Source organism: Salmo trutta, chromosome 35, assembly GCF_901001165.1.
Source record: "Salmo trutta chromosome 35, fSalTru1.1, whole genome shotgun sequence".
NCBI lineage: Eukaryota > Metazoa > Chordata > Actinopteri > Salmoniformes > Salmonidae > Salmo > Salmo trutta.
Window position 1 is genome coordinate 13038505 of NC_042991.1, and position 144179 is coordinate 13182683.

Sequence of the window (144179 nt, forward strand, 5' to 3'; positions counted from 1 at the left end):
GGAATATTGCAACCCTACTTGCAGGCCTGATATGGCCTATAAACCATGAGTTTCAGGCCACTGTATTAGGGTAAAACTAGGCTTCAAAATAAGGCCTTATTCAATATTTAATGTATTGCCATAAAGAGTTTAAATGTAATGATAACATACTCCTAGGAACTCACTTGGTGAAGACCATGGGACTGAAAATGAATTAATTATACAACCATGTCTCTGTCACTAACAGATACAGTCATGGGTGGTAAGTCCACAATTTACTCAAAAAGGCAAGTCACACCGCAAAATTATATTGGTGGGGGCTTGGCTTTCCTGTGAGTGGAAGTGTTGTACCAGTTTAAGTGGTCTATGGTAGAGGTACATTTTTGTCACTTACATGGAACATATAGCTTTGTCACTGTGGTGGCACCCTATAAAGGCTACATTTACCTTTTCTAACAACACACTTTTGTACCTGTGGACTATATGTGAGACAGGTACTATCTGAGGTATCAACTGGGGTACAATTATGTACTTATAACTAAACGTACAAACGATGACCTTACACGCTACCACCCCAGTGATAAGCGGTTCTACCCCTCTAAGAACAAATCTAAACCTTTATTTCTGAGAATGTATGCTACAGTATATCGCAGGGGCATTCAACTCTTACTTTACAAGGTCCGGAGCCTGCTGGTTTTCTGTTCTATCTGATAATGAATTGCACCCAGCTGGCGTCCCAGGTCTAAATCCATCCCTGATTAGAGGGGAATAATGAAAAATAGCAGTGGGACTGGCTTCGAGGTCCACAGTTGAGTTTGAGGGATATATAGAATGCTGTGCTGCTGGTAACATAGTACTGTATCTCCATCATGATAACACAGGCTTTGGGATGACAAAAGTCATTATTTTATGTAGGACTGTAAAAAGACTGAAATGTTAAAAATAACTTTTGATCCCCATTTTAACTCAATGATGGTGTTTGCAAGGGAGACGAGAGATGGGTGATACACATCAGCTAACAATGACACACCTCTCTGTTCCAGTAACAATTCTCTACCCCTCCCTCTTGCCCGTGCTCACTCTCTCCATCCAAAGGGAGAGAAAATGTTGATAAATTCTCATATTAGGCCATGCAGGGTAAACTCCCCTGGACCCTGGAGAGCAATGGTGAGTGGGTTGGTGCGTGTGTGTGTGTGTGTGTGTCTGTCTGTATGCAAGTGTTTGTTCTGTAATTTACCTCCCCAATACAGGGTTTCATTGATCGGGTCCCGGCAGACACCAAAATTAAGACAAAGTGATGAAGTGGAGGCGGTGGGTTGTCTTTGTCCCTGTGTGAGCCTTATGGCCTGTTGTCCTGTCACAAACAAATGAGAAGTGGGGGACTTTGGAATGATAAACACAATCTGTTCCCAAAACACACTCCATCATTGTTAATGGGGAAGTTGGCGGCCTGAATGGGGAAGAAAAGCAGGTTTGCCCTCAGTGCTATCGCTCAGAAGAAGTGCTAAGTAAGGAGGGGAGATTGCTAATCTAACCATTAAGGCGAAAGGAATACAGGGGCATCATGCATATGGAATTTTAGAAGATTCTGACATCAATTTCTATGTATTTGTATCTATTCTATTATACAATATTAGCCAGATCTGGGTTCACACTTTAGCTGTGCTTGATTGAGGTTGCCTGTCTGGTGCAATTTGGCACTTCACTTGTCTTCCCATTTGTACTTCAGGTAGGCCCAATCAAATACTATTTGAACACAGGAGATCGTATACTAACCATACCTCACTTTTTTTCCAGCTACGGATGGATGAAACAGAGGGACATGCGTGACAAAAGAGGAGCTAAATCGGGTCTAGTCTAGTGTTAGCACTGCAGACTCCGGACTGACTCTAGATTAGCGGCAGAGGGTTCGATCCCAGTGATCACTACTTTCATGTCTTCTCCGTATCTGCTTTCCCAATCATTCATGACTTCCTAAGAAGTGCTAACTAGATGTATTATCAGATGTATGAAATGCTTATCATCAGCATTGGTATACAAAGTCGGAGTACCTGAGTCCCTCATTACAAAGCCAGTCCAGCATTAGGAGAAAAGTCTGGTCCATCTGCATTTAGCTAGTGTGTGTCACCAAATGTCTTGTGATAGACTAGCGTCCTGTCCAGGGGATGTACTTGTATTTCAAGATGCCTCACGCTACAGAAACAGGAGATACTGTAGCCTCCTGCTTTATGGGTTGTTCTGGTCTAGACAAGGCTACTTGTCACCAAAGAGAACTATTGATTGAAGGTTATTATTCTGAATAAGAGAACAAATGACAAACCCCAATGAATAATCTAATTCAAGTAACAGGGTCACACCTTTGAATAAAAGGGCAACTTCTGAGGAGACCTAGCACCATAATTCAAAATGAAATTGGACCGTTCCTAATCTAAATGTTAATCAAGCTAAGGTTTGATGTTTCGGTTTCAGTTTTATGAATTGGCGATGGACGACATATTGATTCTGTTGTTCCTCTGTGATGCAAATGGGAGTTAATTGGTCGAATATTTTACAACCTTAAACATTACAGCGATAGAGCTTTGATCCTGAACCTGGACTTGTGGACATCTTCCATTAGTTCTTGTCGTCAAACAAGCAAATCTGTCCTTTTGCATTGAAGTCTTACTGAGGGGGGATATAAATGTCTCACTGCGGTTCCTTTCGTTTTGGCCTTGCGTCAAAAACTTGGATGGCCTTTCGGTTAAAAGGTTTGTTTCTCGTTGATTTGAACCCACAGGATCAAATAAAAGAGGAAAGGAGAGAGAGGAACATAAGCTTCAGTCACCCAGGATGGCACTGACTTCACCAGTATCCTCTGAATACATTAAAGTTACAACAGCAGCCCCATGACAAGAAGTAGGTACTTTCCTCTAACCACTGATCGATGGTCAGATTTCTCCTCCGCCTAATGGTTAGGTTTGAGGTGGAGGGAATCTGATCCTAGATCTGTGGGGCAACTTCTACTTTGTGATAAGGACAGCTATGTTTTACAATGGCTGTCAGGATGCGCCAAACCTTATTATGTCTCCTGTTAGTTATAGCAATTTCAAGGGTATTCTGCTGGTGGCTTGGCCCCATCCTCTATTGTTAGCGAACAGTCTGAGAAGGTAGTGTGCGGCAAACGTAAGTGTCTGTTCCGGGTTTATCTGCCACTACAAATAATAATGTGGCCATGTAGGTCTTCTATTACATAATAATTGAATAGCAAAGTCATTTGCAGTGTGAATATTACCACTAAAAAAAGCACAGTAATGCTTACTAAAAGGAGCTATTTGATGCTTCACTGTAACATTTAGGAATTTTCATTCAAATCCTTCAACTGAAATTGTTATTAAGTAACATGTTCGCCGCAAACACAACCTTTGTTGAACTCACCTCTAATGTCATAAAAGACGTCAGAATGATGTCACTGCAACCAGTTTTGCCAGCTGGGCTCCCTGTTCTAAGGTTAGCTTTTTGTAAGTCATTGGTAGTCTGTCCACATTTAAAGGGATAGTTAACCCAAATTACAAATGTACAGTACATACATGATTTGTTTTCTTACCTTGACATAAGAGACTAAAATCTAAGTGCATGTTAATTTGCAGGCATATGCAGATAAAAAGTAGCCTGAATTCCTGTCCAATGATATTCATGAGTATGTGTTTGACTCCTTACTGTGTGGGTGTGTTTGTGTGTGTCTTGCGTCAGTTCTACTGTCCTTCAGGGTGTGTAGTTATTTGCGGTCAGGTCACTTTGACATTTCAGCACATTACTCCTGTGTCTCAGCCTACCTCTTTCCTCATCTGTGACCTTTCCACTCACACACACTGCTGACAATGCGTTGAGTCAGGGAAGGCCAACACCAAGGGCAATGGTGAAGTGCATTCCACGAGCATCTTATACACTCAATCTCAAATTAGTGGGACGTTTCTTGCTGAAATTGTGTCTCAAGAGATACCAATCATCGAGCAGCAGACATTTTTACCATCAGGCAGTATGTTATGGTCTGTTGTGTTAAAGGCACAATCTGAAATAATTTCCCATATACATACTGTTGAAGTAGGAAGTTTTCAGCCTCATGATGCCATCTATTTTGTGAAGTGCACAAGTCCCTCCTGCAGCAAAGCACCCCCACAACATGATGCTGCCACCCCTGTGCTTCACGGTTAGGATGTTGTTCTTCAGCTTGCAAGCCTCCCCCTTTTTCCTCCAAACATAACGATGGTCATTATGACCAAACAGTTCTATTTTTGTTTCATCAGACGAGAATACATTTATCCAAAAAGTACGATCTTTGTCCCCATGTGCAGTTGCAAACCGTAGTCGGGCTTTTTTATGGTGGTTTTGGAGCTGTGGCTTCTTCCTTGCTGAGTGGCCTTTCAGGTTATGTTGTTATACGACTCATTTTACTGTAGATATAGATACTTTTGTACCTGTTTCCTCCAGCATCTTCACAATGTCCTTTGCAGTTGTCCTGGGATTGATTTGCACTTTTCGCACCAAAGTACATTCATCTCTAGGAGACAGAACGCGGCTCCTTCCTGAGCGGTATGACGGCTGCGTGGTCCCATGGTGTTTATACTTGCGTACTATTGTTTGTACAGATGAACGTGGTACCTTCCGGCATTTTGAAATTGCTCCCAAGGATGAACCAGACTTGTGGAGGTTTACATTTTTTTTCTGAGGTCTTGGCTGATTTCTTTTGATTTTCCCATGATGTCAAGGAAAGAGGCACTGAGTTTGAAGGTAGGCCTTGAAATACATCCACAGGTACACCTCCATTTGACTCAAATGATGTCAATTAGCCTATCAGAAGCTTCTAAAGCCATGACATAATTTTCAGGAATTTTCCAAGCTGTTTAAAGGCACAGTCATCTTAGTGTATGTGAACTTCTGACCCACTGGAATTGTGATATAGTGAATTATAAGTGAAATAATCTGTCTGTAAACAATTGTTGGAAAATTACTTGTGTCATGCACAAAGTAGATGTCCTAACCGACTTACCAAAACTATAGTTTGTTAACAAGGAATTTGTGGAGTGGTTGAAAAATGAGTTTTAATGACTCCAACCTAAGTGTATGTAAACTTCCGACTTCAACTGTAGATACGTATATGGGTAAGGGGACTAGGCAACAGGATATAAGATAAGCAGAGTAGCAGAAGCTTGCATGTGAGTGGGTGTGTAGAGTCAGTATAAATGTATGTGCATATTATGTTTGCTATGTGTGAAGTTTTTGCACTTTAAGGCCATAGCGCTAAGTTTTTGGCATTGAAGACCCATTCATAAAACAAAAAAAGTTGAAAAACTACAAGGCTGAGGGGGTAGTCACTTCCTGGTTACTTTCACAGCGTTCAGTATTATCGTCTTTTCTCAGTTGGATTTGATCAACTCCTGCATCCTCTCTCTTCTGTCCTCTCTCGCCTCCCTTTGAAAAAGGTCAAAGGTAAACGAGGAGAGGCGGCAAGGAGAGGGAACAACGAAGAAAATAAGTTTGTGTGAAATGAGACTCTCCTTCTCCACTCTCGTGTCATCAGGCAAATTATGTTTACATTGGTGGATGTGTAAAGTGATAAAAACGAATTAAGTTAGTTGTGCAAGACATTTTATAGATATGTAGCATATTGTTTTTAAATGTGTGCATGCTTTTCTCCTAGAAAATAAAAGTTCATTCAAAGAGGGTGTAGCAGGCTTAGTTATGAAGGACTTAGGTAGGATACACATTAGGCTTGGGCGGTATACCGTATATACATACCGAGGTATATGGAAAAAGCCACGGGATGGTTTTTCAATACCATCAATACCGTTGAAACTATGTATTTGAAGTGTTTTTAATAAATGTGAATATTTGTAGCTACTTTCTAAATAAATACCTGCAGTCAACTTGTGCGATACGTTAGGTCATTTCACCTGTTACATTATTATGAAGCTTATCGTAGTCCCCAGCCGTGTGTCAGGTGGTGTTTGTTTACAAGCACACAATGATGAGAGTCACTCACTGTTGTGCAGTATGCGCCAGGTGATCTAATTACAGTATGGAATTCACAACTAAATGTTTGCCAGCTAGATATCTTATAACTATTAAGTTAACTGTCTAAAATGTGCTAAATGCTCTGCAGTTGTACATTTGGTTTGCTAATTTAGTAGCTAGTTAGCTATCTAGCTAAGTGGTTAACTTCTTCCCAAATCAAGCATTTGCTTGGTAACAGCAGAGAATCTCCTGGATCAAGAGCAAACTGTGGGTAGCATTTTTTTTGTTACTTGTATACGTGTATAGTTTAGGTCAGAAACTGTACAAAATGTTCATATTGGACTCGTTAGCATTTAGTTAGCATTCTCAATGGGATTTTACATGTACTTATTAGCATTGTTAACCTTCGGATGACAGAGTATCAGTGGGGTTTAAAAACAGTGTGTTCAGTGTCGGTATTACCGAATATCCCAGTATGGCACAAGGTAGGTATGTTGGTATGACAATCTGGACACCACTCAAGCCTAAAACACAAGTCTATCCTCGATGAAAGGTGGCTATTGAGGTGGGGAGGACACTTCCATTCGCCTACTAACGAACTGACATCTCCTCAATCACTCAACCAGTTATCAGTTGCTGGGTCAAAGAGGAGAACAGACTTTTGGCCAAATGAGAAAAGGCCTATGTGATTGTGATACTTTCCCACAATTCCTTGTTAGGTACATAGACTTATTCAGGTTGAGCTACTGACTTAAAAAAACTCTGTGCCACTTTTTTATGCCAAGTCCCAAGAATTTATGACAACTCGCAAGCCTGCGACTCACACAACGTAAACATTCTCCAGGGTCTGGACTTTATTTATCAGTTTTAAGTGTCAGTAACGGCTAGTCAAGTATGATATTCCAGTCAAGTATGTTTTTCTAATGTGAGAAAAATGTCATCGTAATTGGCATATCTGGGGCGGCAGGTAGCCTAGTGGTTAGAGAGTTGGGCCAGTAAACAAAAGATTTCTAGATCGAATCCCTGAGCTGACAAGGTAAAAATCTGTCGTTCTGCCCCTGAACAAGGTCGTTAACCCACTTTTCCTAGGCCGTCATTGTAAATAAGAGTTTGTTCTTAACTGACTTTCCTAGTTAAATAAAGGTTAAATAAAATCTTGTCATTAGAGAAACTATCCTGAAAGGCCTGCTACAAGGGATATTTAGGGTGGGCTTCCAAGTTAATTATTTTCCTATTCAATACGTTGTCTTATTGACCAAAAATGTGACACATATTTCTCTGTTATTCCACCTTGTTGTATCCTGTTTGAACTGGTGCGGAAAATGTGAAAGCAGTGTACGATTTACAGGCGGGTCGGAGGTGCTCAGCCCCCGCAGAATGAGACATGAGCTCCCCTCAATGCAACAAAAGTTAAACTTTAGGGGGGGTCTCTAATTGAACCATTCTCCTATTTGTTTAAAATGCGATTTTGTACTGCTACAGTGATAAATATGAAAATAAAAGCGTATTCCCAATTAAATGAACATACCCCGCCTTTCTGTCATGGTTTAAACCAGTGACAGTTGGGTCAGGTTCTTTCAATCGCATTAATCTCTGTACTCTGCATGTCTGCCTCTCTCAAATCAAATCAAATCAAATGTTATTAGTCACATGCGCCGAATACAACAGGTGTAGATCTTACAGTGAAATGCTTACTTACGAGCCCCTAACCAATAATGCAGTTTAAAAAAATATGGATAAGAATAAGAAATAAAAGTAACATGTATTTAAAGAGCAGCAGTAAAATAACAATAGCGAGACTATATACAGGGGAGTACCAGTACAGGATCAATGTGCGGGGTTAGTTGAGGTAATATGTACATTTAGGTAGAGTTATTAAAGTGACTATGCATAGATGATAACAACAGAGCGTAGCACCGGTGTAAAAGGGGGGGCCATGCAAATAGTCTGGGTAGCCATTTGATTAGGTGTTCAGGAGTCTTATGGCTTATGGCTGTTTAGAAGCCTTTTGGACCTAGACTTGGCGCTCTGGTACGGCTTGCCGTGCGGTAGCAGAGAGAACAGTCTATGACTAGGGTGGCTGGAGTCTTTGACAATTTTTAGGACCTTCCCATTACACTGCCTGGTATAGAGGTCCTGGATGGCAGGAAGCTTGGCCCCAGTGATGTACTGGGCCGTTCGCACAACCCTCTGTAGTGCCTTGCAGTCGGAGGCCGAGCAGCTACCATACCAAGCAGTGATGCAACCAGTCAGAATGCTCTTGATGGTGCAGCTGTAGAAACTTTTGAGGATCTGAGGACCCATGCTAAATCTTTTCAGTCTCCTGAGGGGGAATAGGTTTCTGTCGTGCCCTCTTCACGACTCTCTTGGTGTGCTTGGACCACGTTAGTTTGTTGGTGATGTGGACACCAAGGAACTTGAAGCTCTCAACATGCTCCACTGCAGCCCCGTCAATGAATATGTGGACGTGCTCGGTCCTCTTTTTCCTGTAGTCCACAATCATCTCCTTTGTCTTGATCACGTTGAGGGAGAGGTTGTTGTCCTGGCACCACACGGCCAGGTCTCTGACCTCCTCCCTATAGACTGTCTCGTCGTTGTTGGTGATCAGGCCTACCACTGTTGTGTCATCAGCAAACTTAATGATGGTGTTGGAGTCGTGCCTGGCCATGCAGTCATGAGTGAACAGGGAGTACAGGAGGAGACTGAGCACGCACCCCTGAGAAGCCCCTGTGTTGAGGATCAGCGTGGCGGATGTGTGGTTACCTACCCTTACCACCTGGGGGCGGCCCGTCAGGAAGTCCAGGATCCAGTTGCAAAGGGAGGTGTTTAGTCCCAGGGTCCTTAGCTTATTGATGAGCTTTGAGCGCACTATGGTGTTGAACGCTGAGCTGTAGTCAATGAAAAGCATTCTCACATAGGTGTTCCGTTTGTCCAGGTGGGTAAGGGCAGTGTGAAGTGCAATATAGATTGCATCATCTGTGGATCTGTTGGGGCGGTATGCAAATTGGAGTGGGTCTAGGGTTTCTGGGTTAATGGTGTCGATATGAGCCATGATCAGCCTTTCAAAGCACTTCAGTGGACAAACGTGTGCAGGTAGCCTGCTTTTTGAAGTGATTTGTTTGACAATCAGATTAAAACATAATGACTGGTTGTGTTCATGCCACATTAACAGGTATACATGTTTACCGTTAAAATACATGTCTTTACTATTAGGCCCCCCGAATATCCCAGTATAATTTACACTCTGTGTCAGAGTCAGAAACCAATGTAAGGACTTCGATTTGAGAGGTGGTGCCTGGAAAGTGTTGACGGTACCCTTCTCCCCCATAATAATTCTAAAAGCACTCAGGTCCCCATTGTCAGTAAAGAGCCATTATCTGTGTCTCTTGTTCACAACTTGACCATGGAGGGCTTTAGTGGCAGCACTTGCAAGCCATTTTCTGCCCAGATGTAATTTAAATATGACATTGGAGCTGAAATAAATAGATAAACCCACTCCAGGGCCTAGCCACGGTATTCAAATAGGGGAGCATAATAACCTGATAGGAGGGATTCACCAAGATGAGACAGGCAGTTTGAAGGGCAACACTAGCCCTTAGAAATCCTCTGCATAGGCCCACTTCAATAGAGTCTGTAATTGCTTAATAAAGTCAACAAGCAGAACCACAACTGTACATAAGCCAGTACAAGAGCAGGTTGCCATTGCACAGGATATACACAAGAGATGTGTGAGCTTAATCAGGAGGAAGCGGTACTCGCTTAGCAAGCAGCGTTACATCCGTTACAAATGGTGCCTTGACTGCAGTTGCGCTCAGCACAATGCTGGGGTCGCTGTGGAGTAAGTTTGGTGGGTGAATGTAGCACATGGGGATGTGTGTCAGCCTGAAGTGTTCCCACTTGCGCCGCCGAATAGCTAGCTTTTCACTCTCTTTGGGAGAGTGATCACGTGCTAGCAAGGCAGAGGTCCTGGTTTGAGCCTTGGTGTGAGCTGAATAAGGAGGAAGCGGTACTCGCTAACCAAGCAGCGTGACGTCCACTACATAAGCAGTCTATGGACAAGGTAAGACAGCAATTCATGCATTGGCCACTGTCACAATTTGTAATTTGGAAGAACTATCCCTTTTAACATGCCCTGAAGCTCAACTGTGTCCCAGACCAGGCTCCCCATGCGCCAGTCTTTATGCTCCATCTTCGCCCCAAGGAGCCATCCAGTCAGCAGATATGTTCACTGTTACTGTCCCATAGCCTCTGGCCACTCAGTCTCACTTCCATGGCCCCAAATTTTATTTGGATGGGGTACTTTGATGTTCCAGGCCCTTTGCATCCTTGCATTTGCTTTACACAGCGCAAGAGAGAGGAATGAGGCTAGGCTTGATTAAAAAAAGAATAGCTCACTTCAGTGGCTTTAGGTACCTTTCTGGGATGAGTAATGAATTCAGACTTCAGAGAGATGATGATGCGGCGAGGGGGAGATAATATTACGAGTATTAATATATTAAAATATATTATTATCTTTCTCTCCTGTTTAAATTATTTCAGGAGGAGCTAAGGGTAAAAATAAATCAAATGGCATGACACAGTTTGGTCCATGAAACTAAGCTGGTCTAGTTAAAGCCCACCATGAAGATTTATAAACAGTTGAAGTCGGAAGTTTACATACACTTAGGTTGGAGTCATTAAAACTCGTTTTTCAACCACTCCACTTCTTGTTAACAAACTATAATTTTGGCAGCTCGATCTACTTTGTGCATGACACAAGTAATATTTCCAACAATTGTTTACAGACAGATTATTTCACTTGCAATTCACTGTATCACAATTCCAGTGGGTCAAAGGTTTACATACACTAAGTTGACTGTGCCTATAAACAGCTTGGAGAATTCCAGAAAATGATGTCATGGCTTGAGTCAATTGGAGGTGTACCTGTGGATGTATTTCAAGGCCTAGCTTCAAACTCAACACCTCTTTGCTTGACATCATGGGAAAATCAAAAGAAATCAGCCAAGACCTCGGAAAAAACATGTAGACCTCCACAAGTCTGGTTCATCCTTGGGAGCACTTTCCAAACGCCTGAAGGTACCACATTCATATGTACGAACAATAGTATGCAAGTATAAACACCATGGGACCACGCAGCCGTCATACCGCTCAGGAAGGAGACACGTTCTGTCTCCTAGAGATGAAAATAATTTGGTGCGAAAAGTGCAAATCAATCCCAGAAGAACAGCAAAGGACCTTGTGAAGATGCTGGAGGAAACAGGTACAAAAGTATCTATATCCACAGTAAAAAGAGTACTATATCGACATAACCTGAAAGGCCACTCAGCAAGGAAGAAGCCACTGCTCCAAAACCACCATAAAAAAGCCAGACTACAGTTTGCACATGGGGACAAAGATCATACTTTTTGGAGAAATGCCCTCTGGTCTGATGAAACACAAATAGAACTGTTTGGCCATAATGACCACCGTTATGTTTGGAGGAAAAAGGTGAGGCTTGCATGCCGAAGAACACCATCCCAACCGTGAAGCACGAGGGTGGCAGCATCATGTTGTGTGGGTGCTTTGCTGCAGGAGGGACTGGTGCACTTCACAAAATAGATGGCATCATGAGGATGAAAATTACGTGGATATATTGAAGTAACATCTCAAGACATCAGTCAGAAAGTTAAAGCTTGGTCGCAAGTGGGTCTTCCAAATGGACAATGACCCCAAGCATACTTCCAAAGTTGTTGCAAAATGGCTTAAGGACAACAAAGTCAAGGTATTGGACTGGCCATCACAAAGCCCTGACCTCAATCCTATAGAACATTTGTGGGCAGAACTGAAAAAGCGTGTGTGAGCAAGGAGGCCTACAATCCTGACTCAGTTACACCAGCTCTGTCAGGAGGAATGGGCCAAAGTTCACCCAACTTATTGTGGGAAGCTTGTGGAAGGCTACCCGAAACGTTTGACCCAAGTTAAACAATTTAAAGGCAATGCAACCAAATACTAATTGAGTGTATGTAAACTTCTGACCCACTGGGAATGTAATGAAAGAAATAAAAGCTGAAATAAATCATTCTCTCTCCTATTATTCTGACATTTCACATTCTTAAAATAAGTAGTGATCCTACCTGACCTAAGACAGGGAATTTTTACTCTGATTAATGTCAGTAATTGTGAAAAACTGAATTTAAATGTATTTTGCTAAGGTGTATGTAAACTTCTGACTTCAACTGTAATTATATATGCCATTTAGCAGACACTTTATCCAAAGAGACTAACAGTCATGCGTGCATCCATTTTTTATTTATGGGTGGTGCTGGGAATTGAACCTACTATCTTGGTGTTGTCAGAGCCATGATCTACCAACTGAGTTACAGAGGACCACACTGAGCTACAGAAGAGACATACGTATGGTTTTATAGTCATGTATATCGTTTCCTTGAATAACACTTTATCCCCAAATTCTACTACTACCTTCATGTATTTTTATGAGTATATAACTCCCATTGACGCCCGTCCATTATGAGAGCAAAGTAAGTGAGATACAGTGCCTTCGGAAAGTATTCAGACACCTTTTTCCATATTTTGTTATGTTACAGCTTATTCTAAAATGTATTAAAAATAATAATCCTCAGCAATCTACATACAATACCCCACAATGACGAAGAGAAAACAGGTTTTTAGAAATGTTTGCAAATCTATTAAAAATATAAAACTGAAATACCGTATTTACATTAGTATTCAGACCCTTTAATATGAGACTCGAAATTTAGCTCAGGTGCATCCATCCCCTGTTTCCATTGATCATCCTTGAGATGTTTCTACAACTTGATTGGAGTCCACCTGTGGTAAATTCAATTGATTGGACATGATTTGGAAAGGCACACACCTGTCTATATAAGGTCCCACAGTTGACAGTGCATGTCAGAACAAAAACCAAGCCATGAGGAGGAAGGATTGTCCGTAGACCTCCAATACAGTATTGTGTCGAGGCACAGATCTGGGGAAGGGTACCAAAACATTTCTGCAGCATTGAAGGTCCCCAAGAACACAGTGGCCTCCATCATTCTTAAATGGAAGAAGTTTGGACACACCAAGACACCTCCTAGAGCTGGCTGCCCGGGCAAACAGAGCAATCAGGGGAGAAGGGCCTTGGTCAGGGAGGGGACCAAGAACCCGATGTTCACTCTGACAGAGCTCTAGAGTTCCTCTGTGGAGATGGGAGAACCTTCCGGAAGGACAACCATCTATGCAGCACTCCACCAATCAGGCCTTTATGGTAGAGTGGCCAGATGGAAGCCACTCCTCAGTAAAAGGCACATGACAGCCCTCTTGGAGTTTGCCAAAAGGCACCAAAAGACTCTCAGACCATGAGAAACTAAATTCTTTGGTCTGATGAAACCAAGATTGAACTCTTTGGCCTGAATGCCAAGCGTCACTTCTAGCGGAAACCTGGCACCATCCCTACGGTGAAGCATGGTGATGGCAGCATCCTGCTGTGGGTATGTTTTTCAGCGGCAGCGACTAGGAGACTAGTCAGGATCGAGGGAAAGATGAACAGAGCAAAGTACAGAGAGGTCCTTGATGAAAACCTGCTCCAGAGTGCTCAAAACCTCAGACTGGGGCAAAGGATCACCTTCCAACAGGACAACGACCTTAAGCACACAGCTAAGGCAATGTAGAAGTGGCTTCGGGGCAGGTCTCTGAATGTTCTTGAGTGGCCCAGCCAGAGCCCGGACTTGAACCCGATCTAATATCTTTTGAGAGACTACAAAATAGCTGTGCAGGAACGCTCCCCATCCAACCTGAGAGAGCTTGAGAGAATCTGCAGAGAAGAATGGGAGAAACTCCCCAAGTACAGGTGTGCCAAGCTTGTAGTGTCATACCCAAGAAGACTCGAGGCTGTAATCGAGAATAAATTAGCAAAAATTTACAAAAACCTGTTTTTGCTTTGTCATTATGGGGTATTGTGTGTAGATTGATGAGGCGAAAAAAATCTGTATAATCAGTTTTAGAATACGGCTGTAACCTACCAAAATGTGGAAAATGTCAAGAGGTCTGAATACTTTTCGAAGGCAATGTACATAGAACTGTCAGCTGATTTCACTTCTAGTAATGGATACCAAAATACAGCTGTAAGTCTTAGCTGCACACTCCATTATTCACTGATGGAATGGCCTGTCTTGGCCCACGGAGACCCATAGCTTATCTGGGTAGAGGCAGCGAGCCCCTGCCAACTGTGCAAACCCTCAGAGGGCAGTGAAGGAGCTGTGATGGGAGAAAATGTCCGGAGGAAAGGGTGTGCTGGTGATAGATGGTGTTGTGACAGGTCCTCGTTTCTCTCACACGCTTTTTGTCAAGTCGTGGACTTAAGAGTGAGTCGGCAGGTCAACAGCTCTGTGATTTACGGCCTCATTCGGGCTATCGATTCCGACCAAGGTGGGGGCAGGAGGGTCTCAGACAGCCCAGCAGAAACTGAAAAGCCAACTCCCCTCTCTACTTCTTCTCAGAGAGCAAAAGCAAAACATTTCTTAGGAGAGTAGCACTGCCAAAGGCATGTGTAATCTTATCAACCGTGGAACGATTATACTGGAGCAGAGTCCACTCTGGCTCCTATGACAGCACCCTGAAGTAATAAATAACATAAATTGAACCGTAGGTCTCTAACAATTGCTTTCCCAGTTAACTGCACTTCAGAATTACACACGACGTCTGGCTGCTCCTTTTAAGATGAGTTTGATAGATAAATGCCTTGCTTTGTCCTCAGACTAAATTAAGCTCTCTTCTAGTCTTCCCAGTTTGCACCGGACAAGTTTTAATTACATTTCATTCGGAAAAGAAAGAGAAAACGAAAGACTTGGCAATAGTCTTGCATGGGTGGTCAAACCAATTGTATGAGTGTAGGTGATAACAAAAGTAATTTCTCCTCAGCATTCCAGCTTAGTGTGCATCAAGATGGTGCTTCTTTCTTTCTTTCATTTTCTGTCTTCCACATCAGGACAAGCTTGAGTCGAAGAGAAAAACGCTCTTCAAAGACAAAATAATGCGCAAATATTTGGTTTGGCGAGACAGTTTATGACAGAAAAGGTGCATTATTTTTTTATAATGCAGTTCAGTAGCACTCTTTTCCTCCAGCAGCCTACTTTTCACAGAGCAGCGATCAGATTGCCATTTAAGGCCTGAGCTGACCATACTTCCATTACAGACACGGCCAGCTGCTAGGAGAGGCAACCCGTAGCCGAGGTGGACACGGAGTGGGAGTATTGATTACATTGACATTTTAGTCATTTAGCTAACGTTCTTATCTAAAGCGACTTACAGTAGTGAATAAATACATTTTCATACTTTCTCATACTAGTCACCCGTGGGTATCGAACCCACAACCCTGGCGTTACAAGCACCATTCTCTACCGTACCAACTGATCCACACAGGACCATACAGTGCATTTGGAAAGTATTCAGACCCCTTGGCTTTTTCCACATTTTGTTACTTTACAGCCATATTCTATAATGGATTCAATTGTTTATTTTCCTCATCAAACTACACACAATACCCCATAATGACAAAGCAAAAACAGGTTTTTAAATTGTTTTACTAATTTATTCAAAATAATCTGAAACATAATATTTACGTAAGTATTCAGACCCTTTACTCAGTACTTTGTTGAAGCACCTTTGGCAGCGATCACAGCCTCGAGTTTTCTTGGGTATGACGCTACAAGCTTGGCACACCTGTACTTGGGGAGTTTCTCCCATTCTTCTCTGAAGATCCTCTCAAGCTCTGTCAGGTTGGATGGGGAGAGTTGCTGCACAGCTATTTACAGGTCTCTCCAGAGATGTTCGATCGGGTTCAAGTCCGGGCTCTGGCTGAGCCACTCAAGGACATTCAGAGATGTGTCCTGAAGCAACTCTTGTGTTGTCTTGGGTGTGTGCTTAGGGTCGTTGTCCTGTTGGAAGGTGAACCTTTGGCCCAGTCTGAGGTCTTGAGCGCTCTGGAGCAGGTTTTCATCAAGGACCTCTCTGTACTTTGCTCTGTTCATCTTTCCATCGATCCTGACTAGTCTCCCACTCCCTGCCGCTGAAAAACATCCCCAAAGCATGATGCTGCCACCACCATCCTTCACCGTAGGGATGGTGCCAGGTTTCCTTCAGACGTGATGCTTGGCATTCGGGCCAAAGAGTTTAATGTTGGTTTAATGAGACCAGAGAATCTTGTTTCTCATGGTCTGAGAGTCCTTTAGGTACCCTTCCCCAGATCTGTGCCTCGACACAATCTTGTCTCTGAGCTCTACAAACAATTCCTTCGACATCATGGCTAAGTTTTTGCTCTGACATGCACTGTCAACTGTGTGACCTTATATAGACAGGTGTGTGCCTTTCCTAATCATGTCCAATCAAACAGGTGGACTCCAATCAAGTTGTAGAAACATCTCAAAGATGATCAATGAAAACAGGATGCACCTGAGCTCAATTTCGAGTCTCATAGCAAAGGGTCTGAATACTTATGTAAATAAGTTATTTCTGTTTTTTAAAAACCTGTTTTTACTTTGTCATTATGGGGTATTGTGTGTAGATTAGAAAATAAATAGAAATGATCCATTTTAGAATAAGGCTGTAACATAACAACATTTGGAAAAAGGAAGTTGTCTGAACACTTTCCGAATACACTCTATATATCATATATTGATCAAAACAAAAGGCAGTCTGCAGAGCTTGATAGCGCCATTCAGATCTGTCCAATTTCAGTTTCCTGTAACAAGTCTTAAAAAACAGGCGTGCTCAGCCAAGTGTAGGCAGGTAGTACATCTGGGCAACACTACTCTATTGACACTTCTCCTGTAATGTAGTCACAGCAGATAACGAGTCAACTCACAGTAATATCCACAGTAGTGTCCAGTGAAAGAGAGGTCAGACTGAAGGTTGTCATGTGAAAATACCTCCTAACGTTATTACAACGTAAGACAAACCACTTCTCCATAGTGTACTAAAAGACATCTTGGTCGACCAGACCTCATTTGCAGCTAATGATGTCACTGGGGAGCAATTGAGACGGTGAAAATATTTAATCGCCTTAAATCCACTTCTCTCTCACCTCATCATTTTGGCATTATCAGTGTCATTAAAATGATTTATTTACTGTCTGTAAACATGGTTGATGGTTATGGTCTCAGGGCAGCCATCGCAGGAGTTACGGCAATGATTTCATTTGGACTTCTCTCTCATAAAACAGACCTGAGGAGACATTTAAAAGGTCTGTCTGACAGCTTTATAGCTATGAGGATGGCGCCAATGCCGTGGCACGCATATACTTAATTGGTGCCATACAGTTCTCCCCATCATCATCTGTATCGGCTAGAGTCACCCTCTGAGCCATCATCGGTTTCGGAGAAAACTTGACTCGTGCCTTCCAAGGGATGTCAAGGGACATTTTAAGGAGAGAGAGGGAGATAAAGTATCAACATTGACGAGAGAGAGAGAAGAGAGAGAGAGAGAGAAGAGAGAGAGAGAGAGAAGAGAGAGAGAGAGAAAACGCCAATCGTAATTGAGCCATGGCCTAATGGTCTCTACTCAATTGAATGAACTTTCAGTCAAATCTACCTTAAAGGTACAATATGCAGAAATCGCTCTGCCATTTCCTGGTTGCAAAAATGTTCGCCTAATTTCAGTTTATGTGACAAAACAAGCAGTCATTGTGTAGAGAATCATTGTACCATCTAAACTGCTGTGAACTATATTTTCCATAACCTAAAATATTATATTTTCAGCTGTTTGAAGCTAGTGTACAAAACCGTAAATGAAAGATGCAAAAAACAAAACTTGTAAACGGGAAGCTTATAAATAGCGCACATAGAACAGATCTACCACTTCTTGAACTTGCTTTCAATGAGAATGACAAATTCTATGTGAATTAGGTCAGCTTGCCCAAAAAGTTAGATATTGCAGTTTCAATGTACAATCAGATTATGCCACTCTTTCAGCTGGGTCAGCACCCCAGACAGAGGGAGGGGATGTGGGAGGAAGGGCTTGAGAAAAAAGGGCCCTCGATGCAGACCCAAGCTTGTCTTGGGTTCCTGGCAGCGTTTGAGCAGCGCCAAGCTGCCCATGTCCTCTCCGTCTCCCTCCTCAACTGCCAGCTTTTAATCTCCCCCGGATTCCCCCCATGCCTCCCCTAATGAAATGGCATTGACTCGGCCTCTTGCCTATCACTAATGGCAGGCCCTCATTCGCCTTGATGAAGGTCAGCAGCTTCCCCTTTATTCTTCCACTGGGGGGAGGGTCCAAGCAAAGCAAAGCAGGTTGTCTAGTGTCTTTGACGTTTTACATTTGAAGAGAGCAGAAACCAACAACAACAAAAATGACTCTCTCACTTAGACCAGCCTTGGCAAGTTTGGGAATAGTGCTAAATTATTTGGCCCCACTGCTTCAGTCTGAGTCTAAGCTTGGGGCTATAGTCTCGACAACTCTGTCCAGCAGAGCAGCCGGTACAAGTGAATTTCTCATGGAGCCGTTGTAAATCCATCCCTTAACGATCGCAGAAACAACCAATTCCCAGGATGTTTTTCTTTTGGGTGTGTGTGTAGGCAGCTTCCACTGCTCGGTCCATAGAACAAGGCCAATGCATTTATATAATATGTCTTCTTGAGAGGATTTACCGCCACCGCTATCTAATGGAGAGACCTCGTCTGGGATAATCACATTGAAGGGCGCCTCTGACTAATTCAAATAAAAGGGGGAACAGGTTGCAGCCCTGCCCGGTGCAGTAAAACTTCAGCTGTCTGCACTAGCTCGCTGTCGCTGTGCCTTGGCAGCAATATGTGTGGGGGGAGGTCTCCTTCTTATGATAAATCTCTCTGGCGAACTAAGCCCATGAATTTTCCATTTGAGAGGGAGAAAGAAATGGCTGGCACTTTTATCGTTAGCCGATATCGTAACTTATGGACCACTTGTTTTTCTCGTGTATTCCTTTTGAGCACTGATCTAACATAACGTTACGTCATAGCTCCATTGGCTAATGACGGTAAGTGACCCTTCACCTCAACTTTGCTACTGGAGTGGGATAAGGCTCATTGTTTAAAAAATGGTGTGGTGTATATGGAGGGTTTTAAAGCATAAGTTTGGTGTAAGCATTGGCTGAAGGGAATATCCACCGTTTCTAAATAGAGAGTGTGCAAGTGTATACTTTGGGCTGGCAAGTGTATACTTTAAGTAGCTCATGGCTGCAGGTCTGCAGCTGTGGCAGCTCCAGGAGATTATCTGTGGCATACGAGGACGGCGGGGAACGTGCTCCACCTTAGAGTGATGAAAAGCCACAGCGCCTCTCCCGGCAACAGCTTATAGTACACTAATGAGACACTAGGAGCCCTATAGAATAACACCACTACAAGATATAGTACCACTACTTTCAATTCAAATGCTGGGCCACTCATTCTGAAAGTATACATTGATGTAACAAATTGTGAATACTATCAGAATTGTTTGTTATTACCACCATCAATATGAATGATGAACTTCTCTGAGTGTGAGAGTCTCATCAAGGGTACTCGTTGGCTACACCTTGTCCTGGACTTACTTGTTTTTTATAAGTTAGATGTTCCTACAAGTGGAGCAAGCCAATAAGTGAAGTGTGTGTAACGTGAGTTGTAGGGCCATATCATGTAGTAACCACACCGTAACACCAGACAATTTGTGATGTGACGGTCGCACAGTTTGACATGTGTAAAAACAAAATATCGTTTATCTGTGTTTTACTGTAGGGTTTTAAACACATCAAAGTGTAACAGATATCCCACAAAGACACGGGTCTCGGACCAGTGTAGCAGATGTGATCGTACTTCGTAACTCTCTTGCGTTGTGTTTTTAAATAAAGAACTGCCCCCCCCAGTTGACTGGTGTTTATTCTGACGATAGAAGGAACCACATTAAAAGTGCTGGACAACAGTACGTTGATGACTGTAGATTCGTGATTCGTCACTTGCATGTCATTATCAGACTGGGTAGTTTGTAATCAAACATCAACACAATGACAAAAATAGTATAAAATAAAATACATTTAAGTACCTGACGATAGACACAAGGAAGCACATTAGATGTGCAGGACAACAGTATATTGATGGCTGAAGATTCCTCTGTTTGCATGGAAATAACTGTGAATTAGCATGGAGCTAATGCGGCCATTACAATTAGAACATGCTAGCTAACTCGCTCATACAGCAATAACATACAATTAGCGCATGCTAGCTAACTCGCTCTTACAGCAATAACATACAAAAGCACATCCCAGGAAGCCGACTCTATCTTTCTATCTATCTATCTATCTATCTATCTATCTATCTATCTATCTATCTATCTATCTGTCTGTCTGTCTGTCTGTCTGTCTGTCTGTCTGTCTGTCTGTCTGTCTGTCTGTCTGTCTGTCTGTCTGTCTGTCTGTCTGTCTGTCTGTCTGTCTGTCTGTCTGTCTGTCTGTCTGTCTGTCTGGAAATGTACATAGTGAACTCATACCCATTGTAAATACGTAAATAGAATGCACTATTTCAGAACATGACCTATCGCTTGCATGTCATTATTAAACTGTGACGAATTGAAGTTCGGGATCACCCCCTATCTGCAAGCGTAGCCAATTACATAACACCTTATTGACATCTGACTTGAACCAACCAATATAAATACAGAAATATTGAATAAATATTTCTGCACTGACAAGTGGAAACATAACCAACCTTGTTACAAAAGCATACACTTGCCTAGGAAGGAAATTCAACTGATAGTCCTAGTGCTAGCTAGTAGTTACAGTGGTTAAATAAAGGTTCAATCGAAATAAACAAAACAGTTCTGTCTTGCATGAATTTTGGGGTGGTGCATTTTCCTCTCCCCTTCTTAGCAATTCCACTACACTTGCATGACCAGGCATTTACAATACACATAAATAAACCTCTGTTGACAGTCAACATGCCTTGTTAGTAATGGAAGAGTGCTTCTTTTGTTCTTCTCTGCCCTTATCAAGTTATCTATTTACAGAACTATACAAGACATGGTAATGCACACAGGAGTTTCATAATGAATTGAATACAGAATTATTATTCAAATGAATTGTGCCTGCTCCTAGGATGCACCAACATCACATTTACATTATCTTGACACACTATATGCATCGAAATAAATATTCCAAACAAGAGCAAATGTAAGGAGCATGCACCTCTCACACTAACTGCAGGAAACCAAGATAACCCTATATAGAGACATGAGAAATGTCTCTCTCTCGCCGTCTCTCTCTCTCTCACACACATACACATACACACACACAGATCTCTCTCACTCCCCCAACGCGGTCGTACAGTATCTTCTTCATTTAACATCTCTGTCCGTTTCGCTCAAATCGCTGAATGTGTGTGTGTGTTTGCTGACTGAAATTACGCTGTGACTTACCCAAGCAATTGTAGATGCCCATCATTACATGCGGAGTTGATATTGATACCCGCGCACCGTCGCTCTTCTCTACACAGTTATTTTGAACATGTTCAGTGACACTTTGCAGAGAGTGAATGTGCATTGATTTGATGTTAATGCATTAGAGCCGTTATAGGCAGAATTGTTGCTTTTTTTCACCACCGAATTTCGCGCGGGACCAATGTTGAACGTATTTTTCCTAATGCGCTTTTACCCAAGTGTAGCCTATGTGTACAGGCAATGTTCACCCTCTGGCTTCTGAAGATGCCTCCGCAATTTTTGCCTCAATAAACCAAGACATATTACCAAGTAAGAGCCGCGTAGCTCATTCAGTAGGCATGTAAACGGAATTATAAATTATAGGGATATGCGGCGTGCGCTTACTCTCAGCATGTCTAACTTTCGTGGCTCATCCCTGGCCGTCATTCGAGTTAAATGCAAGGACAGGGATGACTCCAAAACTGCGACTACCACCTAAAACATCACGGCCCGCTGATTTATATTGAAGAACTTTGGACTTTTCAGCTGTGGATACCAACCAAAAAGCGCTGCACATTTGCGCGGTGATTCCAACTTTCTAGTAGGCCTAATTCAATTAACTAGGTTTGTGGATGCAGGACGGATGGTTGTTCAAGCTCTCTCATGCCACCAACAATTGTGAAAACAGGACAAGAATGTGGCAGAATCACTTTTTGGAAACGTCCGATAGAGATTTCGTTGTCGAGTCGACACTGGATTAAGTTCTTGAAAATAGACGAGTGTTATGCGTCTCACGCTTGTTTCCTTTACACGAGGGCTGTGAGAGCGAAGGAGGAATGCTGGTCCGAGAGATATTGCCGCTCATTTTAGGTTTTTCGCATTTTGTTTTTGGTCACTGCTTTCTAACGTCGTTTTTACTTTTTTCCCAGGTGGGTTAATTACGTTTTCTATTGTAGCACATCATACTAGTTTACGCACCATTCTTATACCACTAAGCTTTGTCTGTGTGATGTTGGGAAGGGGGTTTGTGTAATGGGAATAATGATGATAAATTGCCAAGTTATCGGTTCATGCACCATGAAATGAGTGGGTACATTGTACTGACAAGATACTCTGCATCAGTGGTTAAAGTATAGTCGCTTTACAGTTGACTGCCACTTATCATGGCACCAATTTTTGGAGTTGATAATCTGGAAGTAATTAATGTCAGTTGATTGATGATGCAATTCCTACTGTCTCACTGAGTCAATTGGAAATGTGTATGCATAACATGTGTAAATGAGGGTGCATGCATTCTTGAGTAAGCGCCTGTGTTTGGTGTTCTTGAGAGAGGGAGTGGGAGTGGGTGAGAGAGGGTATAGGCACTGTAGAGAGGGGTTTCTGGACAAGACAAAATATGCTTATGTATATTTGACCAAGTTGGCCATTGAGCCATGTGTTAATTATTATTTAATTTCCTCTTTCTCTCTCTCTCTCTCTCTCTCTCTCTCTCTCTCTCTCTCTCTCTCTCTCTCTCAGACACACATACACACTATACCATTGTTACAAGTTCCCTGGTATCATGCTATGTAGGATATGTAACAGAGGTTGTTCCTGAACACAGGAGGTTGGTGGCACCTTAATTGGGGAGGATGGGCTCGTGGTAATGACTGAAGCAGAGTAGGCAGGATGGTATCAAATACATCAAACACATGGTTTCCATGTGTTTGATGACATGCCATTCACTCTGTTCCAGGCATTATTATGAGCTGTCCTCCCCTCAGCAGCCTCCTGTGTTCCTAAGCTATGTGACAGGTAACATTCTTTGAGACCTGTTAGCCTCTGAGCTAAAACCTAGGCATAAACTCAGCGTGCTAACAAAGGATAATTTACGAGGACAATCCAGGTTTGATACATGGTAGAATGGTCACGTTGGTAGAATACCTAGCTCCTATGCACAATTATGACAAGCACAATGCGGGGGAAGGGGTGCGGGCGATTGTATTTTGATTTGGATCAGTGGCGAGAGAGCTAATGCGCTTAGGCGCCGCATTCAACTGGGCGCGTGGCTAATGCTAGGCGCTCTCTCAGAGGCGTGGGTGCAGGAGGGAGCTTCAGCTTGAAGTGTCCCAGGCAAAGAGCTTTGCTACCCACCATGCACTAGATCTCTACTCCAGAGCCCCTGAGCTCTCCAGCGCTCCGCTCTCCTCTCCCGTTCCACGGGGCTGCCCACCAGGCTCACTGCTGGGGGAGGCAGTGTCAGGGTTCACCTCTGGGGGGTGGGGGAGGGAGGGAGTGGGGGAGGGAGGGAGTGGGGGTGGGTATTCTCCTAGACGAGCCCTTAGCCTTTTTCTTCTCTCCTACCCTTCTTGTAAGTGGGTGGGAATCTCTTCTCTCGATCATTAGCGTGTGAAGGGCGAGAGTGTGTGTGTGTGTATGTGTTCCTGCGTGCATGCATGTGTGTGAACTGTGATGGAGTGTATGTTGTGCATGCATGCATGTGTGTGAGGGACTAAGTATTTGGGTGATTGCTGGGCATATCTGTGTGCAGATGTGTGTGTGAGGGATTGAGAATGTGTGCATGAGTGTGTAACAGAGAGTGTGAGGCCTTGGGGTTCAGGTGGGAGTCTCATCTGTGGTGGAAAGCTGGCCACATGGCTGCCTGGCACTGAGGATGGGATCTCCTACAGTGGGCCCTATGGATACTAATGAAACGCCATCAAAGTCTGACTTAGGGTCTTTTCGCATAGTGCCGTCTGTCTCAGATACTGGATGGAGCCTTTGGTATCTTATACCCTTTTCATACTATCATGACGACGCAAACCATACTGTCCTGTTTATTTTCAAATGGTGCAGTTCCAGCAACTATGGTTATAATATAATGTAATAATATACAGAATGCTATTTAGCAGGTGCTTTTACCCAATGCCAGTGCATACATTTCGGTTGATGTACGACAGTGACGTGTGGTGTGGTCGGTGGCTGGATAGGCACTGGCTATTATCAAAGCCAGATGTACTCACAAATGAACCCTGACGAAGCCTAAGTTCACCATACAACAGATAGCTCCACCAGAGTGACATGGGCTAATAACTGAAATATAAAAAAAAATGAAATCACCAAATGTAAATACCAACGTAGCCACAGAATGTGCCGTATTTCATATCTTCCAACAAAATGACACACTGCTCAACTCAGCCCAGCCGTAGACCGATGTAGCATCCACAGTTACAACCAATATGTGGCACTAAAAGACCAATATATGGATGCATTTCACCTGAATAGTTAGCAATGCTAACTCCATAGCCTTTCACAATGGATGTATAAATCTTCCATTGCACTGCACACACACGCGCACACACGCGCACACACACACACAATAATATTATTACATTAAATATTATTACACCCACACACATAATAAAAAGGTTATAACGAAATTTTCATATCGACAATTGAAATGACTGAAAAATACAGTTTAAAATTTAAAAAATATAAATTCTAAGCAAAACAAAATTCTAGCTTCATAAATCAAATGTATCAAAGGGATGTTGTCTTTTCTAATGTTCATTCAAAAGTAGTCTAACCCGCAAATTGTTAAGGAAAATGCATTTAGCCTACCGTACCTTAGTCCATTTGTCTGTCCTTCAGGGTGAACCTCTCTGTGACAGCGTTGTAGAAGTCACAGCAGAACCCCATGTCCATTATTTTATTCTGCATGCACACTGAAGGCCCATGGTCGTGTGGGAGACGCATCCCCCAAGGTCTCCTTCGGTTTCAATGTCACACTGACATAAAAAGTCACAGACACACAAACAGTAGCTGGTAGCACAGTTCTCCCACGCAGCTCACACTATACCAGAACTTGGACTTCGATACCGATACCAGGTTTAGTAGCACGATAATCGATACCATCACGATACCTGACACCTAAATGATATGAAAACGATACCACGGGAAAAAAAGAAGGCGTAATAGCCAAAGTCACAGAATGGCACTTGATCCAGACAGATCTTTTCAGTTCAATATCATTACATTTGATTTTTTTTATGTATGCATTAATGAATCAATTATACAATACTTTTTTTTTTAACAAATCTAACTACATAACAACCTAATGGTTATCATTTATTTGAATAGGTAAATCTCTATTGATAAACTGGGTAAATCAGATTCACAATACAGGTGAATCCATATTGAATAGCAGTGTTTGCATGCATTGAGTTCTTGAGCTTGTTTTGGCTGATTTCATGAGTCGACAGATGCAAAACAATCTGTTTACCTTTAATTTGGGACCTATTTTATTGTTCTGAGCAACATCATTTGCATAGAAGAAGCAATCTCTTCTTTTATATAAGTGCGCACCTTCACACACAAAGTCCATTCCAGGCTTGAGCAAAGATGATCTTGATGATTGTTCAAGTGTGTTAACTTCTGTGCAGCATAACATAAACGGGGATGCAGCCCAGACTCCAAGTGAGTTCAGTGGTTCCTCATGGCAGGCTAAAGCAAGCAACGAGTAAGCTGTGCTGATAGACAGATTTGATCTTCTCTCAATCAGTAGACGACGTGTGACACATTTGACAGAAGTACCGAAAGTAACAACAATTCCAGTACCAAACCGTTTTTTCATGTTCTAGTATCTGAAAAAGTACTGAAGTTTTGGTATACCATGCAACTCTACCATCCATTAGGGCATCCAGCCGGTCGGAGAGCAGAATCCTCCAGTGCGAGTGCGCCCCCACGCACGTAGAATCCTTGTACTTAGTTGCATTAATCTTGTCGAAGCCAAGGCTCAGGCCCGCAGTGAGTGGCAGGAGAAGCCCCATTCCCATTACGTCCACAAAGCGAAAGTACAGTGCATTAGGAAAGTATTCAGAACCCTTCACTTTTTCCACATTTTGTTACGATACAATCTTATTCTAAAATTGATTAAATAGTTTTTTTCCTCATCAATCTACACACAATACCCCATAATGACAAAGCAAAAACAAGTTTCTAGAAATTTGAGCAAAAAACTAAATATTACATTTACGTAAGTATTCAGACCATTTACTCAGTACTTTGCTGAAGCACCTTTGGCAACAATTACAGCCTCAAGTCTTCTTCGGTATGACGCTACAAGCTTGGCACACCTGTATTTGGGGAGTTTCTCATTCTTCTCTGCAGATCCTCTCAAACTCTATCAGATTGGATGGGGAGAGTCGCTGCACAGCTATTTTCAGGTCTCTCCAGAGATGTTCGATTGTGTTCAAGTCCGGGCTCTGTCTGGTCCACTCAAGGACATTCAGAGACTTGTCCCTAAGCCATTCCTGCGTTGTCTTGGCTGTGTGCTTAGGGTTGTTGTCCTGTTGGAAGGTGAGCACTCTGTAGCATGTTTTCATCAAGGATCTCTCTGTAATTTGCTCCGCTCATCTTTCCCTCGATCCTGACTAGTCTCCCAGTCCCTGCCATTTAAAAACATCCCCATAGCATGATACTGCCACCACCATGCTTCACCGTAGGGATGGAATTGGCCAGGTGATGAGCGGTGCCTGGCTTCCTCCAGACATGCTTGGCATTCAGGCCATAGAGTTCAATATTGATTTCATCAGACCAGAGAATCTGATTTCTCACGGTCTGAGAGTTCTTTAGGTGCCTTTTGGCAAACTCCAAGCGGGCTGTCATGTGCCGTTTACTGAGGAGTGGCTTCCGTCTCACCACTCTACCATAAAGGCCTGATTGGTGGAGTGCTGCATAGATGGTTGTCCTTCTGGAAGGTTCTCCCATATCCACAGAGGAAGGATGATGGAGAATGATGGAGACAACTTTGTTCTTGGGGACCTTCAATGCTGCAGACATTTTTTGGTACCCTTCCCCAGATCTGTGGCTCGACACAATCCTGTCTCGGAGGTCTACGGACAATTTCTTCGACCACATGGTTTGGTTTTGGCTCTGACATGCACTGTCAACTGTGGGACCTTATATAGACAGGCGTGTGCCTTTCCAAATCATGTCCAATCAATTGAGTTTACCACAGGTGGACTCCAATCAAGTTGTAGAAACATCTCAAGGATGATCAATGGAAACAGGATGCACCTGAGCTCAATTTCGAGTCTCATAGCAAAGGGTCCTAATACTTATGTAAATAAGTATTTCTGTTTTTAAAAAATTCTAAATTTGCAAAAAAAACAGTTTTTCACTTTGTCATTATGGGGTATTGTTTTGTAGATAGATGAGGAACAATTTTTGAATAAGGCTGTAATGTAACAAAATTTGGAAAAAGTGAATGGGTCTGAATACTTTCCGAATGCACTGTAAATGTCCAAGATGTGTAAAAGTCTGGGTAAAAAGTATTATTTGGTAATGATGTTTTAGACAAGTGGACAGTCCAGTACTCACTGTTCGCCTGCAACAAATGAAGCTACTTCAAGCTCTGTTCAAAGCTGCAAAGCAGCGACGCCTATAGGTACCTATATGCTGACCCTGTCCATTAACAGTGACTGGAGTCAGGAACTGCCGCGCGTGTCATCAGTTGAATGGATTTGAATGCATGGAAAGGTTATCCCGGGATGAGATTTTGAGCAAAAAAACACCATCATCGTTGAGAAAAAAACAGTAGACAACAAAAAAGAATGACAATTTTGTATATATATATTTTTTTCATAACAGCTTTTCATATTAGATTATCACTGGGTAAGTACTGCCTACCCTGACTGCAGGTCACTGATATACGACCAGGTAAGCATGGTATAGATCAGTTCTGCACGGCTTGGCTCCTTGTGAAAAGGGCAGTAGTCTCTCCCATTTTGTCCTATTTCCTAGATTCAATTACACTCATTAGGAAAGTGGAAATCGAGGTTCTTGGTACTAGGGTACGCTGATCTGCATTGTTAAGCATACTGTTTTTTATCTAAACACACCCTGGGCTAAGCAAGTTCTGGTAACTACCTGAGTGGTTGGTCCAGGATCCAGGACCCAAGTACTAGGTACTGTTTTGCAGTATACTGAGGTATCCTGGAACTCTCTGCCCAATGTAAACACCTTGGTATGCTAGCATCATGTAATTGTAGTGTACAGTGCCTAGTGAAAGTCTTCAAATTTTGCTTCCTTAAAGCTGTATCTAAAAAGGAATTGAATTAGTTTTTTTTCATACGTATCTACACAACCTGCTAACATTTTCAAAGTGAAAGAAACATTCTAGAAATGTACTGTATCTTAACTAATAAAAATACGCCGAAGATGTCTTGATTTTCATATGTCTTCACACTACAGAGTGAAAACTTGGTGGAAGCACCCCTGCCAGCAATTACAGCTGAAACATCATGAATAAGATTCTACCAACTTTCTACAACTTAGGGAAACATACTGTATATCCAATGTTTTTGTCAAAATTGCTCAAGCTCAGTAAATTTAGCAATATTCAAACCTTGTCTCTGATTGTCAAGCAGATTCAAGCCAGGACTGAGACTGGACCACTCAGGAACACTCAACACCTCTTGAAAAGGCATTCTGGTGTGCTTTTGGTATTTAAATGTATGAAATTGTTCTGCTGAAAAATAAAACTAGGTTATGTGTTCAGAAGACTGGGTCAAGTTGTCCTGTAACTTTTTGCTTTGACTTTGCTCCTTTCATATTTAATTTGATCCTGACAAACTCCCGGCAGTCCCTGCCGGTGACAAGCATACCCATAACATGACGCTGTCACAACAATACTTGAAGATACACATCTGTGATGTGTTGTATTGGATTTGACCCAAACCTGAAGTTTTCAATTTAAGACAAAACAAATATTTATTCGTCATGTTGTATTTGCAGTATTACTTAAGGTAAGGGCCTTGTTGCGAACATAATGGACGATTTGGAATGGATTCTTTAACACCGGCTTCCTTCTTTTCACCTTGTTATACAGGCCAGTAATGTGGAGTGAATGCAATGTTGTGAAACCCTCTGTATCTTCAAGTATTGTGTTGGCAGCATCGTTTTATGTGTATGCTTGTCACCAGCAGGAAAGTTTTTTTGTTTTGACAAAAACAATAATTATATGTTTCCCTAATAAGAGTTGTGCAGATTTGGTAAAATCTTACACAGCTGCAATGGCTGCCGAAGGTGCTTCCACCAAGTATTTACTCTGTGGTGTGAAGACATACGCAATCAAGACATCTTCGTTTTAAATGTTGTATTAATTAAGACAAATTTATATAATTTTTCTTTCACATTAAAAATGTGGAGCAGTTTGTATAGATACATAGAGAAAATACATTTAGATTTCATTTTAAGGCAGAAAAATGTGAAAACAGTGTGTAGACTTTCACCAAGCATCTTTTATAGTGCACCCATCTTAAGTATGCATTTTGTGGAATTCTCACCAACCAGGGTACCAAATACATAATCTTGAACGTCATAAGAGATTCCTCTCCCTTTCCACCAGCTCCCATCCATCCACGCTATCAAGTCCTAGACTAGCCAGATCAATAGATACCCTTAATTTAACAGTCCACCTGTTAGCTACTATTTACTTACATTTTACTTACGAATGAAATGGTGATATGGTAATTACGTAATACTTACTAATTACTATTTTGTTGGGATTGTTAAATAAGCACTGCTATACAGTGGTGTTGCCTTACCAATTGGCTTGAATTCTCTCCCTCTCTCTCCCTCTCCCACTCTCTCTCCGTCTGCTGTGCAGTTCACTCAGGGAGAGCCCCAGAGTTCATGTGCGCGGAACGTGGCAGAGAGGGCGGGTGAGAGCTGCCAGCTGGCGTGCCAATGTAGACCCTACCCTCCCCTGCCACCCCCGCCGCCACCTCCTCCACCCCCCAGACTTCTGGTCTTCACTGGTAAGTATTGGACTTTCGTACATGATGACTTTGCCACTGGCCTGATTGGTTTGCAAAGTAACATCCCGCCCCCCTCATTCCACCCTCAGCAATTAGATGACTTGATTAATAGCCTACTAGCCTACTGCCGTAAGGCAGAGCATTGGTATCACTCAACCTGAAAGGTGACATGACTCATGAGGTGCTTCCAGCCTTGATACTTTCCTGCAGGGATCAGAGGTTGTTGCCAAGTCTCACCCAAATCAACCCACCACATACTCAAAGGAGTTCAAGTGATAGCTGGATGGAGCTACACAACAGATTTTTATTTATTTTATTTATTTCACCTTTATTTAACCAGGTAGGCAAGTTGAGAACAAGTTCTCATTTACAATTGCGACCTGGCCAAGATAAAGCAAAGCAGTTCGACAACATACAAAAACACAGAGTTACACATGGAGTAAAACAACATACAATCAATGATGCAGTAGAAAAAATAAGACTATATACAATGTGAGCAAATGATGTGAGATAATGGAGGTAAAGGCAAAAAAATGCCATGGTGGCAAAGTAAATAAAGTATGGCAAGAAAAAACACTGGAATGGTAGATTTGTAGTTTGAAGAAAGTTAAAAGTTAAAATATAAATAATATGGTGCAAAGGAGCAAAAGAAATAAAATAAATAAATACAGTAGGGGAAAAGGTAGTAGTTTGGGCTCAATTAAAGATGGGCTATGTACAGGTGCAGAGATCTGTGAGCTGCTCTGACAGCTGGTGCTTAAAGCTAGTGAGGGAGATAAGTGTTTCCAGTTTTAGAGATTTTTGTAGTTCGTTCCAATCATTGGCAGCTGAGAACTGGAAGGAGAGACGACCAAAGGAGGAGTTGGCTTTAGGGGTGACCAGAGAGATATACCTGCTGGAGCGCGTGCTACAGGTGGGTGCTGCTATGGTGACCAGTGAGCGGAGATAAGGGGGGACTTTACCTAGCAGGGTCTTGTAGATGACCTGGAGCCAATGTGTTTGGCGACGATGATGAAGTGAAGGCCAGCCAACGAGAGCATACAGGTCGCAGTGGTGGGTTGTATATGGGGCTTTGGTGACAAAACGGATGGCACTGTGATAGACTGCATCCAGCTTGTTGAGTAGGGTATTGGAGGCTATTTTGTAAATGACATCGCCGAAGTCGAGGATTGGTAGGATGGTCAGTTTTACGAGGGTATGTTTGGCAGCATGAGTGAAGGATGCTTTGTTGCGAAATAGGAAGCCAATTCTAGATTTCACTTTGGATTGGAGATGATTGATGTGAGTCTGGAAGGAGAGTTTACAGTCTAACCAGACACCTAGGTATTTGTAGTTGTCCACAAATTCTAAGTTAGAACCGTCCAGAGAAGTTATGCTGGATGGGCGGGCAGGTGCAGGCAGCGATCGGTTGAAGAGCATGCATTTAGTTTTACTTGTGTTTAGGAGCAGTTGGAGACCACGGAAGGAGAGTTGAATGGCATTGAAGCTCGTCTGGAGGGTTGTTAACACAGTGTCCAAAGAAGGGCCAGAAGTATACAGAATGGTGTCGTCTGCGTAGAGGTGGATCAGAGATTCACCAGCAGCAAGAGCGACATCATTTATGTATACAGAGAAAAGAGTTGGCCCAAGAATTGAACCCTGTGGTACCCCCATAGAGACTGCCAGAGGTCCAGACAGTAGGCCCTCCGATTTGACACACTGAACTCTGTCAGAGAAGTAGTTGGTGAACCAGGCGACGCAATCGTTTGAGAAACCAAGGCTACTAAGTCTGCCGATGAGGATGTGGTGATTAACAGAGTCAAAAGCTTTGGCCAGGTCAATGAATACGGCAGCACAGTAATGTTTCTTATCGATGGCGGTTTCGATGTCGTTTAGGACCTTGAGCGTGGCTGAGGTGCACCCATGACCAGCTCTGAAACCAGATTGCATAGCGGAGAGGGTGCGGTGGGATTCAAAATATTCGGTAATCTGTTTGTTGACTTGGCTTTCGAAGACCTTAGAAAGGCAGGGTAGGATGGATATAGGTCTGTAGCAACTTGGGTCAAGAGTGTCACCTCCTTTGAAGAGGGGGATGACAGCAGCTGCTTTCCAATCTATGGGAATCTCAGACGACACGAAAGAGAGGTTGAACAGGCTAGTAATAGGGGTTGCAATAATTTCGGCAGATAATTTTAGAAAGAAAGGGTCCAGATTGTCAAGCCCAGCTGATTTGTAGGGGTCCAGATTTTGCAGCTCTTTCAGAACATCAGCTGAATGGATTTGGGAGAAGGAGAAATGGGGGAGGCTTGGGCGAGTAGCTGTGGGGGGTGCAGTGCTGTTGAATGCAGTAGGGGTAGTTAGGTGGAAAGCATGGCCAGCCGTAGAAAAATGCTTATTGAAATTCTCAATTATAGTGGGCTTATCGGTGGTGACAGAGTTTCCTATCCTCAGTGCAGTGGGCAGTTGGGAGGAGGTGTTCTTATTCTCCATGGACTTTACAATGTCCCAGAACTTTTTAGAGTTGGAGTTGCACGAAGCAAATTTCTGTTTGAAAAAGCTAGCCTTGGCGTTTCTAACTGCCTGTGTGTATTGGTTTCTAACTTCCCTAAAAAGTTGCATATCGCGGGGGCAGTTCGATGCTAATGCAGAACGCCACAGGATATTTTTGTGTTGGTTAAGGGCAGTCAGGTCTGGGGAGAACCAAGGGCTATATCTGTTCCTGGTTCTAAATTTCTTGAAAGGGGCATGCTTATTTAAGATGGAGAGGAATGCATTTTTAAAAAATAACCAGGCATCCTCTACTGACGGGATGAGGTCAATATCCTTCCAGGATACCAGGGCCAGGTCGATTAGAAAGGCTTGCTCGTTGAAATGTTTCAGGGAGCGTTTGACAGTGATGAGTGGAGGTCGTTTGACCGCTGACCCATTACGGGTGCAGGCAATGAGGCAGTGATCGCTGAGATCTTGGTTGAAAACAGCAGAGGTGTAATTAGAGGGCACATTGGTTAGGATGATATCTATGAGGGTGCCAGTGTTTGCGGCTTTGGGGTTGTACCTGGTGGGTTCATTAATAATTTGTGTGAGATTGAGGGCATCAAGCTTGGATTGTAGAATGGCTGGGGTGTTAAGCATGTCCCAGTTTAGGTCGCCTAGTAGCACGAGCTCTGAAGATAGATGGGGGGCAATCAGTTCACATATGGTGTCCAGAGCACAGCTAGGGGCCGAGGGGGGTCTATAGCAGGCAGCAACGGTGAGAGACTTGTTTTTGGAGAGAGAGATGGGGTGGGATGGGGGTTAGTCTCAACTACAAACCCTTTTTGAAGTTTGAAAACATCAAACATTTGCCAATTTTTATATTTTGAAGTAAATTATCAGTTGAACTCATTGAAAATGAGTAAGTGAGGACGATTTGTGAACTGCAGCTGTGAACTGCCTGTGGTCACAAACTACACCGCCTCACCAATAGCATATCGTTATTGCAGGCAAAACGGATAAGTCATCTCACCCCAGGATGTCTAAAGGGCCCCTGTTTGACTCACGGCAGCTAAGGGCAGTTATGCAAATTTTTTCTGAAGTAGATATATTCTTATGCATCAATTTGGCTGTGCATACTAAATGCTACTATCACAGCTTGGTCTATGGGCAGCTTAAATGGATAGTTCAGCCAAATTACAAATGTACTTGTTTCATTACTTCTAAAGCACTATGTGGGCAACGAGAGACTGCAATTCACACTTTGAATTTGTTAAACAAGCCAATGCCATCAACTGCTTATGTCATTTTCTAACCCCCAAAAAACGATGTAAATGTTACCCTATTAGCATGCTATACTGTATTTTCAGGCTCAAATGCCAAATACCCAATTTTATGCTAATCTGGACCTGAGCAGGATGGTGTCAACCAGTAGAAGCCAGCAGCACTGTCTATGTGACCACAGCATGGCTCTCTGTTTCCTTGTGGGGAGTGAATTCACCGTTCCCCAGTCTGTGATATAGGCCAAAGACAATCACAGTCTAAATTCTTGGCCCCACAGCGTAAACACTGAGATTAAATCCGCAGTGCAGTTTCCGTTATCTACAATTGATTGAACTAGGACCCTTATGAGTCCAGCCCCACAGCCCAGTGTCACTGAGTCGACATGTAGGTAACATACACCATATGTTATCCAACTCAGGAATGATCAGGTTTTCTGAAAATGGAGATCACTAAATTAAGTCACTAAGTATTCATATCATAGCTATTCCTTCCTCACCACTCCTGCCAATGTTAGCCATCACCATCAACATTAGCTAAGCGCTAAACCCATAGAATAGCATTGAACGCACCTACATTTTGGCCAGTCAACAGATTAGCAAATTGCTTTCCTTCTTTACGCAATTCAAATTTCCCTAGAACTGGCCTCTCGGTTTGAATTGTGGGCCTGGCCGTAAAGTATGAGGCTGTTAGCGGTGACAGCCTGGCAGCTCCATCCCATCTAGAGGTTTATATCTTAGATCTGTCTTTGAGCCTCTAGCTAGCCTGGCCTCATGCACTGAGAGACTATTGATCAGTGATACTTCGTGGGTATGGCACAGTGAAGGTTGCGCCATCAATCTGCTATAATGCTTTTGACAGCTATTCGTTCCAGGCTTTTGTTTAAACCTTGGGCGATGGATGGAGCGAAAAAGAAAACAAGCCAGTGAGAAGTGAGGGAGAAGCTGGAGTTTGTTTTATTGATAGTGTGTCTGGTTCCTTGCTCCAGTCAGAAGAGGGCTTTTATCATCCTCCCTTTCTCTCTAAAATTCTCTCTCTACCATGTCTTTCTTTCAATTTTTCTGGTAAGTAAAAGGAAACATTCATTTCTGGTGTTCAGATTTATTCTGTTGACATGACCTGGGATTTTGAGGCCTTGCTACTTTGTGACTTATAAACAAACATGGTTCTGTGAGACCATCTCGAAACACCTCCTCCACAGAAGTATGACTTCTCACTAAGCTTGTGTGGATGCATTTAGGGATGAGGGTGTGTTGAATGATATGGCCTGAATGGTATTGTTGTGAAGATTCGACTTGAGGGCTTTTTGGTGAGAAAATCTAGTAGGCTTTTTAGGGGTAAGAACATAAGTATATCTAAAAATGAATGCCTCAAATATGCATGAGAAAGTTAGGGGGCCAACAAAGCCTCCTGCACCTGTCTGTACAGAGAGGGAGAGAGTGATAAAAGATTTAAAGGAGAGAAAGAATCGTAAAAAAAAGAGTAGCTTCAACAACAAAAAAGGCATTTTAAACGTTCTGGTCTACTTAGCCCTGATTTTATTCAAGCCTACAGCCATCCCCAAAAACTGAGGATTAAAACTGAAGTTTGGCTCAGGCTGCAGTAAATTTTAACATCCAAAGTGACTTGCCGGTGCAGCACAGTGAGGCCCCGCTTGCTGATGCCTTGTCATGCACGAGGTCTGAGAGAACCGCCGACTGCAGAGTGAGTGTATCCCCTTGGGTGACCACGGGAAACCTCAGCTCAGCAGCGCTCCGACTCAAACAAACGTGAGTGGGTCTAACGTGTGGCGGCCACCTCATCTCCCACTAACCCCCCCCCCCCACCACCTCCCTTTCCCGGCTCAATGGAAGCAGTGAGGCACCAACATGCAGTTACAAGCCCGGCTCGAGCGGTCAAGTAAGCGGCGGGTGCACAATCAAAATCTACCTTCGTAACATGGATGAAGCCTGAGCTGGAATGTGAAGATAACTGAAGCTTGCTAATTTCAGAAAAGCCTGAGTACATCTAGCTAGATTCGTAGTATACCTCTCTGGTATTGCCAGCAGCATGCTCTAACCCACTGAGCCATTGTAACAATCGTCATATCTATAAGGAGTTGTTACTCATACATACACTGGGCATTTGGACCATTGGGTGTCTGAGCAACCTTAATTCATTAGGAATTTACTTAAATAACAGGGTTTTATCAAACTATCCTGTTGGGAAGATTTAGTACCGGATTTAGAGGTTATAAATAGACAGCCATATTCAATCCAGGGTGTTCTTTTCCTTAACGAGCAAAGATTTATCTCAAAGTACACGGATCACAAAAGTATTATCGCTCTCATCTTTCCAGCAATTTGAAGATGAATGATGGTCTTTGAACAGATATGTAGGCTATCTTTATTTATCCCCCTGGCTTTTTTTGGGGGCGTTTGTTGTTCACCCTTGCTAAATAAAGCCGCTGTTGAAAATAGCCCGGTGACTATTCAGCCCTTGTTAATTTTCAATTAGTCTCAGACCCACCTGAAAAACTGAATCCCGTCCCTTCGTCCGTGACGAGACATGATGAGGTTTGAAGTGCGTGTGTGAGTAAGTAACGGTGTGACGTGCGCCGCTTTGATATGACAAGGGCTCTTCTTTACGTGTCAGCTTCCTCCCTGGAGGCCTGTCGGCTTGACTCCCCCTCCTGTCAATCAACGTTACAGAGGAGAGGGAGGAGAGAGAGAGAGTAAGAGAGAGAGGGAGAGGGAGAGAAAGACTAAGAGCCCATCGAGCCTGCCGGGCTATCAATCCGCAGGGGCTTTGCTAGTGAGTGTGCTAGCTAGCGTAGAGTTCATACGCCTGTTTATGCTAATTCAGACCATGTCAAGAGTAATTAGGCAGCCGGTTCATGTAGGAAGTCAAAGAGAGATTGAGAGAGAGAGAGAGAGAGAGAGAGACTGTGTGTGTGTGTTGGGGGGGTGTTGTTGTTTCGCCATTTGGCTCCGCTGTCTCCGAACCGAATCAGTCAGGTGCTGCCGACTGTCGTGGTCAGAACATAAAAAACATGCCGACTGCTGTATCCCACCCCACACCCCTATCATTCTCCTTGTTTAATTATTCAGGAATGTGTACAGGAACGATACCGTTTCCTTTCTCCACCTGCGGCAAAGTGGGAAAGATTGCGAAATCAGAAGTGGAAAATGGTCTCGCATTAGCATTTGCCAGAGATAACACGCTAACACCGTCACACTTAAATGCCGCATCGGCGTGGCGTTACGCAACTGTGTAAGTTAGATCGTGAAGTATTTCGGCACTGGAGTGTTTGCTGAAGTGAGCCCACGTGGCTTACTAGTCCAGGCCTGTATGTTGACATGCGGCGCCCACAACACTGAAGTGGTTAGCTGATGTGGGCTGTGCCATGTAGCTGTACATACTGATGATGAGAAGTCTCTCATAGCAGCACCGCTGAAAGCAAGGTGTAAAGTAACTTCTCCATTTCTCCCGGGCCAAGTTATATAAATGCATAATACGTCCTAAGGTGTACAGAAGTAACCCATCTCTGATAGTGCTGGGTTTAGTTTGCAGTTGGCATTAGATGCCTTTTGTTTCTACAGTGTCTACGTTCCAAATGGCACCCTATTCCCTTTATAATGCACTCATTTAGACCAGGGCCCATAGGGAGGAATAGGGTGCCTTTTTGGGATGTAGCAAGTGTCTCTGCCTTATACAGCTGACTCTGTGCCTTCAGCATACAGCTGTCATTTGAAATAAAGGGAAAAACATGTCAGACAGTACCCACTACCCAGTACCAGGCTATTGTTGTGCCACACTAGCTTGTTAGTAGCACTTAGCACTAAGTTGCTCTTGCAATATGTAGCATCGTAGTTGTTTTCGTAACAAAGAGCACTGTATTATTGATTTATATTGGCCAGTTACTGCTGATAAGTGCAGTACTGAAAAGTGCAGTAACTACAGAAAAGTGCAGCAACATTTAATAACATTGGTTCCATTTGTAGCCAAATAAGCTTTTAAAGTTGTTATCTAAAGTAGTTGTCTGATTGGGCTCCTTCCCTCTAAACTGATCACAGACCCCATTTACTTATTTATTTCATCTTTGAACAAGTCGAACAAATTGAGAACACATCTTCATAATACAAACTGTCATAATGCGTACAACTAATACATTATAACCAGAGGAATATAGAAGAGCCTAACCACCCCCACGGCATATGCACACACCACACACACACACAGACACACACACTTCCTCGAGTTCAGATTTATCCAGCAGCCAATCTTGTTGATGGGATCCCCAGATTGATCTTGAGCTCCGGTCCAGGTTATTCAGCACCCATTAGTAATGTGGGGCATTAGAAGATTGGCAGTTATTGGCAAAGGTACATTTTATCAGTCAGTCAATAAGTAAGAAAGTAAATAAGGCATCGGTAAGTGAGTGAATGGAGGACAGGTTAAGCGAATGTGAGGGGCCTGGACTTTTAAAGTCAGTGAAATGATTTCTTTATGTACCCATACCTGCTGGCTAATTTAAGGTTAATTAGCTTGATAATGTGAATGAGTGTGAGGGCTTTGTCAACCACTTGTTTACAATCTGTTGATTAATCCTACTGTGTGTGTGTGTGTGTGTGTGTGTGTGTGTGTGTGTGTGTGTGTGTGTGTGTGTGTGTGTGGACACGTGTGTGTGTGTGTGTGTGTGTGGACACGTGTGTGTGTGTGTGTGTGTGTGTGTGTGTGTGTGGACACGTGTGTGTGTGTTTGTGGACACGTGGACGCGTGTGCTATTTAGAGATGGCACAGTCATTTTATAATCGTGTAGCCTACGAATATTGTCACGTCCTGACCATTGCATTGGTTGGTTGTCTGGGTTGCTATTTCTATGTTTTGGGTTCTAGGCTTTCTATTTCTATGTCGGGTTTTGTTTGGGGTTGATCTCCAATTGGAGGCAGCTGCTTCTTGTTGCCTCTGATTGGAGATCATATTTATGTAGGGGGTTTTCCATTTGTATGCCGTGGGTTGTTCATTTTGTGAGTAGTGTATGCCTGCTCTGCTCTGCGTCACGGCTTTCTTGTTTTGTATTTTAAGTTTATTGTATATTGCATTAGTTTCACGATTGAATAAAAGATGTGGAACTACGATCACGCTGCGTATTGGTCTGATCCTTATGAAAGCCCTGACAAATATGGATGAAGACTGTCATAAAAAAAAAAATCGACTTCATATTCAAGTGATCTACTTCATATCTACTTCATATTCGTCGTAAAAACTTTACCCAAATGCAGCAAAGTATAAATAAGCCTGGTTTACATCTAACAGACGATATAAGAAGAGACGAGAGGATGCCAAACTAGCCAGTTTTAGAATTTTGTGTTGTGGAACAGCTGACTGAAGATGGTACTGGTACCACGTGTACTGTATATAGCCAAGTTATCGTTACTCATTCCTTGTGTTATTATTTTTCTATTGTTCTCTATGCATCATTGTGAAGGGCGGCCCAGAAGTAAGCATTTCACTGTTAGTCTACACCTGTTGTTTATGAATCATGTGACAAATAACATTTGGATTTGATTTGATTTGTGATGGTCGGGCTTTCAAAAAGATGGAACGTCCGCATATCCGCTGTAACAAGGACTCTTCAGAACGTGATGAAACGCTGTTGCTCCTTGTATCAGCAAGGTGTTGTAGAAGAACTGTCCCCCCCCCCTCTCTGCAACAACAGCAGCACATACAGTTATTGTTTATGTTTTAAAAAATATATATTTGCTATTCAAACGACTATAATGGTGACAGCAAACTTTTTGCAGACAAATAACCGTCATCCAAAATTCCATGACTGTCTCAGCCCTGATGGCACTGTGACCTGCCTCAGCTACCTACCTCATAGGATGGGAGATGGGAGATAAGGGATGGAATGGGGGAAATCCTGGTGTTCTGTCTGGCATAATGCCCGTCTAAGGTTGACCTATTTCCAAGTACCCCAGTGAGGGTAGTGTACTATAGGTGTTCACCTCATTCCTGAAACCCCATGAAAGGAGGTCAGAATTTCTCCTAACCTAACCACTGATCCAGGGTCATAAATATTTTAATCCCCCTAATGATTACGGTTAGTATCGGTGGTAGGGGAACCTGATCCTAGATCTGTGGTTAAAAGGATACCAGTGCGAGTATCCTTCTAGTATGCAGGCTCCCTTTCTGGACCTGCTCCAGCACTTCCGCTTTAATTAAAGCAGGATTTAAGAGGTGGGCCAGGGATTTGACTGAGCCATCGACTGTAGATCTCTCTCCTGCTGCCCCAGCCAGCCACGGCACCTCAGGAAGCTTTCATTGGTTACATTGGTAGGCGCCTAGGCGGCAATATTTCTCTCAATATAGGCCTCTTCTGTGTCTTTGCACAACCAGTACAGACACACATACACTCCTCCCTACACCATGTATAGGCAGCTCTCTGTTCTTTGCCATTTTGCTCATTTTAACTTTCTTTAACATTAATGAGAAAAGCTGTCCGTGATTCGACAAATTCGATTTATGGTACATGACAACAGGATGCTCCAGGTTGAAGTCACCTCTAATCACAGATCAGATTACCCTACTCCCATTCCTAACTCTAACCATTATCAGGAGGACAAAACATCTGACCCTGTATCAATGGTCCAGGAAAAACTCCAACCTACTCCCGAGGGGACCGCTGTCTTTGATGTGAGTTGAAAATGGCCTCAGCTCATGGCATCCTGCTGTTGGTGGATTGTGGAGATGGTGATAGTCGCGAACCAGTTGTTCTCATTGTCTCTGTGATGAGTAAGAGAGTGCGGACTGGGGGAGGCTAGCTGGCTGTGGAGCAGCGGGCGCTGAGATGACCTTTGAAGCAGCTGCACGCTGGCAGGCGAGCATGTGGATGAGCCACCTACGAGACAATACCAACCCCCCGTTATGTGGGAACCACAGTCACACAAAGAGTTCTCTTTTCTGAGGGTAGCCAACAACACAGCCGCCACGCTGACCCTCAACACAGGGGCCCCTCAGGGGTGCGAGCTTAGTCCCCTCCTGTACTCCCTGTTCACACACGACTGCATGGCTGCGCACGACTCTAACACCATCATCAAGTTTGCAGATGACACAACGGCGGTGAGCCAGATCACCAATGACAATGAGACAGCCTATCGGGAGGTTAGAGACTTGGCAGTGTGGTGCCAGGACAACAACCTCTACCTCAACGTGGTTCAACACAAAGGAGCTTATCGTCGACTACAGTAAACGGAGTGCCATCGATGGTGCTGTAGTGGATAGGCCCACATTGCTAAGGAGCTATCACTGTCCAAACGCAAACCCCCCAGGAGGCAGAAACCTCTATACCAGGCGGTGTCAGAGGGAGGCCCTAAAAATTGTCAAAGACTCCAGCCACCCAAGTCATAGACTGTTCTCTCTGCTACCGCTCAGCAAGCGATACCGGAGCACTAAGTCTGGGACCAAAAAACTCCTGAACAGCTTCTACCCCCAAGCCATAAGACTACTAAATAGTTAACCAAATAGCTAGCCGGCCTATCTGCATCGACCCTTTTTGCACTAACACTTTTTGACTTTATGACTCTACCCACACACTCACACATACACTCACACACAGGAACACATTCGCCACACACGCTTCCACACAAGCTGCTGCTACCGTTTATTATCTATCTTGTTGCCTAGTCACTTTACCCCTATCTATATGTACATATCTACTTCAATTTTCTCATACCCCTGCACATTGACTTGGTACTGGTACCATGTATATAGCCAAGCTGTCATTTGTATTTATTCCTCATGTTACTATTTTACATTTTTCTATTATTATTACAGTTATTATTATATATTATTATATACAATACAGAAGGGCCCGTAGTAAGCATTTCACTGTTAGTCTACACCTGTTGTTTACGAAACATGTCACAATTAAAATGCTATTTTAGTTGATTTGACTCATTGGTCTGGCAACTGACTGGCGTCTGACTGCAAGGGGAATCTAATTGGTATTTTCACAATATGCAAGAGTGTAATACATCGGTGTGGGCTCGATGGCATTGAATGTTTTCCTAACGGTCCACCATATATTCCAGTTGTTAAACTGTTTGACAATGTTCTCAGAATGTTTTTGGGTTAACATTGTTCATGTTATGCTATAACCTTTGTAACTGTGTTCGGGTAAACTGCATTTTTATTCGGTCAATTCAGAAGATTATTTGAAATTCCACATTGAAAATAGCTATTTATATTTTCAATGAGGATAGTTTCATTCTTTTAGAATTGATTAGAATTTCAATGTATTACAATTTCAATTCAGTTCCTGAATTGGCTGAATTGAAGGGAATATTACCTGACGTTAAGCAAACATCCTCTGTTTACTGGGCCAATGACAGACACACACACACACACACACACACGCGCGCGCACACACACACACCCACCCACACACACACACACACACACACACACACACACACACACACACACACACACACACACACACACATACCCCTGTGGCAGTGACTCAGTCTCTGGGCTGGAGGCCTGTCAGCTTGATGAGCAACCGTCTCAGTCAGGGAGCCAGAGCCCAGCAAGGGATTCTGGGATGGCCAAGTGGGACCACTGGGGGGCGTATTCCGTCCAGTCCAGCTCTTCCACTGTCCACCCCAAAGCCCCGGGGCAGACAGACAGTCGCAGCCATATAATTACATATAGGATCTCAATGGTCACAGCCCCCATCCAAACAACATGGCACTGGCATTGAAACCAATCACCCTCATGCCTAATGTTATTAGGCGCTCAGATGGGCAACGTTGATATTCAGTTGTTGATATTCAATTGTCACCAATATGAATGGTTGCCACCGGGCTCACCAGCACTCCTAGTGCCTGGGAGGTGCTACTTCATGCCAATGATTCGCCAATCGTTACCCAGTAAGCTAATGGTCTTTGGTTTGGTCCAAAGCTGGTACTCGGGTGGTCCTCTGTAGCTCAGTTGGTAGAGCATGGTGATGTGGGTTTGATTCCCAGGACCACGTAGAATGTATACATGCAAGACTTTAAGTAGCTCTGGATAAAAGCGTTTGTGAAATGGCATATATTATTATATATTATGTTTGATATTGTTGCCACTACCGCTACAAACTGAGCTACTTAGCTACTGTGTGATGCTTTCAAAGATTTTACTGAGTTACAGTTCGTGTAAGGAAATCAGTCAATTGAAATAAATTCATTAGGCCCTAATCTATGATTTCACATGACTGGGAATACAGATATGCTGTTGGTCACAGATACCTTAAAAAATGGTAGGGGTGTGGATCAGAAAACTAGTCAGTATCTGGTGTGACCACCATTTGCCTCATGCAGCTCGACACATCTCCTTCACATAGAGTTGATCAGGCTGTTGATTGTGGCCTGTGGAATGTTGTCCCACTCCCCTTCAATGGTTGTGCGAAGTTGCTGGATATTGGTGGGATCTGGAACATGCTGTCATACACGTCGATCCAGAGCATCCCAAACATGCTCAATGGGTGACATGTCTGGTGAGTATGCAGGCCATGGAAGAACTGGGACGTTTTCATCTTCCAGGAATTGTGTACAGATCCTTGCGACATGGGGCCGTGCATAATCGTGCTGAAACATGAGGTGATGGCAGCGGATGAATGGCACGATAATGGGCCTCAGGATCTCGTTATGGTATCTCTGTGCCTTCAAATTGCCATCAATAAAATGCAATTGTGTTCGTTGTCTGTAGCTTATGCCTGCCCATACCATAACCCCACTGCCACCATGGGCCACTCTGTTCACAACGTTGACATCAGCAAATCGCTTGCCCAGTACAGTTGAAACTGGGATTCATCCGTGAAGAGCACACTTCTCCAGTGTGCCAGTGGCCATCGAAGGTGAGAATTCGCCCTCTGAAGTCGGTTACGATGCTGAACTGCAGTCAGGTCAAGACCCTGGTGAGGACGAAGAGCACGCAGATGAGCTTCTCTGAGATGGTTTCTGACAGAAATTCTTCGGTTATGCAAACCCACAGTTTCATCAGCTGTCCTGGTGCTGGTCTCAGACGATCCCGCAGGTGGAGAAGCCGGATGTGGAGGTCCTGGGCTGGCGTGGTTACACGTGGTCTGCGGTTCTGAGGCCGGTTGGGCATACTGCAAATTCTTTAAAATGATTTTGGAGGCAGCTTATGGTAGAGAAATTAACATTCAATTCTCTGGCAACAGCTCTGGTTGAAATTCCTGCAGTCAGCATGCCAATTGCACACTCCCTCAAAACATCTGTGGCATTGTGACAAAACTGCACAGTTTAGCGTATCCTTTTATTGTCCCCAGCACAAGGTGCACCTGTATAATGATCAGCTTCTTGATATGTCACACCTGTAAGGTGGATGGAGTATCTTGGCAAAGGGGAAATGCTCACTAACAAGGATGTAAACAAATTTGTGCAAATCATTTTAGAGAAATAAGGTTTTTGTGCATATGGAAACGTTTCTGGGATCTTTTTTTTCAGCTCTTCAAACATGGGACCAACACTTTACATGTTGCGTTAAAATTTTTGTTCAGTATCCAAAATATATTTCGGTCTTAAAGAGAACTTCGCCAGACAGAACTGGACTAGAACAACGGGCCAAACACGACAAGTTTGAAATGTGTATTTGTATTTTATTTATTAAGGATCCCATTAGTGGCTGCCAAGGCAGCAGCTACTCTTCCTAGCGTCCAGCAACATTAAGAAATAGTAGGGCCTTGCATTCCATGTTGAAAATGTAAAAAGCCTTGTTGGCCGAGGACTGTTGTTTGTATTTGTATCCTGCATGCTATCAGTTCACTCGGTTCTGCAATCAGTTTGGCCTGGCAATGCAGAGCCTCATAACTCCATTAACGTCCAGGGCAGGTATAAAAATAGCCTAATCTAATAGACCTGCTCCCTTGCTGAAGTCATGGTGCTGCCCTGGCTCCTTACCGTATGTATACTTGTGTTGTTCCTGTCTTCGAGAGAAGGGGGGTATCTATCACAGTCATCCCCGGTGAAGTGTGTAATGTGTATTCGCTGTGCAGGAGCATACACACACACACACACACACACACACACACACACACACACACACACACACACACACACACACACACGCACAGACACACACACACACACGCACAGACACACACGCACAGACACACACACACACGCACAGACACACTTCAGACACACAGTATACTTCATGGATATGGATGCTATCAGAGACATACTCACACACACAGATTCATGCATGGAACACGCATGCATACACACCCCCACACACACATACTCACTCTCTAACACATTTTTACAAACATTGAACAAACCTACAGCAGCGTGAAGTCAAGTCCCATGGGTTATGTATTCTGGGATGTTGTTTTCACCAGTCAATGTCTCTGGGGTCTTGCTCCGGGGTAAAAGGGCTCATGATGATAGCTAGCGTTAACAGGAAATTCCCAGCTGTGTTTACACCATGGTTTCTTGGAATGAACCCACAGGAATTGGTAATGTCCTCAGAGCTTTTCATGAGAGGAACTGCTGGCAACACTTTACATTCGAATTTTGAGTAAACTTTATTGATCCCCAGAGGGGGAAATTGTGGTTGTCTTGTCAGCCAGCAGTAGACGAGGACAGGGACCATACTATAGTCTACAAGGGAATACACTTAAGAAGGGAGTTACTGTATGTATGCTGTTTTGCTACTTACCATTAGGGTTGTACGTTTTGAGGAATATTCAGAGGTGGAAACTTTCCGTGGGAATTAACGGGAATATATGGGCATTAACGGAAATATATGCAAATTCCTATTAATACCATTTAAATGTAGATGTTTTTTGCATTGACTATATTTACCATATCATATGGAGACAGAAACATAAACCTTTTACCTTATCATAAGTAGACATAATTGCAAATGATTAAATCCTTCCAATAGAAATTAAAAAAACAATTTAGTTATGAATTTAACTTTAATTAAATGAGTTGACTCTTCACATGGGATGATTTCACTGATCAACAAAGAAAGGGAATATTGAATGATCCCCAATGATCCATCGCATCTCCCAAAATCATTTTCAACATACATCTGTAAAATGATAGTCTAGAAACTAAAGCTTTGGTTGTCTTGCTCTAGGGCTTCCATGTCTTCTCCCTAGACCTCCTCAATGTCCACCTCTTGAACATCAGACTCTGAGGCCTCATCTTCACTGTCACTTTCCAACCTTGTTGAGGATGGCTCATTGTCAGGCTCAAAAAGCCTCAAATTTGCCCGGATGGCCACCAATTTTTCAACCCTTGTATTGGTCAGCCTGTTGCGTGCTTTGGTGTGTGTGTTCCCAAACAAGGACCAGTTGTGCTCTGAGGAGGCTGATGTTGGTGAGATTTGGAGGATGATGGAGGCAACAGGGGAAAGAGCCTCAGATCCACAAAGTCCCTTCCACCAGGTCGCTGATGAGATATGTTGGGACGACTGCCATATTGCATCTCCATCCCAAAGCCCTTGCTTGGAAGTGTACTTCACCAGACTGCGAAGAACCTTGCCCTCATCCAGGCCAAGGTGCGAGACAAGGTAGTGATGACAACATAGGCCTTGTTGATCTGTGCCCCAGACAAGATGCTCTTTCCAGCATACTTTGGGTCCAACATGTATGCTACGGCGTGTATGGGCTTCAGGCAGAAGTCTTCACGCTTTTTGATGTATTTCAGAACTGCAGTTTCCTCTGCTTGGAGCAACAGTGAAGTGGGCAGGGAAGTACAGATTTCTTCTCTTACATCTGCAAGTAGAGTCTGAACATCAGACAGGATGGCATTGTCTCCCTCAGTCCGTGCAATGGCTACTGCTACAGGTTTCAGGAGTTTCAGGCTGCTTACCACTCTCTCCCAAAATACATCATCCAGGAGGATCCTCTTGATGGGGCTGTCCATATCGGCAGACTGTGATATGGCCATTTCTTGGAGAGACTCCTTCCCCTCCAGGATACTGTCAAACATGATGACAACACCACCCCAACGGGTGTTGCTGGGCAGCTTCAATGTGGTTTTCTTATTCTTCTCACTTTGCTTAGTGAGGTAGATTGTTGCGATAACTTGATGACCCTTCACATACCTAACCATTTCCTTAGCTCTCTTGTTTTCAGCGCCATGATGTCCTTGAGGAGCAGATGCAATGCATGAGCAGCACAGCCAATGGGTGTGATGTGAGAGTAGGACTCCTCCACTTTAGACCAAGCAGCGTTCATGTTCACAGCATTGTCTGTCACCCGTGCAAATACCTTCTGTGGTCCAAGGTCATTGATGACTGCCTTCAGCTCATCTGCAATGTAGAGCCCGGTGTGTCTGTTGTCCGTTGTGTCTGTGCTCTTGTAGAATACTGGTTGAGGGGTGGAGATGATGTAGTTAATTATTCCTTGCCCACGAACATTCGACCACCCATCAGAGATGATTGCAATACAGTCTCATTTCCCTATGATTTGCTTGACCTTCACTTGAACTCTGCATCCAGCAAATGACTAGATAAAGCATGTCTAGTTGGAGGGATGTATGCTGGGCAAAGAACATTCAGAAATCTCTTCCAATACACATTGCCTGTGAGCATCAGAGGTGAACCAGTTGCATACACACCTTGAGCAAGACATTCATCAGCATTTCTCTGACTACGTTCCTCCATTGAGTCAAAAAAACTTCTGATTCCAGGAGGACCATGAGCTGTTGCTATCGATAAGGTGTCTGATTCATCATTTTCACCTCGAATAGAAGTAGAGGGACTTTTGTCAGAGGTTGCTTGTTGTAAGCGCTGAGGGAACTTCATGCACTTGACCAGATGATTCTGCATCTTTGTTGCATTCTTCACATATGATTTGGCACAGTATTTGCCAATGTACACAGCTTTTCCTTCTACATTAGCTGCAGTGAAATGTCTCCACACATCAGTGGAATGCCCGTGGCATTTTCCTGTAAAGATTAGAAAAAAATGAGTAAAAAAACCCAAATACAAATCCATGTACAGATAAGTAGTTAGATTAAACAACTCCTTTGTAAGATACATGTTTTAAAATGAAACTGTAATGAATACTCAGGGAGAAAAAGGTGTAGATTCACGCAGAGAGTGGCAGATGTTTATTAAACCTTCGCAGAAGGCAGGAATCGTGGTCACAGGCAGGCAGACAAAAACAAACAATACCTCACAACCATACAAACAGAAAGAACTGAACTAAATAGGGAACTGATGAGACCAGGTGAGAAACGAACACAGGTGAAAACAATGAACAAGAATGAAAGACATGGCTACGTTCTATAACACAAAGAATCAGTGCGACGTTCAAGAACACAAAGAAAAATAACACAAGGTTGACTAAGAAAAGTAAAGCAGAACCTTACAGAAACATGTATGGAAACAGGTAAATTAACACTCCTCAGGTAGCAGGTTCAAGCAAGCTAAAACGCGCATGGTAGCAAAAACTAACTAGCAGAAATTGTTAACAAGTTAGACATTATTTAAACACACTTTACTGTAGGCTACTATTAACTAGTTAACAAAAAATCATGTATGTCATATAAAATATATTCACCCCACCAGGTATTGTAATCAAAACTTACCAGAAAGCATGTAGTCCTTGGCTCAGACAGTGTAATAGTGTGGGCTCAATAGCATCTCATTAGTGTGCAAGATCTTGAGAATCAGCTGTACATGTGATGGAAGAGTGCACTGCACATGTGATGGAAGAATGCATTGTGCATGCAGAGGGTTGCAATTCCATTGAATTGGGGATAGTTTGACCAAAATGTGTTACAAGACCTAGATAGAAAGGTCCCCAAATTCCCGGGCTTAACTTCCCATTGAAAATTTCTGTAACAATTCCGGAAATTTACCGGAAAGTTTCCGACCCTTTGCAACCCTTCTTACAAAAAAAAAGCATAAAAGCATTAAAAAAATGATAAGTACTGCATAACTAGCCTTTTACAGCCTATTACACAGCTATTTGTTACGTTACAGTTGTATGGATTAGGCAGAGCGATGTGAGTCAAGTGGAGGCTATGATTCAGTTCCCTCTTCTGAACCCATGTGACGTTATAGTTAAATAGGTGAGACAGATCATATGACAACAGTACAGGTCCTACATCCTGGTCCTTTATCATTACAGCTTTATCCCTATTACTCAGTGACTGAGGCCTTTGTATTCCTTGCGGAACCATCGATGAATCGCATTGCCATGCCAGACCCCAGCTTGGTCCCTATACAGGGTGACTGAGTGACCTAGCCAAACAAAAGCAAATGACAGTGCCATCAAGAGAGCAGGTTTGTTTTTTTTGTGCTCAACAAAGAAATAATGTACTATTTATTGTTTTCTCATCTCTAGCTATGAAATGAAAAGTTTCTCTCTCATTTTATGTTAGTCACTATAGGGAAGGGAAAGGAAACAGTGAAATGACGTCAGATAGAGAGTGATGTAATTGTAAGTGCAACATTTTGAAATGCCAATGATTCACCAATCGGTAACCAGTAAGCTAATGGTCTTTGGTTTGGTCCAAAGGTGGTACTCGGGTGGTCCTCCGTAGCTCAGTTGGTAGAGCATGGCGTTTGTATGTGGGTTTATTTCCCCGGACCACTCGTACATAGACACTCATATTGACACACATGAAATATTTTGAATACACAGCAGGGACAGTAATCCTAGCTGTTTAACCAATGTATTACAATGACGTTGAAGAAGCCGTGCTATTGTAGGTGGCAGTGGGCACCTCTCTTCCCTACTCTCTTCCCTTCCTCCCTTGGTATCTCTCCTTTTGTTACTTCCCTCCCGGGAAACGTATGACAGTCCAATTATCGGTTTCTTTAGCCCGGAGGCCTGCAGGCCGCTGTGGAGGCAGACATATTGCTTTGGTGGCGGCTGAACTGCGTTGGTTGGAGCAGTTGAGGTTGAGGAGTCTTCCGAGGACAGGCTGCGTGTCGTTTGTAGCAGTCTGAGGCTGCAGTAGGAGCCTTAGGGGCCCTTGGCCTCGCACCCTTGTTAACCAGAGATTATTCACGTCAGTCCTCGCTCTGGGTCCTTCCTCACCCCAGCCATAACATATGCACAAGTCACTCCAAATAAGTGTAAGAATCAAACATCAGAAGAATGTTGCTGTGGAAGGATCAAACAGTAATCTTTTATGGGTCCTTGTGATCGTGTGTGCATGTGTGTGCTTGTCTTTATGTGCATGTGCCGTGTGTGTGATCGTGTTTGTCTGTTTGTGCATGCGTGTGTGTGAGTGAGGATTGGTGTTGTTTTTAGGAGTCAGCACTAGGGATGAGATGGACAGTGACATCCCTGCTTGTCTAAGGGACTGGGGATGTGGTGGCAGGGAGCTCAGCGAGCGCATGCACTCTCCCTTTTGGCATCCCCACTGCCCCTCTCTATGTCTCTGTCTGTCTTTCTCTCCCCCTCTCTCTTTCTCTCTCTCTCTGCCTAATGCTTGAAATAAATACTGGCCATTCATTCCCTATCTTTGGGTCGTGCAAATTTGGGGTTTCTTACCTAATAAATCCAAGTGTGTGTCTGCACCTTATGAGTGCCGTTGCCTATGATTGTGTGTATGTGTTTGCATGCTCATGTAAGTGTGTGTGTGGTGTGTGCGTGTACATGGGCTTATGTGTGTGTTTTTGAGTGTTTGTGGTACTTGTGTTTGGGTACGTGTGTGTTTTAGTCACCTGGGATCAGAGCCATCTGGTGATTTCCTTCATACAGATGGAATGGGGGATGCGTTGTTACACTAAAGGCCGAACTCAGCTAGGCGAACCGAACTAGTGTGCTCACATACTCCCTTAAAAGCGGCAGTAGCACTGTTTGTCCATCTTGAGACGCCATAGCCAGTATACACTTCCTCAAAATAGTCAGAATTAATCTAAGATAACTCAAGAAATGTGTCATTAATGTTGACGCTTTTGCCGAGGAGATTTTAGTTGCACAGTTTTACATCTAACTAAGATGTTTGGTGCAGTATTTTGCAAGTGACAAAATGTGCATAAAAACATCTATCGTTGAATGACAACAAACACTTCATCGAAAAATCTGACCAATAACCGACGAAGGGGCGTGAAATTCGGCTTCCGAACTTTGGCTTGCCTCGAGAAAAATTTGTGTGCACGAACAGCCGAAAAAACCTTTGCAAAAACAAACAAAATGTCACAAAATGTTGTCAAAATATATATTATGTTTTTGCACTGCTAGGGTTAGCCTGCAAAACTGTTTAGCTGTCGTTATTTTTGTTAAGTGTTCAAGTGTATTAAAATAAAACGTTAAAATGAGCACTCAACCCGCTGCGCCTTGGTCTACTTCATACGACGGCCGTTACAATGGGCTTGTTTAACATCGACTGCATTGCAGTCGGCGACTGTCGACTGACTGATTTACACATCACCTTGCATGATAAATAACTACTCATTATTATTTGTAGATCAGCCTGTCATTCAATGCATCACGGATTTGATGCCCTTGATGGAGCTACACTGTTGTAGCATTTTGGGAAAACACTGAAAAAGACTGCCCTCTCCCCCAATAATAATATTAGTCTGAATGATTACTGTTGCAAAGTCTTGTTTATTTTTGGCTATTTAAACCATTCCTAATATGGGAACATTCAAACCTTATGTTGAAGATGACCTGCAGGGATGTGCATTGTCTAATGCTCTGGAGATGATGTAATGTTGCAATGATCTGGGATCAACATGGAGCTAGCAGACACACACACATCCCCCAGTAAATCAGACACAGAGTTTTGAAAAGCCTCTGCCAGGAGTTGGAGTGGTGTGACGCAAGTGAACAACAGGTGGGTCTCGTCACAGACTTGATTAAGGTGTTCCCTCCATTTCCCTTTTGACGGTTTATCCGAGGAATCTTATCGGCTGTCAAAGAGGAGACAGAGATGCATTACTTATCCTTCCGGAGAAGTGCTTATCAGCCGGAGAACCAGGCTTGAGTGTTCCCGGAAACAATTAACCCCAAGTGGGGAGGGGGTAGGGGATCGCCTGGCTATCCATCTCAGATTCCCCCTCCCAAATCAATTCTACATTTATAATACGGCCCAAGGACAACTCAGTTATTTTTGGCCTTGTTGTTTGTATCACCTTTAATCATTGTTGGACAGTGCAAGGAAACATTATTACAAGAAAGAAAGAAACATATACTATAGATTGGACTGTGTATACAAAACGTTAAAAACACCTGCTCTTTCCATGACATAGACTGAACAGGTGAATCCAGTTGAAAGCTATGATCCCTTATTGATGTCACTTGTTAAATCCATTTCAATCAGTCTAGATGAAGCGGAGGAGACAGGTCAAAGAAGGATTTTTAAGCTTTGAGACAATTGAGACATCGTTTGTTTGTGTGAATTTATCACACATAATATATATGTGTGTGTGTGTGTGTATGTATGTATGTATGTATGTGTATGTAGATAGATTGAAATAAGATATCAGTGCGGGGCCATAAGACACCTGGTTTTAAACCAGATGTTGCCCCCGGGCCTTGAGTTTGAGACCCAAAGCCACACGGAGAACAGACAAAATAACACAGCTAGCACACCACGCCATACATCCATTCAGAAAGTGCCTCGGTGGGCCCACAGAACAGGCTGCTCGCCCATCTGATGCTTCCGGGCGATTAAGCCGTGAATGAGCCGTCCCCTTCTGGATGATCCTGCCTTTTATGGTTCCATTCAAACCCATGCTCGATAAAACACTGCTGCTCATAATGTCCCCACACTGAAAAAGTAGAAACTAATCCAAACTTTGAAGTGGCACAGCCAATGTCCAGGACCCGCAAAAGCGCTAATAGGTTGCTGGCTGAGTTAGCGGTGTAATGATCCTATAGAATTTCTCTCTCGGGGTAATTCATGATGGATGATCTGGAGTGGGGTGCCATGTCTTTACTATTGAGCCATGCAAGCCATCAGGTGATTTTATTGTTAGACTATCTGGCTGTTTCATATTTTGGTCTCTACTGTTTTATCTCATCTATCTTTGTTTTCATCATATAATGCAACTTTATGTGGTTGTCATCTTGTTAACTGACCAGATAACAACTGAAATAGGACGGCTTTCCCCATGATGTCTTTATCTCCTCATAAAAATGCCAGCTTTACCTGGTTGTAACAGAGATCAGTTGGTTGTAAACTGGTTATTTGACTCACTGGGTCCTACTATCTCCTCCATGTGTTTGATGTGAAATGGAACTTGAACGAAAATGAACTTAAATTTGAATAAGGTCATCTCTTTTTCTTCCTCCCTTCTGCCTTTCTCTGCAGTGGCTCCCTCCACAGTGCCTCCCATGAAGCCGTGGTGGAAGGAGATCGTGGTGTTGGGGACGGTGGGCTGTGCCTCGGTTGCCTTCCTGCTGTTGATGGTCATCATCTGCTATAAGGCCATAAAGAGGTAGGCCTCACTCTTTCTGACTCGTACACAACCCCCTTGCATTGAACTTGCATTGGGCTATTTACGCATTAGCTCTTTCCTCCCATGGTCACAGAAAATTACAGAATGGTTAAACATGAGTGTTACAATATGATACTTAAAATATATATATATATATATATAATCCTACCAGGTAAACCCACCTCACAGGTTGATGCTTCAAGTTTTCATAAGAAGTGTGTGTGCACTGGCAGTGGATTGTGAACAAAGACACTGTGTAAACATTTAGGACACAATCTATAACCTGATAGTCTGGATAAATCCAGTCTGTTAGTGCTAACATTCCTTTCCTTACCACTCCTTGTCATGCCAAACATGTTGGGATACATTTAGGATAATCTATGTTCAGTCTGATGCTGGTAACATTGTCTTCACCTCTACTTCTATAGAAGAGGCCTTAGTGTAATACAACATGATTCCACAGATCATGTGGATAATCCCTTATATATAGTATTTGTAAACCCTTTGTAAAGATCTTATAATCAGCTTTCATGAGTGTGATTGGTCCATAGTTAGCTTTGTCCATTCTTCCCCTGCCAATACTTATTTTCCTGTGATTTGACCAGTATTGAACCTAATATTTGGCTTTAAAAAATAATTCATATCAACATACAACACCACAAAGACATATTCAGAGCCATTCCTATCATGTTGCTAGCCCTAACATGGTTATCAGAGTGATAGTTTCAAAGTGAGCATGCTGACACCTCAAGCTGTTGGAGATGGGTTCAGTGTCAGCGAACCTCAGTGGATGTTAATCAACTCAGTGAATGTGGCTCTCCAGTAGAATATTTTCCCCTTCAATCCTCAAAATGGGTGAAAAGATCACGGCTGACAGCTGGGGCAAGAGTGCAGTATGTCAGCCTGATTCAGCTACAGAATGTCAGCCTGATCCAGCAACAGTATGTCAGCCTGTTCCAACTACAGTATGTCAGCCTGATCCAGCTACAGTATGTCTGCCTGATCCAGCAACAGTATGCCAGCCTGATCTAGCTACAGTATGTCAGCCTGTTCCAACTACAGTATGTCAGCCTGATCCAGCTACAGTATGTCAGCCTGATCCAGCAACAGTATGCCAGCCTGATCCAGCTACAGTATGTAAGCCTGATCCAGCAACAGTATGCCAGCCTGATCCAGCAACAGTATGCCAGCCTGATCCAGCTACAGTATGTCAGCCTGATCCAGCAACAGTATGCCAGCCTGATCCAGCTACAGTATGCCAGCCTGATCCAGCTACAGTATGTCAGCCTGATCCAGCAACAGTATGCCAGCCTGATCCAGCTACAGTATGTAAGCCTGATCCAGCAACAGTATGCCAGCCTGATCCAGCAACAGTATGCCAGCCTGATCCAGCTACAGTATGTCAGCCTGATCCAGCAACAGTATGCCAGCCTGATCCAGCTACAGTATGCCAGCCTGATCCAGCTACAGTATGTCAGCCTGATCCAGCAACAGTATGTCAGCCTGTTCCAACTACAGTATGTCAGCCTGATCCAGCTACAGTATGTCAGCCTGATCCAGCAACAGTATGCCAGCCTGATCCAGCTACAGTATGTCAGCCTGATTCAGCTACAATATATTAGGCTTTTCCAGCTACAGTACGCCAGCCTGATCCAGCTACAGTATGTCAGCCTGATCCAGCTACAGTATGTCAGCCTGATCCAGCTACAGTATGCCAGCCTGATCCAGCTACAGTACGCCAGCCTGATCCAGCTACAGTATGTCAGCCTGATCCAGCTACAGTATGTCAGCCTGATCCAGCAACAGTATGCCAGCCTGATCCAGCTACAGTATGTCAGCCTGATCCAGCTACAGTATGTCAGCCTGATCCAGCTACAGTACGCCAGCCTGATCCAGCTACAGAACGCCAGCCTGATCCAGCTACAGTATGTCAGCCTTATCCAGCTACAGTATGTTAGGCTTATCCAGCTACAGTATGCCAGCCTGATCTTTATTGGTTTTAATTATTTTATTTTTTTTCACCTTTATTTAACCAGGTAGGCTAGTTGAGAACAAGTTCTCATTTGCAACTGCGACCTGGCCAAGATAAAGCATAGCAATTCGACACATACAACAACACAGAGTTACATATGGAATAAACAAAACATACAGTCAATAATACAGTAGAACAAAGAAAACAAAAAGTCTATTTAGAGTGAGTGCAAATGAGGTAAGTAAGGCAATAAATAGGCCATGGTGGCGAAGTAATTACAATATAGCAATTAAATACTGGAATGGTAGATGTGCAGAAGATGAATGTGCAAGTAGAGATACTGGGGTGCAAAGGAGCTAGATAAATAAATAAATACTGTATGGGGATGAGGTAGGTAGATAGATGGGCTGTTTACAGATGGGCTATGTACAGGTGCAGTGATCTGTGAGCTGCTCTGACAGCTGGTGCTTAAAGCTGGTGAGGGAGATATGAGTCTCCAGCTTCAGAGATTTGTGCAGTTCGTTCCAGTCATTGGCAGCAGAGAACTGGAAGGAAAGACGACCAAAGGAGGAATTGGCTTTTGGGGGTGACCAGTGAGATATACCTGCTGGAGCGCGTGCAACGAGTGGGTGCTGCTATGGTGACCAGGGAGCTGAGATAAGGCGGGGCTTTACCTAGCAGAGACTTGTAGATAACCTGTAGCCAGTGGGTTTGCCGACGAGTATGAAGCGAGGGCCAACCAACGAGAGCGTACAGGTCGCAATGGTGGGTAGTGTATGGAGCTTTGGTGGCAAAATGGATGGCACTGTGATAGACTACATCCAGTTTGTTGAGTAGAGTGTTGGAGGCTATTTTATAGATGACATCACCAAAGTCGAGGATTGGTAGGATGGTTAGTTTTACGAGTGTATGTTTGGTAGCATGAGTGAAGGATGCTTTGTTGCGATATAGGATGCCGATTCTGGATTTAATTTTGGATTGGAGATGCTTAATGTGAGTCTGGAAGGAGAGTTTACAGTCTAACCAGACACCCAGGTATTTGTAGTTGTCCACGTATTCTAAGTCAGAGCCGTCTAGAGTAGTGATGCTGGACGGGCGAGCAGGTGCGGGCAGTGATCGATTGAATAGCATGCATTTAGTTTTACTTGCATTTAAGAGCAGTTGGAGGCCACGGAAGGAGAGTTGTATGGCATTGAAGCTCGTCTGGAGGTTAGTTAACACAGTGTCCAAAGAGGGGCCAGAAGTATACAGAATGGTGTCGTCTGCGTAGAGGTGGATCAGATAATCACCAGCAGCAAGAGCAACATCATTGATGTATACAGAGAAGAGAGTCGGCCTGAGAATTGAACCCTGTGGCACACCCATAGAGACTGCCAGAGGTCCGGACAACAGGCCCTCCGATTTGACACACTGAACTCTATCAGAGAAGTAGTTGGTAAACCAGGCGAGGCAATCGTTTGAGAAACCGAGGCTGTCGAGTCTGCCAATAAGAATGTGGTGAATGACAGAGTCAAAAGCCTTGGCCAGGTTGATAAATATGGCTGCACAGTAATGTCTCTTATCGATGGCGGTTATGATGTCGTTTAGGACCTTGAGCGTGGCTGAGGTGCACCCATGACCAGCTCTGAAACCAGATTGCATAGCGGAGAAGGTACGGTGGGATTCGAAATGGTCGGTAATCTGTTTGTTAACTTGGCTTTCGAAGACCTTAGAAAGACAGGGTAGGATAGATATAGGTCTGTAGCAGTTTGGGTCTAGAGTGTCACCGCCTTTGAAGAGGGGGATGACCGCGGCAGCTTTCCAATTTTTGGGAATCTCAGACGATACGAAAGAGAGGTTAAACAGGCTAGTAATAGGGGTTGCAACAATTTCGGCAGATCATTTTAGAAAGAAAGGGTCCAGATTGTCTAGCCCGGCTGATTTGTATGGGTCCAGATTTTTCAGCTCTTTCAGAACATCAGCTGACTGGATTTGGGTGAAGGAGAAAGGGTGGGGGCTTTGGCGGGTTGCTGTGGAGGGTGCCGGGCAGTTGACCGGGGTAGGGGTAGCAAGGTGGAAAGCATGGCCAGCCGTAGAGAAATGCTTATTGAAATTCTCAATTATAGTGGATTTATCTGTGGTAACAGTGTTTCCTAGCCTCAGAGCTGTGGGCAGCTGGGAGGAGGTGCTCTTATTCTCCATGGACTTTACAGTGTCCCAGAACTTTTTTGAGTTAGTACTACAGGATGCAAATTTCTGTTTGAAAAAGCTAGCCTTAGCTTTTCTAACTGCCTGTGTATGTTTGTTCCTAACTTCCCTGAAAAGTTGCATATCACGGGGGCTATTCGATGCTAATGCAGAACACCACAGGATGTTTTTGTGCTGGTCAAGGGCAGACAGGTCTGGAGTGAACCAAGCACTATATCTATTCCTAGTTCAATTTTTTTTGAGTGGAGCATATTTATTTAAGATGGTGAGGAAGGCACTTTTAAAGAATAACCAGGCATCATCTACTGACGGGATGAGGTCAATTTCATTCCAGGATACCCCGGCCAGGTCGATTAGAAAGGCCTGCTTGCAGAAGTGTTTTAGGGAGCGTTTGACAGTGATGAGGGGTGGTCGTTTGGTCGCAGACCCATTACGGATGCAGGCAATGAGGCAGTGATCGCTGAGATCTTGATTGAAAACAGCAGAGGTGTATTTGGAGGGCGAGTTAGTTAGGATGACATCTATGAGGGTGCCCGTGTTTACGGATTTGGGATTGTACCTGGTAGGTTCATTGATAATTTGTGTGAGATTGAGGGCATCAAGCTTAGATTGTAGGATGGCCGGGGTGTTAAGCATGTCCCAGTTTAGGTCACCCAGTAGCACGAGCTCAGAAGATAGATGGGGGGCAATCAATTCACATATGGTATCGAGGGCACAGCTGGGGGCAGAGGGAGGTCTATAGCAAGCGGCAACAGTGAGAGACTTGTTTCTGGAAAGGTGAATTATTAGAAGTAGAAGCTTGAATTGTTTGGGTACAGACTTGGGTAGTAATACAGAACTCTGCAGTCTATCTTTGCAGTAGATTGCAACACCGCCCACTTTGGCAGTTCTATCTTGGCGGAAAATGTTATAGTTAGCGATGGCGAATACAGGGTTTTTGGTGGTTTTCCTAAGCCAGGATTCAGACACAGCATAGACATCCGGGTTGGCAGAGTGTGCTAAAGCAGTGAGTATAACAAACTTAGGGAGTAGGCTTCTAATGTTAACATGCATGAAACCAAGGCTTTTACGGTTACAGAAGTCAACAAATGAGAGCACCTGGGGAGTGGGAGTGGAGCTAGGTACTGCAGGACCTGGATTAACCTCCACATCACCAGAAGAACAGAGGAGAAGTAGGATAAGGGTACGGCTAAAGGCTATACGAACTGGCCGTCTAGCACGTTCGGAACAGAGAGTAAAAGGAGCAGGTTTCTGGGCACGATAGCATAGATTCAAGTCATAGTGTACAGACAAAGGTAAGGTAGGATGTGAGTGCATTGGAGGTAAACCTAGGCATTGAGTAATGATGAGAGAGATATAGTCTCTAGAGATGTTTAAACCAGGTGATGTCATCGCATATGTAGGAGGTGGAACAACATGGTTGGTTAAGGCATATTGAGCAGGGCTAGAGGCTCTACAGTGAAATAAGACAGTAATCACTTACCAGGACAGTAATGGACGAGGCATATTGATATTAGAGAGAGGCATGCGTAGCCAAGTGAACAAATGGGTCCAGTGAGTGGTTGGGCTGACTGGGAACACGACGATTCAGACAGTTAGCAGGCCGATGCTAACAAGCTAACAGTTAGCAGACAGGGGCTGGCAAGCTAGCAGTTAGCACACCGGGTTAGCAAGCAAGCGGTTGGCAGACCGGGGCTAGTAGTTAGCAGACCGGGGCAGGCAAGCTAGCAGTTAGCAGACCGGGGCAAGCAAGCTAGCAGTTAACAGACCGGGGCTAGCAAGTTAGCCTTTGGGGGACTTCGCGATAGGAGTAAGTCTGTTTTTGCCTCTTCGTGCGGTGACGTCGATAGACCAGTCGTGGAATTAGTAGGGTTCCAAGTAGCTCTAGGTAGCTAGTAGGCCGCGGTTAGCAGAATGGGTCTGGATATTGTAGCCCAAGAGTGGGCTTCGGTGGTAGCACAGGAGCCCTGGCTGGGCTAGCTTCAGGCTAATTGGTGCTTGCTCCGGGATGGAAACACTAGCCAGGAGTAGTCACCCGGGATTGCGGTTAGCTAGTTGCGAAGATCCAGATGAAAAGCTTATGTTCAGTTGAGGGATTCCAGATCCGAAGTAAATAGAAATACTTTAGAAAAAAAACAGATCCACGCCACATTGGGTGAGGCGGGTTGCAGGAGAGTATTTAGAAGTTGAGATTTAGGAAAATATTTAAAAAAGATATGAGAAGAAAAATATGTAAAAAGATATATACAAAGGACCCGACAAGACAAAGACGTCTGACTGCTACGCCATCTTGATCTAGCTACAGTATGTCAGCCTGATCCAGCTACAGTATGTCAGCCTGATCCAGCTACAGTATGTCAGCCTGATCCAGCTACAGTATGTTAGGCTTATCCAGCTACAGTATGTCAGCCTGATCCAGCTACAGTATATTAGGCTTTTCCAGCTGCAGTATGTCAGCCTGATCCAGCTGCAGTATGTCAGCCTGATTGAGCTACAGTATGTCAGACTTATCCAGCTACAGTATGTCAGACTTATCCAGCTACTCTTTGAGGTGAGCTAGGAGCCAGAAGAGTAGTGTGTGTGTGTCAGTGCCTATGTGCCTATGTGTCCTGAGCTGCACTTGAGTCTAGCTAACATTGACATACCGTTACCGTTAGGGAAGTAGATAAAAGACTTGCCAAAAAAAGAGCTTCAAGGGAAATGGCCCCAAACAGATGCATCAGAGCAGTCAAAATCGAAGGAGACTCCTGGGATTTGGATTGAGTGAGTTATTATGTATGCCTGATCTCCTCAGGCATAGAAGTTGGCTGATCTGAGGGCAGACGGATTCATTCATTCGCACAGAACCAGAAAGGTATGTGCCAGTTTTAAGGCTTTCCCCAGGAATCCACTGGAGCTTTTTGGAATTGGCTGCTGTCCCCATATCACCACATCACTCAATTTTATTATCCCAAATATTCAGGCCTGGCAAATATATTTTTCTTATCAAATCCCTCTATCCCTTTCTCCCTCTGTCACCCCCCCTCCTTTCCTCCAGCCTGCCATCTTTCTTTCTCTCTCTCTTTCACCTGTCTCACCTGTCTCTCCCCCACCTCTCTCTCCACCCCCCCCTCTCTCTCTCTTTCCCTCTCTCTCTCTTTCTGAGGCAATGCCATAGTTCAGGGAAATGGAGTGAGAAGGGTATCTGATTTGTTGTGTTCCACCCTCAGAGGCAAACAATGAGGTTGTGACAGACTGGAAGGAACAGGGGGAAGAAATAGAGGGAGGCACACACTCCGAGGGATGAATAGGGTCATAGAAAGGCAATGAAGAGAAAAAAAGACATCAAATCAAAATCAAATTTTATTTGTCAAAATCAAATTTTATTTGTCACATGCGAGGAATACAGTGAAATGCTTACTTACAAGCCCTTAACCAACAATACAGTTTTAAGAACCCCCCCCCCCAAAAAAATAAGATATCACACTACTCACACTTTTCTAACTATCTTTGTCCTCTGCCAAGCTTTTCTCTTGATAATGTTTCCTCAAGAAACATCCTCTAAATAAACCTTTGTGTATAATGTGTTTTGGGCTCATTTTCACTTTCCAATGATTGAGTCATCCAGTGACAGGGTAGCTACTACTGTGGCTTGTTATAGTTAGTCATAAGCTTGTTCCTCCCATAAAGGGTCAGGAGGATTCTAAATATATCTCCTTTCTCTAGGTCTCGGCAGACTCAAAGTAGATTTTTGTTGATATTTTTAGCAGTGTTTTTTTACTACAGTACAATGTTTGATGTACTGTAGTAGGCCACAGTTTTTGGATTGCAAACTTGCTGCACTTTTCTCACAACAACATAGTGGCAAGTACCTGAAATTGAGAAAATGCATATAAGCTATATATTTGGGATATACGGTACCAATGAAACGTTTGGACACACGTACTCATTCAAGAGTTTTTCTTCATTTTTACTATTTTCCACATTGTAGAATAATAATGAAGACATCAAAACTATGAAATAACACATATGGAATCATGTAGTAACCAAAAAAGTGTCAAACAAATCAAAATACATTTTATATTTGAGATTGTTCAAAGTAGCCACCCTTTGCCTTGATGACAGCTTTGCACACTCTTGGCATTCTCTCAACCAGCTTCACCTGGAATGCTTTTCCAATAGTCTTGAAGGAGTTCCTACATATAATGACCACTTGTTGGCTGCTTTTCCTTCACTCTGCGGTCCAACTCATCCCAAGCAATCTCATTTGGGTTGAGGTCGGGTGATTGTGGAGGCCAAGTCATCTGATGCCACACTCCATCACTCTACTTCTTGTTCAAATTGCCCTTACACAGCCTGGAGGTGTGTTGGGTTATTGTCATATTGAAAAACAGATGATAGTCCCACTAAGCGCAAACCAGATGGGATGGCGTATCGCTGCAGAATGTTGAGGTAGCCATGCTGGTTAAGTGTGCCTTGAATTCTAAATAAATCACTGACAGTGTTACCAGCAAAGCACCCCCAAATCATCACACCTCCTCCTCCATGCTTCACGGTGAGAACCACACATGTGGAGATCTTCCGTTCACCTACTCTGCGTCTCTCAAAGACACAGCGGTTGGAACCAAAAATCTAACTTTTTGTCATAAATGATACATGTGAATATATTTTCACAATAAATGTTATCTGACCAGCACTTAGACAGGTTTTTCAGAAGTATTGCTCCTGAATTATGGCACTAGATATCCAGTATGCAATATCCAGTATATCCAATTTGTATAGTTACTGTAAATAAACTGTATATTTTGTTGTCCGTCTGTAGTGGCGTTCCTGTAAATGTGCCAGGGTGCACTCATTTCCCATGTGCAGTCTGCCCCTCCTCCCCTCCCCCTCTTGTTCTCTCTCTTTCTCTGTGCCTGAGAATTTGAGTGGGGGCAAATAAACTCAGGATGGGAACCCCAGCTGGCAGCAATTTTCTCCCTAATGAGCATGCTAAGTCTAGCAGAGTCTGTTTTTTTAATTTTTATGTCTTTCTTTATGGGCATTTAGACCCATTATTCAGTGACGCTCAGTGAACAGGGGAATAAAAACAGTGCCACGGGGCTCAGTCTCTCCCACAAAGAGCACACCATCACAAAAAACACACCGACCATTTACCTTATCACTGTTTTACGGCCGCCATACTCTAAAAGCTTAGGAGAATCGCTACGGTAACGACATGTCATTAAAGGAAATGCTGACTGGTGAGAGAGAGCAGAGGCAGCCTTGAGGGGAAGGCTTGCATTGTGTTGTTGTGACATCAGGATGATTGAATCATGAATCTGGAAGTGCTGGTCAGTGGTCCATTCTTTGTTTTGGTGAAACACCTCCTTATTGGGAGGTTAACCAGGGCATTTGGCTATCAAATACGGTGTGGGTGTGTGTGTGTGTGTGTGCGTGCGTGCGTGTGTCATTGAATGTATAGTTTGTGTCCTACCCTCTGTAATTGTATTGGGCCAGTCATATGGATTGGCTCAATCAATAACAATATGTGAAAGGTTTGGCCATGGGAGAAATAACAGAGTTATATAACTCTGCAGAAGTGTCAACCATGGGCTTTTCAAGTGTACTGGAGAACAGGCTATTGCCTTGCCAGGGTGCCTGAGGGAGAGACTCTTGTCCTGATGGAGGGGAAAGATGACACAGAGGAGGAAGAAGGGAAGGAGAAGGGATAGGTTTTTCTTCGAAAGGATACCTGTACATCATTTGCCAGAGAGACAAAGAGGTTGGGTTGGGGGTGTGTGGGAGGGAGGGATAGATGGAATGGGGATGGGGGGATGATAGGTAGATGTGTGGGGGGGGGGGGGGGTGATGGAGGGTGGAGACGCTTGCTCCTGGAAGACTAATATCAGCACAGATAAAATATATCCAAAGGGTGCCGAACATTAGGGCATCCCTCTTGTTGGCAGACAGTGGTCTTGGGCATAAACAATCACTGCCCCCCCCCCCTTCTGAAAAAGCAGTTGTTGTTGTGCTGTTGTTGACTTATGTTTCCTTGAAAGAGGTTGAGGGATAGGAGAGAGATAGAAAAGGGACACAGGAGTGCCCAGACAAAAATTATATTTTTGAACAGGGGCGTGCCTAGAGGCCAGAGATGTTCACAAGTCTTTGAGGTAGAGTCCAAGTCAAGTTTCAAGTCTTTTAGGACCAAGTCTAAGTCAAGTCTCAAGACCCTTTGGGCAATGGCTTTCTTCCTGCTGTGAGTTAGGTCTATAAACCTTATAAATTAAATTAAGAGACTGCCATGTTCATTAGTCCATACTTGAATGAAAGAAAGCACATCAGGCACTATTTAAATCAAAATAAATGTCCTTTTAAAATGTAGACAGTTTACATTAATAAAAGTAATTGTACCGGATATGAAAAAAAAGCAAACATAATATTTTAAAGTGCAGCATGGTATTTTGTGGCAAACGTCTATATTTCACTTCATTCTGTCACACAAACAGAACATCTGTAGGTGAGGGAAGATAAATGACAAGCATGAATGTAAACCAAAATGACTGACAACTGTTCAATAACTGCACTACTAAAATGTTCTATATATCAAACGTAATGACCTTTATCCCTAAAATATAATACTGACCTGGACACTTAACAGAAATACCATTTCCTGTAACAAGTAGCAAATTACATGCTGTGCCCTAAGACAGAGAACATTTATGTTGCAGACAGGTTACATTTCAGAAAGATCAAATTTGTCAGCATTCTTGCACTGAGCCTGGCACGATGAGGGTGCATGATGAGGCCTCCATGACTAAAACCCTCTCCACTGGGGCACTAGTGGCAGGCACAGCCAACACTGTTATTGCTACCTGCTTGAGCCTTGGAAAGTCTTTTGCATGGAGTCTCTAAAAATCCAAGCGATTAACTTCATTTTCATCAGAAGATACTTGAATGTAGCGAATAATCTCTGCTCTGACAGATGACTGTATGTCTCCTTTCTTCTTGCTGATTTTGTTGCGGTAGCCAGAGAACAGTCTGGAGGTTTTGGCAGGTGGTTGTTCTTCTTCTTCTCCACTGCTGCTCTCCGTAGCGGTGACTTTCCGTGCCTCAGCCAAAACAATTCATTAAATGATGTATATGATCAAGAATATAACAGTACACATTATACATGAAAAAAATAACATTATTATTTGAATGCAAGTGACATAGAAAACGTGGCATGTTGCAATGCATTGTACCTACCAATCAGACTCTCCTTCAATTCGGCTTTATCTTCATGTGGTATGCGGACATCATGATCAAGCCAGAACAGGCAGAAAGATGGGCCCAGCAGTGCAGCCATTATGTATACACTACCATTCAAAAGTTTGGGGTCACTTAGAAATGTCCTTGTTTTTGAAAGAAAAGCACATTTCTTGTACATTAAAATAACATCAAATTGATCAGAAATACAGTGTAGACATTGTTAATGTTGTAAATTACAATTTTTAATGGAATATCTACATAGGCGTACAGAGGCCCATTATCAGCAACCATCACTCCTGTGTTCCAATGGCACGTTGTGTTAGCTAAACCAAGTTTATCATTTTAAAAGGCTAATTGATCATTAGAAAACCCATTTGCAATCTCGTACAATGCTGTGTACTACTCCCTTCACAGAACAGCGCAAACTGGCTCTAACCAGAATAGAAAGAGGAGTGGGAGGCCCCGGTGCACAACTGAGCAAGAGGACAAGTACATTACAGTGTCTAGTTTGAGAAACAGACGCCTCACAAGTCCTCAACTGGCAACGTCATTAAAGAGTACCCGCAAAACACCAGTCTCAACGTCAACAGTGAAGAGGCGACTCCGGGATGCTGGCCTTTTAGGCACTAGGTACTATTTAATGAAGCTGCCAGTTGAGGACTTGTGAGGCGTCTGTTTCTCAAAGTGATGGGGATGGTTGCTGATAATGGGCCTCTGTACACCTAGGTAGATATTCCATTAAAAATCAGCTGTTTCCAGCTACAATAGTCATTTACAACATTAACAATGTCTACACTGTATTTCGGATCAATTTGATGTTATTTTAAAGGACAAAAAATGTGCTTTTCTTTCAAAAACAAGGACATTTCTAAGTGACCCCAAACTTTTGAACGGTAGTGTACATTGTCACCAAATTTAAGTTTTGTTGCCTGTTCATCCAAGTGCTCCATTCTGACATTCACAAACACCCCCTGGAATCGGTGTTTGAGTGACTACTGCAGTGCTTTTACTAGACTGACTAGGTGACGACTTGTGCTCAGAATACTTTGCAGATGATAGTTGAGTGACAGTACACAAGGAAGGGCAGCACTGAGAGTCACCACTTTCTCCCCCTGATTAAGGTCAGTAGCCTGGACAAAAAGGGTCCAAAATGTCCACTAGCTCCAATAGCTGGCTCCATTCCCTTGGTGATAAGCAGAGCTCCTTGTTTCCCTGGGCCTCAAGTAGAGTATTGAGGCTTTATTGATTCAGATTGGTGACTGCTTTAACAAGCCTGAGGATGGAATTCCATCTGGTAGACACAGCAGCAGGGACACTACGATTGGCTCCAAACTCAGCTTCAAATGCTTCTTTCAGACCACAGGTAGTATGTAGTAAGCTGCAAAGTTTAGTTACCTTGCCATCACACTGTTTATGTTTTTTGTTTCCTTCTGTCCATCCCTAATAACCAGTTGTAATGAACGGGAAAAGCACTGTAAGAGCTGTTGCCTGCAGTTGGTTTGGATAGCTTCTACATCAGCACTGTACTCTTCACCAAATTCTTCCCATAGGCTGGGGTTACCCACATCATCATCATCATCATCATGGTCATTGCTTGCTTTGGGGAAACAAACTGTGAAGGCCTTTTTCATATTTGCAGCATTATCACATATGATATAATGAAATGTATGTATTATGCCAACATTATCACAGATTACTTCACATGTATCACTGATTCTTTCCCCAGTGTTTGACCCTGTGAATCTAGAACAGCTCAACAGAACTGACTCCAGTCTGGGAGTTTTTTTCTCTCCCATGGACCATGTAATGGACTGTTACTCCCATGAAGCCCCTCATGGTCCTGTCAGTCCATTTACAGTGGCAATAAAAAGCATGTGAACCCTTTGGAATTACCTGGATTTCTGCATAAATTGGACATCACATTTGATCTGATCTTCATCTAAGTCACAACAATAGACAAACATAGTGTGCTTAAACTAATAACACACAAGTTATTGTATTTTTCTTGAATATATTGAATAAATAATTTAAGTTGGAAGAAGTATGTGAACCCCTAGGCCAGGGCTGCCCGACCCTCTTCCTGGAGATCTACCGTCCTGGCGTTTTCAGTCCAACCCTCTTCCTGGAGATCTACCGTCCTGGCGTTTTCAGTCCAACCCTCTTCCTGGAGATCTGGCGTTTTCAGTCCAACCCTAATTTAACACACCTGATTCTACTAATTAGCTGCTCAACAAGACCTTAACTAACTGAATCAGATACGCTAAATTAAGTTGGACTGAAAACCTACAGGACAGTAGGTCTCCAGGAAGAGGGTTGGGCAGCCCTGCCCTAGGCTAATGACTTCTACAAAAGCTAATTGGAGTCAGGAGTCAGCTAACCTGGAGTCCAATCAATGAGATGAGATTGGAGATGTTGGTTATAGCTGCCTTGCCCTATAAAAAAAACTTGCTATTCACAAGAAGCATTGCCTGATGTGAACCATGCCTCGAACAAAAGAGATCTCAGAAGACCTAAGATTAAGAATTGTTGACTTGCATAAAGCTGGAAAGAGTTACAAAAGTATCTCTAAAAGCCTTGATGTATATCAGTCCACGGTAAGACACATTTTCTATAAATGGAGAAAGTTCAGCACTGTTGCTACTCTCCCTAGGAGTGGCGGTCCTGCAAAGATGACTGCAAGAGCACAGCGCAGAATATTCAATGAGGTTAAGAAGAATCCTAGAGTGTCAACTAAAGACTTACAGAAATCGCTGGAGCATGCTAACATCTCTGGACTAGTCTACGATACGTAAAACACTAAACAATAATGGTGTTCATGGGAGGACACCCCGGAAGAAGCCACTGCTGTCCAAAAAAAAACATTGCTGCACGTCTGAAGTTTGCGAAAGTGCACCTGGATGTTCCACAGCGCTACTGGCAAAATATTCTATGTGTAATGTGCTCTGTGTGTGGCTTGTGTAGAGGAGTCAGGCGCAGGACAGCAGATATGAGTAAATAAACGTAATTTACTCAAAATAGACAAATATAATACAATAAAGCGAGCCGACATAACGGACCGTCTTACATACAAACAATTACTCACAAACAAACATGGGGGAACAGAGGGTTAAATAATGAACACGCAATTGGGGGATTGAAACCAGGTGTGTAAGACAAAGACAAAACAAATGGAAAATGAAAAGTGGATCGGCAATAGCTAGAAGGCCGGTGACGTCGACCGCCGAACGCCGCCCGAACAAGGAGAGGGACCGAGTTCGGCAGAAGTCGTGGCACTATGGACAGATGAAACTACAGTTGAGTTGTTTGGAAGGAACACACAACACTGTGCGGAGAAAAAAAGGCACAGCACACCAACATCAAAACCTCATCCCAACTGTAAAGTATGGTGGAGGGAGCATCATGGTTTGGGGCTGCCTCAGGGCCTGGATAGCTTTCTATCATCGACGGAAAAATGTATTCCCAAGTTTATCAAGACATTTTGCAGGAGAATGTTAGGCTATCTGTCCGCCAAATGAAGTTCAGCAGAAGTTGGGTGATGCAACAGGACAATGACCCAAAACACTGAAGTATATCAACAACAGAATGGCTTCAACAGAAGAAAATACGCCTTCTGGAGTCCTGACCTCAACCCGATTGAGATGCTGTGGCATGACCAAAACTGTTTGATCCGCAACTACAGAAAACATTTGTTTGAGGTTATTGCTGCCAAAGGAGGGTCAACAATTTATTAAATCCAAGGGTTCACATACTTTTCCCACCCTGCACTGTGAATGTTTACACGGTGTTTTCAATAAAGACATCAAAACTTATAATTGATTACAGACTGTGTTTGTCTATTGTTGTGACCTAGATGAAGAACAGATACAATTTTAGGACCAATTTATGCAGAAATCAAGGTATTTCCAAAGGGTTCACATACTTTTTCTTGCCACTGTATCTACATTGACAGACACTGATTCTGTCTTCTCTAGGGCAGTTTTATTGTAGCCTATTTGTGGCTCTAACTAGAATAGAAAGAGTAGTGGGAGGATCCGGTGCACAACTGAGCAAGAGGACAAGTACATTAGATCCCTGATCTCGCAGGGATTGCCCATGCCTGATTTGGATAAGGTTATGGTTTTGTTAATACATGGTTAAACCGGTCAAACCTTTCAAATGGTTTTCTCAAATATATGCCATTTAGCAGACGCTTTTATCCAAAGCCCCTTACAGTCATGCATACAGTTTTCGTTTGGATGGCCCTAGAGGTAATTGAACCCATGATCTAAGCATCTATTTTGATCAAGGTATTCGGAGATACTCTCCCACATAAAAAAAAGACTATCGTATAATTACTGTCTATGGTATACATACTGTAGTATTACAATATTTATAAACTATAGTATTCACTAGAGATGGGATGATTGATACCAGAGCACCGCCACGCTGATGCAGTTTTCAAAGCACTACTGATTTGACACAACATATCAATGCTTGCATCAAAGTAACAATTCACATTACCATCTGACAGGTGTCGAACTTGTAACAGAGCGCCGACCTCCGCTGGAAGCTTTTTGTCACAAGGAGGAGGAATCTATCCGGAAATTGTAGCACTCTAGTATCGACTCTTGAGAGATCCTATTTAGATGTTTTTTCTTTCTCCAACAGTAATTGTAAATGAAACGGCTCTAGTAGTTGTTATTGTTAATGGAGCGGTCAAAATGTACATAATTGTTACCTGGAGGAAAATGGGGGAGGGTCATGCAACATCAAGTGTGCCTAGTGTGGTCTCAATGAAATGATCCATAGCCTATACTACAGTCTGTAGGCCTAGGATATATGAAGAGCATGCTAGCACAGTTCGAGAAATATAGTTAAGAAAATATTTACAAAATAAACTAAAGTAAAAAGAAAAGAAAAAGTAGCACAATAAAATAACGAGGCTGTATACAGGGGGTACCGGTACCGAGTCAATGTGCGGGGGTACAGGTTAGTCAAGGTAATTTGTACATGTAGGTAGGGGTAAAGTGACTATGCATAGATAATAAACAGCGAGTATCAGCAGTGCAAAAACAAAAAGGGGGGTGTCAATGTAAATAGTCCTGGTGGCCAATTGATTAAATGGCTTGGGGGTAGAAGCTGTTAAGGGGCCTTTTGGACCTAGACTTGGCGCTCTGGTACCGCTTGCCGTGCGGTAGCAGAGAGAACAGTCTATGACAGGTGAGTGGAGTCTTTGACAGTTTTTTGGGCCTCTCTCTGACACCGCCTAGTAAATACAGTACCAGTCAAAAGTTTGGACACCCCTACGCATTCAAGGGTTTTTCTTTATTTTTACTATTTTCTACATTCTAGAATAATAGTGCAGACATCAAAACTATGAAATAACACATATGGAATCATGTAGTAACAAAAAAAAGTGTTAAACAATCAAAATATATTTTATATTTGAGATTCTTCAAAGTAGCCACCCCCAGCCAAATGTATATGATCTGTGTCGTTGTTCAGCCCCGACTCGGTGAAACAAAAGGTATTACAGTTATTAATGTCCTGTTGGTAAGATAGTCTCGACCGGAGATCATCCAGTTTATTTTCCAGTGATTGCACGTTGGCCAATAGAACGACGAATTCTAACAAGGCACCCCAATCTCTGCCCCTTGTGTTTCCGTCTTCACGCGAATGACGGGGATTTGGGCTTGGTCTCGGAGAAGCAGTATATCCTTCGTGTCGGACGAAGAAAAAATCTTTGTCCAGTTTGAGGTGAGTAATCGCTGTTCTGATATCCAGAAGCTCTTTTCGGTCATAAGAGATGGTAGCAGCAACATTATGTACAAAAACACACAAAATAGCACAGTTGGTTAGGAGCCCATAAAACGGCAGCCATCCCCTCGGCGCCATTAAAACTAGGCTACACTGCATTACACACTGTAATGAATAGGTGTTCTCAATCATGAGCCCCAGCTTGCACTGCTTATGCTGATGTAAACACTTTTGTGCTGCCTAACCAATGACTGTGCTGTGGTACTTCAGGAGTTGAGTCAAAGACTTCTTCCAAAAATATTTTTTAAATTTCTCCTAAGATGCAATATCTGTGTGCGTGGACTAGGCCTACTAATGTCCTGTTTAGTTTGAGAGGGAGAACGCAAAGATGAGAAGGAGCACCGGAGGTAAGCTTGCTCCTGCTATAATTGATTTGAATAAAAACAATATGTTTCATTGCCCATAATGAAGCTATTTATCACACTTATTGACCTCACAATAAGAAATATTCTGGTAATTTACATAATTGACATTACTATCAAGCAGCAGCCACGGATATGGACAGAGCATGGGTGCTGAATGTAGGCTAATTTGAGAAGGCATAATTCTTTTAAACAGTCTTCATTTTAATTTGAGTTTAGGCTGCTAACAACAAGAGGGCTTTGTGTTGGAGGCTATTTCTTCCTATTCAAGAAATAAGAGGTAGGCCTACCTATTTGACAGATGAAATTGTATTTTCTCGGAGCGCAAATAAGATTATAGATTCATGCAGTGCTTTTATATCTTTTCACTTCTATCGTTGTCCGCGGTGGTCTGCGAATCCACAACCTTCAGGCTACTTTGCCATGTAATGCTTACAAAACGAAGAACAGTTTCTAAAACTGCATATCTAAGGATCTGGTCTGTCCTAGGAGTGAGGGTAAACGTTAAGGATGTTCTCTGTTATCCACTTTGTTTTAATTATTATTTTGGGTATAGGGGAGGGTGACTTGTTGATTTCAAGCGTTCAGGGAGGGTCAGGTAAAAATATATTTTACTGAAGGGAGGGCTATCCATTTTCATTTCAGAGAGGTCTAGTGCCTTCGGAAAGTATTCAGACCCCTTCACCTTTTCCACATTTTGTTAAGTTAAAGCCTTATTCTAAAATGGATTAAATAAAAAAAACAGGTTTTTAGAAATTTTTGCAAATGTATTGAACATTTAAAAAAGATACCTTACTTACATAAGTATTCAGACCCTTTGCTATGAGACTAGAAATGGAGCTCAGGTGCATCCTGTTTCCATTGATCATGCTTGAGATGTTTCTACAACTTGATTGGAGTCCACCTGTGGTAAATTCAATTGATTGGACATGATTTGGAAAGGCACACACCTGTCTATATAAGGTCCCACCGTTGACAGTGCATGTCAGAGCAAAAACCAAGCCATGAGGTTGAAGGAATTATCCGTAGAGCTCAGAGACAGGATTGTGTCGAGGCACAGATCTGGGGAAGGGTATCAAAACATTTCTGCAGCATTGAAGGTCCCCAAGAACACAGTGGCCTACATCATTCTTAAATGGAATAACTTTTGAACCACCAAGACTCTTCCTAGAGCTGGCCTCCCAGCCAAACTGAGCAATCGGGGGAGAAGGGCCTTGGTCAGGGAGGTGACAAAGATGAACAGAGAATAGTACATAGAGATCCTTGATGAAAACCTGCTCCAGAGTGCTCAGGACCTCAGACTGGGGTGTGGGTTCACCCTCCAACAGGACAACAACCCTAAGCACACAGCCAAGACAACGAAGGAGTGGCTTCAGGACAAGTCTCTGAATGTCCTTGAGTGGCCCAGCCAGAGCCCGGACCTGAACCTGATGGAACATCTCTGGAGAGACCTGAAAATAGCTCTGCAGCAACGCTCCCCATCAAACCTGACAGAGCTTGAGAGGATCTGCAGAGAAAAATGGGAGAAACTCCCCAATACAGGTGTGCTAAATTTGTAGCGCCATACCCAAAAAGACTCAATGCTGTAATCACTGCCAAAGGTGCTTCAACAAAGTACTGTGTAAAGGGTCTGAATATTTATGTAAATGTGATATTTCATTTATTTATATATATATATATATATATATATATATATATATATATATATAAAAATGAACAAACATTTCTCCAAATCTATTTTTTCTTTGTCAGTATGTGATATTGTGTGTAGATTGATGAGGGAAAAAACGATTTAATTAATTTAAAATAAGGCTGTAACGTAACAAAAATGTGGAAAAAGTCAAGGGGTCTGAATACTTTCCGAAGGCACTGTAAATAACGCACAGTCCCTAGTTATCACATTATTGATCCAAAGTGTTTTGGTAATATGTAAAAGTGATTCGAAAAAGTTTATTTTAAACCCAAAGTTGACAAGCAGTTACCACGTGATAAATGACGTACAAAGCTTTGACTTCTGCTGGATACTACTTCCAGGCTTAGTCTACATATTCTTCTCTACAGTATTTCTCACCTGGCAGGTGGCTCTTTTATTATTTTATTTCACCTTTATTTAACCAGGTAGGCTAGTTGAGAACAAGTTCTCATTTACAACTGCAACCTGGCCAAGATAAAGCAAAGCCGTGCAACGCAAACAACAACATAGAGTTACACATGGAATAAACAAACATACTGTCAATAATACAGTAGAAAAGGTCTATATACAGCATGTGCAAATGAGGTAGGACAAGGGAGGTAAGGCAATAAATAGGCCATGGTGGTGAAGTAATTACAATATAGCAATTAAATACTGGAATGGTAGAATGTGCGGAGGATGAATGTGCAAGTAGAGATACTGGGGTGCAAAGGAGCAAGATAAATAAATAAATACAGTGTGGGGATGAGGTAGTTGGATGGGCTATTTACAGATGGGTTATGTACAGGTGCAGTGATCTGTGAGCTGCTCTGACAGCTGGTGCTTAAAGCTAGTGAGGGAGATTTAAGTCTTCAGCTTCAGTGATTTTTGCAGTTCATTCCAGTCATTGGCAGCAGAGAACTGGAAGACGGCCAAAGGAGGCATTGGCTTTGGGGATGACCAGTGAGATATACCTGCTGGAGCGCGTGCTACGGGTGGGAGCTGCTATGGTGACCAGTGAGCTGATATACGGCGGGGCATTACCTAGCAAAGACTTGTAGATGACCTGGAGCCAGTGGGTTTGGCGATGAGTATGAAGCAAGGGCCAGCCAACGAGAGCGACCAGGTCGCAGTGGTGGGTAGTGTATGGAGCTTTGGTGACAAAACGGATGACACTGTGATAGACTGCATCCAATTTGTTGAGTAGAGTGTTGGAGGCTATTTTGTAAATGACATCGCCAAAGTCAAGGATCGGTAGGATGGTGAGTTTTACGAGATTATGTTTGGCAGCATGGGTGAAGGATGCTTTGTTGTGAAATAGGAAGCCGATTCTAGATTTAATTTTGAATTGGAGTTGTTTAATGTGAGTCTTTGGATGAGAATTTACAGTCTAACCAGACACCTAGGTATTTGTAGTTGTCCACATATTCTAAGTCAGAACCGTCCAGAGTAGTGATGCTGGACGGGTGGTTAGGTGCGGGCAGCGATCGGTTGAGAGCATGCATTTAGTTTTACTTGCATTTAAGAGCAGTTGGAGGCCACGGAAGGAGAGTTGTATGCCATTGAAGCTCGTCTGGAGGTTAGTTAACACATTGTCCAAAGAAGGGCCAGAGATATACAGAATGGTGTTGTCTGCGTAGAGGTGGATCAAAGAATCACCAGCAGCAAGAGCGACATAATTGATGTATACAGAGAAGAGAGTCGGCCCAAGAATGGAACCCTGTGGCACCCACATAGAGACTGCCAGAGGTCCGGACAACAGGCCCTCCGATTTGACACACTGAACTCAAACTATCAGAGAAGTAGTTGGTGAACCAGGCGAGGCAATCATTTGAGAAACCAAGGCTGTTGAGTCTGCGGCAGCTTTCCAATCTATGGGAATCTCAGACGATACGAAAGAGATGTTGAACAGGCTAGTAATAGTGGCTGCAACAATTTCGGCAGATCATTTTAGAAAAAGAGGGTCCAGATTGTCTAGCCTGGCTGATTTGTAGGGGTCCAGATTTTGCACCTCTTTCAGAAATTCAGCTATCTGGATTTGGGTGAAGGAGAAATGTGGGAGGCTTGGGCGAGTTGCTGTGGGGGGGAGGGCTATTGATCGGGGTAGCAGTAGCCAGGTGGAAAGCATGGCCAGCCGTAGAAAAATGCTTATTGAAATTCTCAATTATAGTGGATTTATCTTATTCTCCATAGACTTTACAGTGTCCCAGAACTTTTTTGAGTTTGTGCTACAGGGTGCAAATTTCTGTTTGAAAAAGTTAGCCTCAGCTTTCCTAACTGCCTGTGTATATTTGTTCCTAACTTCGCTGAAAAGTTGCATATCACAGGGGCTATTCGATGCTAATGCTGTCACGTCCTGACCAGCAGAGGGTGTAGTTGTGTAGTATTTTGGTCAGGACGTGGCAGAAGATGTCTGTGTATGTTTGTTCTGGGTGTTGTGTTTCTATGTTGGTCTGTGTGGCTCCCGATCAGGGACAGCTGGTTATCGTTGTTCCTGATTGGGAGTCATATATTTAGGAGTATGTTTGTCACTTGGGTTTGTGGGTGGTTGTGTTAACACTGCTATGATTTTGTAAGTAGCCTGTTAGCCTGTCTGGAGTAGTTCGTGTTTATTGTTTTCTGTGTATACTTTGCTCTAAAATATTAAAAAGATGAGTATCCACATTCCGCCAGCGATTTGATCTATTCAACATGGCTACCATTATGACAAATGCAGAACACCACAGGATGTTTTTATGCTGGTCAAGGGCAGTCAGGTCTGGAGAGAACCAAGGGCTATATCTGTTCCTGGTTCTAAAGTTTTTGAATTGGGCATGCTTATTTAAGATGGTGAGGAAGGCACTTTTAAAGAATAACCAGGCATCCTCTACTGATGGGATGAGGTCAATATCCTTCCAGGATACCCGGGCCAGATCGATTAGAAAGGCCTGTTCGCTGAAGTGTTTTAGGGGGCGTTTGACAGTTATGAGGGGTGGTCGTTTGACCGCAGACCCATTACGGATGCAGGCAATGAGGCAGTGATCGCTGAGATCTTGGTTGAAAACAGCAGAGGTGTATTAGGAGGGCAAGTTGGTTAGGATGATATCTATGAGGGTACCCATATTTACGGATTTCGGGTTGTACCTGGTGGGTTCATTGATAATTTGTGTGAGATTGAGGTTATCTTGCTTAGATTGTAGGATGGCTGGGGTGTTAAGCATGTTGCACAGCTGGGGGCAGAGGGTGGTCTATAGCAAGCGGCAACGGTGAGACTTGTTTCTGGAAAGGTGGATTTTTAAAAGTTGAAGCTCGAATTGTTTGGGTACCGACCTGGATAGTAGTAGATTGCAACACTGCCCCCTTTGGCAGTTCTATCTTGTTGGAAAATGTTATAGTTAGGGATGGACATTTTAGGGTTTTTGGTGGTCTTCCTAAGCCAGGCTTCAGACACGGCTAGGACATCCGGTTTGGCAGAGTGTGCTAAAGCAGTGAATAAAACAAACTTAGGGAGCAGGCTTCTAATGTTAACATGCATGCAACCAAGGCTTTTACGGTTATAGAAGTCAACAAATGAGAGCACCTGGGGAGTAGGAGTGGAGCTAGGCACGGCAGGGCCTGGATTAACCTCTACATCACCAGAGGAACAGAGGAGGAGTAGGATAAGGATATGGCTAAAGGCTATCAGGACTGGTCGTCTAGTGCGTTCGGAGCAGAGAGTAAAGGAGCAGGTTTCTGGGCGCGATTCATATAGATTCAAGCTATAATGTACAGATAGAGGTATGGTAGGATGTTAGTACATTGGAGGTAAACCTAGGCAATGAGTAATGATGAGAGAGATATTTTCTTTAGAGATGTTTAAACCAGGTGATGTCACTGCATATGTGGGAGGTGGAACTACATGGTTGGTTAAGGCATATTGAGCAGGGCTAGAGGCTCTACAGTGAAATAAGACAATAATCACTTACCAGGACAGTAATGGACAAGGCATAATGATATTAGGGAGAGGCATGCGTAGCCGGGTGATCAATAGGGGTCCAGTGAGTGGTTGGGCTGGCTGGAGACATGGCGATTCAGACAGCTAGCAGGCCGGGGCTAGCAAGCTAGCAGACAGGCCTTAGAGGGACGTCTCGACGGAGGAAAGTCTGTTTTAGCCTCCGCTTGCAGTGACGTCGAAAGACCAGTCATGATGGATTAGTGGGCCGCGGCTAGCAGATGGGCATTTAGGGGACGTCGCGATGTAGAGGCCAGTTGAGTACCCCCTCGAGCAGATTGTCATAGTCCAGTCGTGATGGATCGGCGGGCTTCCGTGCCCCGTACCAGCAGTAGAAGTGGTCCGGGTATTGTAGCCCAGGAGTGGCTGATGGGCCTCTTTAGCTAGCCGGGAGAAAGGGCTTAGCATGGGCTAGCTCCAGGCTAATTGGGTTGCAGGAGAGTATTTTGAAGTTGAGGTTTAGAAAAAAAGATATGAAAAAGATATGCGAAGAAAAAGATATAAAAATATATATACATGGGTCACGACAAGACGAAGGACAAAGACATCTGACTGCTACGCCATCTTGGATTGCTCTGCCTCTAGAGCAGTGGTGATTGAGTCTCTTGCCTTGTGGAGGCACAGGATCAAATCACCATATTATTTTTATTTTCTGTGAAACACTGGCTACATTGTATTTCTAACTTTTAAATTATGAGTTTTGATAATCATAGGCTGTTCAGTTGTTTATTTAACATCCTAAATCATGCAATGGAGTCACAGTCTTAAGTAAATGTTTTGTTTGTAAAAAAAAAAAATGTGTTGCTCATTTCAAAGCATAAACAGATAGTTTCAAAGTAACAGTAGCACGTGATCAATGATGTCTGAAGCTTCCTTTGATCACATGCTTTTTCTAACCGTGTGTTGCAAAATGCGAGATCCCACTGATTTCGATGTGGTGCCAGTGTTTTTTTTTATGCAAAGTTGCTTTCAAACACCGACACCCTATTTGCTTTCAAACACTGACACCCTATTTACCAATGTAGTTAGATTTTGATCAGTTTATCGCACCTGAACAGCAGCTCAGCAGGTAGGGACCGGGATTTGGGATTAGACACCAGCATAGGCACAAGATTGAATCCGGGCTATGGTTGCAAAATACTTTGTGAAACCACACTATCTTCCCATTGTTGTTCAAATAATTCCTTATATTTAGTATAGCCTATGATAATCTTTTGTCTTCAGCATCCTACATTTTCTTGACCCAGGAGGCAAAAAGGTTAAGTAGGATGTGGGATGCGAACCCCACATTTTAACAAACGCTGGTAAGCTTGACAAACAAGACGAACTGGCACAGACAGACAGAAAACACAGGTATAAATACCCAAGGGATAAGTGGGGAAGATGGGCGACACCTGGAGGGGGTGGAGACAAGCACAAGGACAGGTGAAACAGATCAGGGCATGACAGTTCTCCTATGGGGACAGCCGCAGACCCCTTTTGGAACCCTTTTTTCTAAGAGTGCACTAATACAACAGCTCAGAGAAAGAGATGTTGTTTAACAAGTCATATTTTTTCTCTCAAAAAGGTAGAGGTAAAAATAAATCATTTTGGAGTCACTTTTATTGTAAATAAGAGTATAATATGTTTCAAACACTTCTACATTAATGTGGAGGTAACCATGATTACGGATAATCCTGAATAAATTGTGAATAATGATGAGTGAGAAAGTTACAGAGGGAAAACGATCAGGGACAACGATCATAGCCTCAAGACATGCTAACCTCTCACCATTACCAATAACTTTTGACCCTCTGTAACTTTCTCACTTATCATTATTCAGGATTTATTCAGGATTATCCGTAATCATGTTAGCACTTGTATTACTATAAAATATCATTTTCCAATATTTTTCAACGTACAATATAGCTCAGTATTGAATTATTTATTTTATACAGTCATTATTGCTCATCTTTATCAAGGGTGTCAATAACGTCAGACATTTATTTGTAGATCTACCATGTTATACTACGGTAAACTAAAGTATGTGCTATAATACCCTATGGTAAAATGTCTTATGGGACAGTCTATTGCAGTGTAGTACAAAATGCTATAGTAAGTGAGTGGTATTACAGTTTTTCACAATTGGGTACAAGCATTATTTTTGGAACAATGTTGTCAATTTTCAAAACAGAGTCCACAAGACACAGAATTCTGTGGCCTTTTGCAAAACAGTAAATGCGTTTTCAAAATGTTTTTGCCTTCTCGAAACATAAATACATTCATCAAAACTACATTATACCATCAAACTTACAACTAGATTTATCAAAAGAACATGACTGCCTGCGAAAAGATCTTGAGTCCAAGCAGACAAAAATTCCAGTAGATCAATACATTTTCTTTGCAGTCACTAAATCATGATGATCATAATTGGAAGAATAACTATGCAAAGCTGCAGAATTATGGGCAATTACTCTCCTTTTATGCATATTCAAACAAACAATTTCATACACATCAAATCAAGTTGTGTTCTTGATCATTTAAAAAAATTAAAAGCACATTGTCTGCAGGATTCATTCATCGGTATCATCACAATCCTATTCCATGTATTCAATACAAGGGCTTGTTTGCTCATTGTTCTGTAGACGTTCCATTGGTGCACAGCAACAGTACCCACAATGTTGAAGATGATGACTTAGGAGTAACCCAAAGTTACTTAGAAGTGACCAACTGCATTCTCTGCATCTCAGCATTTCCGCAATATTGTAAAAAATCATAACAATGACAATCCCCTTTCCATATATTGTACATGGTATGACACTGATAGAATGATTTACAATTTTGTGCAGTAATGATTTAGAATATTGTGCAGTAATATTTTACAGATTTTCTGTAACAGTGATCACAATTGCACATATTTCTCTTTTTGTAACGGCTGTCTGAGGAAGAAGTGGACCAAAACGCGGCAGAGTTAGGGTTCGTCATATTTAATTAAACGAACACTATGCAATTTACAAAACAACAAAAACTGACAGCCAACACAGTCCTGTCAGGTACAAGCACAATGACATGAACAATTACCCACAAACCCACAAGGCAAAGTAGGCAACTTATGTGTGACTCCCAATCAGCCACAACCCTCTACAGCTGTGCCTGATTGGAAGTCACACGGCCAAAATTAATGAAACAATAAAAAACACACAGACTCTGCTGCCACGTCCTGACCCAACTACACCCTCTACTGGTCAGGATGTGACAGTACCCCCCCTCAAAGGTGCATACCCCGAAATGCACCTACACAAAACACAGAAAATCCCCAACAAAAATAAACACCTAAACAATAAGGGAGGGAAGGGAGGGTGGCTGCCGTCACCGACGGCACTGTGCTACACCCCCCCTCCATCAGGAGGTGGCTCCGGTTCTGGCCGTTCCGGGCAGTCGGGCCACTCTGGCAGTTCGGGGCAGTCTGGGCAGTCTGGCAGCTCGGGACAGTCTGGGCAGTCTGGCAGCTCGGGACAGTCTGGCAGCTCGGGACAGTCTGGGACAGTCTGGCAGCTCGGGACAGTCTGGGCAGTCTGGCAGCTCCGGACAGTCTGGGCCGTCTGGCCACTCCGGCAGTTCAGGGCCGTCTGGCCACTCCGGCAGTTCAGGGCCGTCTGGCCACTCCGGCAGTTCAGGGCCGTCTGGCCACTCCGGCAGTTCAGGGCCGTCTGGCCACTCCGGCAGTTCAGGGCCGTCTGGCCACTCCGGCAGTTCAGGGCCGTCTGGCCACTCCGGCAGTTCAGCGCAGTCTGGCCACTCCGGCAGTTCAGCGCAGTCTGGCCACTCCGGCAGTTCAGCGCAGTCTGACCTCTCTGACGACTGTTGACTGGCGGGCAGCTCTGACGACTGTTGACTGGCGGGCAGCTCTGACGACTGTTGACTGGCGGGCAGCTCTGACGACTGTTGACTGGCGGGCAGCTCTGACGACTGTTGACTGGCGGGCAGCTCTGACGACTGTTGACTGGCGGGCAGCTCTGACGACTGTTGACTGGCGGGCAGCTCTGACGACTGTTGACTGGCGGGCAGCTCTGACGACTGTTGACTGGCGGGCAGCTCTGGCGACTGTTGACTGGCGGGCAGCTCTGGTGACTGTTGACTGGCGGGCAGCTCTGGTGACTTGACTGGCGAGGCTGGGCTGACGCACTAGACTCCTGATGCGTGGGGCTGGTATTGGACTTGCCAGCCTGGAGACATGCACCTCCATGCTAGTGCGTCTAGCGGGAAACACCGGACCGAAAGGGCGCACTGGCGGTCTTGAGTGCAGGGTTGGCATCACCCCTTCCGGCTCGATGCTCCCCTTGCCCTGGCACCTGCGGGGCGCTGGTACTGGGCGAACTGGGCTGTGCGTCCGTATAGGCGAGATGGTGCGTACCACAGCGTAACATGGCGCCCTCCACCTCATACGCACCTCCCTGTAGTCACGGGTAGCTGGCTTACGGCTCTTCCCTGGCCTGGCCAAACTACCCGTGTGCCCCCCCCAAAAAAAATCTTGGGGCTGCCTCTCGGGTTTGAACGCTAGTCGTGTACCTCGGAAACGTTCCCGGTGGTTCCTCTGTCCAGCTGCCTCCGCTCTCCTGAGTGCCTCCACCTGTTCCCATGGGAGGCGATCCCTTCCGGCCAGGATCTCCTCCCAGGTGTAGGCTCCCTTGCCATCCAGGACGTCCTCCCATGTCCATTCCTCCTTTTTTCTCTTCCGCCGCTTGGTCCTGGTTTGGTGGTGGGTAATTCTGTAACGGCTGTCTGAGGAAGAAGTGGACCAAAACGCGGCGGAGTTAGGGTTCGTCATATTTAATTAAATGAACACTATGCAATTTACAAAACAACAAAAACTGACAGCCAACACAGTCCTGTCAGGTACAAGCACAATGACATGAACAATTACCCACAAACCCACAAGGCAAAGTAGGCAACTTATGTGTGACTCCCAATCAGCCACAACCCTCTACAGCTGTGCCTGATTGGAAGTCACACGGCCAAAATTAATGAAACAATAAAAAACACACAGACTCTGCTGCCACGTCCTGACCCAACTACACCCTCTACTGGTCAGGACGTGACACTTTTGATGAAAGCGATGTGTTATATTCTGTGAACAGAACACTTAACAGTGAATTTTGTATTCACTGATGAGATTTGTATATAAGGTTTTGCAAATGTTGGTCTAAGATATGTAAGTCAGGTACTAATGCAAGAAAAGTATCCGAAGTTCTGTAAATGTATTTGAGCATTTGAACAGTGCTGTTCTGCTATAGATACGTTTCAACAGATATCCACAGATTGCTTGTACGCGATTGAGAAAAACGGTATTGACTGAAAGGTACTACAGTGTGTAGTGTATTCTACAGTATACTACAAAATTATATAGTAAGCACTACACGATCGAGGGATACTACAGTGTGAGTATAGTATTCTACAGTATACTACAAAAACCTTTATTAAGCACTACGCAATTGAGTGATACTTCAGTTTGTAGTATAGTATTCTACAGTATACTACAAAAACTTTTATTAAGCACTACGCAATTGAGTGATACTTCAGTTTGTAGTATCGTTTTCTACAGTATACTACAGTTTACTGCAGAATACCATATAATTATATAGTAAGTATTATAGTATTCTATAGTAAACTGTAGTACTTTTTATGTGGGCTTGCTTGTTACCGGAGCAACCGCCAAAGACAGTACTTTTGCAAATGTCAAAAAAAATAAAAATTGCAAAAACACAATCTCACAAACACTGTCCATCCGGTTTCTACAAAGTGAGAGGCTTGCGTAAAAGGGTCTTGAAATATTTATGTCCACCTGCAATGTGTTATGAGCCACCTGTCATGTGTGTACTACACACTATCTATTATTGAGGGGCCAGAGCCGAGGGCACATTGAGGGCCCGTCTGTGTGCGGCCCTACGAGGGGGGCAGCTGGGTTATTTTTGGCCCCGAACTCAGCTCCGCAATGAAACATCCCCATGGTGCCATCCTGCACGCACAACGCTCTACCATACAACACACACACACACACTCCAAGTCTTATGTGGATGGATGGGGATTGCAGGTGCTAGCGAATACATTTCTAAAGAGAAGGGGGAGAGTTAGCACAGCACATTCCAAACTGGGACAGGCTAGAAATATAAATAGTAGAGTGGCCTTATTGGTTAGGAGTTCCCTGTCCAGGGATACTCTGTAGGTAATGTGAAATGTGAGTGTACATCCACACAGTAAATTACAGACTAAAAGGGCAGGAAAAAACTCACCAACACATTGCGGCTATAATTGCTAGCTACAGGTGACTGCCCAAATAAAATAAACACCCACATAAAGTCTCTTAATAGGGCGTTGGGCCACCACTAGCCATCAGAACTGCTGCAATGTGCCTTTGCATAGATTCTTCAAGTGTCTGGATCTCTATTGGGCAACTGGGCATTTTTATGCACTACATGACCCTAAGCATGATTGAATGTTAATTGCTTAATTAACTCTGGAACCACACCTGTGTGGAAGCACCTGCTTTCTACAATATACAGTACCAGTCAAAGGTTTGGACACACCTACTCATTCAAGGGTTTTCCTTTATTTTTAGTATTTTCTACATTGTAGAATAATAGTGAAGACATCAAAACTATGAAATAACACTTATGGAATCATATAGTAAAGTGTTAAACAAATCCAAATATATTTTATGTTCTTCAAAGTATCTACCCTTTGCCTTGATAACAGCTTTGCACATCTTGGCATTCTCTCAACCAGGTTCACAAGGTAGTCACCTGGAATGCTTTTACATTTTTTTATTTAACCTTTATTTAACTAGGCATGTCAGTTAAGAACAAATTCTTAATTACAATGACAGCCTAGGGCAGGTTAACTGCCTTGTTCAGGGGCAGAACAGATTTGTACCTTGTCAGCTCGGGGATTCGATCTAGCAACCTTTTGCTTACTGGCCCAACGCTCTAACCACTAGGCTACCTGCCACCCCAATTAACAGGTGTGCCTTGTTAAAAGTTAATTTGTGGAATTTCTTTCCTTCTTAATGCATTTGAGTCAATCAGTTGTGTTGTGACAAGGTAGGGTTGGTATACAAAAGATAGCCCTATTTGGTAAAAGACCAAGTCCATATTATGGCAAGAACAGCTCAAATAAGCGAAGAGAAACAACAGTCCATCATTACTTTAAGACATGAAGGTCAGTCAATGTGGAAGATTTCAAGAACTTTTAAAGTTTCCTCATGTGCAGTCGCAAAACCCATCAAGCGCTATGATGAAACTGGCTCTCACGAGGACCGCCACAGGAAATGAAGACCCAGAGTTACCTCTGCTGCAGAGGATAATTCATTAGAGTTACCTGCACCTAAGATTGCAGCCCAAATAAATGCTTCACAGAGTTCAAGTGACAGACACATCTCAACATCAACTGTTTAGAAGAGACTGGTCGAATTGCTGCAAAGAAACCACTACTAAAGGACACCAATAAGAAGAAGAGACTTGCTTGGTCCAAGAAACATAAGCAATGGACATTAGAACAGTGGAAAGCTGTCCTTTGATCTGATGAATCCAAATTTGAGATTTTTGGTTCCAAACACCGTGTCTTTGTGAGACGCAGAGTAGGTGAACGGATGATCTCCACATGTGTGGTTCCCACCGTGAAGGAGGGAAGGAGGTGTGATGGTGTGGGGGTGCTTTGCTGGTGACACTGTCTGTGATTTATTTAGAATTCAAGGCATACTTAACCAGCATGGCTACCACAACATTTTGCAGAGTTACTCCATCCTGCCTGGTTTGCGCTTCGTGGGACTATCATTTGTTTTTCAACAGGAAAATGACCCAACACACATCCAGGCCGAGTAAGGGCTATTTGACCAAGAAGGAGAGTGATGGAGTGCTGCATCAGATGACCTGGTCTCCACAATCACATGACCTCAACCCAATTGAGATGGTTTGGGATGAGTTGGACTGCAGAGTGAAGGAAAAGCAGCCAACAAGTGCTCAGCCTATGTGGGAACTCCTACAAGACTATTGGGAAAGCATTCCAGGTGAAGCTGGTTGAGAGAATGCCAAGAGTGTGCAAAGCTGTCATTAAGGCAAAGGGTGGTTACTTTGAAGAATATCAAATAGGAAATATATTTTGATTTGTTTAACACTTTTTTGGTTACTACAGGATTCCGTGTTATTTAATAGTTTTGATATCTTCACTATTATTCTACAATGTAGGAAATAGTACAAATAAAGAAAAACCCTTGAATGAGTAGGTGTGTCCAAACTTGACTGTTACTCTATTCTTTTTATCCCTCATTTACTCAAGTGTTTCATTTATTTTGGCAGTTACCTGTAGTTAGCGGTGTGTGCGTTAGTAGCAGACATTGTGTGGTGATGACGTCACCCGCCCTGAGACCTAGAAGTTCACTGGGTTTTCTAGGTCAGTGGTAGGACTGTACTCCATGAGTATGAAGTGTTGTTGTTTCGAGCCACCTGTTTTGAGCCCAGGTCAAGACAGGGAAGGGATCTATCCCAATAGGCAAATCTGACACGTCTTATTGATGTAATTTTTGGTTGATCAAAATAGACAACCATAATATGACATCTTTCCCTGGTTGGCTGGTAAAGTTGATTGTAATATGATTGATTATTTTATGTCTCCTCAACAAGAAAACCATCTTAAACAGTTTGTGCAAAATTTGGACGAACAGCCTTTTCACAGATTTGTCTGCTCAAAAATGTATTTAAATGTGGACACCCATGTCATAAAAGTTAATCTGGAAGTTCTGGAATTTACCAGAAGCATGGGAACTTACCATTACATTGCAAAAAACATGCTGCTGAACTCCTGAACTTTTCCAGAACTCACACTTTGAGAGGTGTTTTACAGTTCACTCATATCAATATCCCAATTTGAATTTCAACGAATCTCTGGTGGACGTCCTACAGTACATAAACATAAATGGTACCGTAGTTGTGTCATGATACAACGGGATACGTGTGATAACGAGCAGCATTAGTTCCGGTGCTTTGGACAAATCACGATTTCACAGGTGTTAGCATCTGTTGAATTTCAGAAGAGGAGGGGACATTTGGCCCATAGACTTGCCCGTGAATCACAAAGAGAGAGGGTGGTGCTCTTCGTCACGGTTCCTGATCTCTTCTCTTAACACATATGGACCCAGAACTTCACTGAGCATCTGACCAATTACACAAGACTTTAGTTCTGGGTTAACCAAGATTACATTTCAGTTATTATCCTGAATGTGTCATGCTGTCAGGTTTTTTATGCTTCTTTTCCTTTTTATGCTGCTGTAAAAAATAAAAAAATATTTGAGTAACGCTCAACATTGCATCTGTTTAATTGCTGGAAATGTTTATACATTCAAGCTCCAGGAAACATTAGTCTCTGTTTTGGGTCACAGTAGTATTTACTGCATAGTGTATCATTGTGTACATAGAGATAAGAAGTGCTGCACTTGTAAATGTTTACATGATCTCCATTTGCTGGTAATGGTGATTGAAGTCAGTGCTGTGACTGGAAGACATGTTTGCCTTACCACTTCCCTGTGAAGACACACACACACAAACAAACACACACACATACACACAGTCAACCAAGGCAGTCGCCAAGTCCTCTTAAGGACCATGGGAAAGGGTCTGGTCGCTGCTAGGACCTCAGTCTCAAGGTTTTGCAGTCCGTCAGGGAAAGGAGGAGAGGAAGGTTGAGTGTGTGTGAGTGTGCGTGTTTGCCAGCTGAGTCAGCCCAAATGAAAGGAGTGACACAGCGACTCTGCTGAATGCTAATTTCTTGACTCTCCCCCTGGCACGTTATGTAGGGCCCCAAGGCCCTGAACAGAGAGCCACCACAGAGCTGCCAGTTACAATGGGTATGGCTTGACCAGTGGCCAAAACAACAAAAACTACTACAGCCATCAAAATAACTACAGAACTTCTACTGCTGCCTATAGCCTACACATCTTGAGAAGGAAACTGGCTCATAAATGGCTTCTTTTTAAACAGATCAGGCAGTTTAGTCTACTTCTAACAGAGGCACAGGGACTTTCAACTTTGATATAGGCCCTACAACATTTGACTCACTACTTTGTAACTGAAGAGGGGACAACCAACAGAGGAGTGGCTTTTGGCCCCCTCAGCAGCCATTTTGTGGGGCTTGATAGTTCTCAGTTTCTCACTTGCTCAGGATGACTCCTTGAAAAAGACAGAGGGCTTACTAGCAGAGGGACAGGGGTGATGGTGTGATTAAATTAATCACAGACCCATGGCTTCTACTTGAGAATATTTATTCTGTGGTTGTGTCACTGACTCTGCCACTGAATGACTATATGGTCAGCAGAAGGAATTAGCGTTAGCCTTGACAATGAAAGACTGGGAGTTTCGTGCCCTGACTCATATTCAGCAATGATCCATGTTGTCTTCTCTAATGGACCCTGGTGTATGTATTAGGGTAATGACCCTTGGATGGCATGGTAGCCTGTAGCAGCAGAGTATGTTTGAAAGCATCCGGGGCCCTCAATTTGTGTGCTGTGAATTTCTTTGCTGTGAACATCAGTCTCTGGTACTGTACCATGCCTTAAATCGGTGTGTGAAGAAGGGCATGAAAGGGTAGGAGGCTGTTGCGGTCTGCAAAGATTGTCTCCTCACAAAAGATTTGACCTTTTAAATGGCTGACTGAGCTTACTGCATTTGAACAATTACAGTTAGCTCATCGTAAAGATTGCTCATAGTTTCTTCTGGCATCGTAAAGGATGCTCGTTCGTATAGACCCATTTCCTGTCCGTAACATGAAAAGTTCCGCGCGCAACTCCGAAACCTCTTTGTGTACCTAGCAGTGGATATGATCACATGCAATTTCAAATGCAGCTCGTGCAAGTTAACAAACACGTAATCACATGCTTATCGTCTACAACATTACAGATGTCATCAGAGGATTGATTACCTAGCAATCCAGTGAGGCATAGTAAAATATCACAAATAGAGTAATAGAAGAATAATATTATTGTTGAACATAGCTATAGCCAACAGTTTTGCGTGTTTTCATGGTCATCACTCGCTCACTGTTAAGTTTGTCAAGGTCCCAGCGTTAGCTATCCTGCTACAGAGCTTGTTGATGTTGGGATGTGCGCGCATCACTCGAATGTGATGTTTGATGATAAACAGAAAATGGTACTAAACCCCAAGTCCTTGAGGATGGGCCATATTCAATCAAAATCATGTTTGGAGGACAGATGGCCTGGCTACAGGACGTGTCTCATCCACCCATCCCTGAGGGACCCAGATTGTTTTTACAGTATCACGACAAATGAGCAAAAGCATTCCCGACCATTGCTGAAACACTGATAGAGGTACTACCCCAGATAAGTAGTGGGGAAAGTGACTGGATTAATGTGTATGGGCTGAGTGGCTTCAGAACTGAGAAAGTTTCCCATTAGTTTGTTTTTAAGGGTTTCAGACAGACCGAGGCCTTGTATCCCAAAACCGTCACCAGGCAAAGTTGAGATACCTCACCCTCCATATGCTGATTAAGTATGGGGTGAAAAATTATAATGCCAACAAAGGTGATTGTCTCACACTACAGCTACGTATGAGGAGCATATAGTCATTTTCAGTGTCTTTCCCTGAAAAGCAGACACCATATCCAGACTTTATTCTGGTTGAAAAAGCCGAGATCTTAAAGAGATCTGTATGTCCATCTTATTTTACTGTTACCATTATGGACACAGCATGACGGTCCACATCATCTAAAAGTGACATTATGGGGAGAACGATCACAGAGCCCTCCCAGGACCTCCTGGACACATTGATCAAGCCCAGTCTTGCCATCCCTGCAGGGACCCATAATTGAGTTATTTGGGTCCTTGCCTGAAAGGGTCACATATCTTGGATCTCTTAATTAGGGGAGCGACAGGATGGGTAGGTTGAGTTAGGGAAGGAGGCCACTGTGTTCGCTCACGGGGCCATTAAAGGCGGCAGAAAGTCATTTGGAGAACAGGATAACTCACTTTGATGACCCTCAGCAGCTGTGAATCAGCCACTGCAATATACTGCTCACTGGCTGCATTATACCAGGCCCAGCTCTAAGCTCTCCAGGTCTAAGCTCTCAAACGCTGGTGGCCATTTTTTATTCATATTTACAAATTAAAGATGTTGTGCGGATAGTCTTAACTATCCGCAGGTAAGTATACCTCTTGGGAGAAGTGTGTTTGTCACATTTTCCATTTAGATGCCATTATTTTATTTTTTTAGATTAGATAAGTTTAATGTGTCACATGCATTAAACTCTGACTAAATCCTTTTGCACAGCCAGTAACTTACACAATAGTATGTTTATGGTTTAGATAGGCCTTCCTACAATCATAATATTTAATGGCTTTCGTAACCAACTCCTGTGTGATTTTTGTTTTAATCACAGTGCTTTTCAACATAATAGTAGGTATACAGTAGCTTGGATTCTATTAGCTATTGATCTCAAGACCTTCAGATCTTTTGGTAGAAAAGACAAGTGATGTGCGCATTGGCTTCAGTGGAGGGCAATAGAAGATGTTACACACCTCCTCATTTCTGAAGCTGCAGATTCTGCAGAGTAGTGTCGGATGGTATGATTGGTTGACTGAGGTTTGCTCACTTCCATCCAGTTTGGCTACTTTCCATGCTAGCATTTGTTAGAATGGTAATGGATTTGATAGGCTATATGTAGTATTCTGTGCATGGCTAGCCAACTAGCTAGCCTTGTCTAGTAAGATGAGTGTTGCTGGCAAACTAACAAGTTGGCAGGCTAGCTAGCTGCTGTAGCTGCAGTAATAGTAAGGTAATAGCTATAAGTAATTGTAAACAATTTGAACCTAGCTAGCTTGCTAGCTTCATTGTATCCATCTGCGGTCAAAATAATATTCTCCCCACTTGTGTAGTAAGCATAAATATTTTGAAGCTTGTGGAGGGTGCATGCACATTTCACTTTTGACTTGTGACCCGTTGGCCAACGCTTGTCTTCTCTACCATAAATGTGGATATACTCTTCAGAATCAATTGATTTCAAATGCACCAACAAGGGAGTGAAAGGACACAGACGCAAGACATAGAACAACTGTATGCATCAGATGTAGTCACAGGAGCAGTACTGTTCACATGTTGACATCTGATTATTTTTGTCACCTGTGTCATAGGAAACCCCTACGGAAGGAGGAGAATGGAACAAGCCGAGGGGAGTACGCCATGAGCTCGCGCAGCAAGAAGACGGTGGACACCAACAACACAGGGGTGTAGGAAGTGCCCAGATAGAAGGACCACGGCAACCACAACCCCAAACCACTAGAAATGACAAGAAGCCCTCCTTGACTTTGAGAAGGCAGGGGGGCTGGTTGGAGGGAGAGTATGAACTTGCAACCCAACAGCGAATCATGCTTCAGGCCATTATGGGAACATATGAAAGAGAGCTTGGCTGAAATAGGTCTGTGAAAGAGAATAGCATTGATAAATATATGAATCCGGGTTTGGAACTCAGTAGCTGACTCCTTCACACGCAGGGCTTGAGGGCTTAGCACTGGAAGCCTTAACGGGATGGCTCGTCTAGTGTGGACTCGATGTCTAGCGGGCACTCGATAACAGCTGCCAGCACATTGGCCAAATCTGTAAGTCCATACATCACCTTGGAGACCCCTAAGTGGACAGAAGCGACACAAAATACAGAGGATAAATAATCGCATGCACTTTCTGTTGAATGCAATGATTTCTGTCTTTCTCTTTCTGCACTTCCCGCAACCCTCCACATTTCATTGTCTTGTTCCCCCCCTTCCCCTTCCTCTCCTCCCTCTGAAGGTTTCTTGATGACTAAGGCACAAATCAGCCTTTTGTTAATTGACATTCTCCTTGAAACACAAAATCATGTTGATGGACAAGGATTGCAGTGGTCTGTACACCAAAATATGACAAAAGAAGAACTGTCATGGTGAAGAATTCAGTGTATTGCTTTTGGTCTCTGACTATGCAATTTGAAAGGATATGAGATATGTTCCCAAGGGTTGTTTCCTTATTATGAAAATAGGACGCGAGAGTATCCAATGCCGATCAGTTATGGATTCTGTTTAGTGCTTTCCGACGCAGATCTGCATTTTAATTTCTGTAGTATGTGTACTACAGTATGTCTAGGCTATGTTAATCAATGAGAGAACTCATAGAAATACACATATGTGACTCAAAGAGTTTCTACAGGGGCTATATTCAATGTGGATTTAGCAATATGACATCATGATGCACAGCGGAGCGCCTTCCTGCTTACAGAAATGTGGGCATGCCTCAAGAGGGGGCTCAAATTGGGACGAGCCAATAGCGGCAGTCTTTCAAGTTTGTTCGTTAGTTATTGCTTTTGGCGGCAGCGTAGCCTAGTGGTTAGAGTGTTGGACTAGTAACTGAAATGTTGCAAGATCAAATCCCCGAGCTGACAAGGTACAAAACTGTTATTCTGCCCCTAAACAAGGCAGTTAACCCACTGTTCCTAGGCCATCATTGAAAATAAGAATTTGTTCTTAATTAACTGACTTGCCTAGTAAAATGAAACATTTAAAAAAATTGCCCCGCTGTGTATGATGATGCAATATTGCTGAGTCTACCTTTAAGAAAGGTAGAATTAACTTTTTTATTTTATTTATAATTATGTTACCCCAAAAAATGCATTCCAAAAATGCATTCTGTACTTGTTTTGCTCTTTTGTCAAAGTCTCTATTGTAAAGTTTGGCTCCAAGATTCAGTCTTCTGGATTTGGGTTAATGACCTACACCTTAAATGCACTGAAAACTTTGGATGTTAGCTTTGCCTGTGGGCTTTCCACCCTTAAAACCTGTTGAGGCCAGGGGGCAGGATCTAATCCCGGTATTGGGATTCATTGTCATGTGACCATGGCGGGGAATTCAAAACTGCAAGAGTAATCATTTCAAATAATCAAATAATCAACTATTTTCCTCCATTTGAAAGATATATCTCCTAAATCTAACCACGCTGTCCGATTTTCAGAGGCATTACGGAGAATGCATAAAGTTAGGTTATGTGAGGAGAGTACATTGACAATAGCTGCGTGTAATGTTTAGCCAATTCAAAGAAGGGCATCAACAGACAGAAAACTAGCTAGAATTATGCACTTACCTTTGACAATCTGCATCAGATGACACTCATAGGACATTATGTTATACAATACATGCATTTTTAGTTCCATCAAGTTCATATTTATATCCAAAAACAGCATTTACAGTCGCGGTGAAATTCAGAATTTTTTTCGGCTCGAATGCTCCCAGTGAATCCAGCATTACAAATCACGGAATTACTATTCGAAAACATTGGTAAATTATAATATTGTCATTCAAAGAATAATATATTATCATCTCGTAATTGCTACCGAATGGCCAGATCTCAAAATAACTTTACTGGGAAATCACATTTTGCATAAACTGGGTACTATGCTAACAACAATAAGCTATATGCTAAGCTAAGCTAAGCTATACCGTTAGCATTAGCATCATCTAATATCGATAATAACATTCTAAATATCCCCTTACCTTTGATTATCTCCATCAGAAGGCGCTGCCAGAGATCCCAGGTCCAGAACAAATGTGGTTTCTTTTGACAAAGTTCATAATTTATGTCCAAATAGTTAGCGTTCAGTAGGCTCCCACAAAATGAGGTGGGCAGTGTAAAGTCACGTCGAAAAGCTAAAGAAAACCTAGTAAATAATCTATTTACGTTTGTTTAAACATGTCAAACGTTGTTTAGCATTAATCTTTTGGTCCATTTTTAACGTGAAACATCAGTAAACATCAGTAATATTTTCACACAACCTATCAAGTGTCTAGAATAAACGATAATGACAAAGGCACTCTTCTCAGATTCATGCGCAGGCGCAAAAAATGAAGTGATGACGTGTCAACTTGTAAGCTTTCTAATTCGGTCTGTATTCATGACAGATGCTTCCAACAACTTTCTAAAGATCGTTGACATCTAGTGGAAGCCGTAGGAGTTGCGAACTGAATCCTTTCTCACTGTGGTATCTTTAAAACAATGACACTAAATAGTACAGTCACAAAATTCTCATTTTTTTAAATCTATTTTTCACAGGTTTTTGCCTGCAATATGAGTTTTGTTATACTTACAGACACCATTCAAACTGTTTTAGAAAATTCAGAGTGTTTTCTATCCAAACCTAAACAATAATATGCATATTCTAGCTTCTGAGTTGGTGTAGGAGGCAGTTAAAAATGCGCACATATTTTTTTCCAAAATTCTCAATACTGCCCCCTGGCCTCAACAGGTTTTAACAAAGCCAGGGTTCAGCATTTCATTAATGGCTAACCTGCAGTTCCTAAATATCTAAAGGACAGTTATAAAATTACTGTGCGGGAGGGGCGCGCCAAAATAAGGGAGGGGTGTGTAACTTTTTTTTTTGCTTTGGGGAGGGTTGTGTCAATTTTTATTGGGCACAGGGGAGGGTATTGCATTTTTCCTCTGGTTTACATTTGCTGTTTTGCAGGTTTTCCTATATAATTTGGTCCATCCTAGCAAACTTTACCCATCTGCTTGCATGCGCCTACCCTATCAAGGGGTTTTGGTACTTTCCTTATACACTAGCCTACGCCACAGTACCCACATTGGTTGCCGCCGTTGGCTCTGGGCTCATATTCGTCACACTCGTCACACCTTTTATATTTGCCTCTCCAAAGGCCACAAGACAACATGTTTTTCAGAATAAGCCAGATTTCGAGTGCTTCCATGAAAGCTTTGTGGTGCAGAAACGTGAAGCGGAAGCCACGGTGCAATCAATCAGGAGGTGGACAGCACATGGTGATGAAATTATGCTAAATTTAGTAATTCATTTCAACTAATGAACTAACAACAACAGATCTTTGTGTTGAAGCCTATTTCTTCCTATTTAAGAAATAAAAGGTAGGCCTACCTGTTTTAACAGACGAAATTAAAGGCTATCCATAGATTTGTCGGCCAATTCCTCCAATAGTGTCACCAATCCTTAAATACCTCTGTGTCCGTGAATGGCTTGGTCTGTTAAGTTAAAACCAGTGCTCGAATTGAAGGGGTAGGCCTATGTGAGGGTATGCCATAGCCTACTTTCTTGTTAAAGAAACTGGCAAAAATCATACCCCTTGTTAGCTTAAGATTTTGAAGAAATTAAAACGCATTCTGCATATATAAAGTGACTTTATAATAATGTTTTTCTCCCCGATGCTTTATGCTAGAAACAAGCTGCAAAATGCCCAAAGACGCAACTCCGATGCATATGGGGAATATCTTTGGTTTATCTCTGTCATTCAGAGGTTGAGCTATGAAGTTTTATAGCCAAGAATATTTTTGTTTTTACTTTGCTTGGGAAGTAATCTAATAGGCCTACAATGTGTAACTCTGTCGCTACCAATTGAGCTATTCACTTTCTCTAAAAGGGAAGATTTTTAAACCCAGGCAGTTTTTAGGGATGCGCTTGTGACCTTCTCTTGTTGGGTTAAGCCATGGAAGAGCAGCCAGCAGTTAAAGCTTACATTTTTTCTGTCTGGGGTGGCAAGTAGGCTACAATGCTTAGAATCATATGACATCTTAGATTTCATTATTTGCAAACAGCGACAGTTTAGTTGCAAACAAGACACACTGGTTTAGCATCGGAGAAATGTGGTAAGATTAATACATATCTCTCTGTTCATTCTTCCCTGAAACTTCTATTTTCTAAATCGGCCTTTCTTTTGGGACATTTTGGGAGCGACAGTTTCTCTTGCAACCAAGCTGATTGTTTTGAGCTAATAAAAAGTAGGGTAGGCTACCTGTTTTTCCCCAATCAACGCACAGATAAATAGACATAAGCTACAAAACTAATTCACTAGAGACATTTTGGGCTCTATTCAATCTGTAACGCTGAAGCATGACAGATTCTGCGATTGAATTGTAAAGGTAATTTTCGATTGAGCTGACGAATGCAGAGTTTACCGGGAACATTGCCTTTAAATTTCAATCACGATGTAAAGCTGAACTTCCACGATGCAGATTAAATAGAGCATTTTATCTACATGAGTATGTTATTGTCATTGAATTAGTGATGTACTAAACAGATGTGTTCAAAATGGTGTTCAAAATAGTGTAGGCCTATGAATTGGGCTGCTATTATATTATGTTCTGGCCTGACGACTATTAGCTCAGAAAAACTGATATTAAAAAATACATTTTGCTAATTTCTTCAGTACATTGACATTGACTAGAATTGCATGAAATGTGTTTATAAAAGGTACTTTTTTGAATCTGACCTGCAAATACGATGATAGATGCATGCACCCCCTGATGGTATTAAGGAGGTAGGACTACTTTGTCACTATTACTGTGGTTGTAATCATTATTTTGAGTTAATTCAATGAAGGGGGAGGGTATTTAATTATTTTCAATTACAAGGGGAGGGTCATGTGAAAATATGTTTTACGTTGGGGAGGGGGGTGCATTTTAAAAAAAATGTTATGTTAATGACGTCTCTAGTTGGACCCCCCCTCCCATGCAGTCATTTTCTAACGGTCCCTAATTGCTACCGCGGTAAATTACTCCACCTACATTATGTCTGGTACTGCATTGTTTTCAAGGTGTGTTTCCTAAAAGCATTGTAGCTAACATGGTTGATTATTTCTCAAAGTCAATGTACCCGATATCGTCATGAATTAAATGTCATGCTCAAATCATCCCAATGTCTCCAAAAGGGATTGTGTAGCTCAATGACTTGGTTAGAAGTTAGAAGTCATTGTTAATATTGCATTTGATTGGAAAATGCTGTAAGTCGATAGTGGTCAGTAGATGCATAAGCAAACTGATTACGGTTAGGAAACAAACATGTCATTTTGTAATTTGGTTGTACTATCCCTTTAATCTACGTAAACATTGGGAACATTTTGACGTGTATATATATATATTTTTGCCAAATGATCTGCCCGTGGTTAGATCAAAAAGTTATATTTCTTCTGAAGAGTGATTCTTCCAATCCCCCTCTCCCTAAGGATACACAGCTTTAGTGGGCTGTAGGGAAGTGGGTCATAATGGGTTAACATGCTGAAATTCAACATACATTAAAATCAAACATTTATTCACATCAGAAGAAGAGTAAAATACAATGATAACAGAGCTCATAGATCATCATCTTGCACACAAAGCTAACAGTCTGTATGTCCAAGCTGTCCTTCCTTCTTCATTTCATGCTAAAAAAGAAACCATACTGGACACACTCATTGCATAGTCTATACCTACAGCCCATACCTACAGTTAATTCCACTACATGAACATAGTTATGTATTATAATGTACAAAATAAGTATAACAAAAATAGCATGAATGTAAATATCAGTATTTAAGACTTGTCTTCTTGACTGTTTATCGTGTGTACAGAGTAAATAACATACTGTATGTTTATAGGATTAAATATTAAGAAACAAAATGTTGATATGCTACCAGTCTGAGTTGAGTAAATGTTGTTGTGTGTCTGGAACAAGCCATTAATGTATATTTGAGTAATTAAAGGTTGTTGCACAATGTATGCATCACATACCAAAACAATAAATATATACATATATATTGTGCATTGAACTAATTTAAATTGCAACCTGCTGACTTTTTTTAGTTTTCAATAAAATTGTACTATTGAATATGATCTATTGTCAGTTTGTTCCATATTGCTTCCTCAATGAATCCAAGACTGTATGGAACGTTGTTGGAGGGATGGTACTGTTTCCAATCAATCAGGGCTCGACCCTTTGAAAACGCATTGTGCACATTTCTCTCTGATATCAATGCATGTTTTAATAAACCCACAAAAAAATCGCTAATTGGGATTTGGCCCTGAAAAACTTGATGAACACAACGTTGGAAGGGCACAGACAGTCTATTCAACGTCTATTCCACGTTTGTAACTTCATTCAAATGACCTGGAAACAACGTTTATTCAACCAGTGTGTGCCCAGTGGGTACTTACTTTTCGTCCTCAAGGCCCTCTATATACAGGCATTTATTGCAACAGGCTTTTTATGTGTGCTTTATTCCTTTGCATTGTACAATATAGGCTTTGTATTGCTTTACGACTGATTGCATTAACGCACTTCAAGGAAACCTGTACAGGTCGCAGGAGTTAACCAGTTAAATGTAACTAAATGTAATCTAAAATGTAATGTATGTAATCCCCTCCCCAAAAGTAATTATTTATCATGAGAGGGCCATAAACAATAACTAGTAATGCTGCATACTCTAAGAAAGGTTTAAACCTCTCTGGTCATTTTTTTATATATAAATTGCTGAGGTGTAGTCACTATAGAGGACACAAGTTGAAATATATATATGTAGAAATATTACATATTTCATTTGATGTATTTACTATTCAACAAAACTGTATGAATAAGGCTTGGAGTGACTTATATGCTTTCTAAATATAGTATAATCTGGGTCGGCTCCAGGCATAAGCAACATAAGCGGCTGATTAGGGCCCCCGGCTGTTCTGAGGGCAAAAGAGGGTGTAACTCAATATTAGGAAGGTGTATTTTATGTGGTTGAAAATGAAATACTGTCAGCTTTTATGTTGCTGAAAGAAATTGCACGTTTAGGCTACACAACAGGTCCCTAAACGCGCAATTGCATTCTCTTAAGATTATGAAAGGAATAAATAATGTTTCTCAGCTCCTGTTCCCAAGACAAAATGTACATGTGGTCTATAATTTTACTGCGAGGAACACCTAATTCTGCAGGAGTTAATATTATAATATGCTACATGTGAGGCTTACAAACTATTCCAAATATTAGGCCATACAGTGCCATTTGATAAATGCAAAGAGATGTCACTTTAAAAAAAAATTAAAAGAAAGTGTTATGAATGACATTCGGGGATTGTCCTTCATTCATAGTTAGTTGTTTTATAATTTCATTATATTCAGGCTTTTTGCTGGTAATAAGCCTTCGCTGTGTCTTGGACACTGGTGATCAGCATAAACTAAAGCAAAATCAGCATCAAGTCACAACATGCTGGCTTCTAAAGTGATCTTTAATTTCTATTGGAATTCAGCCAGAGTGGATAATCTGCATTCAGAATGACTGCCAGGGATAGAAAAATGCATAAATGAGACTACCTAAACCAGAACAACCATTTCAGTAACGGGTTCAATTGGATTAGTTTAGAAGAATGTATGTTATTTATCTTTGTGTAGCAAAATATACAATAATTGATTCATTAATCAATCAGTGTACATGCAAAAACACAGATACTAAAACAATTCTAAAAATGAAACTGCAGAATAGCATGCTGAGAAATATGATAATGATGGCCGTGGTTTTGCAGACCATTTGGGAGCCAACCTCACAACCTCTGTAGCCTGAATTTCCTGATACACCGCTGGAGAGTATGATAAAGATTATTAAAACATTAGAACCTATAGATATTCCCTCATTTGTCCCTATTGGGGAACCCTTTTGGGTGTCACGTAGAACCCTTTGATTTTTTTAGAACCCTCTCCCAAGGAACCCTCGTGGGTTCTTCATTTTGTCCCTGTAGGGGAACCCTTTTGGGTTCTACATAGAACCCTGTCATGAAGAACTCTCTGGTTACAGAGTTATGTCATTTGTCCCTAATGGAGGAACCCTTTGGGGAGCCATTGATCTGTCCCTGTAGGGGAAGCCTTTTGAGTTCCAACCCTGTCACGAAGAACCCCTGGTTCCAGGTAGACCATTTGCAGGTTCTACAGTTATACTTATAGTATATAGTATATGTGCGTATGGCAGACACTGTAAACAATTACCTGTAATTTGACAGTAAGTTACCAGCTACTGAGTTGCAGTAAAAATACAGTATTTTTACAGTTGAGTTTTATTGTTGTAAAATGAATTGTTGTTTACCTTACTTTCACTGCACTTTGAAATGTAGGTAGGGGCAATGTGCTGGTGGGGGCACATTAGCATATTTGGCGGCATGGTCTAAAACAATGTATCCTAACCATTCCCAAATTTTGAGTGTGTGGATATACAGTGCCTTTAGAAAGTATTCATACCCCCTGACTTATTCCACATTTTGTAGTGTTACAGCCTGAATTCAAAATGGATAAAATCTATTTTTTTCTCTCACCCATCTACACAAAATATCCAATAATAACAAAGTGAAACAAATTATTTATAATTTTTGCAAATGTATTGAAAATTAAATACAGAATTATCTCATTTACATAAGTATTCACACCCCTGAGTCAATACTTTGTAGAAGCACCTTTGGCAGCGATTACAGCTGTGTCTTTCTGGGTAAGTCACTGGAATGTGCAACATTGTTTCATTTTTTTATTTTATTTCACTTTAATTTAACCAGGTAGGCTAGTTGAGAACAAGTTCTCATTTACAACTGCGACCTGGCCAAGATAAAGCAAAGTAGTGCAACACAAACAACAACATAGAGTTACACATGGAATAAACAAACATACAGTCAATAATAAAATAGAAAAAGTCTATATACAGTGTGTGCAAATGAGGTAGCATAAGGGAGGTAAGGCAATAAATAGGCCTTAGTGGTGAAATAATTACAATATAGCAATTAAACACTGGAGTGATAGATGTGCAGAAGATGAGTGTGCAAGTAGAGATACTGGGGTGCAACGGAGCAAAAAAATTAAATAAATAACAGTATGGGGATGAGGTAGTTGGATGGGCTATTTACAGATGGGCTATGTGCAGGTGCAGTGATCTGTGAGCTGCTCTGACAGCTGGTGCTTAAAGCTAGTGAGGGAGATATGAGTCTCCAGCTTCAGTGATTTTTGCAGTTCGTTCCAGTCATTGGCAGCAGGAAGGAAGGAAAGGCGGCCAAACATTTGCCCATTATACATTTAAGCTCTGGAGGTTGGTAGTTCATTGGTAGTTCATCATTGCTAGATTACCATTTTCAGGTCTTGCCATAGATTTTCAAGTAGACTTTAGTCAAAACTGTAACTCAGCCACTTCTTGGTAAGCAATTCCAGTGTTGATTTGGCCTTGTATTTTAGGTTACTGTCCTGCTGAAAGGTGAATTAATCTCCCAGTGTCTGGTGGAAAGCTAGAATTTTGACTGTGCTTAGCTCCATTCAGTTAATTTTTATCCTGAAAAACTCCCCAGTCCTTAACGATTACAAGCATACTCATAACATGATGCAGCCACCATTATGCTTGAAAATATGGAGAGTGGTTCTCAGTAATGTGTTGTATTGGATTTGCCCGCAAGATAACCCTTTGTATTCAGGTAATTGTTTTGCTATTTTTTTGTAGGATTACTTTATTGCCTTGTTGCAAACAGGATGTATGCTTTTGAATATGTATATTCTGTACAGGCTTCCTTCTTATCACTATGTCAATTAGGTTAGTATTGTCGAGTAACTACTGTACAATGTTGTGGATCCTCAGTTTTCTCCTATCACAGCCATTCAACTCTGTAACTGTTTTAAAGTGATCATTGGCCTCATGATGAAATCCCTGAGCGGTTTCCTTCCTCTCCGGCAGCAAGTTAGGAAGGACGCCTATTACTTTTAGTGACTGAGTGTATTGATACACCATCCAAATTTTAATAACTTCAACATGCTCAAAGGGATATTCAATGTCTTTTTTTACCCACCTACAAATAGCTACCCATCTTTGGGAGGCATTGGAAAACCTCTGTTCTTTGTGGTTGAATCTGTGTTTGAAATCATGTTTAACACTATTATTGCACACAGACTAAGTCCATGGAATTTATTATGTGACTTATTAAACACATTTTTACTTCTGAACTTATTTAGGATTGCCATAACAAAGGGTTTGAATACTTATAGGCTCAAGACATTTCAGCTTTTCATTTTTAATAAATGTAAAAAATATATAAAAAGTATAACTCCACTTTGACATTATGGGGTATTGTGTGTAGAAGGCGCTGTATGTTATTGGTAATAAAGATGTACTGTACCTGGTGGCACTGCATAAACATGAATGCACTTCCGCCCAAATAAATGCCCAAAGCCTTGATGCACACTGGTGTTGTCAGATAATCAGATGATTATTGACTTGATTCTGGGCAACTTTTAGCAAAGTGAATAAGTGAATTCTTGCCATTAAATCTGTGACCAATCTTACTCTTGCCCACAGACCTGGTGGCACAGCAGTAAATAACCCACTCAATAACCTTTTTTTGTCTATGCTGGTCAAGCTGGTCTGCAAAACCATGCATCATTATTATATTTCCCAGCATGCTGTATTGCAGGTAGATTTTTAGAATTGTTTGTTTCAATATCTGTGTTTTTGCATGTACATTGATTAATTAATCAATTAATGTATCTTATTCTACACAAAGATGAATAACATACATTTTTCTCAACTAATCCAATCTGTTAGTTCGATTTATTGCACTCGTTACTGAAATAGTTGTTCTGGTTTAGATTGTTGGCTATCCCCACTCTAGTGATGGGAAGATTGGATCCTTTTACTGACTCTTTCGATTAATTGATGCCCAGAGCACTCGAAATAGTCATGATTCTACAAGACTCTCATTCACATCTTCTTTACCATACAGGGATTATTGATGCTGTCATTTGTGACTGGGACGTAAATGCGTGCTTTTCAACAATGCACATTTTTGATTGCTTGGCATACAAAATACAATAATTTATTGGTACATTTGAAAAGAGGTCTAGTTGTGGCCGCAACCAGACTAGTTGGTTCTTCAAAGATGTGTTCATCATAACATTCAATAATAAATTAATTACATTAATTAATGAGATCAATTATCAGTTCTAAACATGTATTTTTCTTCTCTATGCTGCCTGCAGCATGATCTATTTTGCTTGAGAGCATATATGACACCCAGTTATTGGTCGGAATACGTCTCCGATGTGGAGGATTGCGTATTAATCCTGCTGTAGAATTCATTGCAGCCAGCAGGTCAAACAAATGACAAAAATGTGTCACTCAGAAAAACAAATCATGACTCTCGAGTCAGTAAAAAGAGTAGTTCAAAAAGAACAAATCGTTCATAAACTGCATGTCACTACCCCACTCAGGCTGGATTCCAATAGGAATTAGACATCACTTTGTAAGCCAGCTTGATGCTGGTTTTGCGGGTGACCAGTATATGCTGGTATGCTGGTGACCAGCTTAAACTGGTCACTAGTGTCCAAAACACAGTGAAGGCTAGTCACCAGCAAAAACACAGTGAAGGCTGGTCACCAGCGATAACAAACCAAAGGCTGGTCACCAGCGAAAGCACAGCAAAGGCTTGTCACTAGCGAAAAACACAACAAAGGCTGGTTACCAGCGAAAACACAACGTAGTCTGTTCACCAGTGAAAACACAATGAAGGTTGGTCACCAGCGAAAACACAACGTAGTCTGTTCACCAGTGAAAACACAATGAAGGCTGGTCACCAGCGAAAACACAACGTAGTCTGTTCACCAGTGAAAACACAATGAAGGCTGGTCACCAGCGAAAACACAACATAGTCTGTTCACCAGTGAAAACACAATGAAGGCTGGTCACCAGCGAAAACACAACGTAGTCTGTTCACCAGTGAAAACACAATGAAGGCTGGTCACCAGTGAAAACACAATGAAGTCTGTTCACCAGTGAAAACACAATGAAGGCTGGTCACCAGCGAAAACACAACGTAGTCTGTTCACCAGTGAGAACACAATGAAGGCTGGTCACCAACGAACACACAACGTAGTCTGTTCACCAGTGAAAACACAATGAAGACTGGTCACCAGCGAAAACACAACATAGTCTGTTCACCAGTGAGAACACAATGAAGGCTGGTCACCAGCGAAAACACAACATAGTCTGTTCACCAGCGAAAACACAACAAAGGCTGGTCACCAGTGAAAACACAATGAAGTCTGGTCACCAGCCTATGCTGGTCTATGCTGTATGTTTCAGCAGGGTTAACAGGGGACATGACTGTATACTTTTAGATTTGAAAGAATAGTTTCATGCTGTGGGAAATGGCACATTCCATGTTCTCACTTCCAATGGCTTAAACAAAACATACTCCTTCCTCCAACGCGCCTTTGGTCAAAACTGGCAAATCATTTTTTTTTATTCAGGACTCCCTAGATGTAAAGGATTTTTTTTACTAAGCTGTGTCAAAGCAATAGAAGACAGCAATGCAGTTTTGAATTATACCAAGCCAGTGTTTCTGCTTTGCGCCTCGCACAACAAATCAAGCATCCTATCAGCAAAGTGTCAACAACGTGAGCCGACCCCAGACTTAATATTCACGTCCTCATTAGTCGTTGTGGCTTTCCCCCAAAAGTCGTGGAGTGCTGATGGATTGCTCGGTCATACCCGCAGCTCCTTCCTCAGTGGAAGGATAGCTTCGCTGTCAATCATGTGGCTGCCTTCGGCAAGAAGATGGTTTGTTATTACGGGCCGCCGCAGGTCAATTAAACTGACAGCTGCGAGTCTGCATGCCAATCAAAAGTGTGTGTGTGTGTGTACCAGGATCCCTCTAAAATGAAAGCAAACTTTTTGCCTAGGACTCATTTTGAATAGGATTTCAAATTTAGGTCCCACCCATGTATTGTATTGACTTATACTAAGTCAGCCAATACCAGAGAAGGAAATAGGAACAAATGTATCATACCCAGGAAGTAGGATCGTTATTTACTGACCTTTGTCATACATTTCAGAAATGCATGATCCACGCATATCTGATATTAGGTGAAGCAGACCACGCACACGTGATGTACTGCATAAGTTATCACCACACAAGTGACACAGTCAGTGTACAAAATCTGTGCAAGTGGTGATAGAGTCAGGAAGGGAGGGAGAGAGGGATGGATGGGGGGGTACAGTAGAGAACAAGCGCGACCAAAGGAATGCAAATGAGCAATGCTCTGAACCATGCTCCAACCTCTTCGACTCAGATGTGCCATTTGAGGATAATGCAATTAGACGGTCTGGGCCATTTTGAACACTCATGCATCGGTCGCACTGCCAGGGAGGCTGGATGGGCGCGGGAACCAAAGGGGAAGTGACAGCCTTTAAATGGGCCGAGGGAAGCAGGGAGAGGGAGACCCTTGTCTAGTCGTCTGGATGACCCAACTGAAATAGCTTCAGACTAAGATGGGAGGTATCTAAAGAAGCTCCAAAAAGGAGGGGAACAATGTCCTGATGCAGGCAAATACAACACCTTCACATTTGTGAGAAGCTGGAATAGCACGACTGATAGTGTAGTAGTTGGTAGATCGGGTGCGGTGTGGGTCTCTAGTGTGTGTGTGTGTGTGTGTGTGTGTGTGTGTGTGTGTGTGTGTGTGTGTGTGTGTGTGTGTGTGTGTGTGCGCGCGCGTGTGGTTGGGTGAGTGAGTGAGTGAGTGAGTGAGTGAGTGTGTGAGTGAGTGAGTGAGCGAGCGAGATGGTATGCATGCAGGTGTGTGTGTGTGTGTACATGCATGATGATCTGTGTGTGTACAGCATAATGTACGCACTTCAGTGGGGGCTGAGGAGAACCACCCTCGATTTTCTACCTAGAGGAACCTCCACTTACAAATGATGATGTTATAGACATTTTTCCCTCTTTGAAGCATGGTCATCAAGTAATTTCCCTTTCAAAATAATCTGCAGGATATCTGTGTGATCTCAGTCCACTAGTTCCCGACCAAAAGAAATGCACTAATGTTTGTTGTGGTCAACTTATTGGTCAGGGTGAGTCATCAACAACAATAACTTTAACAACAACTTCAGCAAATAGCACTTTAAGCCATCCCCAGGCTGTTCCACATGAAACTTGCTATAGAATTTGGTAGTTAACTTTAGTATACTGTAGAATACTATACTACACATTGTGGTATCCTTCGATCTTGTGTAATAGTTACCATTGAATTTTGTAGAAAACTGTAGAATACTAGAGTAAATACTAGAGTATTATCCGGAAATAAATACTATTGTAAATACTAAACTAAAGTCCGAAAATACACCACAGTGTCCCGCAAAAATAGTTTTTTAAAACTATACTAACAGTACAGTATTTCATTTTGCATATACCCCACCCATCCCCATCATCCCAATTTTTCCCATCCATTAGTGAGAAACCCACATCCCAAATATAGACCATATAGTGTGTTCCCTACAGGTTCTAGAAAAGAGCAGAAGTTCTAAACTATCTGTTCAGATGCCAGACTTACCTCCAGGTTATGGGAAATGTGCTCTTTGAGTATTTGTTAATGATGGGATTACCAAGGCTTTGGGGCTTTCACCAAATTGAGCTTAATTAGTGACATCTGCTTGTCAGCAATAAATAGCGGCGTGTGATTATCAGATACACTGTTTTCAGCAAAACTATGTGGTGCAGCAGTAAGTCGTTGGCTTTAGTAGCCTATATTCAGTTGGAACGCTAGAGTAGGTTTGCATCTTACATCATGCTTCCATTTTTTGCCTTCAGTTTAATATTTTTCAAAAACGGAATCTATGGCATTATTTAGGATGCTTAAGACAGAATTTATTTTTTATTTTTACCCTTATTTTACCAGGTAAGTTGACTGAGAACACATTCTCATTTACAGCAATGACCTGGGGAATAGTTACAGGGGAGAGGAGGGGGGATGAGAGATTATACTATACTAAATAAAGCAAATAACTTGAACAACAGTGCAGAAAGTGTGGTTTCACATAAATCTTTTCCAAAACAGCGCGTCTTCAACAGCGCGTCTTCAACCTCATACCCTCACATCAATGAATGTTCCGTAGTTCCCTACCATACCTACTAAGCTACCAGGAGAAGCTCTAAATATAAAATCCTAATTATACTTGTAAGTACGGTGAAAGCACCGGCACCACAGCAAAATCAGTGGGATCTTGCATTTTGCAACACACGGTTTGAAAAAGCATGTAATCAAACAAAGCTTTGGACGTCATTGATGACGTACACTAGTGTTCAAAAGTTTGGGGTCACTTAAAAATGTCCCTGTATTAGAAAGAAAAGCTAATTTTTTGTCCATTAAAATAACATAAAATTGATCAGAAATACAGTGTAGACATTGTTAATATTGTAAATGACTACTGTAGCTGGAAACGGCATATTTTTTTATGGAATATCTACATAGCTGTATTATCAGCAACCATCACTCCTGTGTTCCAATGGCACGTTGTGTTAGCTAATCCAAGTTTATCGTTTTAAATTGATCATTAGAAAACACTTTTGCAATTATGTTAGCACAGCTGAAAACTGTTTTGCTGATTAAAGAAGCAATAAAACTGGCCTTCTTTAGACTAGTTGAGTATCTGGAGCGTCAGCATTTGTGGGTTCGATTACAGGCTTAAAATGTCAGAAACAAATAACTTTTTTCTGAAACTCGTCAGTCTATTCTTGTTCTGAGAAAGGAAGGCTATTCCATGCGAAGGATTGCCAAGAAACTGAAGATCTCGTACAGCGCTGTGTACTACTCCCTTCACAGAACAGAACTTTGAATAAAGTGATACACGCATCGGCACACTGTTTCGAAGTTAGCTGCTTCGATGCATGCCTCGGCACTCCGGTATCAAACGTATTTGTCCAGTAGGTTTCCTCAAGGAGAAAGCCCCCACTTCTATGTCAAATAAGATTTATCAAAATCACTTTAGGAAATATGTAAAGTCTACAAAAACGACAGAAATACTACAGTATTTATACCGTAGAAAACTGCATATACTATACTACAGTAATGTACTACAGTAATACTACAGTAATGTCTGCCAAAACACTACAGTGGGGTGGGAGCGTAGCCTAGTGGTTAGATCATTGGACTAGTAACCAAAAGGTTGCAAGATCAAATCCCCGAGCTGACGAGGTTGTTGTGCCTTTGAACAAGGCAGTTAACCCACTGTTCCTAGGCCGTCATTGAAAATAAGAATTTGTTCTTAACCGACTTGCCTAGTTAAATAAAAGAATTACAAAAATTACTACAGTAACATCTGCTATAACACTCCAGTGAATACTATAGTATGTAAATATACCATAGTATTTCTTTCATGTGGGGTGTTATGGCTGAAGAGTTTGTTTGTTATTTCACATCAATATGTGGAGTGTTTGCATGTTTAGTCTTCCAGTCTTCAGTGTAGGATGAAATCACTACTTTTTCAATTTCATTTTTTTCTGTTCCCAGCCGCAGTTGGTATAAATGGCTGCCATGATGTCAAAGTTGTAACAGGATGTTTTGTAAACGTATTTGTTGCTACAAGAAAATGACATGCAGTCCATTCTGAAAGTATTCAGACCCCTTCCCTTTTCCACATTTAGTTATTCAGACCTTTTACTATGAGACTCGAAATTGAGCTCAGGTGCATCCTGTTTACATTGATCATCCTTGAGTTGTTTCTACAACTTGACTGGAGTCCACCTGTGGTAAATTCAATTGATTGGACATGATTAGACACCTGTCTATATAAGGTCCCACAGTTGACAGTGCATGTCAGAGTAAAAACTAAGCCATGAGGTCGAAAGAATTGTCCGTAGAGCTCTGAGACAGGATTGTGTCGAGGCACAGATCTGGGGAAGGGTAAAACATTTCTGCAGCACGGAATGTCCCCAAGAACACAGTGGCCTCCATAATTCTTAAATGGAAGAAGGTTGGAACCACCAAGACTCTCCTAGAACTGGCTGCCCAGCCAAACTGAGCAATCAGGGGGAGAAGGGCCTTGGTCAGGGAGGTGACCAAGAAACCAACAGTCACGCTGACAGTGCTCCAGAGTTCCTCTGTGTAGATGGGAGAACCTTCTAGAAGGACAACCATCTCTGCAGCGCTTTACCAATCAGGCCTTTATGGTAGAATGGCCAGACGGAAGCCACTCCTCAGTAAAAGGCACATGACACCCCGCTTGGAGTTTGCCAAAAGGCAAGATTCTCTGGTCTGATGAAACCAAGATTGAACTCTTTGACCTGAATGCCAAGTGTCACGTCTGGAGGAAACCTGGCACCATCCCTACGGTGAAGCATGGTGGTGGCAGCATCATGCTGTGGGGATGTTTTTCAGCGGCAGGAACTGGGAGACTAGTCAGGACCGAGGGAAAGATGACGGGAGCAAAGTACAGAGAGATCCTTGATGGAAACCTGCTCCAGAGTGCTCAGGACCTCAGATTGGGGCGGAGGTTCGCCTTCCAACAGGACAACGACCCTAAGCACACAGCCAAGACAACGCAGGACGCAAGTATCTGAATGTTCTTGAGTGGCCCAGCCAGAGCCCGGACTTGAACCCGATCGAACATAGCTGTGCAGCGACGCTCCCAATCCAACCTCACTGGGAGGTTCTGCAGAGAACAATGGGAAAATTTCCCCAAATACCGGTGTGCCAAGCTTGTAGCGTCATACTCAAGAAGACTCGAGGCTGTAATCGCTGCCAAAGTTGCTTCAACAAAGTTCTGAGTGAAGGGTCTGAAAACCTATGTAAATGTGATATTTCCTGTTTTTTTAATATACATTTGGAAACATTTCTAAAAACGTGTTTTTGCTTTGTCGTTATGGGGTATTGTGTAGATTGATTAGAATAAGGCTGTAACGTAACCAAGTGTGTCTGAATACTTTCTAAATGCACTGTATTTTGTTATATGGTTGTCTGACCAGATAACAACTGGAATGTTTTATTTAACTTTTGAATTTGATCAGTTTTTATCTTCCTGGGGTCTGGCAAAATGAAGGCAGTTATACAATTTAAAAAACATGACAATACATTCATAACAGATTTCAGGTCCCTACTCCACTACCACATACCTACAACACAAAATCCATGTGTACGTGTGTGTATAGCACATATGTTATCATGTGTGTGTATGCATGTGTCTGTGCCAATGTTTGTGTTGCTTCATTACTTCATTGTAAACCAAAGCTCCTATAATTTTATGTTATTTTGTTCCAAGTGGAAGGGGCAGAGAACTGGAACTTTCATGTCATCATGTCAAATACATCTTTAGCTGGTTGCAAAAGAAACCCCCAAAATAGTTTACAACCAGAAAATGACATCATTATGATGTCACGTGACACATTCCCACACAAGGTTTGTATTCAAATTTGAACTCTATAGTATTGAATTTCAATGTTCACATCAGCATGTATGCTTGTGTGTATATATACCCAGTACATACAGTACGTGTTTGTGAGAGAGCCTTGGTAGCTCAAAATACAGTCTTATTTCACCTTCCTGTGATTGACAGCATGGAAGCAGTGGGCCATGGGCTCGGGTCAGTGAATAAGTCAAATGGGTGTCGGGCCACTTTTCAAAGTCTGACAGTCCACACTACCTCACTCTACCACAGACTAGTCACAACTGACAGCGGGTCCCTTTGCGGCCCCCAATACACCACACACCCCAACCAACAGAAGTCGGCATCCATATTTAAACAAAAGACAGCAAAAACAACCAGAAAAACATGCAGAAAGGAGGGGTTTTCCTGATTATAAGAAGAGAGAGCTCGCATTTTGTCAATTAACATGTCATCCGTCGTTCTTTTAAAAGGACGGGTGTGAGAAAGTGAGAAAGATACAGAGGTGCATAATATTCCCGAGCAAGGGTGTTTTGTCCGTCATGTGTTGCTGACGGGTGAAAGAAAGGAGGGGTTTTCCTGAGTGTAAGAAGAGAAAGACCCCATGTTGTCAATTCACGTGTCATCCGTCGTTCTGTTACAAGGACGGGGGTGAAAAAGCAAGAATGAGACAGGGTGCTGAATGTTCCCTAGCAAGGGTGTTTTTTCCGTCATGTGTGGCTGACGGGGGAATTGTGTGACAGAGGTGGCGAACAGTTGGGGCTGTGAGTTCAATGAGGCCCCCTACAGATAAGATCAGAGGCTCCTCTACCTACATAATTCATGTTCTTTCTTGACCTCTCTGACACAGACCCAACTTCACAAGTGCCCCAAATGGCAACTGGGAGTTGGGACTATAGAGCACTATAGAGAGAATAGGGTGTCATTTGGGACACAACAAGGGACTGCAGCCTACAGTTGGAATTGTGAGATGATTGGCCAGTTGAACCGAGTGCCTAAAGGAGTTTCCTCATCTGGCTAATTGAACCAAAACAAGCTGTCTTCTTTCTATGTTTATTATATATTTTTTCTGTCTTTCGCAAAATAAAACAGTTTGTCTTGTTTAAAAAAATATGTGTTACTTTGTTAATTTGAATGTAAAGTGTGTTGATATGTTTAAATGCTCCTTAGGGCTCTATTCAATCTGTATCGCTGAAGCATTACAGATAGGGCGCTAGACATTTAAAGGTCATTTCCTATTGAGCTGACATTTGCAGAACTTTCTGGGAATGTAGTCTCCACTAACATGGGAACCTTTACATCGCAATAATGCTGTAACACTGAATTTCTGCAATGCGGATTGAATAGAGACCTAAATAAAGTTGCATTTGATTTGGTTTTATTTGTTCCAGTGCCCTTATGTTATAAAAATAGTTCAAATGAAATTGGCAAAGGCTTAATTAATAGTTCATTTGACGAGGTGCACAGGTTTATATGCCATCCAAGAATGCAATATTTCCAGAATGGTCTAGGCCTATGTACTCCGTCATTCCAAGTGTTAATTTCTAAAACATAGATCAAGATAGCATCAGGAAAAAGGAACAATTTAAATTTCATCACAACTTCCAGATATAAGGCTGAATATTGTTCTGTTTGTTAGCAATTTGAATGCTCCTGCTGGTCTCTGTGCAATGCAGTGGAGCTATATTACCACCTAGTGGTAACTTTAAATCACTGTAAGGTCTACATGTGGTTGTTTTCCCTTGATGAAGCACAGACCTGTCCAACCCTCTTCTTGGAGAGCTAGCGTCCTGTAGGTTTTCAGTCCAACCCTAACCTAACATACCTGATTCAGCTAGCTAAGGTCTTGGTGAGCAGCTAATATGTAGAATCAGCTGTTCTGAAAACCTGTAGGATGGTAGATCACCAGGAAGAGGTTTGGGCAGCCCTAGTGTAGGGAATCAGAAACTTTAATCCACAGTGATTTAAAGTTGACACATACTGTATTCCATATTGGGTAACACTTTAATGAAGGGTACCAACATAAGGACTTCATAACACATTCATAATCCATACATAACAATTTAAAAAGCAGAACAAGTCTAACCACAATTATTTTCAGACCCATAACCCTCACCCTCCCCAGCAGTATCAAAAACTCACTCGCTCGAGGTAGAAGTCTCCTTTAACCACAGATCTAGGATCAGATTACCAAACCGCAAATCCTCACTTTAACCATCAGGAGGATTAAAGTTCATATCTGACCCTGAACCAGCACCCCGGCCTCTTCTAGCAGGTGGTGGTTATAGTGGCCCATGTATTTTTAGCCGTCCTCATGGGGGAACACAATGATATGCAAAGCCAGTATGTCCGCCGCTGCTTCCATCCACTGTGAGCCTCATAGTCCCTTTGACCTTCTGAGAGACACTGGCTAGGGGAGGCAGTTGCAGGGGACTTGAAAGTGCTGGGGGTCAAAGGGCGCAGGGAGTGTTGTGTTCAAAACACTGGGCTCTGTTGTGAAAATGGAATGGAGAAGGGGCTGTAGAGCTTAAGGGGGATGTATGCGTGTGTTAGTCTGACTTCATGTGGATGTAGTTTACTGGAAGTACAGTTCATTTATTTTCTATGAATATGTAACATCCCAAGGTTGATCACACCAAAAGTCTTAAAGCTGCAAGCCATTCAATAGTAACTTATGAATAACACAACAAAAATCCAATTTATAACGTGACACGGTGTAGGTACATGTAACATGGATAGACAAATAAAGGTGGGAGCTTATTAGGTATGTGAATTCACACAATAAGTATTGAATATAAGTTTCACTCCATACATAAAAACAAAATACTGATACGTACATTTTTCCATTCTACTTTAAGAAATAAAAGCAACAAGGTTAAAAAACTATTTTTCATAAAGGGTGAAATCAAGTAAGTGCACCATTGTAACAAAATGCAAGATTTCCTGTTCAAACAAGTCCGGATGACACGCTCTGCATTGAAATAGAATGCCAAATCTGTCATGCTCCTTCAATTTTCTTTGAATGAAGGGGTTTGTTTGGAACGTTCAGTGGCTTACCACATTGTTTCCTAAATGTTTGTGTGTAAACCAAAATGTAAAAGAATAAGGATTAAATCTGCACTGATTCAGGATGTGGTAAACTCATATGAGCTTTGTCAATCCTTGTATTACAATTAGCTGCATGTAATCTTATAGAATTTACCTTCAACCAGACACAATCACATACATAAACAGAATGTTAACAACTCTACAGTATTGAATTCCATGCCAGTGTCCTTATTGTGCTATGGATCACTACTCATGGTTCAGAAAGTTGACAAGTCTTCCCGGTAGGGGTAAGGTGCTGATCTGCCTCAGTCTGTGGACTCCCACCCGTTGTCGGATCTTCAGCCTGCACAACTGCAAAAGGCTCCGTGGGGGCACTGTTGAATAAAGGATTGGCATGCACAAGTATAGGTTCTCCATAAGATAATCTTTAGTTACAGTGTTATAAAAGCATATGGAAGAAGGAAAATCCTGTTCTCACTAGGAAATGTCTTAGGGCAACATTGTCCTGTCACAAAGCCACCTGCGCTGTAAACTAAGTGAAATTATAATCTGCAAAGCAATTTATGTTGTGACTTTGCTTGAACAATTTCTGTGAGGGGGAACTTTAGGAAAATGTCACCCTTAAATGTCCTTTTTGACACATTTGAAGGTTGTTGCAAACTTGTGTAAATATATCTAACCTGTTTAGACAGAGTTGGACCCTGATGAAGAAGGTACTCACTCGATTTCTCCTTGATACAGGCCCAGGCCTCGTAGCTGTCCAGATGTTCAGTGAGTCTGGAGCACAGCTGCACATTACCGACGTAGTCTAGAAGTGCATCTATGATGGGTCCTGCCCAATGACGTATTGAGGGACTGGAGATAATGTCACAGAACTGACAATAGAGTAGAAAAAGGAATCTGTCACACCCTGATCTGTTTCACCTGTCTTTGTGCTTGTCTCCAACTCCCTCCAGGTGTCGCCCATCTTCCTCATTATCCCCAGTGTATTTATACCTGTGTTCTCTGTTTTTCTGTTGCCAGTTTGCTTTGTTTCGTCAAGTTTACCAGCATTTTTCCCCATGCACCTTTCTGTCTATTGTTCCTGTTTTCTAGCTTTCCTGGTTTTTGACCATTCTGCCTGCCCTGACCCTGCCTTTCGTTCTGTACCTTATCACACCACCCTGGATTACTGACCTCTGCCTGCCCTGACTATGAGCCTGCCTGCCATTCTGTACCTTTCGGACTCTGCTCTGGACTACTGACCTCTGCCTGTCCTTGACCTGTCGTTTGCCTGTCCCCCTGTTTTTGTAATAAACTATTGATGCTTTGAAACTGTCTGCATCTGGGTCTTCCCGAGTACCCCCGAGAGTCTCCGAAGTCTGCCGAATCACCTCAGCCGATGCAACTAGGCAGAGCTAGGCTGTCCCGAGCCGAACGTCTACACTGGCTTCACGACTGGTCATTTCGTGTCCTCCTGTCCACTAAAAGCCTTCCCTGTAGCTCAGTTGGTAGAGCATGGTGTTTGCAACACCAGGGCTGTGGGTTCGATTCCCACGGGGGGCCAGCACAGAAAAAAAATGTATGAAATTGTATTAAATGTATGCATACTGTAAGTCGCTCTGGATAAGAGCGTCTGCTAAATGACTAAAATGTAAATGTAAATGTAAAAAACCAGGCTCACCAGTAGGGGCAATTACTCTGGTGGGCCATACGGATAACTTTTCCTCTCCCCTTACTCGCACCTGTTTCCATGTCATCCTGCTGTGGCGGAACCAGTCAAAATCTCTCTCTGGGGCCAATGAGAGTTTTTTGGACGCCACCCTGCCTTCCTAGCTGGGCATCCCCACTCAGCCCCTCTCCATTTCCATGGACGTTAGAACACTGGATGGATGCTCTATAGGCCGGGTCACCCACAATTGCCAGCAGCATACCACCCTGCATCCCACTGCTGGCTTGCTTCTGAAGCTAAGCAGGGTTGGCCCTGGTCAGTCACTGGATGGGAGGCACACTTTCCTCTGGTCAAAAAAGATATCCCAATGCCCCAGGGCAGTGATTGGGGATATTGCCCTGTGTAGGGTGCTGTCTTTCGGATGGGACGTTAAACGGGTGTCCTGACTCTCTGTGGTCACTAAAGATCCCATGGCACTTATTGTAAGAGTAGGGGTGTTAACTCTGGTGTCCTGGCTAAATTCTCAATCTGGTCTTCATACTGTACCATCATGGCCACTTAATCATCCCCAGCTTACAATTGGCTGATTCCTCCCCTCTCCTCTGTCACTATTCCCCAGGTCGTTGCTGTAAATGAGAATGTGTTCTCAGTCAACTTACCTGGTAAAATAAATAAAAAACACTACCATCAACCTATGAGTGTCAGGGAACCACAGTGAGGCTTTCCAATTCATGCTAATTAACCTGTCTGGGCAAGGGGGCAGTATTTTCACAGCCGGATGAAAAACGTACCCAATTTAAACAGGTTACTACTCTGGCCCAGAAACTAGAATATGCATATTATTAGTAGATTTGGATAGAAAACACTCTGAAGTTTCTAAAACTGTTTGAATGGTGTCTGTGAGTATAACAGAACTCATATGGCAGGCAAAAACCTGAGGAAAAGTCAACCATGAAGTGGAGGATCTGAGAATTGTAGTTCTTCTTTCTAGTTCCTTTCGAAACTACAGTATCCGTGGGGTTATGTTGCACTTCCTGAGGCTTCCATTGACTGTCTAAAGCCTTCAGAAAGTGGTTTGAGCATTCTCCTGTCACTGGGCAGATAATAGGAGCTCAGTTTCTGAGTGGACTGCCTGACAACAAAGGGATTGGATATGCGCGGTCATGCGAGCACGCTGTTCCTTCTTTTTCTCCTTGAATGAATACGCTATTGTCCGGTTTGAATATTATCGCAATTTTACGTAAAAAATACCATAAAGATTGATTTTAACCTCTATGGGCTAGGTGGGACGTTTGCGTCCCACCCTAGTCAACAGCCAGTGGAATCCCGTGGCGCGATATTCAAATACCTTAGAAATGCTATTACTTCAATTTCTCAAACATATGTCTATTTTACACCATTTTAAAGACAAGACTCTCGTTAATCTAACCACACTGTCCGATTTCAAAACATTAGATTATGTCAGCAGAGTACCCAGCCAGAAATAATCAGACACCCATTTTTCAAGCTAGCATATAATGTCACATAAACCCAAACCACAGCTAAATGAAGCACTAACCTTTGATGATCTTCATCAGATGACACTCCTAGGACATTATGTTATACAATACATGCATGTTTTGTTCAATCAAGTTCATATTTATATCAAAAACCAGCTTTTTACATTAGCATGTGACTAGCATGTGACTAGCATTCTCACCGAACACTTCCGGTGAATTTACTAAATTACTCACGATAAACGTTCACAAAAAACATAACAATTATTTTAAGAATTATAGATACAGAACTCCTTTATGCAATCGCGGTGTCCGATTTTAAAATAGCTTTTCGGTGAAAGCACATTTTGCAATATTCTGAGTAGATAGCTCGCCATCACGGGCTAGCTATTTTGACACCCACCAAGTTTGGTACTCACCAAACTCAGATTTACTATAAGAAAAATTGGATTACCTTTGCTGTTCTTCGTCAGAATGCACTCCCAGGACTTCTACTTCAATAACAAATATTGGTTTGGTTCCAAATAATCCATAGTTATATCCAAAAAGCGGCGTTTTGTTCGTGCGTTCAAGACACTATCCGAAGGGTAAAGAAGGGTGACGCGCCCGGCGCGTTTCGTGACAAAAAAAATCAAAATATTCCATTACCGTACTTCGAAGCATGTCAAACGCTGTTTAAAATCAATTTTTATGCGATTTTTCTCGTAAAAAAAGCGATAATATTCCGACCGGGAGTCGTTGTTTTCGTTCAAAGACTGAAAATGTAAACATGGAGTCGTCTCGTGCACGCGCTCCCCAGTCTCATTGTTCTCAGATCGACCACTTACCAAATGCGCTACTGTTTTTCAGCCATAGCCTGCAAAGTCATCATTCAACGTTTTGGCGCCTTCTGAGAGCCTATGGGAGCGTTAGAAAATATCACGTTACAGCAGAGATCCCCTGTTTTGGATAGAGATGATCAAGAAGGCCAAGAAATGGTCAGAGAGGGCGCTTCCTGTTTGGAATCTTCTCAGGTTTTGGCCTGCCAAATGAGTTCTGTTATACTCACAGACACCATTCAAACAGTTTTAGAAACTTTAGGGTGTTTTCTATCCAAATCAAACAATTATATGCATATTCTAGTTACTGGGCAGGAGTAGTAACCAGATTAAATCGGGTAAGTTTTTTATCCGGCCGTGCAAATACTGCCCCCTATCCCCAACAGATTAAACAGCGTTTGACATGCTTCTAAGTACGGTAATGGAACATTTAGACTTTTCGTCTGGTACCACGCTCGCGTGTTATGCCTTTGGATAGTGCTCTGAACGCACAAACAAAATGGAGGTATTTGGACATAAATATGGATTATTTGGAACAAAAACTACATTTCTTGTGGAAGTAGCAGTCCTGGGAGTGCATTCTGACGAAGATCAGCAAAGGTAAGAGAATATTTCTAATACTAATTCTGAGTTTAGGTTGCCCCGAACTTGGCGGGTGTCTGTATAGCTCTCTGTGATGGCTGAGCTATGTACTCAGAATATTGAAAAATGTGCTTTCTCCATAAAGCTATTTTAAAATCTGACAAAGCGGTTGCATCCGGGAGTAGCCTATCTATAATTCTTTAAATAATTGTTATATATTTTGTCAATGTTTATGATGAGTATTTTTGTAAATTGATGTGCACTTTCACCGGGAGTTTTGGTGGGAATACATTTTCTGAACATCACGCGCCAATGTAAAATGCTGTTTTTGGATATAAATATGAACTTTATCGAACAAAACATACATGTATTGTGTAACATAATGTCCTAGGAGTGTCATCTGATGAAGATCGTCAAAGGTTAATGCTTCATTTAGCTGTGTTTTGGGTTTTATTGACACATATCCTTGCTTGGAAAATGGCTGTGTGATTATTTTTGTCGATGTACTCTCCTAACATAATCTAATGTTTTGCTTTCGCTGTAAAGCCTTTTTGAAATCGGACAATGTGGTTACATCAAGGAGAAGTGTATCTTTAAAATGGTGTAAAATAGTTGTATGTTTGAGAAAGTTGAATTATGACATTTTGTTGTTTTTGAATTTGCCGCCCTGATATTTCACTGGCTGTGTCCCGCAGGTGGGACGCTAGCCCACGTAGCCCATAGAAGTTAAGTCTCCTCAGGTTCCTGTGGTATTGGGATTCTCTTGGATCCAGTGACACAATCCCCTTATTGACTGGACTGCTGGTGCCATCATGGGCTGGAGCCCGTTGATCTATGCCCATTGCCTGAAGTCAGCACAGCCCCGGACCTCTCCTCCATTCCCGCGGAGTACCAGAACTTCCAGGAGGTTTTCAGTAAGGCCTGGGCCACTTCACTTCCTCCGCACCGACCCTATGGCTGCAGGATTGACCTTCTTCCTGGCAACACACCGCACCAGGGACGACTGTACTCTGTTGGGTCCGGAGACCAAGGCTATGGAGACCTACAGGACTCCATCTGGGTCTTCTCCTGAGCATCTGGGTCTTCTCCTGAGCATCTGGGTCTTCTCCTGAGCCTTGACAGAACCAAGTAATGCTATACATAATGCATTTAGAAGCATAATGCCACAAGATACCGCAAATGTAACTGCAACTAAGTTATTTGAATTCTGTGGTAAAACTGCTCCCTAGTCTCTGGTTTTGGGGGGCTAGCGCAGTGGTTACCGTTACCATCAAATTTAAATAAACGGGTGGCCAACTTGATCTCACAACAAACACAGAATTCTAAGAGCCTGAGAATCGCTCATTCTCTGAATCCCAAAATGACAGAAATTTACATGCAAGGTCAACAGGTTATGTTGAGGCATGCTGGTGAGTGGTTAGGGTAAGGTTCTACTTTGGCATGCAAATAAGTGGTTAAGGTAAGTGTTAGAAAACAAAACAGTAAAAAACTAAATGTGCCTGGATTCAAACTATTGACATTCCCATGTCGACCACCCCCAACCAACCACCTAGCACCTAATTTCCTGTTCTAACTCTTATATTTTCTCTCAAACCACAAAAGAACCATCTTTCTGCTAATCCCACCTACCTGCACACCTGGCTCCTCGTGGCAGAGTCCCAGGTCATCCTTGTATACATTCCTCATCGGTGGGTGTGGTTTGGTGCCATGCTCACACTTGAAACAGGATAGGGCGTCACAGCCATTGTCCATGAGGTACTTGAGCAGAGATAGATACTTCATACAGAACATGACACTTGCCGGGAACGAGGTTGGATGAGTTGGGATTTTAACATTGATGTCTGCCCTGTGCTCCACCAGTAAGCACACCATTTGGACACAACCTTGCTTCACAGCCACCAGTAGCGGGTTGAAGATGTCCAGGTTGGGGTTTGCGCCAGCCTCAAGAAGCATGGCGGCAGCATCAATGTTGCTGTTGGTGACTGCGAAATAGAGTGCAGTGGTTCGTCGATCCTGGTATATTGAAGAGCGGTCGGTGGACAGCTTGGCATTGACGTCGAAGTCTGCCTCGATCAGAACCTCCAGGGTGTTGTCTTTGTTGTGTTCGGCGGCAAGATGGAGGGGACTGATGCCACTGCGTCGCACTCTGGACTTGCTGGTGACTTGGATCAGTCTGGACACGATCCTGAATAGGAAAAGCATAGGGAATAGTCATCGGGATAGGAGATTAGGGAAGAGGTTCAAAGAATCCTAGTGTAGTTAGTATCACGTCCTGACCATGGTAAACTGTTATTTTCTATGGTAGAGTAGGTCAGGGTGTGACAGGGGGGGTTTTCCAGTGTAGTTTTTTCTATGTTGTTATGTTCTAGTTTTGTATTTCTATGTTGGGTTGTTTTAGTTTTTGTATTTCTATGTTGGGCTTTGTTTGAGATGATCTCCAATTAGAGGCAGCTGGTCATCGTTGTCTCTAATTGGAGATCATATTTCAGTTGGTGTTTGTCCCACCTGGGTTTGTGGGAGATTCATTTTAAGTAGTGTATGTTTCACCTCTGCGTCACGGTTTGTTGTTTTGTCATTCAGTTTATTTATGTATTGCATAGTTTCACAGTATAAATAAAATGTGGAACGACACACACGCTGCACTTTGGTCCGCTCATTCCTTACGACACTCGTGACAGAATCTTCCACCACCAAAGGACCAAGCAGAGTGGTCAGGAGGACTGGATTAAGCAGCATGCCCGGGAGGAGATGGCATCCTGGTCTCTGGAGGAGTTGGAGGAAAGGATAGACTGGACTTGGGAGCAGGTATTGGAGAGATACAACAGCCTGCCATGGAAGCACGAGAGGCAACCCCCAAATATTGTTTTGGGGGGGCACACAGGGAGATTGGCAGAGTCAGGGTGGAGACCTGAGCCAACTCCCCGTGCTTACCATGGGGAGGAATTGAAGAAGCAAGCACCGTGTTATGCGGGGATGCAGAGACGGCCCACAGTCCGGAGCCTCCAGAGACGGCCCACAGTCCGGAACCTCCAGAGACGGCCCACAGTCCGGAACCTCCAGAGACGGCCCACAGACCGGAACCTCCAGAGACGGTCCGCAGTCCGGAACCTCCAGCGGCGGTCCGCAGTCCGGAACCTCCAGCGGCGGTCCGCAGTCCGGAACCTCCAGCGGCTGTCCGCAGTCCGGAACCTCCAGCGGCGGTCCGCGGTCCAGAACCTCCAGCGGCGGTCTGCAGTCTAGAACCTCCGGTGATGATCCACGGTCCGGTGATGCAAAAGCGGAGGGATCAGCGGGCGGAGCGGGGGTTACGCCCCGAACCAGAGCCGCCTCCTCTACTGGAGGATTCGCTGGATGATAAGGTTCTGTGTACTGCACCAGAGCCGCCATAGACACTTGTTACCCTCCCTACCCTCCCTTTTGTTTTTTGTTTTTTTTGTTGTTTAGTTGCATTCGGAGTCTGCACCTTTTGGGGGGGGGGGGTACTGTCACGTCCTGACCATGGTAAGCTGTTATTTTCTATGGTAGAGTAGGTCAGGGCGTGACAGGGGGGGGTTTTCCAGTGCAGTTCTTTCTATGTTGTTATGTTCTAGTTTTGTATTTCTATGTTGGGTTGTTTTAGTTTTGTATTTCTATGTTGGGCTTTGTTTGAGATGATCTCCAATTAGAGGCAGCTGGTCATCATTGTCTCTAATTGGAGGTCATATTTAAGTTGGTGTTTGTCCCACCTGGGTTTGTGGGAGATTAATTTTGAGTAGTGTATGTTTCACCTCTGCGTCACGGTTTGTTGTTTTGTCATTCAGTTTATTTATGTATTGCATAGTTTCACAGTATAAATAAAATGTGGAACGACACACACGCTGCACTTTGGTCCGCTCATTCCTACAACAGTCGTGACAGTTAGGTGAAGATCTACAGCACATTTTGCTTTGTCTAACAATAACTTTTGGTTCACTACTTTAGGTACAGACCACATCTTCAACATAAATATGTTTGAGATATTTTAATGCAGGAAAAGGTCATAAGGTATGAATGTGGAATGATGTCATGCAGGCTTCGAATGAGGTTAGATGATTTTTAGGTGGTTGTAGAATGAAAGCTTCTTGGTAGGCGTCATGAGAGGTGCTGTCGCATGATTGGAGGACGACTCTGGATGACTGAACGAGCATGACAGTTTTGGATGGTTGAAGAAGCTTGATGGTTCAGCATGGTTGAAGGATCTTGATGGTTCAGGATTGTTGAAGGAGCTTGATGGTTCAGGATGGTTGATGGAGCTTTATGGTTCAGGAATGTTGATGGAGCTTGATAGATCGGGATGGTGGAAGGAACTTGAAGGTTTAGGATGGTTGAAGGAGCTTGATGGTTCAGGTTGTTGGTTACTTGGCCATTAAAGGATCGGGAGGGAGAGATGAAGACAGTGTTGGGGTGGGAGTCCTGGTGGTCTCTGCTTCTCGGCCCAGAGTTAATCCCCAAAGAGGAAGGGTCAGGACTCCCGAGACGTCCGAGAACGGAGCGGCGTGAACATGTCAGAGGGCTTGATGGTTTGAATGGATGGATGATAGTTCTGATGCCCTGAGTGTCCAGAGGTTAGGGGTAGATGATATGGATGGTAAACATCTGAGCTGAAATGGGAATCGAGGTGACCCAAAAAGAGGAAGTGCAGTCCTCTTACAGCATTTGGTGGTAAAGATTATGGCGTGATCTTGAGCTCGGATCTTGTAGTTAGAAGAATTACTGTGGAAGAATCGGGCTGCGGCCGATTTGGTGGTGGTGGAATGAATATCAGGCAGTGGAGGCAGCAAGGAATGTCATTGCTCGTGAGGGTGGTGTCGTCAGGCAGTGGGGAACATGGTGGAGGTGGATATACCAACAGCACCACCACTCTTGACAAGAAGGTGCAAAAGCAACTACCTAAGGCAGCTGAAGAAATTTGACATGCCACCACGGGTCCTCTCCAAATGCAACCACTGCACCATTGAGATCTTCCCGACAGATTGCATCATGGCCTGGTATGGGAATTGCTCAGTCCCCGACCGCAAGGCCCTCCAGTGGGTGGTGAAGTCTGCCCAGTACATCACTGGGACCGTACTCCCACCATCTAGGATATCTACTAGAAACGGTTCCTGAGGAAGGCCAACAGCATTGTCAAGGACCCCACACACCCCAGTCACGAGCTGTTTACTCCCTCACCGTTTGGCAGTCGGTATCGGAGCATGACATCTGATCCCAATAGACTCAGAGACAGTTTCTATCTACAAGCAATCAGACTGCTGAACACTTGAACTGGACTGACCACCTGCTCGGATTCTCCGCACCTTAGCACACATGCACTAACATACACATTCATGATACACACACACACACATCACAACTGCTGCTACAAGACTCTTATTATGATTGCTAAATACTGTGCAATTTAAACACTTGCCCCCCAATCCCACCTTCCCCAAAACACATGTAAATATTGGACTATAAATTGTGCCTTCCTGTATTGCAGTATGCTTATTCTACTGAGCCATTTACTTTATGTTCCTATTCACTTTTTCTTATTTTTTCTTATTTCTTATTATTGTTGCATTGTCGAGAGGGAACCTGAAGGTAAGCATTTTGTTGGATGGTGAATACCATGTGTATCCCTACATACTGTTCGACTAATAACACTTCAAACTTGAAATATGGTTGTCGTCCCAGTAAAGAGGGGCAGCCATAGTCGACTAACCAGAGAGAGGGAGAAGTAGTTTAGTGAAAGATAAATGGGAAAAGGGAGAGAGCAAGATAGCAAGAGAGAGAAAAAACAATCATGGTAGGATGGACACCATGCCATTACATAAAGATGGCATTTCTAGAGTGAGAAGGCCAGTCTGAGTCTATAGTAGTATTGTGGCCAATATGTAGTTGAAATGAGCATAATGCAACAATTTGATGCAAGCTGATGATATATGTGGCCTGCCCTCACGTGGACTGTGGTAAATGTGACCCTGGACTAATACCTTTAAGTTAAATGAATTGCATAATAAAAGTGCCAAGAGCAGCACTTTTATCCACAATCGGTGGTGGAAAATGTACCCAATTGTCAAAAAAAGTATTTCGTTTTAAATATACTTAAGTATCAAAAGTCAATGTAATTGCTAAAATATACATATCTATCAAAAGTAAAAATCATTTTAAATTCCTTATATTAAGCAAGCCTGACGGCATAATTATTATTGTATGTGTTTACATTTACGGATAGCCAGGGGCACACTCCAACACTCAGACATAATTTACAAACAAAGCATTTGTGTTTAGTGAGTCTGCCAGATTAGAGGCAGTAGGGATGCCCTGGGATAATCTCTTGATAAGTACATGAATTGGAACATTTTACTGTCCTGCTAAGCTTTCAAAATTGAACTAGTACTTTTGGGTGTCAGAGAAAATGTAGGTATAAAAAGTATATTATTTTATTTAGGAAAGTTGTGGAGTAAAAGTTAAAGTTGTCAAAAGTATTAATAACAAAGTAAAGTACAGATACCTCCAAAAACTACTTAATTTTAATTATTGTTACTTTTTACTACTTTACACCATTGTCCACAATGACACAACATGAATTAAGGTAAAACGGGATTGAAGGGAGAATGCATAGAATGATGAGATTCTTGCCTTAAACGGCACAATGTGACATCCAGAACATACAATGGTTCTTTTGCTGTCCCTGTAGAATCCTTTTTCTACATGGTACCCAAAAGGGTTCTACATGGAACCCAAATGTTTTTTTCAAAGGGTTCTCCCACAGTGACAGTCGAATAACCTTTTTGGAACCCTTTTTCCTGAGAGTGTAGCCTAGCAGCTGTATGGTGATTGAGCTGTATGGTTTTTGATACCAGCCCATAATATATAAAATAACTATGGAGTTAACGCAGAGGAGAATGTGGAACAAGGACTGCTTTGAGATTAGTTACTGTGCACTTTCCCGAGATGAAAAAAACCTCTCTCATCGTCACTCAATGCCGAGGTCTACCTCAACTGTACTCACATTCTACCATACCCTTGTCTGTACATTATGCCTTGAATCTATTCTTCCGCGACCAGAAATCTGCTCCTTTTACTCTCTGTTCCGAACGCACTAGACAACCAGTTCTTATAGCCTTCAGCGATACCCTTATCCTACTCCTCCTCTGGTCCTCTGGTGATGTCATCATTTTTTTTACTTCTGTAACCGTAAAAGCCTTGGTTTCATGCATTAGAAGCCTCCTCGCTAAGTTAGTTTTATTTACTGGTTTAGCCGTGTCTGAATCCTGGCTTAGGAAGGCCACCAAAAATCCAGAAATGTCCATTCCTAACTATAACAAGATAGAACTGCCAAAGGGGGCGGAGTTGAAATCTACTGCAGAGATAGTCTGCAGAGTTCTGTCATACTATCCAGGTCTGTGCCCAAACATTTCAAGCTTCTACTTTTAAAAATCCACCTTTCCAGAAACAAGTCTCACACCTTTGCCGCTTGTTATAGACCCCCTTCAGCCCCCAGCTGTGCCCTGGACACCATATGTGAATTCATCGCCCCCCATTTAACTTCAGAGTTTGTACTGTTAGGTGACCTAAACTAGGACATGCTTAACACCCCGGCCGTCCTACAATCTAAGCTAGATGCCCTCAATCTCACACAAATTATCAAGGAACCTACCAGGTACAACCCTAAATCCATAACCATGGGCACCCTCTTAGATATCATCCCAACCAACTTGCCCTCTAAATATACCTCTGCTGTCTTCAACCAGGATCTCAGCGATCACTGCCTCATTGCCTGTATGCGTAATGGGTCCGCGGTCAAACAACCACCCCTCATCACTGTCAAACGCTCCCTAAAACACTTCAGCGAGCATGCCTTTTTAATCAACCTGGCCCGGGTATCCTGGAAGGATATTGACCTCATCCCGTCAGTAGAGGATGCCTGGTTGCTCTTCAAAAGCGCTTTCTTCACCATCTTAAATAAGCATGCTCCACTCAAAAAATTTAGAAATAAGAACAGATATAGCCCTTGGTTCACCCCAGACGTGACTGCCCTTGACAGGCACAAAAACATCCTGTGGCGTTCTGCATTACCATCGAATAGCCCCTGCGATATGCAACTTTTCAGGGAAGTCAAGAACCAATATACTCAGTCAGTTAGGAAAGCTAAGGCTAGCTTTTTGAAACAGAAATGTTCATCCTGTAGCACTAATTCCAAAACGTTTTGGGACACTGTAAAATCCATGGAGAATAAGAACACCTCATCCCAGGCTAGGAAACACTGTCACCACCGATAAATCTACGATAATTGATCATTTCAATAAGCATTTTTCTACGGCTGGCTATGCTTTCCACCTGGCTACCCCTACCCCGGCCAACAGCTCTGCACCCCTGCAGCAACTTGCCCAAGCCCCCCCCCCCCCGCTTCTCCAGACAGCTGATGTTCTGAAAGAGCTGCAAAATCTGGATCCCTACAAATCAGCTGGGCTAGACAATCTGGACCCTCTCTTTCTAATATTATCCGCCAAAATTGTTGCAACCCCTATTATTAGCCTATTCAACCTCTCTTTCATATTGTCGGAGATCCCCAAAGATTGGAAAGCTGCCGCGGTCATCCCCCTCTTCAAAGGGGGAGACACTCTAGACCCAAACTGTTATAGACCTATATCCATCATGCCCTGCCTTTCTAAAATCATCGAAAGCCAAGTTAACAAACAGATCACCGACCATTTTGAATCCCACCGTACCTTCTCCGCTATGCAATCTGGTATCTGAGCTGGTCATGGCTGCACCTCAACCACGCTCAAGGTCCTAAATTATATCATAACCGCCATCTATGAAAGAGAGTACTGTGCAGCCGTCTTCATTGACCTGGCCAAGGCTTTCGACTCTGTCAATCACCGCATTCTTATCGGCAAACTCAATAGCCTTGGCTTCTCAAATGACTGCCTTGCCTGGTTCACCAACTACTTCTCAGATAGAGTTCAGTGTGTCAAATCGGAGGGCCTGTTGTCCGGACCTCTTGCAGTCTCTATGGGGTGCCACAGGGTTCAATTCTCGGGCTGACTCTTTTCTCTGTACATATCAATGTTGTCGCTCTTGCTGCTTGTGATTCTCTGATCCAGCTCTACTCAGAAGACACATTCTGTATACATCTGGCTCTTCTTTGGACACTGTGCTAACAAACCTCCAAACAAGCTTCAACGCCATACAGCACGCCTTCTGTGGCCCCCAACTGCTTTTAAATGCTAGTAAAACTAAGTGCATACTCTTCAACCGATTTTTGCCCGCACCCTCCCGCCCACCTAGCATCACTACTCTGGACGGTTCTGACTTAGAATATGTGGACAACTACAAATACCTAGGTGTCTGGTTAGACTGCAAACTCTCCTTCCAGACTCACATTAAGCATTTCAAATCCAAAATGAAATCTAGAATCGGCATCCTTTTTCGCAACAAAGCATCCTTTCCTCATGCTGCCAAAAATACCCTCGTAAAACTGACTATCCTACTGATCCTTGACTTCGGCGATGTCATTTACAAAATAGCCTCCAATACTCTACTCAGCAAACTGGATGCAGTCTATCACAGTGCCATCCGTTTTGTCACCAAAGCCCCATTTACTACCCACCACTGCGACCTGTATTCTCTCGTTGGCTGGCCCTCACTACATATTTGTCGCCAAACCCACTGGCTCCAGGTCATCTGTAAGTCTTTGCTAGGTAAAGCCCCGCCTTATCTCAGCTCACTGGTCACCATAGCAACACCCACTCGTAGCACGCGCTCCAGCAGGTATATTTCACTAGTCATCTCCAAAGCCAACACTTCCTTTGGCCACCTTTCCTTCCAGTTCTCTGCTGCCTATGACTGGAACGAATTGCAAAAATCACTGAAGCTGGAGTCATATCTCCCTCTCTAACTTTAAGCATCAGCTTTCAGAGCAGCTTACCAATCACTGTACCTGTACACAGCCAATCTGTAAATAGCACACCTAACTACCTCATCCCCATATTATTACTTACCCTCTTGCTCTTTTGCACCCCAGTATCTCTACTTGCACATCATCATCTGCACATCTATCATTCCAGTGTTAATGCTAAATTCTAATTATTTCGCCTCTGTGGCCTATTTATTACCTTACCTCCCTACATTTGCACACACTGTAGATATATTTTTCTATTGTGTTATTGACTGTACGTTTGTTTATGTGTAACTCTGTGTTGTTGTTTTTGTCGCACTGCTTTGCTTTATCTTGGCCAGGTCGTAGTTGTAAATAAGAACTTGTTCTCAACTGGCCTACCTGGTTAAATAAAGGTGAAATAAAAATAAATATATAAAAATGAATTATAGATGAATTGCCGGGACTTGGATGCTGTTTTCAGAAATGTTTCACGGGTCCACCGAGGAGTGAGGCTTGCATGATGCCGGGAGATGCTCTTTTGCGTTCGTTGAAGCAGGGCCGTGGAGGTGTCGATCGGGAGATGTGCTCAGGAAAGCGCGGTCTTGAGAATGGGCCGCAGACACCCCGGGTTGAGGCATGTTGGGGCTGGCCGAAGAGTAAACGTTAGGAAGGCTGGTAGCTTGCTGGTCCGTGAAACGTGAGGATCAAGGGAGATAAAGAGCCTGAAGGTAGCAAACGAACCAAAATAAAACTCTAAAGCACGAATCCCAAGAGCCAGCTGATTTTAATCACGAGGTTGTGAGACAAACAGAGTGAACGAGACTTGACAGGAGCACGTTCGAAATGCAACGAAAGATTACGATAACAGGAACAGAATAGGGTGAGTATATACAAAGAGGAAGAGGTGAAGCGAAAGGGATAACTCAAAATCTGTCTTCTCCAGTATGATACGTTTTTCTTCCATTTAAACAAGTTTTTGTATTGATGTCCATGAGAGTGTCGAATTTGGTGAACATAAAATGTAATGGCTTATTTGCTATGTTTGTCTTTCCCCCAAGCCATAAGACTGCTGAACAATTAATCAAATGGCCACCGTACTATTACATTTCTTTTGTACACTGCTGCTACTCGCTGTTTATTATTTATGCATAGTCACTTCACCCCTACCTACATGTACAAATTACCTCACGGTACCCCTTGTATATTGCCTCGTTATTGTTATGTTATTGTGTTACTTTTTATTATTTTTTACTTTAGTTTATTTAGTAAATATTTTCTTAACTCTTCTTGAACTTCACTGTTGGTTAAGGGCTTGTAAGTAAGCATTTCAGGGTAAGGTCTACACTTGTTGTATTCAGCGCATGTGACAAATAAAGTTTGATTTGATCGAATAGAAGTTTTGTAATGATTAGGTTGTTATATGTTAAGAAGTGCATTAGCTTACAAGTGTGAGTATACTGATATAAGTAGGAAACGTGACATCGTGGCAACTTTGACAAAAAAACACTTTATATCAGAATTGTGCCTGGTCGTCACTAGTCATAAACCTGACCTGATTCTACAATTTCTGTGATTTCTAAACCTAACCCTAACTACACTGCACACCTTATGCCTAACCCTAACCTTAAATTAAAACCAAAAAGCACATTTTTGTTTTCATACATTTTTAGGATATAGTCCATTTTGACTTTGTGGCTGTGGTAACTAGTGGAAACCATTGTGCCTGTTGTTCCCACTTGATCTTGCCTCCTCCCGACTGCCTTCCATTTTTGAAGAGATTTATTTTCATTGTTAGAGCGGCCACTAGAGTATTTGGTCATATAATGGGTAAACTGTGGTATATATATATATACAGCCATTGATTGTCGAGAGGGGAGGAGATGTAAATGTTTCAGGTGTGGTCTTTCCTCACAAACTTTAGTGACATTACACATAACAACAAAGTGAAAATGGAGACGAGAATAGATACCTTTACTCCCACAAAATCTTTGAATGAAGATTTCATTGTCATCAAATCCATTCATATTGTCGTAAAAATGTAGTTATTGTATGAGAATGTATGATATTTCTACCTACTCATCATATCCACGTTGGGCAGCGATATGAATGGGCAGAAGTCCAGCTTTGGTGGGTTTGTTGGCATCTGCTTTCTTAGACAGCAGGAGCTCCACGATCTCCCCATGTCCGTTCTTACAGGCTTCATAGAGCGGCGTGGCCCCATCGTTCGCCTGGCTGTTAACGTCTGCACCTGTATCATCAAAGGGCCCACACAGACATTTTACACGAGACAAATGTCACTAAGAACTTTCTTTAGCATTTAGGATGTACGACTTCAGTGGCATGCCGCTCGGTTTAATTAACACAATCACATTGACTTGCGGGAAAAAAAACACTTGGAAAAATATTATAAATCCAACCTGGAATGTGATAGGAGTCACATATCTAATAAAACTGATGACAAAAGCTTTGATCTGCACTTAAGCAAATCAACACACTTCCACGCCCAAGCCAGCATACTGGTTACCGTTGGTAATGAGGAAGTTCAGGACTTCAACATGTCCAGTCTGGGCTGCAGCGAACAGGGGAGTGATACCATACATGTTGACTGGACTGAGCTTGGCCCCAGCCCTCATCATCAGCTCACATATCTCCATGTTATTGCGGATCACAGCCTCGTGGAGGGCGGTCCAGCCCTGAATGCAATGCTTGTTCACCCCGGCCCCAAAGCCCAAAAGCATTGCCACCATCTCAACATTCTCTCCCTCACAAGCTTTGAACGGGACATATGGATGGATTGTTAGAGAGAGGGAGAAAAACAGTGAACACATGTTTTGTTGAATATAGCCCAATCATCCTATGGCTATGAATCTGAATAAAAAAAAACGAAATGAGCTAGATTGATGCTGTCCTAATATGGACACTGTACATTTAGGTTATGTGACTTAATAACTTCACATTACCCAAACTTGCAATCATTGTCTCAAAGAATGGCATGCGGGTGTCCTTTATGCATAGGTATGTACCTTTATATAGCGGGGTTTCCCTGTCCTTGTCGGCGATGATGGGGTTAGCTCCTTTCTCCAGCAGGCACTGGACGCAGGACACATTTTCAGCCACCACAGCTAGGAAGAGAGGAGTCTGGCCCTTCATCGTGCGCCTGTTAATCACCTCAGGATGGGCTGGATTCAATGACAGGACAGGATTAGCAGTTGTGTGAGCAAGTGTGATCATAATGACAGTTTCAAATGTTGGGTGTTTAAGAATCACATGGCATTTATAGTGAAAAACTAATTTAGACATTTAGACGATGCAGAATTGAGAAGATACTGTGAAATCAGACCGTGTCAAGTCAAAAACCTGGCATGGCACTTGATAAGCACAGTAAACCTTCATACATTATCGCTAGCCTATCCCTCATGGGTATACAGCAAGAAGTGGTTTTGAAATGAACGCAGTAAGTATTGTGAGTTAAAAGGTCTCTTTCGACACTAGTGCTAATTTATTTACATTCAATGCCTGGTTGAAGCGGCCTCAAAACAGATGCAACAGGAATTCCAAAGATTGTTTTGATATGTCATATGCTGTGATGGTGTGGGGATTGGCACAATCCCAAAACGTTGTGACTCACCTTCCAGTAAGATCTCAAGGCATTCCTTCTTTCCGTGGGTTGCGGCCTGGTGCAGAGGCAGCCACCCCAACTTATTCCTCTCCGTCAGGTTTCTCCCAGTCTTCACCATCTCCGTCAGAGCACCCACAGCACCACCCTTAATGGCTTTGACGACCGGGTCAACCAGCCTCAAAGAGAATAGAGAAAATTAAGCGCAGGTTCTCTACTTGAGTTGTATTCAATAACAAGTGATGCAAAGAATAGAAGATAGACATTTGCAAACAGACAAACACTTTCACACTCATAGAAGAGATAAATAAGTACCTAATCTGACTAATTTTGTTCAGTTTAGTTTTTTCAGTTCACAGACGATTGACCGTCAACATTGATTTTACAATTGTTACTCCCTTGCTGATGTGGGGCTGGGTATTCAAGAGGAGTTAACTGCTATGGTAGCTATGAAACTTTCAGTAAACAGATCCATGGTTAGGTGATTACTCCTTTATGGTGTACTTAAAATACTGTGGAATGGGAACATACTATAGTAAGGTTGAGGCATACTCACTCTTCAGGCTCAGCGGTGAAAAGCATAGACCCATCGTAGCGTCTCCATGCCACACAGCGCTTCCCCTCATTGCTGGTGAAGGTGTAGCTTCTGGTTGCGTCTGATGAAGGCACGTTCTGTAGATAGTCGACTTTCATTCTTTCCTATCGTAATGAAACCAAATTAAAACATCAGTATTAAAACTTATTTCGGGGGTGATAGGCATTCGCAAAGTGAATGACCAATGATGGAAACCCAACAAATATCAAAGTATTAGCGCCAGCACCCCGTGAGTGGGTTAGCATTGGTTCAGTCCATTAGTACGTCCAACAGTCAATGTCTAATTCAAACCTAGGACAACAGCAAATCTTGTATGCTAACCACCTCACAAGATAAACATGACCTATTCAACATGGTTAGTAGATTGATACCTTTGAAATATTACACCTTGAATTGGGCACAGTCAATTGGGCTGCCACCCTTAGTTAGCATGATCCCAATGACTTACAACACAACCTCGAATAACCCCACAAAGACCCGGCTCGGACTCAAGTGCACTGCACAAAGTAAGCCTAGTTGAGTTAATTAGCAATTAGGCGAAACGCTGATTTTATAATTTTTGAATGGCTGCCAAGAGCCTAATCCTATGCACCTGGTAGATGGTCTCTAACACACATATATGCGTGCGTGCACACACACACTTCCTCTCTCCCTCTCTTACACACACACACACACACACACACACACACACACACATGCATCACAACCTTCAGTGAAGACACAGGAGATGCTTGACTCTCCAACCTTCTGGTGATAGAATTAGGACCCAGGCAACAGGAAAACAAAAGAACAAGAACACCGCAACAAGACAGAAGGTCAACAACAACCTCCTCAAGTATCTTAAAGCAGCCTCATCATTAACTCGGTGGAATAATCAAGCCACAGGAGGCATGTATAGTAAAGATAGTAACACACAGGCATGTATAGTAAAGATAGTAACACACAGGTATGTATTGTAAAGATATTAACACACAGGCATGTATTGTAAAGGCACAGTAAAACATAATCCATGTGACAATTCAGCAATGTATTTTGCCCATCTGGGTGTGCGTAATAATTCCTCATTTCAAAATTGTACTAGACAACTATATGCTAACGCTTGACGCGACTGATGCTGTGAGTGAAATAAAACCTTGGCTCAACGAAGGAGCATTGTTGTATTATCACCCCATGAATTTCTACTGTGTGGTAAAAAAAAAATTGAGTGTGATTTATCATAAAATCTCCTTCAGGTAATGGTTTCTAAGTAGTTTGAACTTTCACGGTTTCTCGAACTGTTTTTACCTGATCACTTTAAGGAGAATGGGGGGAAAAAGGTGCAGTGCAACAAATAACAAGAATCATACGAGGTATGAAGAAAATATATAACACTCTAATTGAGGCATCATCATACACGTATTATATGATAGTTCAACCACACGTGCAATTATATTATTTATATGTTCAGTGATATGAATGCAATTATAAGAATTATATGATAGTTCGACCACATTTCCAATGAAATTGTTATCTCTACGTTCACATTTAGTGCAGCATAATAAAGATTGCACCAAACAATCCAGAATGTTTGGTGCAACTCAAGTAAAACTCAAGTAAAAACCAAACAACAGCAATGTCACATAAATCCACATCTACTGTGTGTTATCATCTGGAGAGAATCACAGAGGAGCATTTAAAAATGATATATCAAAATGCATGTATATAAAATGTCTGCTTCCTAACTTACCGTTATGATTTGCTCTTACTTAGTTGAAATGAGCTGTGAGCTAGTAAAGACAGAGTCAGAGGATCCTAATAAATACTAAATTATGTGGAGTTCCTCAATTCGGGCAGAGTAGACCACTGTGCTGGAAGTGGAACAAGACTCCCATATCTTACAGTATATGTACTGGACGGATCACATGTGATGGATTATGCAGAAAAGGTGGGCTGTGTTTGTCTGTTCATCTGTCAATCAACAGTTGATTATTAGTTTCCTTTACATTGACAGGTTTATAATGCTGAACAATGTAGTTCTCAGTCATGGATACAGAATGGCTTGCTTCTCAGATGTGTTTCATGACTAGAACATCTGCCTCTACCATATTCATTTTTATCTAATCTAATGATTGATCATAATCTAATTTGAGAAACATTCCAAGAGAAAAGGTAACCCACAATGTAGATGATTATTTATGAAAAAATGTGGGCCATCATAACATGGACAGTACATTGCATGAGTAACGCACTTGATTGGGTTTTGTGGTATAGCCATGCTACAGTCTAACAATATAACTACAGTAAAAAAAGGATGTGAAATGTGTTGTTTTACAGGGTCAGCCATAGTAGTTTTGCGCTCTGTGAAGTTATTTGGCGCCCTCATGAGGAGTTTGTCTGAAGTGAAGTGCAAACACACAATTCTAATCAACAATTATTATTTATCCAGGAATGCTGGACACATAAAAGTGGAAACACATAAACATGGAAACTATGTAATTAGTGCACATCCCAATGAATACAAGCGATTAGTACTTTTTGGACCATTAAATTACTGGACAAATGGACTATTGCATGATTGACGATCACTCATACCCATATTTAAGGGTAAAACCCATAGAAAAAGTTTATCTCCCCACCCCACAAAAAATATTTGATTGTTTCCGTGATCAGAAATACATGGAAGTCACCTTCAAGCGAAATATACCCAATTATTAGAAAAAATACCACAGAGGTCAAACAAAATACTGCAAATATTGCAATTGGAATCTATTTGGTAAATCAACAACACTTATCAAATGATATCTACTGTTTTGCTCTCACCGTCTGACATGAAAGATGAACTAATTTGCATAGGCTGACCCAGCGGAGCCCCATCAGCTTGCAATGAGACAGCATCCCTGTCCTTCAGGAGCAGGTACAGGTAACTGCCCAAATAAAGGAAACGCCAGCATAAAGTGTCTTAATAAGGCGTTGGGCCACCACAATCCAGAACAGCTTCAACGCACCTTGGCCTAGATTCTACAAGTGTCTGGAACTCTATTCGAGGGATGCGACACCTTTTTTCTACAAGAAATTCCATCGTCTGGTGTTTTGTTGATGGTGATGGAAAATGCAGTCTCAGGCACTGCTCCAGAATCTCCCATAAATGTTCAATTGGGTTGACCTCTGTTGACTCAGATGGCCATGGCATATAGTTTACATCATTTTCATGCTCATCAAACCATTCAGAGACCACTCGTGCCTTGTGGGGCATTGCCTTCCTATGGGACGTAGCCAAAATAATGGCTTGCCCAGCATTTCTATACATAAGCATGATGGGATGTTAATTGCTTAATTAACTCAGGAACCATACCTGTGTGGAAGAACCTGTTTTCAATATACTTTGTATATCTCAGTTACTCAATTGTTCCCATTATTTTGCCAGTTACCTGTACCACTGCACTTCCTTTCCTCGTACTGCTTCCACCAGGACCTGCTGTTAGGGAACTGCCACTTGCCACACTTCCTGCTCTTGCATCCCCTGTAGGGCCACCTGTACCATCCACTGTAGAGCCCCCTGTAAGGTCCCCTTTAGCACCCTGTGTAGGGCCACCTGTAGCAATCTCACCTGTAGCACTGGCTATAGTGCCCCCTGGAGATCCCTTTGTAGGGCCTTCCATAGTGCCTCCTGTAGGGCCCCCTGTAACCTTTGCCTCTCCTGAGCCAGCCTGGACACGTCCCGTAGCTAAGCCACATAGGCCTGGGAGGTTGAGTTCCACAGGAGGGGTCTGTATCAGAAGGGTCAGGGACTGAGTTGAGTCACACCCCAGAGTCTGAAGAGGATCAGGAGGTCCAAGTTCTGGTGCTACTTTGGTTTGCGCTGTTACGCTTTAGACATGAAAGATCAACTAATGTGATGAACTACCCACTGGGCACAGACTTCAGTTCAACGTTTAGTTTTAATATACATTTGGTTGAGTTGTCAACTAACGTGAATTCAACGTGAAATCAACAAAACATTTCACCATGTCATTGGATGTAGGTTAAAAGTTGGGTGAAAAAAAATACGAAATTCCCTTACGTCATCACATTTAATTTTTGTGTTGAAATGATGTGGAAACAATGTTGATTCAAACAGTTTTTGCTCAGTGGGTAATGTGCATAGACTGAGAATGAATGGAACTGATAATCATTTGGTGTGTGTTTTTTGCATATCCCAACTCCCCCTTATACACCCTTGGAGAGTGGGGTCACAGCCAATGTCAACCATTATCAACAGTGACCCTGGAGCAATTAGACTTAAGTGCCTTGCTCATGGGCAGATTGACAGATTGTTATACCGTGTCGGCTCAGGGATTTGAACTAGCGACCTTTCAGTTACTGGCCCAATGCTCTAACCACACCCAGGCCTGATTGATCTGACATGAACTGATTAGCAAACGATCACCTACTATGAACTGAGCATAGACTCTTATGAATGATTGAGGTATAGTGCTTGTCACTTGGTGTGCTATTTTTTTGAGAACTTTTCCCCTCTGCAGGTTTCGACACAGAAGTATTCCACCTGGCGTTTCTACATTGGCTGGTTACCTGCATAAAAAAGCAGCGATTCAAAATAGAGGCAAGCAACTCCGGGGAGGAGAAACCTGACCGCTTCTCCCAGCCCAGAGATAGAAAACGTCTTTCCACCGCCCAGACACGGGAAGCTCCGCTCGCCACACACGTAGAGCATCTTCACCTTGAATCTTCGAACGCCAATACTACCTGTGACTACAGCCTTCCAGACAACGTTCTATAGCTGTACTATTTTAAGGGATGATCTTCAGATTACCTAAAATGTTGGCGTGAGTTACTATTAGTCATCCAGACAATTGCACTCATCCTGTGGTCTTTGCCGCTTCTCCTAGTGTCTAGTTGCAGCAGTGTGGTCTCTCCCTCATGCGCATCCGAGAACAATGGACTGCTAAAGGCCGTGGAATATTGGCAACCTCGGCCCAGCCGGCGGGAGGACACGTTGGCTTCTAGGCCGGGATATATGGATCAAAGCTATTTTGTAAATGCTTTAGCTTTACTTTGTTTTTGTTTTCTTCTTTGGTGTTGCCTGTAGACGAGCGAGTGGGGCTGCTCGTAGAAAACTGGCCCAGGGCATACAGTACAGTCTGGTTTCTTGCTGTTATTGTTTCTTTGCCCACTCCATAGAGCACATGTGTATAACTTGATTATTTATTGCATGATTATTAAAGCTTTTATTGACTACATGACAATTGAAGAGCTTCTATTTATTGCATGATAATTGAATGTGAAGCATTTCCGAGTTTTACTGTAAACTCTATACCAAAGGCTGATATATACTGTTTTCTATGGAGTTTGAACCTATTTGAATTTGAGAATGTTTGTAGTGATTTTTTTTTTTTTTTTTGTGGACTGGAAAATAGGACATGGGTGCCAGTTTGTGTCTAGTTGCCATATTTCCTATATCAGCCTGTATGGTCTATTTAAATGGGTTGCTAAATACATTTTTGGACTTCTACATTAATGATATGTACCCATTGATTCTTAAAGAATATAACTTATAAATAACTCATGAGCTTAGTTAAACTGACGTACCTGTCACGACTTCTGCCGAAGTCGGTCCCTCTTCTTGTTCGGGCGGCTTTCGGCGGTCGACGTCCATCTCTGGCCGACGTTTTATTACTCATCTCCGGCCTTCTAGCCATCGCGATCCACTTTTCATTTTCCATTTGTTTTGTCTTTGTTTTACACACCTGGTTACAATGCCCCAATTACATGTTCATTATTTAACACTCTGTTTTCCCCATGGTTTCTGTGCGTGTTTGTTTTATGTATTTCGGTCCTTTTGTGTGGGCTTCGTATTGCGTCATGTATTTTGATAATTTGGAGTGAAGTTACTTTTATTACTCATCTCTGCTGTCCTGCGCCTGACTCCTCTGCATCAGCTACACCCAGGCCATTACAGAAACACGCACCTTCTAAATGGAGTCAGCAGGAGCAGACAACCCCCCTTATGCGGTCGAGGAAGGCGTCCAGCAGCATGCAACCATGTTGCAACATCTCGGCACCGCCATGGATCGCGTGCTGCAGACGATGGACCGATGGGAGAGAGGAGGAGTTCTGCCAGCGCCTCCACAACAACAGCCACCACCGTTCACCACTCCTTCACCCGGTCCCAGTGGGATTCGGCTCGCGCTCCCGAGGGAGTATGATGGGACAGCTGCCCGGATGCCAGGGGTTCCTACTCCAGCTGGAACTCTACCTGGCGACCGTCCACCCGGCTCCTTCGGGACGTGAGAGCGTGTCCTCCCTCGTCTCCTGTCTCTCAGGGAAAGCCCTGGAGTGGGCCAACGCCGTATGGGGGGAAGGAGAAGGGGTGTTGGACCATTACGCGGAGTTCACCCGACGCTTTCGGGCAGTTTTCGACCACCCGCCTGAGGGTAGAGTGGCGGGTGAACGTCTGCTCCACTTGAGGCAGGGGATGAGGAGCGCACAGGAGTTCGCCTTGGACTTCCGGACCCTGGCCGCCAGTGCGGGATGGAACGACAGGGCCCTGATCGATCACTACCGGTGCAGTCTGCGCGAGGACGTCCGTCAGGAGTTGGCCTGCAGGGATACCACTATGACGTTTGACCAGCTGGTGTACCTGTCCATCCGGCTGGATAACCTGCTGGCTACCTGCGGACGTCTGGATCGGGGCCTGTCAGTTCCATCAACCAGCACCACCGCTCCGAAGCCCATGGAGCTGGGAGGTGCTGCGTGTAGGGCGACCGGAGGAGGGGCCGTTCCCTGTACCATCTGTGGCTGCAGAGGGCACACTGCTGGTCGGTGCTGGGGAGGTTCCTCTGGAGTCGAGACAGCAGGCAGGGCACTCTCGTGTCACCCCAGGTGAGTCGGCACCAGGCTCACTCAGAGACCCCTGTGGCTCACATGTTTTTTGTTTATACATTTTCCTGAGTTTTCCCCGCATTCCCAGCATAAGGCGCTCGTAGATTCAGGCGCAGCTGGGAATTTCATTGACAGAGCATTTCCCCATAGTTTAGGGATCCCCATTGTTCCTGTGGATATGCCCTTCCCTGTGCACGCCCTAGATAGTTGACCATTAGGGTCAGGGCTAATTAGGGAGGCCACCGCTCCACTGGGCATGGTGACGCAGGAGGGTCGCAAGGAGAGAATTTGTTTTTTCCTTATTGATTATCCTGCGTTTCCAGTGGTGCTGGGCATACCCTGGTTGGCCTGTCATGACCCCACTATTTCGTGGCAACAGAGGGCTCTCATGGGGTGGTCACGAAAGTGCTCGGGGAGGTGTTTAGGGGTTTCCGTCGGTGCTACTACGGTGGAAAGTCCAGACAAGGTCTCCACCGTGCGCATCCCCTCTGAATATGCCGGTTTGGCTCTCGCCTTCTGTAAGAAGAAGGCGACTCAATTACCACCCCATCGACGGGGGGATTGTGCGATAAATCTCCTGGTAGACGCAGCACTTCCCAGGAGTCACGTGTATCCCCTGTCACAGGAGGAGACGGTGGCTATGGAAACATATGTCTCCGAATCCCTGGGGCAGGGGTACATTCGGCCCTCCACTTCACCTGCCTCCGCAAGATTATTTTTTGTGAAGAAGGATGGAGGTCTGCGCCCGTGCATTGACTATCGAGGTATCAACAAAATCACTGAGGTACAGCTACCCGCTGCCTCTCATAGCCAGTGCAATAGAGTCAATGCACGGGGTGCGCTTCTTCACAAAATTGGATCTCAGGAGCGCTTACAACCTGGTGCATGTCCGGGAGGGGGACGAATGGAAGATGGCATTTAGTACAACCTCAGAGCAATATGAGTACCTCGTCATGCCGTACGGGTTGATGAATGCTCCATCAGTCTTCCAGGCATTTGTAGACAAGATTTTCCGGGACCTGCACGGGCAGGGTGTAGTGGTGTATATCGACAACATTCTGATATACTCCGCTACACGCGCCGAGCATGTGTCCCTGGTGCGCAGGGTGCTTGGTCGACTGTTGGAGCATGACTTGTATGTCATGGCTGAGAAATGTCTGTTCTTCCAACAGTCCATCTCCTTCCTAGGGTACCGCATTTCCACTTCAGGGGTGGAGATGGAGAGTGACCGCATTTCAGCCGTGCGTAATTGGCCGACTCCCACCACGGTAAAGGAAGTGCAGCGGTTTCTAGGGTTTGCCAACTACTACCGGAGGTTTATCCAGGGTTTTGGTCAGGTAGCGGCTCCCATTACCTCACTGCTGAAGGGGGGACCGGTGCGACTGCAGTGGTAGGCTGAGGCCGACAAGGCTTTTGGTCACCTGAAGGCTCTGTTTACCTCGGCTCCCGTGCTGGCTCATCCGGAACCCTCTTTGGCATTCATAGTGGAGGTGGACGCGTCCGAGGCTGGGATAGGAGCCGTGCTCTCTCAGTGCTCGGGTATTCCACCAAAGCTCCGCCGCTGTGCTTTCTTTTCGAAGAAGCTTAGCCCGGCGGAGTGAAACTATGATGTGGGGGACTGGGAGCTGTTGGCTGTTGTCAAGGCTCTGAAGGCGTGGAGACATTGGCTTGAGGGGTCTAAACACCTTTTTCTCATCTGGACTGACCACCGCAATCTGGAGTACATCCGGGCGGTGAGGAGACTGAACTCTTGCTAGGCAAGGTGGGCCATGTTCTTTACCCATTTTGTTTTTACCCTGTCCTACAGACCAGGTTCCCAGAACGCTAAGGCAGACGCACTGTCCCGGATGTATGACACAGAGGAGCGGTCCATGGATCACACTCCCATACTTCCGGCCTCTTGCCTGGTGGCACCGGTAGTGTGGGAACTGGACGCGGACATTGAGCGGGTGTTACGTACAGAGCCCACTCCCCCCCAGTGTCCAGCTGGGCGTCTGTACGTTCCGTCTGCAGGCAAGAGTGTGCGAGGCGATATTGAATGTGTCAATGTCTGTCACCTTGATTACTAAAATTTCTCTCGACCTTTGCACCTAGTGTATGTTGGAAACTTTCATTCACAGGCTAGGTTGTAGCAACCTCATGATGGGTATAAGGAAAATGTGAGTATCACATACAGTGAGGGAAAAAAGTATTTGATCCCCTGATGATTTTGTACATTTGCTCACTGACAAAGAAATGATCAGTCTATAATTTTAATGGTAGGTTTATTTGAACAGTGAGAGACAGAATAATAACAACAAAAAATCCAGAAAAACGCATGTCAAAAATGTTATAAATTGATTTGCATTTTAATGAGGGAAATAAGTATTTCTAAGTGACCCCAAACTTTTGAACGGTAGTGTATATTACAAAAATATTATTTTAAAAAGCTGCCTGAACTCTTGTCATGAAACTTTGAACAATGATAGGTCACTCCAAGGCCACTCCGATTGACCACATGGTGGCTTAAATATGTCTATAGCGTGCTTGGACCTTGGAATTGCTGCTTGCAAGCTAAAAAAATTTGCTAACAGATATTAAGATTTGGACCCAAAAAGTGTAAACACTCTTTCGCTCTGATTACATATCTGTCAGGAATCCCGCTTCCTGGTTTTTGTTTTGGAGTCTTTTGTCTGAGGTTCCTGAACGCACCCTGTCTGGTTGCCAGGTGACAAAGCTAGGCGGGAGAACTTTTGATTACCCGCACCTGAATCTCATCAACCATCTGCACACCTGGTCCTGATCATCACCTCTTCATAAGCCCTGACCTGACATCCATTCCCTGCCGGATCGTTAGCAATGAACATCATTCTCCCGGAACATTCAACTCCCTTGCCTGGCCGTCGGTGGATTCAGTGACTTCATTGGATCAACCCATTCACTCTCATCAACTCACCTCCGCTGCCGTTCCGTCTCCTGGATTATTCAATTTACACATCAAGACTACCAATAAATACTCACCTTCATTTTACTCACCTTGTCCTGGTCTGCTTCTGGGTTCTGTCTTAGAGAATCGTGACAATATCTGCCTCTGAAATAAATACATTTCCCCACACGCCATGAAGTTTGTTGTCTTTGCTTTTCTCCTGTAATGCATCTCCCTATCAAGCAGTGGAGTTTGTTCTCTGACATTGCGTCTATTACGAGCTATCAAGTTTTTTTCTCTCATTAATCCACACAGCAAACTTTTGAATAATTGTCACTGAATGGTCCAAGGTGAGGCTCTGCATCATTTGTGGGGGAAGACATGTTTACTATTGCCTTGTTTTAATTTGGTGCCATTGAGTTATGGATATTTGATTAAACGAAATACACACATCCGTTAGGGTTTATGGTCAGATGTGTTGTTAAAACTCCCTTTGTGAAAGGAGATCCTCTGTCTCCGGCATGTACTGAAAGGAGCCATCACTCCTGTGATATGCCAGCATATGCTTTCCATTGCCTGTGACAAAATGAGTCACCACAGCCTTGTCGCATTTCTTCCTTTCATCACATTTCCTTCTCCTGCTACAGGAGCAGTGAGATATATTCAGTTGACTATTGGATTTCCTAATCAATTTTCATTACTGACATGGGTACTATGGAAAGCTCTGTATCAGTCACCAAAGGAAAATATCTGTCCGCTATCACAATCCTACTTCATATCTCCTCTCTAGTGGTCATCTGAAAGCTTTTCTAAGGGGTAGGCTTGAGACACACATAGTAAGTTCCCAGCAAACAGCGGCCATCCTAAGGATTTTAGGCAACGTTCCCATTAGGTCCCTTTTAGGGTTTCGGTGAGACATTATCACACTGATGTTCTGAGACTGTTCTAGGAACATTAAAACACAAGGTTAACCTCGGGACCATAAGAGGATGTTCAGTACAGGTTCCGGTTTGGTTGCAGTATAATGTTGTAATAAGGTATTTTGATGTCCATTAGGGAACATTAGGAATAGGTTCCTAATTGTTTCTGATAGGAAGTTGTCCATGGGACATTCAATGACCACAAGGGGACGTTTCATGACAGTCCCAAGGGAACGTCCCCTGGGGGACCTTCGTGTAGTTCCTTGTAAGTTACCAGGATGTCACTGAGGACCATGTCAATACTTGTTTTAGGATGTTCAGGACTTTTGTTTTACTAGTCATTAGGACGTTGCATGATGGTCCCAAGGGAATATACTCTGGGGGACCTTTTTGTAGTTCCCTGTAAGTTACTAGGACGTCGTTGAGGACCATATGAGGACATCTTCAAGACGTTCTCAGGACATTTGTTTTATAAGTAAAGTCATCAAATGGGATGGGTGTTTTAAAGATAAGTAGGATGCTGCTCAGCTAAAATAGTGCAAAACTTTAATCAATGACAATATGATTACATTTGACATTTTCACGTTTATAGTACAGACTTCGATATGACTCCACCTGGAATTTGAATTCACAACCTCTGGATTTGGAGTATACTGATCTTTCTACATATGAAGAATGCTATACACTTTGTAAGTCCCCTACACATGAATAACCTATAACACATCTCTGTACTTAGCAAAAGAGTGCACTGCTATTTAAGTTATCAGTTAAAATCTCTTAAGGATCTGCCCCTTTTTTTCAATTTTCACCTAAAATCACATACCCAAATCTAACTGCCTGTAGCTCAAGCCCTGAAGCAAGAATATGCACACTCTTGGTACCATTTGAAAGAAAACACTTTGACGTTTGTGGAAATGTGAAAGGAATATAGGAGAGTATAACACAACAGCTCTGGTGAAAGACAATACAAAGACAAAATCAACCGCTCTTTTGTATTTTTTTGTATCATCATCTTTGTTTTACAAGAGAAAGGACATAATGTATTATTCCAGCCCAGGTGAAATTTAGATTTTGGCCACTAGATGGCAGCAATGTATGTGCAAAGTTTTAGACTGATCCAGTGAACCATTGCATTTCAGTTTAAAATTTTGTATCAAGACTGCCCAAATGTGCCTAATTTGTTTATTAATAACTTTTGATGTTCAAAATTGTGCACTCTCCTCAAACAATAGCATAGTATTCTTTCACTGTAATAGCTACTGTAAATGTTTAATGTTACTCCTGAATCACTATAAAAATAAACTTGTTTTTCTTGCTTGTATTTTTAACAGATCTGAGATTTACTTCGAAGTGCAAAGTGTAACAGTACAGGTGAAAGCAGGCGTTGACACAGACACGGTGGCGTAACAGGAAGATTGGAAATCTGTGAACCACGAGGTTGTGAGTTTAAATCCCAGGTGAGAACACCTTGAATAATAATTACTGTAAATTAACAAGCACAATGCATGTATTTAAATAATAATTACTGTAAATTAACATGTACAATCATGTATTTAAAATATGTAAGATGAAAACACTGTATATTAAAAGCACTGTGTGTGGTAGTCACAAACTTTGTCAACAGCCAAAGCTGTGAATGGATCAGTGGTTCACCAATCAGGTCCTTAATGGACTCTGAAACAGTGATGTGTAATGAAACGAGGGTGAGCATGCCCGTGTAGGTGGGTCAAATTTTTGGGGGGTTGGAGGAGATCGTTTCTCTTTAACCATAAGACGACGTCCTGACGACTTATACACCGAATGTCCTGCCGATGTCCTAATAATCTCCTGACCCTGTCCTCAATGCCGGGAATTAGACAAAAACCCAGAGGGGACCAGCACAGAACGTTGAAAGAACGTCCTATAAATTCCCTTGGAGATGTCCCCCTAACAAACTGGGAACTAGACAAAAAACCTCCAGGGGACCATGACACAACGTCCTGACGACCATTTCGTGACGTTACATGGATGTCCTAACGGCAATTTTTTTTGCAGGGTTCATATCCAACATGTACAGTTGCAGGGCACTAAAGAGAGAGTTTTTAAAAGGCTTGTTACCACGGTACAGGTTTTTGTGATAAACTATCGCTAGGAGATGCTAGAGCGCAATGTTGTACACTTGTAGCAATTGTTCTGCCAATACTGCAACCTGACCTAGCTAACGTTTTTGAGCCTCCAACCATACACCCAACTCAGCACGGAGACTTGTTTTCGTCAGTGCTGTTATTTTCCTCCTTGGTGACATGTGAACTTCAGACCGTGTTACTTGGATCTATTCCCAAATGCCCGTTGGGTAAGAGGCCAGTGCTGTGATATGCTATGGGACAGGTGTTTTGCACGTGGCCAGCATGTTAACCAAGTGTTGTATATCAAAACCAATACTCTGGGCATCTTGGTTTGCCAGCTAGCAGTATTAGTGAGTCAGTTTATTATTCACGTTAGCTAAGCAGGTGTAAACTCTGTACAAGTAAAGTCATTAGTTTGCACATGAGACATGAGTCATTCACGTTTCAAAGTAGTATTGTTACGTGCACTGGATACATCAGGTTTAAAACAGTACAATGAAATGCTTAACTTGTGAGCTCTTTCCCAACAATGCAGAATAAAGGTAATAGGTAATAATTCATACCACAGGTTTTCAATGGGGTTCAAGTCCAGAGACTGAGATGGACAGTGGAAAATTTTGATTTTGTGGTCAATTAACAATTTCTTTGGATTTTTATACATGCTTGGGGTTATTGTCTTTCTGGAATATCCACTTGCGCCCAAGTTTCAGCCTCCTGACAGAGGCAACCAGGTTTTGGGCTAAAATGTCCTGGTACAGGATAAAGTTCATGATGCCCTCGACCCAGGATCAATGGACTTTAACCCCACTGAAAACCTGCGGTTTGAATTGAAGAGGGCAGTCCATAAGCGCAGACGAAGGATATCAAAGACCTGAAAAGATTCTGTATGGAGGAATGGTTTAAGATCCCTCCCAATGTGTTCTCCAATCTCATAAAACATTTTAGAAAAAGACACTGCTGTTATCGTCGCAATGTAATGTACTGAAAACAGGGGTGCCAATAATTTTCTGAAAAAACTATTACTTGTTAAACAAAATCGCTATTTCTCTTAGCAATTGTATGATTATAAAAGATAATTTCCTCCAAAAAATGTAGAATACAATATAGCTCAGTATTCTTATTATTTATTTTATACAGTCTTTTTTGCTCATCTTTATCGAGGGTGCCAATCATTTTGGACACAACTGTATATTTAAATTGATGGAGATGTCTGTATAGTGACACAT

The 144179-nt window shown here is 42.9% G+C and overlaps 2 protein-coding genes across 2 annotated transcripts; one reads left to right on the forward strand and one right to left on the reverse strand.

Moving 5' to 3' along the window:
* Nucleotides 1-21223: 21223 nt before the first annotated feature.
* Nucleotides 21224-91353, forward strand: prima1 (proline rich membrane anchor 1). The gene is made up of 4 exons (XM_029733377.1): nucleotides 21224-22310; nucleotides 30032-30182; nucleotides 53201-53327; nucleotides 89664-91353. Exons 1-4 carry the CDS (start codon nucleotides 22218-22220, stop codon nucleotides 89761-89763), a joined length of 471 nt encoding a protein of 156 aa, XP_029589237.1. The 5' UTR covers nucleotides 21224-22217; the 3' UTR covers nucleotides 89764-91353.
* A 20417-nt stretch (nucleotides 91354-111770) lies between these two features.
* LOC115174396 (ankyrin repeat and SOCS box protein 2-like) lies at nucleotides 111771-130363 on the reverse strand. The gene is made up of 8 exons (XM_029732913.1): nucleotides 130127-130363; nucleotides 129583-129749; nucleotides 128978-129133; nucleotides 128479-128724; nucleotides 128031-128202; nucleotides 117701-118256; nucleotides 112246-112399; nucleotides 111771-111898 (listed from the first exon to the last, which is right to left on the reverse strand). Exons 1-8 carry the CDS (start codon nucleotides 130261-130263, stop codon nucleotides 111771-111773), a joined length of 1716 nt encoding a protein of 571 aa, XP_029588773.1. The 5' UTR covers nucleotides 130264-130363.
* Nucleotides 130364-144179: the final 13816 nt, after the last annotated feature.

Bases quoted from the DNA above. Each gene is read 5' to 3' on its own strand.
- prima1 (XM_029733377.1), top strand. From the start codon at position 22,218: ATGCTGGTCCGAGAGATATTGCCGCTCATTTTAGGTTTTTCGCATTTT. The intron at 30,183-53,200 runs GTAAGTATTGGA...CTTTCTCTGCAG, and splicing joins CAGACTTCTGGTCTTCACTG to TGGCTCCCTCCACAGTGCCT. The intron at 53,328-89,663 runs GTAGGCCTCACT...CCTGTGTCATAG, and splicing joins TGCTATAAGGCCATAAAGAG to GAAACCCCTACGGAAGGAGG.
- LOC115174396 (XM_029732913.1), bottom strand. From the start codon at position 130,263: ATGAAAGTCGACTATCTACAGAACGTGCCTTCATCAGACGCAACCAGA. The intron at 128,725-128,977 runs GTACATACCTAT...TCCCGTTCAAAG, and splicing joins GGAAACCCCGCTATATAAAG to CTTGTGAGGGAGAGAATGTT. The intron at 118,257-128,030 runs GTAGGTAGAAAT...TTTCCTATTCAG, and splicing joins GCCCAACGTGGATATGATGA to GATCGTGTCCAGACTGATCC.